Source organism: Oncorhynchus clarkii, chromosome 14 (genome assembly GCF_045791955.1).
Source record: "Oncorhynchus clarkii lewisi isolate Uvic-CL-2024 chromosome 14, UVic_Ocla_1.0, whole genome shotgun sequence".
Taxonomy (NCBI): domain Eukaryota; kingdom Metazoa; phylum Chordata; class Actinopteri; order Salmoniformes; family Salmonidae; genus Oncorhynchus; species Oncorhynchus clarkii.
In genome coordinates this window covers 12599259-12742863 of record NC_092160.1, presented here as the reverse complement: position 1 = coordinate 12742863, position 143605 = coordinate 12599259, and the positions used below count along the sequence as shown (strand labels likewise).

At 43.0% G+C, this 143605-nt stretch overlaps 7 protein-coding genes and 1 pseudogene across 12 annotated transcripts; 6 read left to right on the top strand and 2 right to left on the bottom strand.

Annotated features, from left to right (window-relative positions):
• The first annotated feature begins 7780 nt into the window (after positions 1-7780).
• LOC139365985 (reticulon-4 receptor-like 2) lies at positions 7781-11967 on the top strand. The gene is made up of 4 exons (XM_071103054.1): positions 7781-7902; positions 9593-9816; positions 10023-10256; positions 10396-11967. Exons 1-4 carry the CDS (start codon positions 7845-7847, stop codon positions 11266-11268), a joined length of 1389 nt encoding a protein of 462 aa, XP_070959155.1. The 5' UTR covers positions 7781-7844; the 3' UTR covers positions 11269-11967.
• A 10373-nt stretch (positions 11968-22340) lies between these two features.
• On the top strand, positions 22341-24115 carry LOC139365984 (selenoprotein H-like; annotated as a pseudogene).
• Positions 24116-24213: 98 nt separating this feature from the next.
• Positions 24214-29080, top strand: LOC139365983 (polyribonucleotide 5'-hydroxyl-kinase Clp1-like). The gene is made up of 6 exons (XM_071103053.1): positions 24214-24296; positions 26088-26359; positions 26485-26592; positions 26761-26880; positions 27110-27247; positions 27996-29080. Exons 2-6 carry the CDS (start codon positions 26090-26092, stop codon positions 28689-28691), a joined length of 1332 nt encoding a protein of 443 aa, XP_070959154.1. The 5' UTR covers positions 24214-24296; positions 26088-26089; the 3' UTR covers positions 28692-29080.
• A 25003-nt stretch (positions 29081-54083) lies between these two features.
• On the top strand, positions 54084-63043 carry LOC139366292 (palmitoyltransferase ZDHHC5-B-like). 4 transcript variants are annotated; one of them, XM_071103602.1, is made up of 11 exons: positions 54084-54912; positions 55017-55138; positions 55212-55369; positions 55739-55911; positions 55992-56094; positions 56197-56288; positions 56503-56635; positions 56729-56837; positions 56922-57028; positions 59290-60248; positions 60657-63043. In XM_071103602.1, the coding sequence occupies exons 1-11, from the start codon at positions 54764-54766 to the stop codon at positions 60760-60762; spliced, it is 2211 nt and encodes a 736-aa protein (XP_070959703.1). In that variant the 5' UTR covers positions 54084-54763; the 3' UTR covers positions 60763-63043. The 4 variants fall into 4 exon arrangements, 2 of the variants coding, with proteins under 2 accessions (XP_070959703.1, XP_070959704.1); XR_011626737.1 differs by having other exon boundaries at positions 54361-54912; positions 59290-60343; XR_011626736.1 differs by having other exon boundaries at positions 54361-54912; positions 59290-60370.
• A 1800-nt stretch (positions 63044-64843) lies between these two features.
• Positions 64844-70085, bottom strand: LOC139366294 (thioredoxin-related transmembrane protein 2a; the record flags this gene model as incomplete). Its single annotated transcript, XM_071103604.1, is given in 9 exon segments — positions 64844-66033; positions 66151-66280; positions 66482-66556; positions 67991-68082; positions 68609-68653; positions 69088-69233; positions 69611-69671; positions 69788-69956; positions 69958-70085. Coding segments are annotated over 9 exon segments (1017 nt in total), but the record flags the coding sequence as incomplete, so codon positions are not given.
• Positions 70086-70161: 76 nt separating this feature from the next.
• Positions 70162-71605, top strand: LOC139366291 (polyamine modulated factor 1). Its single transcript, XM_071103601.1, has 5 exons — positions 70162-70453; positions 70559-70664; positions 70741-70841; positions 71039-71234; positions 71373-71605. The coding sequence occupies exons 1-5, from the start codon at positions 70221-70223 to the stop codon at positions 71448-71450; spliced, it is 714 nt and encodes a 237-aa protein (XP_070959702.1). The 5' UTR covers positions 70162-70220; the 3' UTR covers positions 71451-71605.
• Positions 71606-71753: 148 nt separating this feature from the next.
• On the top strand, positions 71754-78813 carry LOC139366290 (mediator complex subunit 19a). 2 transcript variants are annotated; one of them, XR_011626735.1, is made up of 7 exons: positions 71754-72115; positions 72782-72904; positions 73289-73422; positions 74059-74155; positions 74233-74327; positions 74481-76235; positions 78418-78813. XR_011626735.1 is itself a non-coding variant. In XM_071103600.1 (6 exons), the coding sequence occupies exons 1-6, from the start codon at positions 71896-71898 to the stop codon at positions 74544-74546; spliced, it is 735 nt and encodes a 244-aa protein (XP_070959701.1). In that variant the 5' UTR covers positions 71754-71895; the 3' UTR covers positions 74547-78812. The 2 variants fall into 2 exon arrangements, 1 of the variants encoding a protein (XP_070959701.1); XM_071103600.1 differs by having other exon boundaries at positions 74481-78812.
• Positions 78814-79079: 266 nt separating this feature from the next.
• LOC139366289 (solute carrier family 43 member 1a) lies at positions 79080-122021 on the bottom strand. 2 transcript variants are annotated; one of them, XM_071103599.1, is made up of 15 exons: positions 121408-122021; positions 114087-114242; positions 107175-107373; positions 104897-104952; positions 103400-103476; positions 87906-87998; positions 87595-87728; positions 85760-85875; positions 85514-85660; positions 84448-84480; positions 82426-82555; positions 82205-82334; positions 82023-82096; positions 81826-81949; positions 79080-81723 (listed from the first exon to the last, which is right to left on the bottom strand). In XM_071103599.1, exons 2-15 carry the CDS (start codon positions 114238-114240, stop codon positions 81532-81534), a joined length of 1659 nt encoding a protein of 552 aa, XP_070959700.1. In that variant the 5' UTR covers positions 114241-114242; positions 121408-122021; the 3' UTR covers positions 79080-81531. The 2 variants fall into 2 exon arrangements, with proteins under 2 accessions (XP_070959700.1, XP_070959699.1); XM_071103598.1 differs by having other exon boundaries at positions 114087-114247; positions 121408-121748.
• Positions 122022-143605: the final 21584 nt, after the last annotated feature.

Genomic DNA, 143605 nt, shown 5'->3' with positions numbered 1-143605 from the left:
TATTTGGTTTTAAATATATTAAAGTATCAAAAGGAAATGTAATTGCTCAAATGTACTTAAGTATCAAAAGTAAAAGTACAAATCATTTCAACGGCATCATTTTCTCGTTTTTTTTATTGACGGATAGCAGGGGCACACTCCAACACTCAGACATAGCATTTGTGTTTAGTGAGTCCGCCAGATCAAAAGCAGTAGGGATCACCAGGGATGTTTTCTTGATAATTGAGTGAATTGGACCGTTTTCTTGTCAAAATGTAATTTTGGGTGTCAGGGAAAATGTAGAGTAAAAAGTACATTATTGTCTTTAGGAATGTAGTGAAGTAAAAGTAAAAATATAGTAAAGTACAGAAACCCCCAAAAACTACTTAAGTAATACTTTAAAGTATTTTTTACTTAAGTACTTTACACCAATGCAGCCTAGTTAGGTGGAAGTAAATAACTTGGAGATAAACTTTAATTTACTTAATTTTAGTTTTGAAACTGTTGAAATAACAAATATTTTCAAGTCTCTGTTATTTTGAGTCACACTCAGACAGCTCCTGCCCAGCTGTTTGTTCAGTCTAGTTCGGTGACTGTCATCTATCTGCGTCATCAATGATCCCCATCCCACGTCACAATGTAAAAATAAAGGAATGAACAAATAAGAAATAGCAATAGAGAAATGTAGGGAGGAGAATGAGATATAAATAATTCCGTCAGTGCTAATGAGCCTGACGTGATGTTTTTCTCTCTTTTTTCTAATCAAGTCTCGAAGGCAGAAAGAGAAGGAGGGAATGTTTTTTCATGGCACACACATACATACACACAGACTCTGGCAGAGATTTATACAGCTCCCTCTGATTTATCACAGTTATGTAATTGAAAGTGGGATTCTCCTTTATTTTCTCTCACACTATCAGTCAACACTTTTACTAGAATACCGGCTGCACGTCATTCAATACATCCACTAATGCACTCTCATGTTTTCTGTATTCTAAAAGGACAGGAAACCAAAACGAGAAACAGTCATTCCTCCCTTTCATATCCCACCCAAGTAGTCCTATTTCTCTTCAACTTCTCCATGTCTGTTTTAATCCTCATCCCCTATGTTTTCTTTCTTTCTCCCTCCTATTATCTCTCTGCCCTGCCCATCTCTCTTCATTTCATGTGTGTATAGTATGTTTGCATCTATAGTAGAAACGTGTCTGTGTTAGTTCGGCTCTGTACTGTATGTTGTCATGACGTTGGCCTGGGGGATAGGTTTATGACAGTCATAAATACCTCTTCCCCCCTTTTCCCTCTAACCTACTGAGGTTACATTTAAAAAACCATTGGTTAACATAGAGATTCTGGGAACATCAGTATGTGGGGGGAAATTAACTATATTCTTGTAATCCGAACAATTTAACATATGCAGTGGTACTTAATTAATATGATGTCAGTTCGGTTGTCATCTGAGACATTCTCATCAATGATAAGATGACATAAACTCTACAGTGGAAAGTCTACACATCAGAGTTATCGGATTCATATGGAATTGTTGTTCAATTTAAATGTTTGAATTTGAAATTATTTGTGATGGGATGAAATGTGATTTTAGCTTCTAAAATGTGAGATTTGGATTTTCATAAGATAGGGCTGCTCAATCAGTGGCCCTCCCCTGTGAAGGGACAAGGGCTATAAAACTTTTCAAACACACCCTCCTCTCCCTTCCTATATAAGCCCTTGACAACATCATAACTTCCTGTTCTGATGAGGTAGGATGACAATCCTATGTCAGAATGGTTCAGAAAATAACTACAGGATGAAGCCAACATCAGCAGGAGCTTTGGTCGCGAATGGTATGAAATTTGAACTCTTATTCACTACAGAAGTGATACCTCCTAGCTGTTGAGTTAGCGACCGCAGCTGCAAACGCAGGTTAGGAAGGAACAGACAGAGTATCCCGTCTATCACACAACAACGTCACTACAACGTATCCAATTGACAACCAGAGACATTCTTCAAAGAACAGAGGACTCGGTTTGGCAACACGGCCTTCCATCTACCACCAACCTACTGAAGCGCAGCTCAGAGTAAATATTTATTGCATTTTCCTTTTCCAAATGGGCGGTAATTTAGAATGCATAAGATACTGTATTTACGATAGCACAGCTTCGACTTTCTTCCGGTCTTCCCGCTCTTTCACTCAACCCAGCCCCTTTTCCTTTGTGTAACAAGCTGTCATATCTGTTTCGCCCGCTAGGGACGTTTTCCTTTATGACGTCATTTGTAATCAAGTTATGATTTAATCATGTGTATGTGTGATTAGTTAGGTATTTAGTAAATAAATGATTAAACCCAATATTGTATTGCTGATTCAAATTGTTAGCCAGGGTTCTTGCAGATAACCAAGAATTTACAACTTTCAGATAAGATGAAGATTAATGTTGACTGCTATGGATGTAAAATATTACTAGGTCTTTAAGAGTTTATTCGGAAGATAACAGCTCTATAAATATTATTTTGTGGTGCCCGACTCTAGTTAATTACATTTACATGATTAGCTCAATCAGGTGATATTAATTACGGATAAATTATTTTATAGAATAGCATGTCATATCACATAATCCGGCATAGCCAAAGACACGACAATGTGTCCATGCCTGATTTTGTGTAGGTGCTGGCTATGGGGGTCGGTGCAAGTGTGTAGGGCTGCGTGAGTGTTTTCGAGGAGGGATGGGTCGGCATGTGACAGGAGGACAAATCTTTTCAATATGTTGTGTTTACACCAGATCACATGTTAGTGTACCAGAGCAGAGAGAGGGATTTGAGAGAGAGGAGGGAGAGCAGAGAAAGAAAGAAAGTTGTAGTGAAGGCTTGTGATCTTTGACTACTTCAATAGATCATCGACAGAATACTAACACACACACACACATATACACACACACATACTGCCTCATGACCAATGTAGGGGTGCGTGATGAAGGGAGGGGGGCACACAGAGCCACCCTCAGTCAGCTGTGCAATCGGCTTCTCACTCCCCCCCATCCCTCCCCTCTCCACCCTTCTCCAACCCCTCTCCACTCCTTACCAACTCTCCACGGCCACCCATGGTGACCACTGGTGCCAGCTCACAGAGCTGACTACCACCCCCAAAGCTTAGAGGCTCAAGGAACATTGTGCACTAACACACACATAGCAGATTGCTAGCTGGTTAATTGATCACCAGATATTTTAAGTTGTGACCAAGGTTTAGGTAGTGTGATTGTTATGCAAAATATCCTAGGTGCACACAGACAAACACACACACAAACAAACAAACAAACAAACAAACAAACAAACACACACACACACACACACACACACACACACACACACACACACACACACACACACACACACACACACACACACACACACACACACACACACACACACACACAAAGATGTCATCTGCGAATGAATGATGTCATATGCTATTACACAGCTTGTGGAGCTGACCTTCTCCTGAGTAGCAATTGTTATTGTTCTGTGCCGTTACCTCTGTGTTGCCATCAGGAACAGACTGTGTGCATCATGCTGCTGGATATGGAACAGCGTTGACCCAAGTCATGGCGGGAGAGGACTCAGTTCTGACTCAACCCACCCCCAAAACATGTCTTAACCATGCACACACATGCTACATAAAATCCCTACCAAACCACCCCCCTCCTCCACCCACTGAAATGTACCTTAGAAAGCACACAGACTGTGCACGCATGCACAAACAGACACACACAGACACACACAAATTGAGTAGTGTTCTGTCCATTTACTAAGGAAATCCAGACTCAGGTTAGGCCCTACTTTTGGACACTTTCTTCTTTGGTTGTAATTTCACAAATCAATAACCTAATCTAAAAATAATATCAAGCAAAACCTGACTAATTCATCTGATTCTACACTCAAAAAAAAGTCTGGGTTAAAAACAACCCAATTTGAGTTCATTGGTAACACAGGCTGGGTAAATATTGGACAGAATACATGCTGGGTTATTTTGACCCAGCCTGTTGGGTTGCATGAATAACCCAAACTGGTGGGTTGATGAGATTACCCACATATGGGATAATTTAACCATCAGTTGGTTATTTTTTACTTTCATGCTGGCTTGACCTAGCAGCTGGGTCATTGTATTATTTGTAGGAGGTGTGGATTATTAGGGGTGTGGCTTTCTGATATATTTTATTGACCACCCGTGAGAGTAAATGTCATTCCTGTTGATCATGTTGAGTTTATATGCTGCAATTGATTTTTATTGATTTTTATTCCCTGCATTTTTTTGCATTTGACACATATTGCTAGAATATTATGATTTTTTTTATTACATATTATAATAAAGTGGTATCTATCCCAACAATATGATTAGCATAGGCTTTTAGGGAGGCTACAAAATTACAAACCAACTAAGTGACCCAATGCCTGCAACCCAACAGTTGGGTCAACCAAACAACCTAACATCTTTTAGAGTGTAGTCTGAGACAGAATGTCCATTCTAACGGTACAAAAATAAACCAGTCAGTCTTGCGTGTAACGACACGTGAATGGATGTTTTGACAACATTTTCTTCAGGACATCCGCACACTGAAAGGTCTAGCAACTTCAGACTTTTGAAGTATGAATCCATCTAGCCCAGGGATGGGTAACGGGCGCCCGCTGCCCCCCTTTTGTAGGCCCAAGAATTAAACTAAATAAATACAGATCCAGTCAAAAGTTTGGACACAGCTACTCCTTCAAGGGTTTTTCTTTATTTGTACTATTTTCTGCATTGTAGAATAATAGTGAAGACATCAAAACTACCCAAAAAGTGTTAAACAAATCAAAAGCAGCTTTTCACACTCTTGGCATTCTCTCAACCAGCTTCATGAGGTAGTCACCTGGAATGCATTTCAATTAACACGTGTGCCTTGTTCAAAGTTAATTTGTGGAATTTCTATCTTTCTTAATGGGTTTGAGCCAATCAGCTATGTTGTGACAAGGTAGGGTGGTATACAGAAGATAGCCCTATTTGGTAAAAGACCAAGTCCATATTATGGCAAGAACAGCTCAAATGAGCAAAGAGAAATGAAAGTCCATCATTACTTAAGACATGAAGGTCAAGAAATATGGAAAATTTCAAGACCTTTGAAAGTTTCTTCAAATGCAGTCTCAAAAACAATCAAGCACTATGATGAAACTGGCTCTCATGACGACTGCCACAGGAAAGGAAGACCCAGAGTTACCTCTGCTGCAGAAGATAAATTCATTAAAGTTAACTGCACCTCAGATTGCAGCCCAAATAAATGTTTTGCAGAGTTCAAGTAACAGACACATCTCAACATCAACTGTTCAGAGGAGACTGTGTGAATCAGGCCTTCGTGGTCGAATTGCATCAAATAAACCACTACTAAAGGACACCAATAAGAAGAAGAGACTTGCTTGGGCCAAGAAACACAAGCAATGGACAATAAACTGTGGAAATCTGTTCTTTGGTCTGATGAGTCCAAATTTGAGATTTTTGGTTCCAACCTCCGTGTCTTTGTGAGACGCAAAGTAGATGCACAGATGATCTCTGCATGTGTGGTTCCCACCATGAAGCATGGAGGAGGAGGTTTGAAGAATCTAAAATCTAAAATATATTTAGATTTGTTTAACACTTTTGTCAGCGTCGTGTGTATAGGTGGCAGGGAAGTCAGGCGCAGGAGAGTCAAAATGGAGTGTAAATGGAGTCTTTTAATAAATGTCCACGGAACATGCTCCATAACACTAAAAGTACAGACATGAACAAACATGGGTACAAGGACCCGTCGTGCACCAACACAACAATAAACAACACTGACAATAAAACAATCTCTGACAAAGACATGAGGGGAAACAGAGGGTTAAATACACAACAGGTAAATTAATGGGATTGAAAACAGGCGTGTGGGAAGACAAGACAAAACCAACGGAAAATGAAAAATGGATCAATGATGGCTAGAAGACCGGTGACGTCGAACGCCGAGCACCGCCCGCACAAGGAGAGGCAACGACTTCGGGAGAAGTCGTGACAACTTTTTTGGTTACTACATGATTCCATGTGTGTTATTTAATAGGTTTGATATCTTCACTATTGTGCTACAATATACAAAATAGTACAAATAAAGAAAAACCCTTGAATGAGTAGATGTGTCCAAACTTATGAATGGTACTCTATATATTTGTTTAGAAAGTCAGTGGGGTCGCAATTGTTGAGAGTTAGAGTAACAGAATACACAAGATGCAATTTGGAAATGTGGTTGAGCATCAGCAGTTAATTGTTATATCAGTCATTGATTGTCACTCAATTAGCCCATGTCAGCTAACATTTTTAAGATTGGTAAATTAGTCAAGCCAGCTATCAAACATTCCCTCTGTCCTATAGAAAAATGTGTACAATTGCAGCAAACTTGCTTTAAAACAGTAATATTTTATTTTTGCCCCATGGCAAAATGTGTAGGCCTACAGTCGCAGGAAATTAACTCTGAAACAGACATTTTGTCTCTCCCCTGTCAAGAAAATGTTTTACTCGCAATGTGGGAGCCAAAGGCAAGGGCGTATGAATGTGACCCGCAGACTCGCGAGCCACTGCAGCCCCTCATGATGAGTTCAGATTTGTTGTGGCCCCTACTCCCATCAAAGTTGCCCATCCCTGATCTAGTCTTTTACACAATAACACACTTATTAATAAGGTCGATGAAAATGTGTGGTTCAATCCCAAGGAAAAACGGCCTGTGGGCTGCGGTGCCTTTAGGGGCATCAGGGTAGAATACTTGAAACGGTATAGACTATTGTGTAAAAGGTTATGAATGTTTGATGTAGGCCTATAACACACGCATGATCAAGACATACTAGTATTGGCTGTAGAGCGACGATATATACTGTACATTTGAGATGATGAGGTAGGCCTAACTAACTGCCTCATTCCTGCCTAGTAATTGACGTCCACGATGCCCTCTCTCATCTCACAGGTAGGCTACTCTATCTCTTTATTAAGTAAAGACAAAATACTTTATTAAGATATTCTCAATCGCATGCCATCGAACTCGCGATCGACATTAAACAATAACAAAGCGAAAGCCCCGCCACTGTTTCTGTAAAAAAGCTGAGTTATGGGCCTGGAGAAATGTAACCACTCTCAAATGCAAATACAGAGCTATGGATGCAAGGACTAATCATCCAAGTACATGCTATCAAAATGTTCGTTTTAACCATGTTTCCAGGCTATAGCTTGTTTGTTTATATTTGCTTTATTTACAAACGTTGGAGAAAAAAACAAGCTTATATTTTGGGTTCTGATGTGGTACAACAGTTGAACTAAGCTCATGAGACATTTATTTGAAATGTATATTATTCAAGAATCAATGGGTACATATCATAAATGTATAAGTCCAAAAATGGATGTAGCGACTACAGATTGATGCTTTAAATGAGCAAAAGTTATTTGTTTATAAGCCAAATGCTCTTTTCCCACCTGCTTATCCTCCTCCAATCCCCCTCTGTGATCCAAACTCACACCGCGCCGAGCTCCCTCAACGCACGCACGCATACACATACACACGCACTCCACTGTGAGCGTCCTCTCCTTTCCAGTCGCTTCCTCTGAGCAACTCTCTCATCCACCCCATCCCCTCCCATTCGCCCGCGCGAATCTGACCCATACAGGGTGACGTATGAGAGATTCCGCCGCAGTCCACAGCCGTGGGCGCGAGCTCATCAAGTATAAATCCCGGGAATTCTGCTCGTCACTCACTCAGTCTCACCGACTCCGTTACCAGAGCTGAACTTCAGCGGAGATAGCAGGCACTTTCTCAGCGCTCAGGCTAACTCGCTGTCGGCTTTGGTTCGAGATGGAAACTCTCTCGACTGCACGGAGGTCTTGGAGCTCCAACATCCACAACTTCAAAAGTGAGTTGACTTCAGTTCATAGGCTACAGGCTTGACTAGGTTATTATTCTTTTTGTTGTTGTAGTCTTGATGTTGTTGGTGGTACTGGGGATGAGGAGGGTGATGTCCTAAGATATGATTTACAGTGAATCACTGTTTTATGTATTTTTTTGTATTTATTAGGATCCCCGTAGCTTTGCTGAAGCAGCAGCTACTCGTCCCGGGGTCCACACAAAACATGAAACATGAGATAATACAGAACAGCAATAGACAAGAACGTCTCAAGTACTGAACTACTCAGTTGATTTCGTTCACAGTTAGGTGCGTAAACAGCTGTATGCCCGTGCTTGCATGCATACACATCTAGGCTACTGTATCTAGGCTCACGTTTTCAAAGACGTTGTTGGCTTCCTGAAGTATACATCTGTCTCTTGCAAACAAGATGCCACTTAAAACCTATATAATTTTCAGTCTCCATCCACCTCAACATTATAAAGCAAAAACAAATTTGGAAATTGTTCATGTTGAGCACACCTACTAAACAAACAACAACAAACAGCACATTTGTAAATTGTTCATGTTGCGCACACGCGCGGAGATTGTTCATGCTGCGCACACCTACTAAACAAGTCCTCTCCAAGTCCCGTGCGCGCGCAGTTAACGAGCTATGTAGTTACCGGGTTCGCGTAAGGAAGGTGAGCTCGTTGGAACATTTGCGGGGGAAGCTGAATGGTCACGCGATACTTTTTTTCATGCGATGTTTTCTTTGTGGCCCGTTATCCGAGCTTGCCAAACAGCCTCTGAATAATCCATGTGCAGAGAGAAACCGAGCCGGGTCCGGTTACCTTGTTTTACGCTTGTCCATACTCTGTAACCTCTTCGTGAGCCAACCTTTTTGTGAAGTTGGCTCGTGAATTTAGGCTACTAGGGTAAATCTTGTTTAGCCCTTGTGTGGCTCGTGTGATAGAACTTGATAGCACTTCGAACCAGAGGTGAAGAAGATTGGTTTTACGCTCATTCAGCTATTTAGTCTGGGATAAATGTTGAATGAAGTTACCAGAATTATAAACCTGTACTCCCACTGGGCAAAAACAACATTGTTTCCTCGTCATTTCAACCAACAAAAATATATGTGTTGACGTTGAATCAACGTGGAAAACTGTTTGGATTTGAAAAAAGTCATCAATGTCAGGGAATTTTATCTTTTTCTCATCCAACTCTTATCCTAAATCCAATGACATGGTGGTTGGTTGATTTCATTTTGAATTCACATTATTTGACAACTCAACCAAATGTAAATCAAAACTAGAAGTTAAACTGGTCTATGCCCAGTAGGCTGACTAGCCTATGTAACATGATCAGGTAGAGATGAATAGGAGGGTGATTTGTATAATGTCATGTATTATTAATGAGTGCGACTGGCCTATTAGTCAGACTTGAGATCATGGCATCAATCTTGGCTTTTGCGTCATATCCGAGATTGAGATCATCAATCTTGGCTTTTGCGTCATATCCGTGTCCATCAACATTTCTGCACCACTCGACTGGACAGCTCCAAGTGCTGAAAACAGCTCTGCATCCCTTGCCCTCTTTCTCTTTTTCACTCCTTCTTTTTCTGGTTGTCTTTACTGTACTATTCATCTGCTAGTTGTTATAATGTTCCATTATTTTAATCTAAGTCTCTTTCTCTGTGTGTGTGTGTATGTTTCAGGTGGGCTCACCCTATGGCTGGTGTGGTTGGTGGCGGTGAAGCCGAGTGGGGCGGGGACTTGTCCAAGGCTGTGTGTGTGTTACCCGTCACCCATGACGGTAAGCTGCCAGTCTCAGAACTTCACCACCGTGCCTTCCGGAGTTCCCTACGACTCCCAGCGCGTCTTTCTGCAGAACAACCGCATCACCGAGCTCAGAGCAGATTCTTTTGGCTTCGAGACACAGGTTAGAATGTGTGTGTTTTTGTGTAGGTTATTCTTTAATGAACTATAATTGTTTTTGTGGATTGATATTGCATAGTTTTGCATTTAAATGTAGTATTTTGCTTAGTATTTGAGCTCTGTGTGTTCGTATTGGAGCTGTGTCCTTTCTCAGATGTGTAACGATCACTTTCTATATACCTCTTCCCTTTTCAACCCCTCCCCCTATAGGTTCTCTGGCTCTACTCCAATAACATCACATTGATTGAGGCTGGAGCCTTCAGCAACCTGAGGGTTCTAGAAGAGCTGGACCTTGGTGACAACCCATCGCTACGGCGACTCGAGGGTGGAGCGTTCCGGGGACTGGAGAAGCTGCAGAGCCTGCACATGCATCGCTGCAAGCTGGCCGCTCTCCCCCACGACCTCTTCCTCAAGCTCTACAGCCTGCAGTTCCTCTACCTGCAGGTATGGATACACATACTCGTATAACTCACACACACACACACACACACACACACACACACACACACACACACACACACACACACACACACACACACACACACACACACACACACACTGACATTGTCCTTCCTCCTTACAGGAGAACCAGCTGCACTTCATCCAGGACGACCTCTTCTCCGACCTGGTCAACCTGAACCACCTCTTCCTGCACGGCAACCGCATCCGCACGCTGTCCGAGAACGCGTTCCACGGCCTGGTTAACCTGGACCGCCTCCTGCTCCACGACAACCGAATCCGGCAGGTGAACCGCCGTGCTTTCCGCGACCTGGGCCGTCTGACCATCCTCTACCTGTTCAACAACTCCCTGGCAGAGCTTCCGGGCCAGGCCATGAAAGATGCTGTGGCAGTCCAGTTCCTCCGCCTCAATGGGAACCCCTGGTCCTGCGGCTGTGAGGCCCGCCCCCTGTGGGAGTGGTTCCGTACAGCTCGCATCTCCTCCTCCGAGCTGATGTGCACTTCCCCCTCCCCCCGCCGCGGACAGGACCTGCGCTTCCTTCGAGAGATGGACTTTGCCCTTTGCCCCCTCCCCGACCCTGGGTCACTGGCCGGCACCACCACGACCACCTTCAGCACCAAGACAAGATGGTGGTTCTCCAAGCACAAGCCTGTGGCTTCGTCCAAAGGAATCTTCCAGAAGAGCTCCGAAACGGTCAAGGCGCACCCCTTCTCCTCGGTCAAGCCCAACCAGCCCTCCAACCCTTCCTCCAACTCCTTCTTCTCTAAGTACGAGCTTGCGGAGGAGGAGGTGAACCTGCCCAAGGTGGACCAGGAGGAGTACTGGGCCAACTACGGGAACGAAGATGCCTCCGTGCGCTGCTTCGAGCTTGAGTGTCCGCCCGGCTACGACACCCCGGTCCTCCTGCCCTCCTCCTCCTTCTCCCCCACTCAGTCTTTCATCCCTCTCCTCTCCCTTTCTGTGCTAACTCTCTGCCTCCACCTTCTCTTTGGCTGAACAGCCCTGTCAGCTTCTCTTTTTCTCCAACTCTATTTCTCTAACTCCTTTCTCTTTCTCCTCTGCACACCTGGATCTTGATTCCTTTCAGTTTCCCCCCTGGCCCCCAGGGGGCGGTACACTGATGTAGGAGCGGGCAGGCAGGCAGGCAGTAGGGAACTGCTCTCAGGAGTACAGGTGAGATGCAGTGTAGGACACCATTTGATTGGAGGGCGCCGCTGCTGCTGATAGGGCTGAGCTCATTTTTCACTGAGATGACATCACAGCAGCAGGTTCTGTCGCCATTGACAGCACGATAGTGTGGCCAGCTTACGCAAGTTCCAATCACTACTGCTTCTACCGTACTAACACACCACACACCAATACATCCATACATTTAGTACCACACCATAGCGCTGCATTCAATTCATACCACTCAGTAAGCTGGTGGCATTTTCAGGAATTTTATCACCATAACTACTAGTTTATATTCGCAGCGAACAACGCAGGCGTTGTGACACTGGCTATTTTGTATGGCGTCAAAACGCTCACCACTGTCAACCACTGCGTGCCAGTCCTGCTAAGAAAAGATTTTCAAAAGCAACACTTTCCTTTGGCTTCATCTTTGTCACTGACCTTTCAACCTTCACCTCTCTACCTGAGAAACCAGGGACACCAGAGTGCTGCTCCTACAGGGCTACCGCAGCAGGAGACAGAGAATAGGGAATAGCAGGAAGACAAGAATACTTATGGAAAAATACTGCAGTGAGACATCTGTCACTGAAATGGTAAAGGAGAGGTGGATAGATGTGAAGTAAAGGATGTGAGCGTGTATGTAACAGGGATAGGACAGAAAGGAAAATACAAGACTTTCAAGGATGCTGGCAAGCAAGAGACGGGATAAAAGAGAGAGAGTGTGAGAGTGATAGGATTAAGAGTTGTTACGACATACAACAGACATCAGGCCAGGTCAGAGTGCCAGTAAGGGAGTGAAAACGAGGGTGCCTCTCTCCATCTCCCAACATTTGACATGTAACCTATTTTTCCTGTCAACAACATCAATAAAAACCACACTGTAAATATCTCACACGAACTCTGTAGGTAGTGATACACTTGTGACACTAGATAGCTACATACATGACACTGCTGTGTAGTTTATTGTATGAAGCCCATGCTTCAACATTCTTCAGGTTTTCTAGTTTTTCTTTCTCTTTTTCCATTGGTGATTGTTGCCATGAGCAACACCCTCATGTTTATTAGTGTACTGTATGTAAAGATTGAGGAGATTTGAAAAGATATATGGAAATCTTTCCCTTCAATAGCCCGTCTCTACCTCTTGTTTCTAAGTCTGTCGTTCCCCTCGTGACCACAGTGTGTGTCTCGCTCTGTGTTAATGTGAGATGCACCCAGAAGGACAGTATACTGGGAAGAACCTATAGCCCATTATGGTGACTGAAGCCCGGGTCTAGCAGGGTTGATCCAGTCCAAAGGAGTGACAGTGTCCTGCTGCGGGTCAGCACCAGATAAGGAGTGCCCCAGTCATTCCTTTAATGTGTGTGTGTTTGTCAGTAGCCTCTCGTGCTAAAAGTCGTTTAACAATCCCTCTCGTTAGCAAGCTGTGCTATTTAAATAAGTCTGACTCTAAGAGGATTCCACTGGGAGCAGAAGACACAGCTGTTTGATTCCAGATCTAACGCACGCACGCACACACACACACACACACACACACTCCCAACAGCAGGTGCATGGCTGAATGTACATCTCTGTCAAATCAAATGCAAACTCAACCAGGTAATGATGAGTGTCGGGGCATTTCTGTTTGTCACTCCCCATGTGCCACTCCCTCTCCTCCCCTGACCATGTGGTTGAATGGAATATGAAGGAAACTGTGATAATGTTGCACATTTTCTTTTCAATGGAAGCTGTGAATAAACATTTTCTTGGTTTTACTAAAACGGAACCGTGTGGGAGTCTCTCTTTCTCTGGCTTTCCTCCAAAAGGTCAAATCGCTAAGGAGAAAACACAGTACAACACCACTGTATAATAAAACACCAGAAACACACACTTACAGGCTTAGCTGCATTACAGGTCCCTATCAAGGTGTAGTGTCTAGAGCAGGGATTGGCAAATGACCAACTTTCTATAGAAAGTCAGCCAGGGTCTTTACTGTTGAGGGTTATAATAGTAGAATACACAAGGTGCTACTTGGAAATGTGGTTGTGCATGAGCTGTTTATTGTCAGTCACTGACTCACTCAATTAACCCATGTTAGCTAGCATGGTTAAGATTGGTCAATTAGTCTAGTCAGCCATCTAAACTTGTATTTATCATGGTGACATTACTTAGGGGGGGGCATTGATGTTGTTAGTCACTCTCAGATTTCTCTCCACTCCATAGCAAAATTAGTAGAATTGCAGGAAATTAACCATAAAGATGCACATTTTTCTCACTGCCCCATGGAAAAATGAGTAGAATTGCATGAATTTAGTTATAAAATGGCAAATCTCTCCACCCCATGGCAAAATGTGTAGAATTGCAGCAAACCTGCTTTAAAATGGTCATATTTGTTCTACACCCCATGGCAAAATGTGTAGAATTACAGGAAATTAACTCTAAAGAATGTTCCTTCGCTGTCAAGAAAATGTTTTGCTTGGAAGGTGAGGGGGGGCAACAAAATGTCACTTAGGGCCCCTAAAAGGCTATGGCCAGTGCTGACTGCTTGTTTGGGTATGAATGTGGGTATGCAGACCCACTATTCACTGCAGCCCCTCATTATGAGTTCAGATTTTTTTGTGGCCCCCACCCCTATCAAAGTTGCCCATCCCTGATCTAGAAGGATAGAATCTAAAGTGGTCGAATAGGGAACAAAGAAGAAGAAATGACGGGGATAATGTGAAATGATTATAGAAGGATGAAGAGACATTTTAAATAGACACAGACATTTCTCTTTGGTCTTTGGATATTGTAACATACATTTCCAAAACGTCTCACAGAGGTTTGACGTATTTGGTTGCTCACTCCGTGACAGATGGTTTTAGCTGAGACTGAGAAGGTCAAAAGTCTTAATTATGGCCTCATTTAAAGTCTTAATTATGGCCTCATTTAAAGTCTTAATTATGGCCTCATTTAAAGTCTTAATTATGGCCTCATTTAAAGTCTTAATTATGGCCTCATTTAAAGTCTTAATTATGGCCTCATTTAAAGTCTTAATCTGCTGCTTTTAAACCCCTCAAGCTCTTTTTATTGAGTTTGGAGTGTGTGTGTGTGTGTGTGTGTGTGTGTGTGAGAGAGATTTGAACTGCATTCTCACATCTTGATCACCTCCTTATTTGCTCTGTTACTAGCTAAATGATGATACATTGGGAAATGTGGTTGTCTTGGGGCAGGGGGGGGGGTTGTGAGTCAGGGGTGACCGTGTCAGAGGTGATGGGATAGGGTGAAAGAGTGACATTTAGCACCAGAATTAATCCTCCCCTTCAACAGATTGACACTTGAATGATGCAGATACAGATGGACAAACAAACACGCACAGAAACACGCATGTACACGCATGTATACATGCACACAGAACTTTTTGTCTAGCATTAGGGGTTCAAATCATTTAGATGTTAGTTTCCTAGCTGTCGCACTCTCTTTTTCCGTCCAAGTCTCCCTCTCTACAGGATATATACAGGTACAGCTCATCACAACTCAGCTTCTTCTCACCCTTCCCTCCCTCTTTCTCTCTCAACTTCTCTCCTTCCTCTCTCTGATGACAACTCACTCCCTCAATTTGGTCTCACTATACATCAGTCATCATCACACGTATGTTGTCTTCTCTGACCCCTCCCTCTCTCGTTACTTTCCATTTCTTTCTTATCAAATCTTTCCATACCTGCACTCGTTCCACAAAGGAGAGCACAGGTTCATAACATGTTTATTGAAGTGTTATAATATGTCATGATCGCATCATCTGTATGTTTTTATAATGTGTCCATGCACTCTGCAGGTGTCTGTTTGGAGCTCATTAGCACTAACTCTGCTCTAGGAACATAGAGAGACCATTAGCAGGCAATAGACTTTGATGCGTGTGTGCCGCAGAGCGCCTACTCATATTCAGTTGCTCTCTCTCTCTTTCATGTCTCTTTCTTCTTCTGCTCTTTTGTCTAGTTGTCAGTCTTTTTATGGTACTGCGAATCATTTTAAAACTATCAGTCAATCTGCCTTTATTTCATCCTTCATCCTTGTCACATTCTTCTCTCTCGCTCGCTCCCTCTTTCTATCCCCTCCTCCCTCCCTCTGTCTCTCGCTCGCTCACTCTCTCTCCCAGATGGCAGTGTTCGTCTTGGCTGCCCAGCTAGGCCCTCTGAGTCTGTTGTTGTGAGTTGGCGTGTCGTTGGCGTTGTTTGGTGACGTGTGTCTTCACACGGGTGTCTTATTCAATGAGCCCAAACCCAGCCACCCAATGACGTCAATGGGACCAGAGAGAAATACAGAGAGCTTAGGAGGGCAGTTATGAGGTTCAGAGAGGCTGAAATGTATTCATTCAATTCCAACTGGGTGGTTTTGTTGGTAAGCTGTATGGCTCACTGTGAGGCCCTGACCCCTCCATATATCTGCTGCCGTGTAACCACACTATCTACATTTGTATCTCCTATTCTTTGAAATATGGGAGTACGAAGTACTAAGTGCAGTATCAGGACACCCACTGCTAAAAAGAATGTGACCAACATCCATTATTGTAGCACAGGTGACCAGCCATTACATCCGCATGTGACCACTTCCACCTATTTACTATATCAGTGCAGGGTAATGTGAACTGTCAGGTCAGTGACCTCTCTCCAAACAGATCACCAAGTGGAAAGAAAGAAAGCGAGTGAGTGACAGAGAGGAATTCTGAGGTTTTTCCACCCCACAGGAGGCTGCCTGAACATGCTGTGACTGGCTGCCACGTCTTTGGATAGAGAGGATGAGGCTCTATGTAAATGACATTCAAATCCAGATACGATAAGAACACAGTCAGTCTCAGTTCAGATAGTGCAGGTCTATGATGACGAAAGGGAGGAAGAGAGAAAAGAGGTGAGATGGAAGTGTGAAGATCTTCAGTGTATTTCTGGATCATAAACACTGGCATATCTTACGCACACATGAACTGTACGTAGGCATGGAAATGAGAATACACACACATACCCACATGTATAGCATGGTGGTGTGTGTCCGTCCCTAGGTATTGAACAACTTTTGGATCCGCTTTCTTTGCGTTTCTGTGGGCAGCATGCTTTTGTGTCTTGTGTGTGTCCTAGGCCTATACTCAAAAGGAGGATGGCGGTGGGAGGGGCTCGCTCCATCGTCCTGCGTCACATTGTGAGGTAAGAGGGTATCAAAGGATGGAGAAAGAGAAGAGGGTACATCAGTTTGAGGCTCTGTACGCCCCTCTCCGGCTCATCTCAGAGCTAAAAATACAGACCCCCAGACGGCGAAGACAGACTAGGATCTGAGGAGAACACCGAGTGTGTGTGTGTTTGAGAGAAAGAAATAGTAGCCTGTGTGTGTTTGAGAGAGATAGAAAGAAAGTGTGACTGTGACAGAGTGTGGGTCTGTGACTGTAAATGAGTCACGCTCACCTCGCCTTGGCTCTTTGTGAGAGTCCCTTCTTTTTGGCACTCATGGAAGTGACGCTCTCGCTCTGAGACAGCCTTTGTTTGAGTAAGAATGGAAACGTGTTTGGCTCTGGGATTTGGGCTGCTATTCCTGTGATATCATATTTACTCTCAATTTAGCAGAAAGACGACACGAACACACCCATCTGGTTCACTCTATCATGTTTCTGTAGGCTTACCTCTATTATCTTGTTTTGGATGCTCTCCACTCCTCAATATTTTTTCCCAGACATGATCCTCTCGCCTGTGTTGCCAATCTGTGCACTTATATTCCTTTATAGATATTCAAAATATTTGCCAAATCCAAGATCATTTTTGTGCCACCATATGTGTCAGCCAACTTCTGTTGGCAGAAGCACCTCCATGAATCTTAGCCGAAGTTCACAACCCCACTTTCTGGAATGGTTTTGTCTGCCATCAAAATTAACAACCCCCCCATTCCCATGCCCACAAAACGTACCGAAATTTGATCATTACGCAAGATCCACAGTAACGTCCTTTGCAAAAGCAGGTAACCCCTACAACATCAAAAGCTTTTAAAATCTAGATAATTCATGAAATCGCACTGATGAAATGAGTTATACTGTAAGTGTCTCCGAATTACAAAATAACTTGCTAGACACTAAAGTAGAGACACAAAACTCCGAAATACATTATGACATGTAAGGACAGGTTAGCTTGCTAACTTCTACAGTAGCTAGCTAGCTAACTTAAAACACAAACGCCTGTAGCTAGCTATAAAAAAAATATGTAAATACATGTAATGATGTATTGTCCCATACACCGGCTAGGTACATTGAAATTTGTTGTTTTACAGGGTCAGCCTTAGTATTACGGCGCCCCTATTGAAAATTAGGGGTACGTTGACAGATTTTTCACCTTCTCGACTCTGGTATTCGAACCAGCGTCCTTTCGGTTACTGGTCCACCGCTCTAACTGCTAGACTACTATCTAGCTAACACCACTGCCTGCTGTTGTACAGGTTGCGGTTCAACGTGTAAGGCGAGCGCCAAGGTGGAGACAGAAGAGGAGACCATGGCAGTGGAGGGGAAGAGGGGTATAAAAAAAAAGAAGAAGAGGAAGACTACCCGGAGACTGTCACAGAGGGCCAGAGAGTGGTCATTCAACACTGGTGGGAACTGGAACTGAACCCACACGTACAAGACCCAATGTATTTGGGTGACAAGATGACAAAAGATTAATTCATTGGACCCAGTCAGTCAAATTGCATAATGTGGCATATGCATATAGCTTATTGTAATCTAACAACATTTACCCAGTTAACACAATTTAAAGTGCAAAGGGATAAGTTACATCTTTGCTGCATCAACAGTAAACAGTAAAACCTCACTTTTCTATTGTCTTTCTGCAGTAAAATCTGACGAGTTTACGGGTGTAAATGCCGCGGGTGTCAGAGTTGCCCTCCTGGCTGCCCGCCCAGATCTCATTGTGGTTCTGAACCCCCAGAATCCCCAGAGTAAAAGTTTTGAAGTGATGCTGGGGAGAAAGGGGAGTACTGTCTTCCAGGGATACACCTCTATGGGAAGTGTCTTTCTCTCCTTGGGTCTCATCTGTTGTCTAATTATTCCCTTTCCTACAGAGGTATGTCTGGTCGGGAATAAAGAAAGACCCACCTCGCAAGCTGAAGTTCCCTGAGCCTGAAGTTCTTGCACTGGAGACTGAATAAACATTTGAGGGAAGTATGCATAGGCACAATCTTAGTAGTTCCCACTGGACACAGATGTCTATTCAACAGTGGTTTAACAAAATGACATGGAAACAAGGTTGATTCAACCAGTGTAAGCTCAGGGGGTTGTCGTTCCGTGTCCAATTCAAATTACTAAATTCAAATCAGATTGACCCAAACTGTAATAGAAAGGAATCCATTGAAATAAACAGACTGGTTGAGAGGGTTTGGCTACTCAAGAGAGTAAACAGTGAGACCAAGAGAAAAACACTAAATTAAGGCAATCCACTTATTTGATTGGAATAAATATCCCATTAAAATGATTTGCTAAAATAGTGAATTCTCCCTCTTGTTCGTTGCAGCCAGTCAGCAAGGGTTTGTAGCAGCTGGATGCAGAATGATGAGGACTGACCAATGTGGTTGCACCCCAGTAATTCCTCTGATGAGACTGAGTCAAGCTCCTCTGGCCTGGGTACATGGTGACATTAATGGTGTCTCTCACAGTCACACTTTTACAATATTGTTATTATTATTCAATAACGTTAACATTTTTCATCTGCTTTTATGTTTGTCGATGAAGAATTAAAATTGTTTCTTTAACTTAAACAAGCCACCCAAGCCACACTTAAACAACACAATGTAACTCCAAGTCAAACACACTTCTGTGAAATCAAACTGTCCACTTAGGAAGCAACACTGATTGACAATACATTTCATCATGCTGTTGTGCAAATGGAATAGACAACAGGTGTAAATTATAGGCAATTAGCAAGACACCCCCAATAAAGGAGTGGTTCTGCAGGTGGTGACTACAGACCACTTCTCAGTTCCTATGCTTCCTGGCTGATGTTTTGGTCACTTTTGAATGCTGGCGGTGCTTTCACTCTAGTGGTAGTATGAGACGGAGTCTACAACCCACACAAGTGGCTCAGGTAGTGCAGCTCATCCAGGATGGCACATCAATGTGAGCTGTGGCAAGAAGGTTTGCTGTGTCTGTCAGCGTAGTGTCCAGAGCATGGAGGCGCTACCAGGAGACAGGCCAGTACATCAGGAGACGTGGAGGAGGTCGTAGGAGGGCAATAACCCAGCAGCAGCACCGCTACCTCCACCTTTGTGCAAGGAGGAACAGGAGGAGCACTGCCAGAGCCCTGCAAAATGACCTCCAGCAGGCCACAAATGTGCATGTGTCTGCTCAAACGGTCAGAAACAGACTCCATAAGGGTGGTATGAGGGCCCGACGTCCACAGGTGGGGGTTGTGCTTACAGCCCAACACCGTGTAGGATGTTTGGCATTTGCCAGAGAACACCAAGATTGGCAAATTCGCCACTGGCGCCCTGTGCTCTTCACAGATGAAAGCAGGTTCACACTGAGCACGTGACAGTCTGGAGACGCCGTGGAGAACGTTCTGCTGCCTGCAACAACCTCCAGCATGACCGGTTTGGCAGTGGGTCAGTAAAGGTGTGGGGTGGCATTTCTTTGGGGGGCCGCACAGCCCTCCATGTGCTCGCCAGAGGTAGCCTGACTGCCATTAGGTACCGAGATGAGATCCTCAGACCCCTTGTGAGACCATATTCTGGTGCGGTTGGCCCTGGGTTCCTCCTAATGCAAGACAATGCTAGACCTCATGTGGCTGGAGTGTGTCAGCAGTTCCTGCAAGAGGAAGGCATTGATGCTATGGACTGGCCCGCCCGTTCCCCAGACCTGGATCCAATTGAGCACATCTGGGACATCATGTCTCGCTCCATCCACCAATGCCACGTTGCACCACAGACTGTCCAGGAGTTGGCGGATGCTTTAGTCCAGGTCTGGGAGTAGATCCCTCAGGAGCCATCCGCCACCTCATCAGGAGCATGCCCAGGCGTTGTAGGGAGGTCATACAGGCATGTGGAGGCCACACACACTACTGAGCCTCATTTTGACTTGTTTTAAGGACATTACATCAAAGTTGGATCAGCCTGTAGTGTGGTTTTCCACTTTAATTTTGATCCAGACCTCCATGGGTTGATAAATTTGATTTCCATTGATAATTTGTGTGATTTTGTTGTCAGCACATTCAACTATGTAAAGAAAAAAGTATTTAATAAGAATATTTCATTCATTCAGATCTAGGATGTGTTATTTTAGTGTTCCCTTTATTTTTTTGAGCAGTTTATATACACATACATACACACTAAAGTTAACCCTAAATTCAGCAAAAAGAGGACAAACGTTTCCATCACTTCTGTATTTAGGATGTTATCTTATCTCCCAGATATACCCCTACATTTGTATTATTTATTTGATTCATGTCCTGTCAGTCTCTCTAGCACTGCTATTTTAAGCCCTACATGTGTGATGGCACCTACAGTGCATTCAGACCCATTTTCCCACATTACAGCTTTATTCTAAAATATTAAATCACCCCCCCCCCTAATCTACCCACAACAATGCAAAAACAGGTTAAGAAATGTTTTCAAATGTATAAAAAAGATATGGTATGATGCCACAAGCTTGGCACACCAATTCTCCAATTATTCTCTGCAGATCCTCTCAAGCTCTGTTAGGTTGGATGGGGATTGTCCTTGCACAACCATTTTCAGGTCTCCAGAAATGTTTGATCAGGTTCAAGTTCGAGCTCTGGCTGGGCCACTCAAGGACATTCAGAGAATTGTCCTGAATCCACTCCTGCGGTGTCTTTGCTGTGTGTTAAGGGTTGTTGTCCTGTTGGAAGGTGAACCTTCACCCCAGTCAGGTCCTGAGAGCTCTGGAGCAGGTTTTCATCAAGGATCTCGCTGTACTTTACTCTGTTCATCTTCCCTCGATCCTGAATAGTCTCCCAGTCCCTGCCGCTAAAAAATATCCCCACAGCATGATGCAGCCACCACCATGCTTCACTGTAGGGATGGTGCCAGGTTTCGTCCAGACGTGACGCTAGGCATTCAGGCCAAAGAGTTCAATCTTGGTTTCATAAGACCAGAGAATCTTGTTTCTCATGGTCTGAGTCCTTCAGGCAAACTCCAAGCAGGCTGTCATGTGTATTTTACTGAGGAGTGGCTTCCATCTGGCTACCACCGTAAAGGCCTGACTGGTGGAATGCTGCAGAGATGGTTGTACTTCTGGAAGGTTCTCCCATCTCCACAGAGGAACTGGAGCTCTGTCAGAGTGATCAACAGGTTCTTGGTCACCTCCCTGACCAAGGCCCTTCTCCCCTGATTGCTCAGTTTGGCCGGGCGGCCAGCTCTAGGAAGAGTTTAGGTTGTTCCAAATTTCTTACATTTAAGAATGATGGAGTCCACTGTGTTCTTGGACCTTCAATGCTGCAGACATTTTTGGTACCCTTCCCCAGATCTGTGCCTCGACACAATCCTTTGCCCTCATGGCTTGTTTTTTTTCTGACATGTACTGTCAACTGTGGGACCTTAAATAGACAGGTGTGTGCCTTTCCAAATCACGTCCAATCAATTGAATTTACCACAGGTGGACAGGATGCACCTGAGCTCAATTTCGAGTCTCATAGCAAAGGGCCTGAATACTCATGTAAATACGATATTTCTGCTTTGTCGTTATGGGGTATTGTGTATAGATTGATGAGGGGAATTTTAGAATAAGGCTGTAACGTAGAACAATTTTGAATACTTTCTGAATGCACTGTAAATAGTTATTTATTGGCTGAAAATCTTAAATTGATCGCCCCTTTCAATTAATGGGTTTTTGTCGGCCAAAATGTTGAACCCCTTCGATTGAATTTTGGAATAGTCCATTACAAAAGAAGCGCAACATGCGCGCCGAAGTTTGATGTTACGCAAGCTGAATCAATATCAACAATGGCGGCTCGTTTTAAAACAGGTCGGGGGACAGCTTTTCCATTTGAGTATTTCCCTCATAACCAGTAGTAAGGAAGTAGCCTAATGATCGATGTGCCGTGATTATTTTATGAAAGTACTAACCATATATTTGTTCTGGACAGGTCGAGGATCGAAGCGCAAGGCAAACAACAAGGCAGAGACTGAGGAGGAGACTTTTGTCATCGAGCGAAAGCGGGGTAAAAGAGAGGAGGGGGAAACGGAGACTGCTACAGAGGGCCAGAGGGTGGTCATTGAACACTGGTGAGTACTGGAATATCCACAGGCACCCCCTAAAGAATATTCTCACACACACACACACCAATTTAGGTAAATGCATTGAGTCAGAGTTCCATATTCACATAACCTTATTCCCATCACCAAACAATTGCCTATCTTCTATCGGTACAATCTGGATAATGTCAATATACAGGAAAGGAACAGACCACTTAGAAGTCTTAGACAAATTGCCTCTGAAAATAAAAACTTGTAATAGTGAGTTGCAACTGTCATTCTGCAGTAAGAGCTGATACGTGTACAGACGGTGTGCTGAGGGGGTGCGAGATGCCCTCCTGGCTGCCCGCCCAGACCTCATCGTGGTTCTGAACCCCCAGAAACCCCGCAAGAAAAGCCTGGAGGTCACACTTGTGGAGGGAGGGAAAGGTGTGTTCCTCCAGGTCATGTTATGAACAATTCTACTCTCATGGGGCCTGTTTCCTGGACACAGAATTGTAATTTAAAGTACAGATTAGGTGTCCAGGAATACAGAGCATATTGTTTAGCTTTGGCATGACAGAGGCAACCAGAAGTTGTCCTTTTATTTTGTACTAAGCATTATTTCCTTCCTGTAGAGGTGTGCCTCTGGACAGGCATAAAGCTAGGCCCACCTGCCAGGCTGAAGTTCCCTGAGCCTGCCATTGTGGTTGCAGCCCTGGAGGAGGCACTGAAAAATTAATAGAGACCCAGTGAAGGTCTGTATTTTGGACTGCCCTGATTTTTATATTATTCAACCTTTATTTAACTAGGCAAGTCAGTTAAGAACAAATTCTTATTTACAATGATGGCCTACTGATAGATGGCTTTACATAACTCAACTATTATGATAATAACCACCTTCCCAAATATTTTTTTTGTAAACAATCTTAGTTTCTACTTTATTTATTCTTGTTGTTTCCAGCTGTTCCTCTAGGTTTTGGAAACTGGACGCATAATGATGGGGACTGACCAACGGGGTTGCTCCCCAGTCTGTCCTCTGATGACCCAAGCGTCAAGCTCCTCTGGCCTGGATACATGGTGACATCTAGTGGTATCTATCTGAAGTGCAACACATTCCCTCTATTAGGTTACTGTACAGTGGTGGTTCACAAAATATTTTCAGTATACTGTCAGTGTATTCCCTGAGTATCACCTTAAAAAATAATCTGTCCATAATAATGACCACACTGTGACAAAGTGGCTTGATACTCACGCATCGAGTTGGCTTGTTTACACTGGGGGTTTACTCTTTAACCGTTTGGGAAACACTGGATAACAATATATTTGTTGCTGAGTATTCACTGGTCAATTTCCTATGTTAAGTCTCATGTGTTTTAATATTTTTTCTATGGAGAATAACACGTATGTTTCTATACTCTTCTGTCTCATTCTTTGTTTAGAAAAGTATGGAATATGTGCATAAAGTTTTGTCTGTCAAAAATAAATGTTCTACATTTTAAATCAACCCGATTCCATACTTTGTTGAATTTAACCAATATTTTCAATTTTATGATTTAACTTCGCAATTGCAAACGCTAATTGGTTCTTTAAAAACATGACGTCATATTTGTGCGACTAGTGTCACTCGTCTGTCGTGGTGGAAAGTTTGAAGACTTAGGACAAACTATAAACGTACCCATTTCTAAGTAAGTAACAAATGTAGTAAGGCGGTCACAAACAAATATCTAAATAGCTATTAGTATTCAGCAGGTTATCGCCGGTACCATTCTAACCAGGCATTGTCAGATAGCTAGCCTACACGCTAACATTAGCTAGCTAATTGAACTGCATTTATCTAGCTCTGAGCACTATAGTATTGTTTACTTTTCGCATGATATTTGAGTTTGTACCTAACGTTAGCCTTTTCAAGTTACTATAAAAAGGTAGAAAGAAACACCCCTCTTGATCAACGCATTTGTAGCTTCTCAACATGTATGGTAAGTGCTGAATAATGATTGGATTGGCACAGTGCCCTCCAGCCATGGCCTATACCAGAGCCTTCTACATTATATATTTTAAGTATGTGGACACCCCTTCAAATGAGTGGATTCGGCTATTTCAGCCACACCCTTCGCTGACAGGTGTATAAAATCGAGAACACAGCCATGCAATCTCCATGGGAAAACAGGCAGTAGAATGTCCTTAAGGGAGAGCTCTGTGACATTCAACATGGCACGATCATAGGATGCCAACTTTCCAACAAGTCAGTCAAATTTCTGCCCTGTGAGAGCTGCCCTGGTCAACTGTAAGCGCTGTTAATTTGAAGTGGAAATGTTTAAGAGCAATAACGGCTCAGCCGCGAAGTGGTAGGCCACACAAGCTCACAGAACGGGAGACGTGTGTAGCACGTACAAATCCTCAGTTGCAACACTCACTACCAAGTAACAAACTGCCTTTGGAAGCAACGTCAGCACAATAATTGTTCATCGGGAGCACCATGAAATGGGTTTTTCATGGCCGAGCAGCCGCACCCAAGCCTAAGATCACAATGCATAGCTTCGGCTGGAGTGGTGTAAAGCTCGCCGCCATTGGACTCTGGAGCAGTGGAAACGTGTTCTCTGGAGGGATGAATCACGCTTCACCATCTGGCAGTCAACGGACGATTCTGGGTTTGGTGGATGCCAGGTGAACGCTACCTGCCCGAATGCTTATGCTAACTGTAAATTTTGGTGGAGGAGGAATAATGATCTGGGGCTGTTTTTCATGATTCGGGCCCCTTAGTTCCAGTGAAGATAAATGTTAACGCTACAGCATGCTGTACAAAGCATACATTCCAGATGATTCTGTGCTTACAACTTTGTGGCTACAGTTTGTGAAAGGCCCTTTCTTCAGCATGACAATGTCCCCATGCACAAAGTGAGGTCCATACAGAAATGGAATGTAGAGGTCGTTGTGGAAGAACTTGACTGGCCTGCACAGAGCCCCGACCTCAACCCCATCAAACACCTTTGGGATGAATTGGAACGGCGACTACGAGCCAGACCTAATCGCCCAACCTCAGTGCCTGACCTCACTAATGCTTTTGTGGGTGAATGGAAGCAAGGCCCCACAGCAATGTTCCAACATCTAGTGGAGAGCCTTCTCAGAAGAGGGGAGGCTGTTATAGCAACAAAGGGGGGACCAACTCCTTATTAATGCCCATGATTTTGGAATGAGATGTTTGACAAGCAGGTGTCCACATACAACTGGTCATGTAGTGTTTTTGTAAATAAAGCACTCTGCCCTATGCTTGTCCTATCAAAGGTCATTCCAGGGATGTTCATATCCTGTGTCGTGACTTATGAGAGACCACCACTGAAATCTAACATTGCAGCATCTAATAATCAGTCACATAAATCCTGTCCAGAGTGAGCTTATTACATGGCAGAGATGAAACAGACATGTCGGTGAGGTATTAAATGTTGTTCAGGCTAAATCTGACCTTTGTCTCTGTACAGCCATGGTGACGGAGGGCCCAGAGAACACTGGTGAGGAGGGAGTGGGGGCTGGCGCTGGTGGCGGGGGGGCGAGGTTTGACCTGGAGAAGGAGACTGAGCTGCGGTTCGAGGTGGAGGCCGGGGAGAAGGTGCATCTGGAGCTGCTCACAGGATTGGCGGAGGTCTTTGGCTCTGAGCTCAACCGCAACAAGAAGTACACGTTTGGACCAGGTTCCAAGATTGCTGTGTTCACCTGGCAGGGCTGTAGTGTTTCTCTCTCGGGGAAGACAGAGGTGAGAGGCTGTAGAGGAGTAACAGATGGATGAGAGGGATATGTGTTTGGCTGAAGCATCTGTTATTGTTATCTGTAACTGCTAGGAGTGACATATGCAGAAATGTGTAAATCTTTCTCTCCCAGGTGGCGTACAAATCAAAGGACACACCCATGCTGCTCTACCTGAACGCACACACTGCACTGGAACAGATGAGACGACAGGCGGAGAGAGACAACGAGAGGGGACCACGGGTCAGTGTTCATCTGTGTGTGTGTATTTTTGTCTGAGTGAAGTGGACTTAGGTCAGTGTTTGTGTGTGTGAGAAGTGGACTTGGGTTAGTGTGTGTGAGAAGTGGACCTTGGTCAGAGACACTCTGTACGCTCTCTTGTGTAAAAGTTGCTTCAACGTTGTGCCCCAGGTAATGGTGGTGGGGCCTACAGATGTGGGGAAGTCGACGCTGTGCAGGCTGTTGCTGAGCTACGCTGTCAGGCTGGGCAGGAGGCCCACACTGGTGGAGCTGGATGTGGGCCAGAGTGGGGTGAGATCAACCAAGCAACTACATCAGCACCAATGACTATGCACAGAGAATAGTATATAGGCAGATTAATCTTTTGTGTTTGTGGATGGTGGTGTAGATACAATATATTGCTACTGTTGCCTCTACTATCACTGCCATTATGCTAATAAGGACAATTACATATAGTGATTGTATTGACTGGCAGTGTCTAAGGTTAGTAATGTTGATGACCATGATACATTCCCTTCAGGTGTCAGTCCCGGGCACAATGTCAGCACTGTGTATTGAGCGTCCGGCTGACGTGGAGGAGGGGTACTCCGTACAGGCGCCGCTGGTCTACCACTTTGGTTCCACCACTCCAGGAACCAACATCAAACTATACAACAAGGTGAAAGATGAGACAGATAACCTAATACCCTTAACCATAGAGGTTATAAACTCAGCAAAAAAATAAACGTCCCTTTTTCAGGACCCTGTCTTTCAAAGATAATCCAAATAACTTCATCATTCTGACATGACCCTCCAGCATGACAATGCCACCAGCCATACTGCTCGTTCTGTGCGTGATTTCCTGCAAGACAGTAATGTCAGTGTTCTGCCATGGCCAGCCAAGAGCCCAGATCTCAATCCCATTGAGCACATCTGAGACCTGTTAGATTGGAGGGTGAGTGCTAGGGCCATTCCCTCCAGAAATGTATGGAACTTGCAGGTGCCTAGGTGGAAGAGTGGGGTAACAGCTCACAGCAAGAACTGGCAAATCTTGTGCAGTCCATGAGGAGGAGATGCACTGCAGTACTTAATGCAGCTGGTGGCCACACCAGATACTGACTGTTTACTTTTGATTTTGACCCTCCCTCTTTGTTCAGGGACACATTATTCAGTTTCTGCTAGTCACATGTCTGTGGAACTTGTTCAGCTTGTCTCAGTTGTTGAATCTTATGTTCATACAAATATTTACACGTTAAGTTTGCTGAAAATAAACACAGTTTCCTTTTTTGCTGAGTTTATTAAACCATAACTTTGTGGTTGACATTTTACCTGGCGTATAATCTCTCTAGCCCCTCCCTCCCCATTGCTACCTTTCTCTCACTCCCCCTCCATTTCTCTCCATCTTTGTTTCCCACTGTCCCTCCTAGTTGACGTCGTGTCTGGCCGAAGTGTTCTCCCAGCGCTGTGAGGAAAACAGGAAGGCCAGTGTGGGCGGCTGCATCATCAACACCTGTGGCTGGGTGAAGGGTTCTGGCTACCAGGCCCTGGTCCACTGTGCCTCAGCCTTCCAGGTGGATGTGGTTCTGGTGCTAGACCAGGAGAGGCTTTACAACGAGTTGAAGCGGGACCTACCGCACTTCGTCCGAGTTGTGCTGCTACCCAAATCCGGAGGGGTCGTGGAGCGCTCCAAAGACTGCCGGCGTGAATCTCGGGACGAGAAGATCCGGGAGTACTTCTACGGTTTTCGCAGTGCCTTGTTCTTCCCTCACGCTTTCGACGTGCGTTTTTCTGATGTGCGCATCTACAAGATCGGAGCGCCTTCCATCCCGGACTCTTGCCTGCCGCTTGGCATGTCGCAGGACGACACCCAGCTGAAGCTAGTCCCTGTGACGCCCGGTCGTGACCTCACACACCACGTGCTGAGCGTAAGCTGTGCCGATGAGGGGGAGGAGGGGGCTGGAGGGGTGCGCAGGGGTGTGCTGGAGAGCCCAGTGTGTGGCTTCATTGTGGTGACTAACGTGGACACACAGGCACAGGTGATGACCGTGCTCTCGCCCGCCCCCAGACCCCTCCCCAGACACACACTGCTCATCATGGACATTCGCTTCATCGACCTCAAATAGAGGAGGAGAGAGGGAAAAGGCAATGGGAAGACAGAGAAATGCTGAATGGCTGAAATCCCTGATGGCTTTGTCAAGAGGAGTTTAATTTCATTGGCACTGAGTTTGGGGCAGCAGAGCAGTATATGTTCTGAAAATATTTGGTTTCACGCTCAACTGATGAGAGAGAGAAGATGACACAAGTGTTGGGCGGTGGAGTCGGTGGAGTGGAATGGCGCTGAGGGAGGAGGAAAATGTCTGTAAATATATATTTTTTAATTCAACTTGATCATTTGCAATGTCAGAAACTGGTGAGTTTTTCTACATGTTCTATCAAGAGTTGTTTTCCACACGAGACTGTTTGGTTATGAATGTTTTTTGTGATTTTAATAAAATGCCTCTGTTGCATCTTATTTTGCCTCTGTGGTGTGTAGCTACATACATTCACTCCAGCATTGTTTTAGATTGAACCTGGGTACCAGTCTTAGCAAACATTCCATTCCTTGTACTCTGTGCCATATTCCAAAGACTGGTCTTTCTTCAATCCTCAAATATTTTCTATCATTAATTAAATTATCCAGGTCCTCTTTGAGGCCCTTCAAGGATGAAGATTGACAAAGCATCAAGAGTAAATTGATACTTTTATCTCTAATCCTTTACATTTGTAGGCCCTTAATCATTAGATTTTGAAGCTAACAATTCAATGACCATAATAAATAGGTATGGTGTCAGAGGGCAACCTTGTTTTACGCCTCTTGACAATTCAAAGTTCTCAGCGACGTAACCGTTATTTATTGTTTTACATAAACGATTGTTGTACATGACTTTTACCCATTTTATGAGAGATTCTCCAAAGGTGAAAAAAATCCAGCCACTTATTAACCTCTCTGGCACCAGTGGGACGCGTCCCACCTGGCCAACAGCCAGTGAAATTGCAGAGCGCTAAAATTCTAAATACACCATTCGTAATATTAAATATTCTTGTAAATACATGTCTTGCATCATTTAAAAGCTTAAAATTGTATTAATCCAGCCGCTTTGTCAGATTTCAAAAAGGCTTTACGTCGAAAGCAAACCATGCAATTATCTGAGGAGAGCCCCCAGCTAACAAAAGTATTACTAGCATATTCCAACCAAGCATTAGCGTCACAAAAGTCAGAAAAAAACAAATAAATTGCTTACCTTTGAAAATATTCCTTTGGTGGCAATGCCAATTGTCCTAACTCCACAGTGAATGTTGGGCTATAAAAATGTATTTTATGAACAAAACTAACACGAAACATTTGTAAACCACTTGCGTCGTGATTTCCGTCTCATTCAACTTTGGACGAAACATTCATGGTAAATACACACACCAAACACACGTTTATCCAGTCATGGTTGGTTTCATTGCAATCCTGTTTGTTAGTAACACAGTCACACTTGATGGCTCTTTTCCCGGGATGTATTGATCGAAACAAACCTGATTTGAAGACACCAATCAATGACATTGCGCACCAATGGTGGGAGCTGTCTATCGTTGATTGACTATTTTGGCCCAATGACCACTGACCATCTTGAAATCTAGCTTGGAAGATAGCCAATGAGCTGAGGTAAACGGCAATATGTAATGGTTATACGTTTGAAGACCAGCCTTTGTCGTAAACTCTGGCGTAAAAGAGGTTCAATCGCCATTGCAAATCCTACTTGACGGAGCCACGAGTGTTACGCATAGCAGTACATAGTGAGGAGCATTTTCAGCAATTTTATATATTTAAATTATGGCAAATAAATCAGGAAAGGCTAAAACAAAGTCTAGATATACAGATGTAACCCAAATTATAGAAGAAATTGACAGAGAAAGCAAGACCGAGTTGCTTCAGGAAGATGAATCTTTCAGCGAGGCAAGTTTTGACTCAGGCAGAAGACATGATTCTGTACGGAGAGGATGCCATGCTGGACTGGTAAAATCTTCTCATGCCAATGTCGTTATTTGAAATTAATGTAAAATATTATTCATTTGAGATTTTTTATTTTTTTATTTTATTTTATTTGCATTATATACACTCCATTACTGATGATATTTTTTAAGGTACACATTGGCTATACATTGTGTGTGTGTGATATATATTTTCAAATTTATTTTATATAAACATGGAATGAAACAGCACTTCACCATAGTGATTATGTTCCCTGTACTCTATAATACATCTGTTTATTTTACGTGTTAATACAGGGCTCATACGTGAAAGTATTCTTACTGAAACTCTTTTTTTCCCCAACAGTGGCAGTGATTCTGATTATGCGCCACCAATGTCTAGTTGTCCATCTCCCTCTGAAGCTTGTTCAACCAGCCGGACTCCTGCTGTCTCTGGCTCCACACCTACCCTGCCATCTAGAGGTTTGAAGTCAGTGACAAAGAAGGGGAGGTGGGGAAGACAGAAACCTGCAGACAGAGGGCCAGAGGGTCATTGGCACTTTGTGTTGGAAGATGATGTGGAACCAATTCCACCAGTTTTTTGACCAAAAAGGCAGCCAGGACCTCACCTAGACGTGACTGCAAAGTACAGCCTCCTTCAACTTTTTCAACTGTTTTTCACCTCGTCAGTTGTTGATTCCCTGGTGTCGAACACCAATAAGTACGGGGCTAAGAAGCAGGCAGGAAAGATAGAGGCATGGAAGCCCATTTCCATGTCAGACCTTTTCTGCTTTCTTTCACTGGTCATTTACATGGGGCTGGTGAAGTTGAAAACTCTGAGGGACTACTGGTAAACGTCAGCTCTCTATCAACTGCCTTTCCCCACCACTGTCATGTCTTCTATCTCACGGGCGCTTCACATCAGTGACCCAGAAGTTGATGTGGAGAATAACAAGAAGAGAGGCACAGGAAGGTTTGATAGGCTCTGCAAAATCAAACCTCTCTACCCCAGCATCGTTGAGGCCTGCAAGACCTATTTTCAGCCTGCCCAGAACCTGTCCATCGATGAGAGGATGGTAGCCTCAAAGGCCAGAATCAGCATCAAACAATACATGCGTAACAAACCAACCAAATGGGGCTACAAACTGTTTGTTTTAGAAGATTGTGTGTGCCTACACTTGTATGTATTTTGTATATAGTTATAGTTGTATATAGTTCTTTCCTTAAAAATGTATCACTGTACTTGGGTACATCTGTGTGGGACACCTGGGTGACTTCATGCTCATGTAGCTCGCTCATTTTGGAAGTTATCTGTCTAAAACTTTGCTCAGCTATTGTTGCCATCTTATGTTCTTCATTCAAATCATCCCCAGCATCCTATATGTATGTTTGGCTGTTCTTATTCATTTGAAAGATGATGCAGCAACAATAAAAAAACTGAAAACGTCTGTTTATTTCCTTGTATTTTCTTTTCCAGATCTATTGTGTTATATTCTCCTACATTCAATTCACATTTCCACAAAATTCAGAGTGTTTCCTTTCAAATTATACCAAGAATATGCATATCCTTGCTTCTGGGCCTGAGCTACAGGCAGTTAGATTAGGGTATGTTTTTAGACGGAAATTGAGAAGAAGGGGGGCTACCCCGGAGAGGTTAACAGATTCTAGACGTACATCACTATATCAAATGCTTTCTCAAAATCTGCTATAAAGATTATACCTGGTTTTCCTACATTCTCATAGTTTTCCATTATTTCTAGTAGTTGTCTCGGTTATGTTTAAGGATTCAGTTTTATAGTGATGAACAATGTCGGGACAGACGTTTTTTATTTGATGAGCAATACATTTTGCCAATATTTTTGCATCACAACATCGAAGGGTGAGGGGCAATGTTCCCTCAAATTTCTTTTGGCACTGATCAAATTTCAGGTCTACTGACTGCAAACTTGAACATTGGGGAAATGTTGTGCAACTTCCAGTGCACGTTTACTGTGAACACTGAGGCTGTACCTGCCTTAAGTTACAGTTTCAGACAGTGGTCAAGTAGGCTACTGTGGCTATTTGATCATAATGTAGACCTACCAGAGTGACCAACCATCAAACACAATAGAGAAAATGTGTTCATAACATTTTGACATGGAAATAGCTGTTCTATCATTCAGCCTACAGTAGCAGCCAATGTGTGGTATTCAATGTAGGCCTACATTCCATGACACAACATGCAGGGCTTGACATTAACCTGTTTATCCACTTGTCCTTTAGAAAAGGAGGTGATTGAAAATGTTGTGTTTGATGCAACAACAAAAAACTTTATATGCATTATTCCCAGACCATTATTACAAAGAATCAGATAAAGTATGCTACTGCGACTGCCTACTGCACTTTATTCAACTCGCTTTTCAAAGATGTCTAGAAATATACACGTTTTGTGCTCTTGTAAGAAGCAATCACTCCCCCATTGTTGACTACAAATGATCTATAACTGGGCTAATAACTCACTAACTAGCAAAATATATGAACAAACATGCACAGATGGCTACATGCAGCTCTCGCTTTGGTATCAAAACAAGCGCATCTATTCAGGAAACCGCTCATGCTGAAAACACAGTCCAGTTCAAAGTGAATGGCACAGCTCCATATATGGCAATGGTCTAATTACAAATAGGCCTACTGCAGCGCTGATTGGTTATGCTTCACTTGTCTGTGTAGACTTGCATCTCAATATAATCTCACGTTTACAACAAAATCTCTTGCACAGTTTGTTTTGTTTTGGTACGTTGCATTGAAAGTGGCTAATAATGCGTTGATTCAATCACAACTCCCAGAGTAAAGGGAAACGTTGATAGTGTTAAGTAAGGGGGGAAACATCACAGAAAGTTGAGTGAGGTTCTCTGTGGGAGCTAATATTTATTCTGCTTGGCAGTCTGTGGGGAGCTGCGTACCCTTTCACACTCGCAGCTTAGAGGGAACATTGGTGAGGGGCCTCCAATTGTTTTAAAGAGACTGGGTATTTGTATCACCCACCCACCCTTTTTGTGTGTGTGACAGTTGACCATTTAAATACCAGTAATTAAAACATGGTAGTAATGGATCTTTCAGTAGTTCACAAAAAGTTTGATACAGTGTCTACAGAAAGTATTCACACCCCCTTGATTTTCCCCCACATTTTGTTGTGTACAACCTGAATTTAAAATTGATTAAATTGAGATTATTGTGTCACTGGCCTACACACAATGCCCCATAATGTGAAAGTGGAATTATGTTTTTAGAAATGTTTACAAATGAATTACAATTGAAAATATGAAATGTCTTGAGTCATTAATCAACCCCTTTGTTATGGCAAGCCTAAATAAGTTTGGGAGTAAAATGTGCTTGGCCAGTAATACATTGTATGGACTCACTCCGTGTGCAATAATAGTGTTTAACATTTATTACCACTTCATATCTGTACCCCACACATACATGTAAGGGCGTTCGTCTGTAGGAGGAAGAGAAGCGGACCAAAGCGCAGCGTGTGGTTTACGATCCATGTTTATTAATAATACAAAACACGAATCTCCAATACAATACTACAAAACACAACGTAACGAAACCCTAACAGCCTATCTGGTGAAAAAACACATAGACAGGAACAATCACCCACAAACACACAGTGAAACCCAGGCTACCTAAATATGGTTCCCAATCAGAGACAATGACGAACACCTGCCTCTGACTGAGAACCATATCAGGCTGAACATAGAAATAGACAAACAAGACATGAAACATAGAATACCCACTCAGATCACACCCTGACCAATCAAAACATAGAAAATACAAAGTAAACTATGGTCAGGGCGTGACAGTACCCCCCCCCCAAGGTGCGGACTCCGGCCGCAAAACCTGAACCTATAGGGGAGGGTCTGGGTGGGCATCTGTCCGCGGTGGCGGCTCTGGCGCTGGACGTGGACCCCACTCCATGACAGTTTTAATCCCCCTCCTAAACGTCCCTAAATAGGTTACCCACCACAATAATAACATGGGACAGAGGGACAGCTCGGGACAGAGGTAACTCGGGACAGATAGGTAGCTCAGCACTGAGAGGAAGCTCAGCACTGAGAAGAAGCTCAGCACTGAGAGGAAGCCCAGGCAGGTAGTAGAAACTACCAGAACCTGGCTGGCTGGCGGTTTCAGCAGATCCTGGTCGACTAGCAGATCTGGGAGAATCTGGTCGACTGGCGGATCTGGGAGAATCTGGTCGACTGGCGGATCTGGGAGAATCTGGTCGACTGGCGGATCTGGGAGAATCTGGTCGACTGGCGGATCTGGTCGACTGGCGGATCTGGGAGAATCTGGTCGACTGGCGGATCTGGGAGAATCTGGTCGACTGGCGGATCTGAGAGAGTCTGGACGACTGGCAGATCTGAGAGAGTCTGGTCGACTGGCAGATCTGGAAGAGTCTGGTCGACTGGCAGATCTGGAAGAGTCTGGTCGACTGGCAGATCTGGAAGAGTCTGGTCGACTGGCAGATCTGGAAGAGTCTGGTCGACTGGCAGATCTGGAAGAGTCTGGACGACTGGCAGATCTGGAAGAGTCTGGACGACTGGCAGATCTGGAAGAGTCTGGACGACTGGCAGATCTGGAAGAGTCTGGTCGACTGGCAGATCTGGAAGAGTCTGGTCGACTGGCAGATCTGGAAGAGTCTGGTCGACTGGCAGATCTGGAAGAGTCTGGTCGACTGGCAGATCTGGAAGAGTCTGGTCGACTGGCAGATCTGGAAGAGTCTGGACGACTGGCAGATCTGGAAGAGTCTGGACGACTGGCAGATCTGGAAGAGTCTGGACGACTGGCAGATCTGGAAGAGTCTGGACGACTGGCAGATCTGGAAGAGTCTGGTCGACTGGCAGCTCTGGCTGCTCCATGCTGACTGGCTGCTCCATGATGACTGGTAGCTCTGGCTGCTCCATGCTGACTGGCTGCTCCATGCTGACTGGCAGCTCTGGCTGCTCCATGCTGACTGGCTGCTCCATGCTGACTGGCAGCTCTGGCTGCTCCATGCTGACTGGCTGCTCTGGCTGCTCCATGCTGACTGGCTGCTCCATGCTGACTGGCTGCTCCATGCTGACTGGCGGCCCTGGCTGCTCCATGCTGACTGGCGGCCCTGGCTGCTCCATGCTGACTGGCGGCCCTGGCTGCTCCATGCTGACTGGCGGCCCTGGCTGCTCCATGCTGACTGGCGGCCCTGGCTGCTCCATGCTAACTGGCAGCACTGGCGGCTCCTTGCAGACTGGCAGCTCTGGCGGCTCCTTGCAGACTGGCAGCTCTGGCGGCTCCTTGCAGACTGGCAGCTCTGGCGGCATCCTGCAGACAGGCAGCTCTGGCGGCTCCTTGCAGACTGGCAGCTCCATGCAGACTGGCAGCTCTATGCAGACTGGCAGCTCTATGCAGACTGGCAGCTCCATGCAGACTGGCAGCTCCTTGCAGACTGGCAGCTCCTTGCAGACTGGCAGCTCTATGCTAACTGGCAGCTCTATGCTAACTGGCAGCTCTATGCTAACTGGCAGCTCTATGCTAACTGGCAGCTCTATGCTAACTGGCAGCTCTATGCTAACTGGCAGCTCTATGTTAACTGGCAGTTCTGAACAGGCGGGAGACTCCGGCAGCGCTGTAGAGAAGGAAGGCTCTAACAGCGCTAAACAGGCGGGAGACTCCGACAGCGCTGGAGAGGAGGAGGGCTCCGACAGCGCTGGACAGGCGAGGCGCACTGTAGGCCTGATGCGTGGTGCTGGCACTGGTGGTACTGGGCCAAGGACACGCACAGGAAGCCTGGTGCGGGGAGCTGCTACCGGAGGGCTGGGGTGTGGAGGTGGTACTGGAAAAACCGGACCGTGCAGGCGCACTGGAGCTCTTGAGCACCGAGCCTGCCCAACCTTACCTGGTTGAATGCTCACGGTCGCCCTGCCAGTGCGGCGAGGTGGAATAGCCCGCACTGGGCTATGCAGGCGAACCGGAGACACCGAGCGCAAGGCTGGTGCCATGTAAGCCGGCCCAAGGAGACGCACTGGGGACCAGCTGCGTAGAGCCGGCTTCATGGCATTAGGCTCGACGCTCAATCTAGCCCGGCAGACACGCGGAGCTGGAATATACCGCACCGGGCTATGCACCCGCACTGGAGACACCGTGCGCACCACTGCATAACACGGTGCCTGTCCGGTCTCTCTAGCCCCCCGGTAAGCACAGGGAGTTTGCGCAGGTCTCCTACCTGGCGTAGCCATACTCCCTGTTAGCCCCCCCCCAAGAAATTTTTGGGGCTGCCTCTCGGGCTTCCTTGCCAGTCGTGTTCCCTCATATCGCCGGCTCCTCTCTCCGGCTGCCTCTGCTCTCCTAAGTGCCTCCACCTGTTCCCATGGGAGGCGATCTCTTCCAGCCAGTATCTCCTCCCAAGTGTAACAGCCCTTGCCATCCAAAACGTCCTCCCATGTCCATTCCTCTTTACGCTGCTGTTGCTGCCTGTTGACACGCTGCTTGGTCCGTTGGTGGTGGGTGATTCTGTAAGGGCGTTCGTCTGTAGGAGGAAGAGAAGCGGACCAAAGCGCAGCGTGTGGTTTACGATCCATGTTTATTAATAATACGAAACACGAATCTCCAATACAATACTACAAAACACAACGTAACGAAACCCTAACAGCCTATCTGGTGAAAAAACACATAGACAGGAACAATCACCCACAAACACACAGTGAAACCCAGGCTACCTAAATATGGTTCCCAATCAGAGACAATGACGAACACCTGCCTCTGACTGAGAACCATATCAGGCTGAACATAGAAATAGACAAACAAGACATGAAACATAGAATACCCACTCAGATCACACCCTGACCAATCAAAACATAGAAAATACAAAGTAAACTATGGTCAGGGCGTGACAATACAATTATTTGTAAGGTCCCTCAAGTCGAGAAGTGCATTTCAAACACAGATTCAACCACAAAGACCACTGAGGTTTTCCAATGCCTCGCAAAGAAGTACCCCTGCACATTGACTCGGTACCGGTACCCTCTGTATATAGCTTTGTTATTGTTATGTCCATTTATTTTGTTTTTTGATTGATTCCATTTTTTTCTCACTTAATTAAATATATTATTGAACTGCATTGTTGGTTAAGGGCTTGTAAGTAAGCATTTCTCGGTAAGGTCTACCTGTTGTATTCGGCGCATGTGACAAATACAATTTGATTTGATATGCACATATTGGTAGATGGGTAAACAAATTTAAAAAGCACACATTGAATATCCGTTTGAGCAGGGTGAAGTTATTCATTTCACTTTGGACAGTCCCTACAAAGATACGTGTCCTTTCTAACTCAGGGATTTCACTATGAGGCCAATTGTGACTTTTAAACAGTTACTGAGTTTTAATGGCTGTGATAAGAGAAGACTGAGGATGGATCAAGAACATTGTAGTTACTCCACAATACTAACCTAATTGACAGGGTGAAAAGAAGGAAGCCTGTACATAATAAAAATATTCCAAAACATGCATCCTGTTAACAAAAAGGCACTAAAGTAATACTGCAAAAAATGTGGCAAAGCAATTCACTTTTTGTCCTGAATACAGTGTTATGTTTAGGGCAAATCCATTACTGAGTACTACTCTCCGTATTTTCAAGCGTAGTGGTGGCTGCATAATGTTATGGGTATGCTTTTAATCATTAAGGACTGGGGAGTTTTTCACAATAAAAATGTAACTGAATGGAGCTAAACACAGTCAACATCCTTGAGAAAAATCTGGTTCAGTTTGCTTTTCACCTGACACTGGGAGATTAATTCACCTTTCAGCAGGACAAATAACCTAAAACACAAGGCCAAATATACACTGGAGATTCTTACCAAGACGACATTGAATGTTCCTGAGTGGTCTAATTACAGTTACAGTGGGGCAAAAAAGTATTCAGTCAGCCACCAATTGTGCAAGTTCTCCCACTTAAAAAGATGAGAGAGGCCTGTAATTTATCATAGGTACACTTCAACTATGACAGACAAAATGAGAAAAAAAATCCAGAAAATCACATTGTAGGATTTTTAATGAATTTATTTGCAAATTATGATGGAAAATAAGTATTTGGTCACCTACAAACAAGCAAGATTTCTGGCTCTCACAGACCTGTAACTTCTTCTTTAAGAGGCTCCTCTATCCTCCACTCGTTACCTGTATTAATGGCACCTGTTTGAACTTGTTATCAGTATAAAAGACACCTGTCCACAACCTCAAACAGTCACACTCCAAACTCCACCATGGCCAAGACCAAAGAGCTGTCAAAGGAAACAAAATTGTAGACCTGCACAAGGCTGGGAAGACTGAATCTGCAATTGGTAAGCAGCTTGGTTTGAAGAAATCAACTGTGGGAGCATTTATTAGGAAATGGAAGACATACAAGACCACTGATAATCTCCCTCGATCTGGGGCTCCACGCAAGATCTCACCCCGTGGGGTCAAAATTATTACAAGAACGGTGAGCAAAAATCCCAGAACCACACGGGGGGACCTAGTGAATGACCTGCAGAGAGCTGGGACCAAAGTAACAAAGCCTACCATCAGTAACACACTACGCCGCCAGGGACTCAAATCCTGCAGTGCCAGACGTGTCCCCCTGCTTAAGCCAGTACATGTCCAGGCCCGTCTGAAGTTTGCTAGAGAGCATTTGGATGATCCAGAAGAAGATTGGGAGAATGTCATATGGACAGATGAAACCAAAAAATTACTTTTTGGTAAAAACTCAACTCGTCGTGTTTGGAGGACAAAGAATGCTGAGTTGCATCCAAAGAACACCATACCTACTGTGAAGCATGGGGGTGGAAACATCATGCTTTGGGGCTGTTTTTCTGCAAAGGGACCAGGACGACTGATCCATGTAAAGGAAAGAATGAATGGGGCCATGTATCGTGAGATTTTGAGTGAAAACCTCCTTCCATCAGCAATTGCATTGAAGATTAAACGTGGCTGGGTCTTTCAGCATGACAATGATCCCGGCAACGAAGGAGTGGCTTCGTAAGAAGCATTTCAAGGTCCTGGAGTGGCCTAGACAGTCTCCAGATATCAACCCCATAGAAAATCTTTGGAGGGAGTTGAAAGTCTGTGTTGCCCAGCAACAGCCCCGAAACATCACTGCTCCAGAGGAGATCTGCATGGAGGAATGGGCCAAAATACCAGGAACAGTGTGTGAAAACGTTGTGAAGACTTACAGAAAACGTTTGACCTCTGTTATTGCCAACAAAGGGTATATAACAAAGTATTGAGATAAACTTTTGTTATTGACCAAATACTTATTTTCCACCATAATTTGCAAATAAATTCATAAAAAAATCCTACAATGTGATTTTCTGGATTTTTTTTCTCATTTTGTCTGTCATAGTTGAAGTGTACCTATGATGAAAATTACAGGCCTCTCTCATCTTTTTAAGTGGGAGAACTTGCACAATTGGTGGCTGACTAAATACTTTTTTGCCCCACTGTATGAGTTAAGTTGGCTTGAAAATTATGGCAATAGTTGGAAATGGCTGTCTAGCAATGATCAACAACCAACCTGACAGCTTGAATAATTAAAAAAATAATACATGTGCAAATATTGTACAATCCAGGGGTGCAAAGCTTTTAGAGACTCACAGCTGTAATCATTGTCAACGGTGATTCTAACATGTATTTTTTATTTATTTAATCAGGTATGCTAGTTGAGAACAAGTTCTCATTGACAACTGCGACCTGGCCAAGATAAAGCAAAGCATTGCGACACAACCAACAACACAGAGTTACACATGGAATAAACAAACATACAGTCAATAATACAATAGAGAATGTCTACTATATACAGTGTGTGCAAATGAGGTAGGATAAGGGGGGTGAGGCAATAAATAGGCCATTTTGGCAAAATTATTACAGTATGGCAAATTAAACACTGGGGTGATTGATGTGCAGAAGATGAGTGTGCAAGTAGCGGTACTGGGGTGCAAAGGAGCAAAATAAATAAAATAAATAACAATATGGTGATAAGGTAGTTGGATGGGCTATTTAGAGATTGGCTATGCACAGGTGCAGTGATCTGTGAGCTGCTCTGACAGCTGGTGCTTAAAGCTAGTGAGGGAGATATGAGTCTCCAGCTTCAGTGATTTTTTTGCAGTTCATTCCAGTAATTGGCAGCAGAGAACTGGAAGGAAAGGCGACTGAAGGAGGAATTGGCTTTGGGGGTGACCAGTGAAATATACCTGCTGGAGCGCTTGCTTCGGGTGGGTGCTGCTATGGTGACCAGTGAGCTGAGATAAGGCGGGGCTTTACCTAGCAACAATTTATAGATTACTTGTATTGACTCAGGGGTGTGAATACTTATGTAAATAAGATATTTATGTATTTCATTTTCAATACATTTGTAAAAATTTCTAAAAACATGTTTTTACTTTGTCATTATGGGGTAGTGTGTGTAGATAGGCGAGGGAAAAAAATATTTGATTCATTTTGAATTCAGGCTGTAACACAATAAAATGTGGAATAATTCATGGGGTCTGAATACTTTCTGAAGGCTTTATAATTCTAATTCTATTTTCTAGGCTCCACATGTTGCCATGTAAACTATTAATGTTATTTCCAACAACCAATGAGCAAATCCGTTGGAAATCAGGATGCATAGCTAGATATTAAACGTTGAAAGGCCAGTCTCTCGCAAATGACAGGAGTGGAATGATAGCTATACAGCCTGGTACTCAGACAGACTATTGTAGATGTGCCTCTGTTGCAAAGCTGTAACCTGCTTTAGATAACGGGACCACTGTCCGGAGCGACCTATGGCATGTTGAAAGCTTTCAAAAATATGTCTGTAATCCCCGCCCAAGGCCACACCGACTCCACAGATAGAACAAGGAGCGCAGACTCACCGGGAATGACGCTAATCTCAATCACTGATTGGACAAATGTCCCAAATTAATGGAGCGAGGGCAGTTCCGGGATTCCAACATTGGCCTAGCATACTAGCAATTAGCCTCGGGACCGAAACGCACTCTTAAGTACTTGAAAACATCAGCCCTGGACGTCAGGTATGGCTTGTTTGGTGAACTGCTTCTTCCAATAATATCTAAGTAGCTAATTTAACTGACAGTTTATAGTTGTACTGTCTCAAGCGGTGATCAAACAAACTTACCCTGCCTTGGTTTACGTTAACTAGCTAGCTAACGTTAGTGCATTGGATTTCTTGCAGTTTCACAACGGCTCTCAATACGTTATATTAGCCTCTTGTAATTTTGTTACATTTGCAGGTTTGGACAAGTACAATATCTTGATAGCCTAGGTAGCTAGTTACCTAGCATACACGGCTGAGTCCAACGTTGTCTAGCTGTGTTTAACATTGATGGAACATGTAATCGAACAGATTTGATAGAAGAGAGGTGCTGTCTGTCAGACTCGACGTCACTCACAGTCAGTGTGTTTGGGAATTTGATTATGGTCAGGTGTACGACAATGCTGAACAAATATGGCTTGCTAGCTAACGTGACAATGGCCTGACACTGACTGGAGTAGAGTCAGGGTACTCTGAACGGGGAGATTTCAGGATTAACAGCCATTGAAGGGGTGATTTGCTGTGTGTGTGTTACATAAAGATTATTAGTTCTGCTAATTGAGTGGGGCACATACCCTCGTTCATCAACCTCCAGCAGCATTTCTTTCACAGATACAAACAGTCTGTGTAGAGAAGGTAGGGCTGTTCTGGTGCTAATATGGGCGGTGTTCACTTTGAATAGATTATATACAGATTTTGTATGTCAGGTGTTGATTGTATCGGTATGTACCTTTGCACCTCTGTCATAGGGGGTGTAGAGTTTTTCGCCAACTAGCTGGGTTGTTGAAGATTGTGGTGCTCAGGTTCCATTATATAGTCCAGCGCATAAGAACAAAATATACTCAATCGTGCATTTTGATACAATTAGCGAACTTGGTACACAAATACTAGATACCTTAAGGAACATTTTAAAGGTTGGAGGCAGTCTGGGAAGCCTATCATTCAACCAGGGTGACCATTTTAATAAAATGGCTGCAGTCATTTGGATTTTCTGTTAGAAGAATATAGGGTGTTATCATTAAACAATATCAAAATGACTAATGTTATCTACCTACTAAATAAACCACACAAATCATATAGACAATATTTCTGACCATAAGGGCTCCCGAGTGTGCAAGAGGGGTCACTGCAGTACCTGGTTCGAATCTAGGCTGCATCACATCCGGCCGTGATTGGGGGTTGAATCACGGACAGCAACTACGTGAAACAAATGGTTGACTTTGATTTCACACATTACTAGGGCATGTCAAAATAAGTACTTTTGGCTATAGTGCATCACTGATTTTGTCCATTACCTCCCTGACAGCCATTTATATTATGGCTGCCAACCAGCTGCATGTGGCCATATTGGACTAGATTCACTTGGCCATATCTCCATAATTAATTGGTGCATACAGCCTAGCCTTGTTGCAAACCAGCTTTCATGGCAGAATTGAGCTAAAGAGTGGTCGGAACCCTGTGTAAATCAGTGATGCCTCGCAACACGTCAAGCCAATCAAATGTGTTTTATTTGTCACGTGCTTAATCTACACATTTTGTTTACGAACAGTGAAATGCTTACTTACGGGTCCTTTTCCAACAATGCAGAGTTAAAGATAATAGAAATAGTGACTCGAGGAATAAATCACCTTTGGCAGCAATTACAGCCTCGGGTATGATGCTACAAGCTTGGCACACCTGTATTTGGAGAGTTTCTCCCATTCTTCTCTGTAGGCCCTCAAGCTCTCAGGTTGGAGACATGGAGACTTGTCCCGAAGCCACTCCTGCACCATCTTGGCTGTGTGCTTAGGGTCGTAGTCCTGTTGGAAGGTGAACATTTGCCTCCAGTCTGAGGTCCTGAGCACTCTGGAGCAAGTTTTCAGCAAGGATCTCTGTACTTTGCTCCTTTCATCTTTTCCTCGATCCTGACTAGTCTCCCAGTCCCTGCCGCTGAAAAACATCCACACTGCATGATGCTGCCACCACCATGCTTCACCGTAGGGATGGTGCCAGGCTTCCTCCAGACGTGACGCTTGACATTCTTGGCGAACTCCAAGCAGGCTTTCGTGTCTTTTACTGAGGAGTGGCTTCCATCTGGCCACTACCATAAAGACCTGACTAGTGGAGTGCTGCAGAGATGGTTGTCCTTCTGGAAGGTTCTCACATCTCCACAGAGGAACTCTGGAGCTCTGTCAGTGACCATCGGGTTCTTGGTCACCTCCCTGACCAAGGCCCTTCTCACCCGATTGCTCAGTTTGGCCAGGCTGCCAGCTCTAGGAAGAGTCTTGGTGGTTCCAAACTTCTTCCATTTAAGAATGACGGTGGCCTCTTTGTTCTTGGGGACCTTTAATGCTGCAGACATTTTATTGTACCCTTCCCCAGATCTGTGCAGCTTCACAATCTTGTCTCTGAGCTCTATGGACAATTCCTTCCACCTCATGGCTTGGTTTTTGTTCTGACATGCACTGTCAACTGTGGGACTTTATATAGACAGGTGTGTGCCTTTCCAAATAAGGTCCAATCAATTGAATTTACCACAGGTGGACTCCAACCAAGTTGTAGAAAAATCTCAAGGATGATCAATGGAAACGGGATGCACATGAGCTCAATTTCGAGTCTCCTAGTAAAGGGTCTGAATACTTATTTCTGTTTTGTACAGTTAATACATTTGCAAAAGAAATCTAAACCTGTTTTCGTTTCGTTATTATGGGGTATTGTGTGTGTGTGTGTGTGTGTGTGTGTGTAGATTAAGGATTTATTTTATTTGATCCATTTTAGAATGAGGCTGTTATGTAACAAAGTGGAAAAAGTGAAGGTGCACTGTATGTACTTATAGGTAGGGTAGGGGTGAACTCACTAGGCAACAGGATAGATGGACAGTAACAGCAGTGTAATGTGGTCAGTGAGTTTGTGTGGCATCAGTATGCATGTGTGTGTGTTCAGCAGAGAGACGTTTAACCTATTTTTAACAAAATACTTTTTAGACCTTTCACACAAAGTAAAAGTCTAAATAACTTATCACGGCAACTGGTTTGATACATTCACCTCTGGAGGTAAATAATGGACTTACGTTCAGTAATCTTGCTCTGATTTGTCATCCTGAGGGTCCCAGAGATAAAATGTAGCATAGTTTTGTTTGATAAAAATCTATTTTTATATTCACATGTAGGAACTGGGTTCTACAGTTTGAAGCCCTGCTGTCTCTTGCCTCTCCTGTCTCTTGCTCCACACCCACCCCACCTGGCCATCTAGACGTGTGAAAGTTACTGTATAATCCATCATGTACATTCCTGGGGTTGTTTAAACTAATATTTTGTATTACCATATATTTTTTTGTGAACTGTATAGTTATTTACTTAAATGTATCAATTGACCAATTCAGCACATTCGGGCAGACTTGATACAAAATACTGTGCAGTATTGCAATGCTTCACTGGATCAAAATCAAACATTGCACATACACAGCTGCCGTCTAGTGGCCAAAATCTAAATTGCACCTAAACTTCAATATTATATTTTGACCTTTCTCTTGCATTTCAAAGATGAAATATCTACCAGATCTAATGTGTTATATTATCCTACATTAATTTCACATTTCCTCAAACTTCAAAGTGTTTCCTTTCAAATGGTATCAAGAATACCTTGCTTCAGGTCCTGAGCTACAGGCAGTTCGATTTGGATATTTCATTTTAGGCGAGAATTGGGGGGGGGGGGGGGGGGGGTGATCCTTAACTGACACATGTATGCATTGCATGCACGTGACCAATAGTGCCTGACCTATAGCATATCATAATCGCATCAATAAATTGGTTATAACAAACTCTGAACACATGACAGCAAAATGGATGCAGATGCATACATGTGACCAATAAACCCGAAACGGGGGAATGTTTACTGATTTACGAGCTCGTGCTAAAGGGGAAGTCGGATGTTTGGAATAAATTTGACTAGTTATGTTAAATATTGGAGATAAAGAAAAAGGAGGAAGTGCTGTGTGCCATGATTACAAAGTCATTTTTCTGATTGGAATAATGTAAACGACACCAAATAAATTATGAGTCTTATGTACTTTTGTAAAGCCTTTATTACAGCAAAGACTAAACAGTCACATTCATTTGTGAATGCAATTTCCGAAATGGAACAGTTTACTTATTGTTTACACTAATTATTCAAGGGTCACATTATTTTATAACATGCTTGATTGCATTTCAAAACATGAATGACTCATATGCTGTGTGATGACACGTATGGATGAATGATTGATTGATACAGTAGCCTATATAAGTATTGAAGTAAAGAGTGTAAACAACACTAAATAAATTATAAGTAATAATAACACATGGTGGTTCATTTCTGTATTATCAAATGAGTAGAGACAAACCTATCACACAGGTCAGAGTTATACTTAAACTGAATCTTTATTAGTGAGAGCTTTGCAATAGCAATGGCTGGTCGACGAATCACGCTTAGATGATTTGTTGAGAGCCCCGAGACAAAAGTACAAAGGTATTTTATAGCCAAGATACACCCCTTTCAACCTACATGATGAACAACAGATATATAGAATGGGTCACAAGGTTAAGATTTGTATGAAAGATACCGGTAATATTGTATGGGTTCCTGCACGTGACCAGCTGCTATAGCATTGCCTCAGCCTCCCAAGAAACTTAGCACTGTCTCCCATTTCAACCTCCAACATATTTTCTAAGCACACTCGCAATTTGTCTGCATAGGTTATGATACAGTCACCTGCACAAAAATGCATACAGTTTGAGATTCAAAGCTATATCTTCAAAGACATTGAAAAGCACATATTTAATGCATAGTGCAGTGCATGCAACAATGGAGTTTAATAAAATAAGCTTTAGTTATCCATCACACTCCAATGGATCAGCATGGTATGGTGGAAATTACTATTTCCATCCCAGAAACTAAAATTAGCATAGCTTGTTAGACAAATCCAGGTAGTGTGACTCCTGGTTAAAGTGAAATGTATTCTTCCGGCGTCCTTTTCGTTGACTTCAGATAGCTTTACAGTGGATGGCCATGATAATGTCCCAATTTCAATGTCTCACCTGAGCCGCCATCACCTTTACCACCCATTTATGTCTTGTCCTTTCGTCTACCAGAAACATAAGAAGTTTAGAACAGATTTCTCCCCATGCCCACTCCGCGTGGACTCCTCTCACACTCATGAGAAGTCATGAGAGAAAAGCAGTTGATAGCTTAGATCGGATGCTGTACACCGGTTTCTGGCTTGGACTCATTTCTCTCGGTAGAAGTGGCGTGGACAGGGCCATATTGAACGCCTTTGTCGTTCTTCTTCAGCCAGTTAGAGGGGGGGTTTGAGGTACACACACTGTTCTGTCCAATTATCTCTTCCATGCATTAAGATACCATCTGATGTCACTTTTCATGATAACCTCGAGAGGACGGATCAGAACAACAGTTTAGTTCAGTTCATTAATCTATATGATAAATAATTAATTTGACCAATTATTCTTAATACAAATTTCTAAACATATGTCAAAGAGAATAACAACACATTATTCTTTCAATTTGGCTTATACTCCCCATCACACTGTCAACTCTATCGCAGAGCCACGGGATCAGGAAGTTAGACCTCGAACCCATCGGGAATAGAACAGAACAAACAACGCAACAATACACTCCTTCACACATCACTTCATACACTCCTACACATCACTCAAGGTGTGTAAACTTCAATCCAAAACCTCAGAGGACTGTTCCCTCCCCCATTTGTGACACAACTCCCCATATGAGTAATGTGTAAATAAACACTACTGGTCAATTTTTTTTAAACAAAATTACAAAAAACAAATCAAATTTAAAATCACTACTCTTAAGAACTCCATAAAGAAAAAATAATTGTGCCCATATGGTCATAGGAAAATAAACTTAAGGCAGCCTACCCTTAGTCAAAGGCAACACCCTCTCCTTCTTCACATTGGTCCAACTTACAAATATGGCTAAGAACTATAAACCTCATCATAATTATCAATATTACAAAATACCTTTAAATCAGTATTACAAATGACCTTAAATTCATTGTCCAAATGGATTTCCAATGAGGGTGATCAAACCACAATGGAAAGTCATGACCGAGGTCATACAAACCCTTCAAAAAAGTGTTTCTTACTATATTACACAAATGAATGAAAAACAGTCAAACATTTCATACATGTTTTTTCGCAGGTTTCCAGTACATTCCTTTTTATCAAAATAATTCACGTGTTTAATTCAAACTCAGAAAATTAAGAACTTCTGAAAAATCCATGTGTGTGCGCCTTTAAGATACCTTGGCACTAAATCAAATGGAAAACTCACTAAAACCGAAGGAAATAGAACACACATCAAACATAGTATTTTAAAAACACCAACAAATAGTCAAGTGTTTTGTGTGTGGCTATTTGCAAACCTTAAGGCAAAAACAAACAAAAAATGGCCAGGCCTTATATCATTTGGCATTTTACAGCCTTAATCTCACTTACTCTTCCCAAGATTATAGCCCCAGGAAACATTTCAGAGAGACAATAAAACCCACATTTTCCTGGAAGAAAACACAAAACATTTTGTCAGCATTCACTCTACAAACAACACCGATTCAGCAAACCAAAAGTTAACTACAAACAAAACCTGATAATAATGATAAGTCCACTGTACTCCCTCAAATCACTAATCATTAGTTTTAAACTTCCTCAATGTTTTATATGTGCTTAATCTAACATGCGCTACCCTTAGACATAATTATCCTGGTATCGTTACTAGACCAATTTCCAACAAATATGTGATAGCTGTTTCGCCTTAGATTGTTCCTGTTACCCCTCTAAATGTAATTCCCCCCCCCCCCTCTGTAGTAAATAACTCGGCGTAAGGAATCCATGATATTTAATAAAAAGTTGTTAGAGACGTGTTCTCCTACGTCTCCCTTAACATACATACTGTAGGTGACTTCCATCAGTCCCGGAAGTAAGAATACTACTCAAAGCACATCAGATAATACAGCGTTTCAGTAAGTGAAATTAACACCTAAAAAAAACAATAACCAATAAAGAAACCCACAACCCCTTTCTAGTAATCTAATCATTTCAACCTGTTGCATAAAGTTAGTAAAAATATAAACCTGTTGTTTAACAAATCTAAAACCTTTAAAAAGTTGGTGCTGTCTCATCAGCATAATAGTCAAAACTAACTTTTTCCCACTCTTGGCTACGATGTTGGCATGCCCCAAAGGTCAATACTGTTCAGCTTTAATGATCTACCTTCTGTCTGTACAGGGTCTGAAGTTCCAATGTATGCAGATGATACAGTGATATATGTGCATGCAAACAACAAGCTGCACAAGAACTCACTACTGTAATGGTGCAGGTGACAAAGTGGCTCAGGGACTCATGTTTGCATCTCAATGTAAAAAAAAAAAATAAAATAACATTCTGCATGTTCCTCACAAAGAGGACAACTGATGCCACTGAGCCAGATGTCTGTGTCAGGGGAAAAGCTCCAGGTGGTAGCCAATTTTAAGTACCATGTTATCATACTTGATTCCAACCTCTAGTTTAAAAGCAAATGAAAAAGGTAACTCAAATAACCAAATTCAACCTAGTTAATTTCCAATACATACGAAATTGTTTGACGCCAGAAGTAGTAAAACTGTACTTCAAATCTGATACTCCCCCACTTATTATACTACTTGACTAGTTGGGCCCAAGTTTGCTTTACAACATTAAAACCCATTCAGTCTGTCTGCAAACAGGCTCTCAAAGTGCTTGATAGGAAGCCCAATAGCTATCATCACTGTTACATTCTCAGAAAGCATGAGCTCCTAAATTGGAAAAATCTTTTGCAATACACTGACGCATGTCTTGTATTCAAGATTCTAAATGGCCTGGCTCCCCCTCCACTCAGTACTTTTGCTAAACAGAAAACCCAAACCACAAGGTCTACCATGAGAGATGACTGTATAGTTCCCTTAAGGAAAATCACCTTTAGTCAATCTGTTTTCTCTGTAAGAGCTTCCCATGTCTGCCATTAGACACACACAACTGTGATTAATGTGCACTGTCCATGTAAAAATCAAATCAAACTCAAACTGCAATCCACTTTAATGACTGGACAGTGTACAACGTAATGGAAACAGATTATAATGTTAGAATACATTAACGTCCTGCTCAAATTCACTGGTGTTCCCTAAACAATAAAACCAAGCAACAATAAAACCAAGCAACAATATTCAGAAACTATCACAAAAAGTTTCCGATTCAACTATTCAGACCTGAATCCCTTACAGCCCGATATAGCCGCTATAACTAACACTCCAATTCTTACCAGTAGGGAAAAAATATAATCCATACTCCAACAACGTTCGGCGCTTACCTCTATCGTAAGATTTAAAACAAACTTTACAACTTTCTCCTCTCTTTCGGCTTAAAAATAACATGTAATGCGCCAAATTTATAAAATACATCAGTCAATCCGTAAGAATAAAAAAAAACATTTTGGTGGGCACAACTCTATTGCTATTATTAGAATTCATTAGATTTAGTTAACTGTCTCTTCTTTGATTCAGTTATTTAAATATGACTCCATTCTCAATATGTTATTCCAGCAGACCATTTAGGCAACAGACAATGTGTTACATCGAAATTGCCTCGCTATTTATGTTGAACAAATTAGTCTTTCAATTTGAACTAGGCAAGCTGTTAAAACGTTCAGTTTATATCTTAAACACTAGCGGCCATATCTTTCCAGGCAAAACATACCAATAGTTGAATTCCAATCAGAAACCCAGATTTTAGTCAATACCATAGACCCAATGCTATTGAAATGACGAAGAAACCCTGCAAATAACCCAATTTACAATTGTCTGCAGTCGTAAAATCCGACACATACTAACGACACAATTCCCAGAAAATAGCCTTAATTAAAGTTCCAAGCGTTTCTCTGGAAAGATTCTCCCATGCCAAAGGAATAGATTAGCAGTCAGAGTTAAATCCACATTCATTGACTACTAAACACATCTTGCGCTTTTTAATAAAACTAGATTATGTTTTCTCGTGCCAAGTATTTCAATTACTTTACTACATCACATTAATCACGCAATGATAATTAGTTTGATGGATACCATAGGCTTTGTACGACGTTATAAATTACGTCGAGATTCCATCTTAATTCACTCTAACTTTATGGAAAAAGGTTTGTTCAATAAATCCAGTAACTCCTCTCATACTGGGATGAAAAAAAGAAAAGACATTTTCAGGCCTTTAGTGCAGTTTTATTTCAAATGTAGTACCCAGACAGAGAAAATCCCAAAAGCTTTTTATAGTAACATCGTCAGGGTAAGTTAACTAAAAGTGGACACACTCCAATCAGTTTCTAGAGCACAATTGCCCAGACTTTGTAGACAGTTTAATAATGCTTAAATCTCATCTTTATCAAATTATCCATTAAAGATACCAACTCAACTTACGTATGTAGGGCCTCCCAGGTGCCACCAGAGGTTCTGGGTTTGAGCCCAGGCTCTGTCGCAGCCGGCCGCGACCGGGAGGCCCATGGGGCGGCGCACAATTGGCCCAGCGTCATCCGGGTTATGGAGGGTTTGGCCGGCAGGGATATCCTTGTCTCATCGCGCACTAATACATAGCAGACAGTATCTGCTGTGTCAACAGTTTTGATTGTATAGAGACCAGTGTCTGTCCCTCCGACTCCAAACTGGAACCATCTCTCCCTGGTACCATATAGAACAGAAACATTAACTCATGCTCTGGAATGCTCTTCAGTTTTTATCACCCAAAAGACATCGTAATACTGCCAGAGGATATTTATCTCCCAGAGGCCCATCCTCAGTGGAACACACACAATAGTTAACAAAATACTATCTTCTGTTGCATAAAACAACCATTTGATGCAATAAAAGTATTAGAACAATCTTTCAATTTTTCTCTCACAAACAACAACAAAAGTGTAAAGCCTTTACAGCATAGAAAAGATGGAAAAACAGCCACATTTGTATAATTGTTTATCTGACATGTGGTTGCTGATGCTTAAAGTTTTATAAAGCCAGGATATATAAACAGTTAGGCTATTGATTATAGACCTAATTAAGTTGGGGTTTCCTCTCTCCTCACTATGCTAAGACAATAAAGGCAAGTGCTGTTTTCTCTTCTCCTAACTCAGCTGCTGCCTCCGCCGCATTGTTCTCAACACCAATATGCTGGATAACGTTGCTATTATGCACATAGCAACATGGACTAGGCGCCAATTCAACAGCGCACTGATTCGTTCAGAATGACCGCAATCCAATGCGGGAGAAGGTGCATTTGTTATAAAATATAATTTGTCTTAGTGTTGCACCATTGTTTTTACGTAATATAACCATATACAATTTCAGTAGCACATGTCTTAGTGATGGACTGTGCCATCCCCACGGCCTCCACAATGGATCAGTCCACTCAGACAGGCGCCAATCAGACTGGTGTCTTGTACACCATGAAATTCTAAAATAAATTGTTGCTACTGCTTGACCAACACCATTGACCGAACAATCAACTAGTTGACTAAATGGGGTCTGGTTGACTGACAGGCTCCCCAGACTGCCTCCAATCTTCAATGTTCCTTAAGCTATCTACTATAGTATTAGTTTACCGAGTTTGATCATTATACCATAAAATGCACCTATAAGCTAGCCAGTTTGTAGTCCTAGAAAAACGGAAATGAAACCTCATGGTTGTGTTCATTTTGTTCTATGAGATAATATCAGACAGTTAACATGACATGTATGAATTATGAAGCCTTTATGTGCTTATGCATCAAAGTTTGCAAAAAGTGATGTTAGCTGATGAAGATTCTCAGAACAAAATGTATAAGATCTCCTAAGCCTGTGTTTACCAGGCTTTGTGGGCTTTGGCCAACAAGCCATGGCAGAGTTAGCCTCCGTTAGGGCGTACAAAACACGCCATTACTATTGCTCTCTATTACCTAAGATCTGTTTTCAGTGTTCTAATGGAACAGGACTTTTCCCTCAGGTGTTACATGAGATCTGTGTGGATAGGAGGTTCTGTTATGAATACCTGTGTGTGTGTGTGTGTGTGTGAGAGAGAGGTTGTGTTTGTGTGTAAGGAAGAAAGATGCTTTTAGACACACCCTTTTCCTGGTTAGTCAGTGTTGTAAAATGAAAATGGAGTAGAGTTGACAAAATGGTCAGGTTTCAACACACAACCTGCCACTCCCGAGACATGCACAATTCTGCTCTGGCTTGCAACAACTAGCTACAGTATGTAAAGAATTATTGTCATACCTTGCACCACTACTATGTTTTTCATGGCTGCATTTGTGTTAGTGATGGTGTGAGGTTTGTGTGTGTGTGTGTGTGTGTGTGTGTGTGTAATTACTAATGGTTGAAGTTTGTGGTGTTGGTTAATGTTATTGATGTAACATGCTCTCCATTTCTTTCTGTTTCAGGAGGTGCCCTCCGATTGGCCTCTTACCCAACGGCGGTGTGTGACAGAACACTTGAGTGTGTGCGAAGAAATAAAGCGGGCGAGAAAGAAGAGGACCTGCAGTTGTCTGAGTGGCTTATTCTTCTTTCTGCGTGGCTCAGGGATCATGGGAAAAGAGGCATGTTTACGGAGAAACCATGGCGACACAGATTTAGGCTCTGTTTGGGCTGAATTGATTTGACCTGCACTGCACTGTCACAGACTGAACAAAACCGCTAGATAAACAGCTAATTGGTCCAGTTGACCCAACAAGACTGATCTCACCATTCTTTCATATTGACGGAGTACTGAAATAGTGGATACAACATTTTAAATAGCTTTTGTGTACAAGTTTTAATGTTTGAGAAAGCTGCAAGTGGATTTTTGCTGGGCAGCTTTAAGACTGGCTTAAAGTTGAGATTTTTGTTTGTCTCAACCGCTGCTGCCTCCGCAGGATATAGAGCCTTGAACTCTCCCCTTTGCAAGCATTCTGTCGCACTTTTCGCTATCTCACAAACACACATTTCAGTGCCTAGATACACCTTTTCTAAGACCAGAGTTCAGTCGATGGTCACTGCTCTGCTAGAGAACCCTGTTCTGCTGTTTCATAGGATGTCCTGTTACTACCTCCTCATTTCTGCCCCACATTTCCCTTACCAGAATTTGTAAATGGACAACTGTTAACACTCAAGCACTGAGTAATAGCTGAGGAGTAATAGCTGAGGAGTAATAGCTGAGGAGTAATAGCTGAGGAGTAATAGCTGAGGAGTAATAGCTGAGGAGTAATAGCTGAGGAGTAATAGCTGAGGAGTAATAGCTGAGGAGTAATAGCTGAGGCGTTATAGCTGAGGAGTAATAGCTGAGGAGTAATAGCTGAGGAGTAATAGCTGAGGAGTAATAGCTGAGGAGTAATAGCTGAGGAGTAATAGCTGAGGAGTAATAGCTGAGGAGTAATAGCTGAGGCGTTATAGCTGAGGAGTAATAGCTGAGGAGTAATAGCTGAGGAGTAATAGCTGAGGAGTAATAGCTGAGGAGTAATAGCTGAGGAGTAATAGCTGAGGCGTTATAGCTGAGGAGTAATAGCTGAGGAGTAATAGCAAGTTAGTGTTCAATGCCTGTGGAGGGTTGGTTTGTTGTCTCACCAGGTCAGAAAGTGGTTGTTCAAGCAGTTCGTTGTGTGTGTCCTTGTGGGTCTTTGTTGCGCTACACAGGAGAGATTTTGTTGATTTATTTATATTGTTGAACCAAATAAGGTTACATGAAGCCATATAGAAATATTTCTAAGAGTCGCAATTATTTTTGTATCATAGTGTAACGTTTTTAAGATGTGTAAAAGTTATATAGTCTAATATATATACCTGCAAAGTTCTACACATGTAAACAAAGGTGTAAACTTTACTATAAAATCATTATTTTAGTTTTTAAGTGGTTTTATTGGCTGAAGTGCAAATATCTGGCTAGCTTTCTCTAAGATGTTTCTCCCAAATGGCTGCTTTGTGTAATATTACAAGTCCCTAAGATCCTTCCCTTCTATCATCATGCTTCCTTATCCCATACGGACACCGAGGTGTTCCCTCTGACCCGTCCACCACCCTTCTCTTTAGATATACCCCTTCTACCTCTCTCTTTCTCTCTCCCTCTGATGCCGGGGTTTAGTAGTGGGGGGCTAGGGGGAGAAGTGGGTGGCCCCGCCTCTTCTTCTCCCCGTCGGTTCCACCCCAGCCGCTATGTACCTGTCTCCGCGGCAACCACCTTTCTGGTCGCCTCCACCACACTCTTCTTCTGCTTCACGTGAGTAATACACACGCACACACACGCGCACACACACACACACACACATTAGATTCCATGTTATATCTCGATCTCTCTTCCCCCCCATCCCTCTCTCCCTCCAGGTGTCCGTGGTTGTCAGAGCATGTCTCCTCCGTCGTTCCCATTTATAACGCTGTGGTCTTCCTCTTCACCCTCGCCAACTTCTGCATGGCCACCTTTATGGACCCAGGGGTCTTTCCCAGAGGTAAGGAGAGTGTTAAAGATAAATGACTTAGATGTGAAGAAAGTGTGTAAGGTTTGTGCGTGTGTGTTCACAGCGGAAGAGGATGAGGATAAAGAGGATGATTTCCGCGCTCCGCTCTATAAGACCGTGGATATCAAGGGCATTCAGGTCCGGATGAAGTGGTGCTCCAGCTGCCGCTTCTACAGACCGCCCCGCTGTTCACACTGCTCTGTGTGTGACAACTGTGTGGAGGTAAACACACACACACAGACCTGTACTTCTACAGACCGCCCCGCTGTTCACACTGCTCTGTGTGTGACAACTGTGTGGAGGTAAACACACACACACAGACCTGTACTTCTACAGACCGCTCCGCTGTTCACACTGCTCTGTGTGTGACAACTGTGTGGAGGTAAACACACACACACACAGACCTGTACTTCTACAGACTGCCACCTAGCTCACACTATAGGTGGTATAACAGGTGACAACTGTGTTATAACATGTTGTCTGTGGCAACAGTAGAAATATCAGAGAAATATCAGTTATTTGATTATAATTATTATTTTTTTCCTCTATTGACCCTTTTGTGACTGTTTTGACCTGTGTGTGACCTGGCAGGACTTTGACCACCACTGCCCATGGGTCAACAACTGTATTGGGCGCAGGAACTACCGTCACTTTTTCCTGTTCCTGTTGTCCCTGACGATCCACATCATGGGTGTGTTCGGCTTCGGCCTGCTCTACGTCCTCCACCACCAGCACCAGCTGGACAGGGTTCACTCCGCTGTCACGTATCCTTATTGACACACACACACACACACACACACACACGCTAGTTGTTGTGTTGGTGTCCTTAACTGTGTGTTCCCAGTATGGCTACAATGTGTGTTGCTGGCCTTTTCTTCATCCCAGTAGCAGGTCTTACTGGTTTCCACATGGTACTGGTAGCTCGGGGTAGGACCACTAACGAGCAGGTATGTCTGTCTGTGTGGGTCTTGGTGTGTTTTCCTCTGAGAGGTCTGACATGATCTAAAAATAGACCATCTCTCTCTCGCGCTCTCTCTCTCTCTCTCTAGGTCACAGGGAAGTTTAGGGGCGGCGTTAACCCTTTCACCAATGGCTGTCTGAGGAACATCTCACACGTGCTCTGTAGCGCTCAGGCTCCCAGGTTAGCGACCGTCTCTCCTTCATGCCTCCTCATTTCCTCTGCTGTTGCAGCTTATGGTTGAACAAGACCCTCAGGGGTAAGGAACTCAGTATAGCCTCACTGTTATGGTGGTTAACTAAATATCTATATAATAATATTTCTACTGTGTAATATAGTATGAAGTTGGTGTATGTTTCAGGGAAGTCATTCATGTGTGTTTTGCTGTCTCTGTCAGGTATGTGGGGCGGTGGCGGGGCAAACAGACAGCGGAGGTGCAGCCTCCCTTCCTCCGCCCTCCTCTCTCCGAGGCCCAGCTAGAAGCCAAAGTCCTGGACAACGGCATCCAGAACGACTGCCACAGCACCAGGGTACACACACACACACACACACACACACACAAAATAAACTCTTAGCCGTCTCTCGTGTGTATGAACAGTCTTGTTCCTTCCTGTCCCTGTCAGTCTAAGAGCAGTTTAGAGCAGATGGAAAGCCAGTCAGCTAATGCAGAGCCTCCACCTCCTCCCAAACCGGAGCTCCGCTATCCTGGTCTGCCCCGCGCTGACACCGAGGGTGAGCAGTGAACACACACAAGCACTCTCGTATCCCACGGCGTTGTGTAGTTTTTAAACGCTGTTGTTTTTTTCCTCCAATCAGAGAGCAGCTTGCTGTCTGACGGTCCGCCCACTCCATCTATGTACAAGTACCGGCCGGCCTATAGCAGCCCACAGATGAACCACACAGCTCTGACACACCCAAACAAGGTACGCACGCATGCACACACAGACATACACATGCATACATTCCCCTCCATATTCGGGCTGTGACGATACCACTATCACAATATATTTTCCATGGCAAAAATTAAAACACGAAGCAGACCACTCTTTGGTCCTTTAAAAACCTGCTGGATGTAAAATATTGTGTGCTATAGTTTGGAAAATAAATACATGCGACTCTGGTTTACAACATAATGATGTTTGTTTCCAATATTAGGGCTGTTTTCCTAAAGAAGTTAAATCCGCTTTGTGTTTTGTTTCCTCGGCACGATACTAACGAGTATCGCGATCCTGGCCCTACTCTGTATGTATTTGGATGCTGAAGCTAAAACGTTTAGTTTGGCTCTATACTCCAGCATTTTGGGATTTGCAATTAAATATGTTTTAATATGAAGTGGCAGTACAAAATGTCACCTTTTTTTTATTTGAGGGTATTTTCATACATAACTGTTTTACCGTTTGGAAATGAAAGCACTTTATTGCCAATTCACTTGCTATTGGACAAAACATAATCTGAAACACAACCAAAACAAGCTGTAAATGCATCCAACAAGTTTGTAGCGTCACACGCTTGATGAAGTCATTGTCCAAGGAATATGGGCCAAATATACTTTAGAATACTTTAATACACTAGAAGTGAGTTTTGTCCAACTACTTATGATATCTTAAAATTATATGAAGAACATTCATTTCTAAATGGTAAAAAAAAAAGATATGTATGAAAATACCCTCTGTAGCTCCCTCCGGTAACCACGAGCACAACTGTTCCTTGATTTTAACTGGCGGATTTATTCTGTAGTTTTAGTCAGAATTATCACCTTCCGTGAGAACTATAAAGTAAATGAAAATACAGTTGCAGCACACTCTTACAACCTTCTTATCTTACGAGTGATTTATTAGCTTTATATAACTCTGAAGTGCTTACATACATAAAAACAGTTTAGCCGGATATATAACAGTATCAGATTAAACGCATGAATAAAGGAAAAATACCTCATTGGCTACTTATTACAGAAGGGAGGAAATCCAAAACTTCACGCTTCTTATTCCTGGCATGAATTCACACTTCATCCTTAATTATTATAACGTTACCATCCTAACATACACGCTTCATCCTTAATTATTATAACGTTACCATCCTAACATACACGCTTCATCCTTAATTATTATAGCGTTACCATCCTAACATACACGCTTCAACTGTTACGAACTACAACCGAAGACACGAAAAACCTAGCTAACACAGTGTGGGATTGCCTTCCCTCCAAAGGTGTGTTGCTAAAATAATGATCCCCGTTACACCAGTTCTTAGTCACGTAGTTCCGCTTGTCATTTCCCCTGCATAGTGAACACGTAAACAATTCAAACAAAAAACAACGACATTGACTTACAGGTTAACTGTCAGTTACACCCTCAAATAAAAGCTCTGTACTGTCGCCTCATATGAACCATTCATTCTCAAATCCATAATGCTGGAGTATAGAGCCAAATGTAACAATTTAGCTACCCTGTCCACATGCATATGGAGAGGAGTGTATACATACTCACACAGTCCAGACCTTTAACATTAGAGATGACCGACATCGTGAGATCCATTCCCTGAGATGACGTAGCTCTACTCCTTTAGTTTAGAATCTTCTCCTAAACACAGGGTCAAATCAGTTGATAGCTCAGCTATAGAAGGCTGGGTGGGATTAAGCCTAGGGCATCCAGGTGGGACTAGCAGAGACCCCTCTCTGAGGTCCGAGCCTTTCTTCTTTCCTTTGTGTTTAACTCCATCCCCCTATTTTTTTGTGTTGTTACGCTGAATTGATCACTCAGTGGCCATCAGTTGATCAGTAAGTCTCAGTTAGTGTCGTGTGTGTTTGTGTGTCCCCATTTATGTCTGTAAAAAGGTGTATGCTTGTGACTCCCCCCCCCGACTTTGCATTTACATGAATGCCGGTATTTTTATAGATTTCTATGTTTCTGTTCTTGTGGCGCTAATGTTATTTTGCAGGGTGAGTGTTCTTGGTAATGTGATGCACCAGTAGACCTTCATCCTCCCCTGCTGGCTCTCTGTAGAAACTGTGATCTGTACAAATTTCTATGTTGTCTTCTGTTGAGGAAAGTCTCCTCAAAGTAATCCCTTTGTAACATACGTTCCCATCCTCCTTCACGCTCTTCATTTTACCTTCACTGTTGCTTACTACTCTTCTCTCCTATCATTACCTTCACCACCTCTCCCTCTCTCTCTCTCTCTCCAGATGATTCGTGGGGACAGTCTGGACTCTCCCTCCATCCTCCAGTCGAGTTGCCAGCCCAGCTATCGGTCTGAGCCCAGAACCCTTGATGGGGGGTCGATAATAGGTGTGGGGGTGCATAAGGGGGGAAGGGAAAGGGGCGAGGGCCCCGGGGGAACCAGTGGGACGGGTGGTGGCGTCTCGGGGGGCATCTCCGGGTACTCCCTAGGGGGGCGGTCGTACACTTCCTACCCCTCATCTCTTGTCTTGTCCACCGGTGGCTCCCTCTCCTCCAGCATGCGCTCTGCCCACACGCACCACAATACTCTGGGCACGCTCCAATCAGAGGGCACCACCGACACCAGCTACAAGAGCCTGGCCAATCAGACACCTCGGAATGGCAGCCTGTCCTACGACAGCCTGCTGACACCGTCCGAGAGCCCAGAGTTTGAATCGGCTGCTCATGAGCTGTCCCCCCAGAAGCCCCACCCCCCCGCAGCATTTCCCCCGGCGACGACCTTCTCCTTGCCGGCCCCCGGGGTCGGGGATGCGCCCCTGCAGGGGTACACCTCGCCCTTCCTCTCTGCACAGATGGCCCAGCAGAGAGAAGGCCAGCTGCTCCAGGGCTCTGCCTCTTTCTCCTCCCCCCACAGGGCGTACCTTCGCGCCATCAGCCCGCCCCTGCCGACTCCTCCCCCACACACTGCCCACCCCGAGACACCGCACCTCCTCCACCAGGACACCAGACACCCACACCTCCGTGCCTCCTCCTCTCGCCCCCTTCCTCCCGTCTCTGAACAGCCCTCCCCGTCCTCCCCCCGTGCCTGTTCCCCTGACCCCCCTGTGTCCCCCCCGCCCCGAGGCCCCTCCCTGGGGCAGTCTCTCTCCTACACCCGAGAGGCAGGGCTCCAGCACAAGGCTCGGCCAATGGGAGGAGGTGGTTTGTCGGGAGGGGGCGGAATCGGAGGGACCCAGGTTCCACAGTGAGTAGAGATCTGAGCCACAAGCCTGGTACTCTTCGTACTCCTCCTCTTCCTCCCTGATTGATCTATGTGAACCCTCTTCCTCCCTGATCTGTGTGAGTCTTTTCCTCCTCTTGGTATCAGTAAGTTTTTCTGCTTGAGTGTGTTTTTAATGTGTATAAGAACTATGCTTAGATGTAACTGTAGTGGGATGTATATCTGTTTGAATTGTGTCTTCTCACTCCTGTCTGTTCTGTGCCCTTTTCCTCCACCCCAATGAGCCTTCTACTCTAGTAACCTCATCATAAGTCTTGTTATTACAGTCTATTTTTGAATCAGATCTACTCACCTCTTCTCTCTCACTCCGTCACCCCATCTGCATCCTTACCCCCCCCCCCCCCCCTCTTTTCCCGCCGACTTTCCAATCAGATCCACATCTCGCCCAGGCTTGGCCAATCACAGTACATCTAAACCAGGGGGCGGGGTGAAAAAGGTGACCGGCGTCGGAGGGACAACCTATGAGATATCGGTTTGAGTGACAGACGTCCGCCCCGGCCAATGATAGAAAGAAGATTGTTCCACTGGACAGATTCCAATTTTCTTTGAGGGACTTCAAGATGGATGTTCACTAAAATGCACCCACACAATGGTCAATATGGAGTCGGATAGTGGAATAGAAGTGTGTTGGCTCACTGGTATTTCAATTACCTTCCTATCCTTATAGGGCAACTGGCCATCTTTATCTGCCAATCTTTCATATTGGATGTTGATCAGTGTTGGAATGGGACAACCTTACCTCGGCCTCTCTGTGAGCCATAGTAGACTGTATAACATAAATGCTATTATGACTGCTGGGTACTAAACTCTCTCTATAACACTTATATAAAAATATGATTTGTTTTGGTACATTAACACATGGAGAATTTATGCGATAAAATATAATCCTGGAAGGAAGTAAGGCTTTTTAAACAATCAGTATGGTGCCTGAGAGGGAGCATATGGACTGGTGACCAATCATGGCACTCTGTGGTTCAAGACTTCCTGCTCCATCATATGGATGGATCAATCACAATGGATCCCCACTCCACAGTAGTCATTAATTAGTTAGTCTGCAGTGATTATTCAAAGACTGTGCAGAGATGATGCCTCAACCACTAGAATTTCATTTTAGTTTTCTAAAAAACCAAAGCTTTATTTAATTGTTTTATATAAATGTCTAAAAATCTTTAAGAATTATTGGGTCAGATGATGAAGATATAGTTTATTTTGCTTTGTGACAAACTGTTAATGTGAGTGAGTTAGACTGGTCGCTTGTTTTGATTGAAGGCTGCTTCAGCCTGTCATAGATCTCGATGGAATATTCATCCAATGTGATGATCCTCTCTGATGGACAGCTGAAGTGACATCACTGAGGATGTTGAAAGCCACAAAGAAAATAGAAATTCTGAATCATAAATACAGCACAAGCCTCTTTGTGGAATGTACACTCAATGTTTTTTATTGATACATTATTCAAATTCTGTTTGTAGTTTTAAATGATTGTCCTTTTGATGTTCACAATGTTTTCTGTCAATCGAATGCTAGAAAAACCTTATAAAGATGTCTAGCCAAATGGGTTTAGGGTGGGAGGGGCTTATTTATTTGAGCACACAGGGAAACCTTTGCGCTCTTAACACTTTTCCAAACCGATCTCTACGTCCTGGAGTTGGAAGAAGTTGCCCCTAGACAATGGGGCTTTTGACCCTAATGGTTAAGGTTAGGACTAGGGGATGTTAAGATTATCCTAGATATGTTCTCAGAAGGGTCATTTATAACCCAGAGCCCACATCGCTGTCATAGTGCCTTGTCCTTAAATTCTAATGTACTTGGACAATTCCAAGAAATCAAATTCTGGGGGGTGGTTTATTTATAGATGGTATAATGGTATAATTATAGATATTCTGTAGTAATGTCTGATTGTTAATAGAAATATGTATGATGTGTCTTGGGGGGAGGGGGTTTAAATTGAGGACTGTTTTGATTGTTGTTGTTTTTTGCCTTGATACCATTTGTAGTCAAACTAAGCATTTAGTTTTTACACTATTTCATATGACTACAGCCAGATAAGAATGTTCTATTTTACTTTGTTTTGTAGATATTCTGGCCTCTTGATTTCTTTATTTTGAATCTCTTTATGGTACAATTTAACATTTTGGCCACAAATACGTTTAGGAAGGCATGGTCAGAAACACAGTGTTTGTGGGTGAGAGGTGGTGTTATGTTTAATCCAAAACTATGAGAGTTGGAATGTCAAAGCTAGCTGAATATAACACATGTTATGTTCTGAAGCACACAAAGTAGACTATCCCACCAACCAATCAAACAGCAGCATGGCCAGTCAGTGTGTGTGTGTGCGTCCCCCTCGTTTAGATGTGTGTGTGAGAGAGAGAATATCCTTGCCAAATGCACACCTGGTTGATATGTATGATGACAATAGTTAAGCATCATAATGGCACAAATAGTCAGACATACAGGACTGGAGAAAGTCTGACTTACTTTGGTGGTGAAGTGAATATACATGAGTAAATGAGAATACTGTTGTTGTAAGCTGTGCTGAATGGAAAGAGTGTCACAAATTACTTCAATGATGAATATGAAAAAACATTTCCAAAATGGCCTTATGAAGTGGTTTTTAAAGATGTCTTCTCAGATTAAAAGGTTGCCCTGATGGAAAAACGTGTCTGTCTTCAATCAAAATTCAGCCGAGAGTATGGCAGGGGTCTGGGAGGATAAAAGTTTTATTTCACTTTTGGCAGAACAGATTATACCAACGGTCAGTTTGACTCCATACTTTGGTGTTGAAATGTGACCCAAAAGGCATCAGAACATGAAAGAAAAAGTAAAACAAACTCACTGCAGTCACAGTAAAACTGTTATGGATGAAGGAGTGAGATGGCGGTGTAAGGCATTTTCACTTCAATAATTTAAAGCATCGGTAATTGGGAAGGTTAGATGTTTCCATTTAGATACTTTTGTATATATGGTGTATGTGGACACCCCTTCAAATTTGTGTATTTGGCTAGTTCAGCCACATCCGTTGCTGAGCGGTGTTTAAAATCGAGCACACAACCATGCAATCTCCGTAGACAAACATTGGTACTAGAATGGCCTTACTGAAGAGCTCAGTGACTTTTAATGTGGCACTCATAGGATGCCTCCTTTCCAACAAGTCAGTTTGTTGAATTTCTGCCCTGCTAGAGCTGCCCCGGTCAATTGTAAGTGCTGATATTGTGAAGTGGAAACTTCTAGGAGCAACAACGTCTCAGCTGCCAAGTGGTAGGCCACACAAGTCCACAGAACGGTACTGGCGAGTGCTGAAGCGTGTAAAAAATTGTCTGTCCTTGGTTGCAACACTCCACTCACTACCGAGTTCCAAACTTCCTCTGTAAGCAATGTCAGCACAATAACTGTTCGTTGGGAGCTTCATAAATGGGTTTCTATGGCCAAGCAGCTGCACACAAGCCTAAGCTCACCATGCACAATTGGACTCTGGAGCAGTGGAAATGCGTTCTCTGGAGTGATAAATCACGCTTCACCATCTGGCAGTCGGAAGGACGAACCTGGGTTTGGGGATGCCAGGAGAACGCTACCTGCCTGAATGCATACTGACAACGGTAAAGTTTGGAGGAGGAATAATGGTCTGGGCTGTTTTTCATGGTTCGGGCTAGGCCCCTTAGTTCCAGTGAAGGGAAATCTTAACACTACAGCATACAATGACATTCTAGATGATTCTGTCCTTTATGGCAACAGTTTGGGGAAGCTTCTTTCCTGTTTCAGCATGACAATGCCCCTGTGCACAAAGTGACTTCCATACAGGAATGGTTTGTCGAGATCAGTGTGGAAGAACTTGACTGGCCTGCATAGAGCCCTGACTTCAACCTAGGGCTGGGCAATATAGTTTTTTCTATATATTTGAGTTTATGTTTTAGCTCGATATGGAAAATGCCTGTATTACAAGAATCGAGGTTCTGTTATAATGTTTTAACGTTTCACAAATGCAGCATCTCACTGTCTCTTCTCTGTCAGCCCAATGTCGAATCATGTCCCAATTGCGTGACAACACGTGCACAGAGGTTATCCACTAATCACAACCTTTCACAAATTGTAACCACGCCAGAGAAGTGTAGCGGGGTAAGAGTTCCATACTTCCCCGATCATCATACGGGTGAAGTAATAGCCCAGGGTCTCAAAGACACCTGTCGGTGTGCATGACAACTGACATCGGGAGCAACATGAAAAAAGCATTGCGCTTGAACAACTGGACCCGCCTGCAGTGCTTTGGGCACAGGCTTCACCTCGCCATCGGTAAGTGTGACATTGGATAATTAAAGTGCATTCAAAAAAGTTATGTTCAGGCCAGCTGTAGGCTAATGTGTTAGTTGTTGTGTCATTCTGCCAATCCAATAGCAAATAACCACAGGCTGTTTTAATTATAACAACAAATTAACTAAATTAATAAATGTTCATTCAAAATGTATATATATATATATATATATATATATATATATATATAAATAATCGAACAGCTAGTGGTCAAACATTCCTAAACAATAGATGTGTTGGTGTGTTCATTTGTTTTGCACAAATAGGCCTTGATGCCTTGTATATTCATTTTAATTAAGAAAATTTAATTAAGAATTATGTCTGGACCTTTTTTAATTTGTTTAGAGAAAAACAAGAACTTAAGATATATAATATATATATCGTGAATCGTCCAAACCTCTGAAAAAAATTGAGATATTACTTTTAGGCCATATCACCCAGCCCTACTTCAACCCCATCGAACACCTTTGGGATGAATTTGAACACCGACTGCGAGCCAGGCCTAATCGCCCAACGTCAGTACCCGACCTCACTAATGGACTTGTGGCTGAATGGAAGGAACTCCCCGCAGCAACATTCCAACATCAAGTGGAAAGCCTATGCAGAGTAGTTAGTGGAGGCTGTTAAAACCCTAGTCAACCCTCGTCTGCTGCCGCAGAGACTGTGTTTGTCTATTGTTGTGACTTAGATGAAAATCGGATCAAATGTTATGACCAATTTATGCAGAAATCCAGATAATTCCAAAGGGTTCACATACTTTTTCTTGCCACTCGACTAACCAGTGCCCCCACACATTGACTCTGTACTGGTACCCCCTGTATATAGCCTCGCTATTGCTATTTTTCTGCTGCTGTTTTAATTGTGTTATTTATACTTTTTTTTTTACTTAAGGTTTTTCCTTAACTTCTTGTTGGTTAAGGGCTTGTAAGTAAGCATTTCACTGTAAGGTCTACCTACACCTGTTGTATTCGGTACATGTGACAAATAACATTTGATTTGATAGCAGCAAAGGGGGACCAACTCCAATTTTAATGCCCATGACATGACTCGTTGATTTTTCAACGAGCGGGTGTCCACATACTTTTGGCCATGTAGTGTAGCTCATTCTGTCCCTTTTGGTTTGCGTGCAGCAGCTTTTCCACAAGCCCAAGCTCGTGAATTAACTTGAATCCTGGTCGTCTGGTAATACAACCAGTGATAACTGACAGCGATTGTGTGACGAGCAGTGAACTGTGTGCAGTAGAACAATCCAGTCCCTGTTGTCCCTTCGTCACTACTGGTCTTTCTTGTTCTCTGCTGGGGTGTCTGGTTCAGGTTGGCGCTCTTCGCTGCCCTCGTCTGGTAGTGAGGGGTTCTGGTCCTCTCCTTTCACACCACGACCCTTCTTTATCTTCTTAGATGCCTCGAAGAGCTCGTTCAGGTTGAAGTCACGTATGATGTTTTCGTAGATGTGAATGAGGCACACGGTTATGTGAGTGGGGACCTAAAGCCATTTCCACACTTCATCAAGTCACGCACACACAAGCCCGCACACAGACCGATGATTCCCCACAACACACACCTCCCTGAAAGTCCAGGACACAGCTCGAAACTTATTGTCCACCATTGGACGCCTCATGACCTCCCGCCCTGACTGGAAAAGCACCAATGAAGGGAGCTGCTTGGCCAGAGAGGAGGTGCTAACCTTGTACCTGTAGAAAAATACATAGTCAGCACACGGCAGAAATACAATTCAGGCTGTGGAAATAAGCAGTTCCTTATTGTCTTAAATTTAGACAGACTGACATGCAGTCTAGGGTCTTAGAATCTAAATAAAAAAAATGTAATGGAGCATTCTCGTGAAAATATAGTTTGTCAGAGACACTTCCAATGTCCATAAGGGAAAGTCTTACCTCTGAGCCACCTCTCCGTACCGGCCAGCATCTATCTTCCCAAACCGCAGTCCAGTACAGTGTCATGACGTTGGCCTGGGGGTAGGTTTATGACAGTCATAAATACATCTTCCCCCCTTTTTCCTCTCTCTTCCCTACTGATGTTACATTTGCAAACCCCTTGGTTAACATAGAGATTCTGGGAACATCAGAAGGTGGGGGGAAATGAACTATATTCTGGTAATGTTGTTCAATTTAAATGTTTGAATATGAAATTATTCGTGATGGGATGAAATGTGATTTTAGCTTCTAAAATGTGAGATTTGGGTTTTCATAAGGTTAGGGCTCTGATCAATCAGTGGCCCGCCCCTGTGAAGGGACATGGGCTATAAAACTTTTCAAACACGCCCTCCTCTCCCTTCCTATATAAAGCCTTAACGACAATATAACCTCCTGTTCCGAGGATGTGAGGACGACGGTCCGATGTCAGAATGGTTCAGATAATAACTACAGAACGAAGCCAACATCAGCGTGAGCTTTGGTTGCGAATGGTATGAACTTTGAACTCTTATTCACTACAGAAGTGATCCCTCCTAGCCGTTGAGTTAGCAACAGCAGCTACAAACGAGGGTTGGGAAGGAACAGACAGAGTATCCCGTCTATCACACAATGATGTTACTACAACGTATACAATTGACAACCAGAGACATTCTTCAAAGGACTCGGTTTGGCAACACGACCTTCCATCTACCACCAACCTACTGAAGCGCAGCTCAGAGTAAATATTTATTGCATTTTCCTTTTCCAAATGGGTGGTAATTTAGAATGCATAAGATACTGTATTTACGATAGCACAGCTTCACCCTTTGTTCCTCAGTCTTCCCGCTCTTTCACTCAAGCCCAGCCCTTTTCTTTTGTGTAACAAGCTGTCATGTCTGTTCCTACCGCTAGGGACGTTTTCCTTTATGACGTCATTTGTAATCAAGTTATGATTAATTATGTGTATGTGTAATTCTGTGTTGATTAGTTAGGTATTTGGTAAATAAATAATTAAACCCAATTTTGCATTGCTGATTCAACTTGTTAGCCAGGGTTCGTGCAGATAACCAAGAATTTACAACTTTCAGATGAGACTGAATTAAGGTGACGATTAATATTGACTGCTATTGATGTAAAATATTACTAGGTCTTTCAGAGTTTATTCGGAAGATAACAGCTTTATAAATATTATTTTGTGGTGCCCCGACTCTCTAGTTAATTACATTTACATGATTAGCTCAATCAGGTAATATTAATTACGGAGAAATTATTTTATAGAATAGCATGTCATATCACTTAATCTGGCATTGCCAAAGACAACAGTTATACCTGAAAAACCGAGGAGAACAGGAGACAGCCATGTTTAGTTAACACAACAACATTAGAGAAGTGTGTTTCACTGGGATAAGAGTAGAGGAGGGGGTAAATGTACACAGACAAGAGGAGATGGAGAGGGAAGAAGCAAATAAGTGAGACAGGAAGAATACTAACTTGAGAGAGAGGTCAGCGAAGGACTGACACTCAGGAGCCCAGTTAGCATAGAACTCAACGATCCACGTCACGCGAGTATCATGATTAAACTCCTCATGTCCAATGGGATTAGACCAGATTACATTAGATTACATTAGATTACCTATAATAGATCACTGGAATAGTAGTCTGGTTCCCAGGTGGGTGTCTTCTGCTACTAAAAGTACCATCATTAGCCTGGCAGAACATGGATTAGTAACATTTAAACTGTTGTAAATAACATATAATGCTCACTTATAGTCAGTAATACTGTAATGACAGTATTAGCTTATTATTAGCTTATTTCTCTCAAATGTTTTGCACAAATTTGTTTACATTGCTGTTAGTAAGCATTTCTTATTTGCCAATATAATCTTCCATCTGACAGGTGTGGCATATCAAGAAGCTGATTGAACAGCATGATCATTACATAGGTGCATCTTGTGCTGGGGACAATAAAAGGTCACTTTAAAATGTGCAATACCACAGATACCACAGATGTCTCAAGTTCTGAGGGAGCGTGCAATTGGCATGCTGACTGCAGGATTTTCCACCAGAGCTGTTGCCAGATCATTTAATATACATTTCTCTACCATAAACTGCCTCCAATGTCTCTTTAGAGAATTGGCAGTACGTCCAACCGGCCTCACAACTGCAGACCACGTGTAACCATGGGTGGGCCTTGTGGGAAAAACTAATTCTGATTGGCTGGACTTTGATCCCTAGTGGGTGGGCCTGGCTGCCAAGTGGGTGAGCCTATGCCCTCGAAGGCCCACCCATAGCTGCACCCCTGTCCAGTCATGTGAAATCCATAGATTACCGCCTCATTAATTTATTTAAATTGACTGAAATTGTTTCATGTTACATTTATATTTTTGTTCAGTATAGTTGGTATTAGCTCTAACTCCTAACCTATGCTGCCAATATCACTCACAGAGCATAGACAGACTAGTTGGTTTCGACTAACAAAGTCAAAGTCCAACTGAAACACTGAAGCATGCATTGTCTTGTCTTAACAAGGAGTACAACAACTTCCTCTGGGCACCAGTTATAATGCATAATAAACTGATAGCAGTGACATTAAGGGTAGTATGACAGTATGTCAGCTCACCAATGCACAGTAAGAAGTAGAGGAAGCCCAGTCTGATGTCCAGCCTGAAGAAGAGGATAACGTTGGCCACCTTACTGAACATAAACAGGTTCCCTGCATGCTGCTCTATGGTGACTGGAGAATAGGATAAAGGTTAGGGTTCATGACAGAGAGATAAGGGGGTGGAGTAGAGAGAGGAATAATACAACTCAATGGATAGAAAAGAGGGTAGGGGGGTTAGGAGGAGTGAACGAAATAAGCAGTGCCATTACCATCAACTGTATTCTCATGTTTACAAAACAAACAGATTGTCAAGAGCAAACCCATCCTCAGCAGATCAACATCTCCTTAAGTGGTTTATGGTATGTGAGGGTTTGTCGGGCAAGTTGCCTGTGCATGTGTGTGTTCTGATGTTTACTGTTTATACTGTAAACATATGAGAGATTTTCAGTGACAACAATCGGCTCACACCTGCCACCTGGCCAAACCGGTGTCATTCATTCAGAATTTACTGTCTCTCCTGTTCTTCATCATGACAATCGCACTGAGAAACATAAGAATATCCACTTCTCTCTGTAAGACAGGCCCCACAATATTACATACAAAGTATTGTAAAATAAATATTTACAGTAACACCACAACCCAGAAGATTTAGCGCAACAGCGCTGCCACGCTACCCTGATACTGACCAAGTCAAAGTCGCATGGGTTCCGGTCCTCCCGTTCAGTGTTCAGGTTTTCGCAAAGTCCCGGACACTTCCTAAGTATGAGGAATGCAGTGGACATCAATGTAGACAATATGTAATAAGGCTTGAAGAGCCATTTGTATATTTGAGGTAAGTGGTAAAAGAAAGCAATAACCGGTGATCAACCCCATGTTCGCGCAGCATGCAACATAGAGAAGAGAAAGAAAGGAGTTTGAGGAAAATGACAGTTGATGCAGCAAAAGCTCAACCAAAGATTGCTCAAAGTGAATGTACGTAACATATAATACATATCTGCGCGTGCGTACAATGACACAGTAACTTTTTGTACATGTTGGCGTTCCGTAGATGGGCGTTTCTTGTAGGTTTCTAAGCGCTTTGGCGGGTATCGTAAAACAAATAAAAATAAAAAAATTAACATGGAAGAAACTGGTGAAACAACTCAGGAGGAAATTCGTCACAAAGGTGCTAAAAGTTCAGGAGATAATGTGGAGGATCAGTCTAGTAATGCAACAGGAGATGTTTCTTCTCCGTCGTCGGGTCATGGAAATGATTCTCGCCGGTCAGACGGAGCCCAGCCCCGGAGGAACAGGCTATTGCTGTTCAACAAAGTAATGGAGAAGAGCCTACAAAAGTTTATATCCGATGCAAGGTAAGTAGTTCGTGAATGATACATTTGGCTATATATTACGTTGAGCTGAACAATGTTGCACCCTTGGGATACTAGACAGCTAAATCTGTCTGAACCTTTCGTCAGTTTTCACAGATTTGCCCAATCGTTCCATCCGTTCTACAAGAAGAACCCACAGGTGACAGAGAACATCCACAAGCAGTTCATAGAAGATCTACAGAGGACTATACAGGTTGGTCACCATCCCTTAAGTACACTTCATATGAGGGAATGTTAGAATTTTGACTGTGTGTGTGGCACTTATACAGGATGACATCAATAAACTGATTGAAGAGGGGGAGCTACAGTGCAAACTGGATGAGCTGAACAAACTGGAAGAAGCTGCTAAGAACAGCCAAGACCCTGCATGGTTAGTCACTGTCACCATCAAATAGATGTTGGTCTCTTTGTTTGTGTCTGTATGCTGCTGTGCCTAGTGTCTTCCTCCATCTTGGATTGTCCTGTATGCCATTACATCCATTTATGTGTGTTCACCTTGTAAGATCTGACCTTAGATCAGTGTCCAGGGCCACTTCTGTTTACCCTACTCCTCTTCATGTCCCCCAGGCGTCCCAGTGGAGTGCCTGAGCAGGACCTGTGTAGTTTTGTGACACCATACTACCTGAAGCAGGAGGCTTACCTGCGGAGGGAGCTGAAGAAGATTCTGCAGGAGAATGCTGTGCTGGCTCAGAGGGTGCAGGCAGGCAGGGAGGGCATCGCTCAGACCGATAAGCGCATCGCAACAGCTGTGGACGAGTGGAAGGTGAGCAAGATGGAGAATCACTGTATTGGGGGGCACAGAGCTGCACAAGTCCTCTAACCTGTATATGGAATGAGTCAGTGTCAGTTTTGGCTTTAGCAGTATTATGTTTTCATTGTTTCTTTCTACCTGCATCTCTAGGCACCTGCACAGACAGCTTTTGCCGAGTTCCAAGCGCTCTCTTCCTCCCTCTGCCCTCCTGCGACCTTTGATGTTTAACCCTGAGTAATGACCTGTTCTAAAGCAGAATGCATTTGACCAGTTTGAATCATAACTCTAACCCTGACATGTGTAAACTGTGCATTTTTGTAAGGAGTATACCAGTTATTTTATTCCAATGCGCTTTTTGTTATTAAATAAACTCAAAATAAAAAAACGCAACACAAACGCATTGCTTTCATTTAGTAGCTACAGTACATCATTCAAATATACAAGATTAACTTTTGAAACGAACACTTCCATATCGGGGCCATTGTCAATACAATTTAATACAATTTAACCGGCAAATATATTGCTGGTATTACGGTACTACGCCGACTATGCCACAAAGAAGTCGAGACAAGTTGTTGTCAGACAATCGTGGCTCAATGTGTACAAAACTAAAAGTATAGGGGAGGAAATCGATGTCTTTAAAAAATATATATATTAGATACTCGCAATAGACATGACGGAAATGTTTTCAAATCTGTATGGGCAAAATGAAGCTCAGGGACCACCCGGATCATCGTCTTTGGGATTCGGACCGGGAAAACCACCACCGCCTCTGCCGCCAAATCAAGTCACAATGGCGGCTCAGATGCCACCTCAGCACGGGGATGAGGGGCCTGCTCTACGGAAGCCGGGAGCAATGAACGAACCTTTTTATTTACTGCGAGAGCTACCAGGTAAAGTTAACATTTCAGTGTAGGCAGTACGTAATATGTTTATTCATACTTGAGTGGAATATTATTATTTGCTACCTCATGTTATTTTCTAATATTAACTAACATGTGTGGTAGCTAGTTACTAGTCCATTCAATAGACTGTAATGACCTGTAAAGGGGGGCCGGCTGTAAACAGTTTACTCCGTTGGGTTCTCTTGAGCAGGGTTTCCCATTCTCGGTCCTGGGTACACGTTTTGGTTTTTGCCTTAGCACTACACAGCTGATTCAAATAACAAACTCATCATCAAACTTTGATTCTTTGAATCAGCTGTGTAGTGCTCAGGCAAAAACTAAAACGTGCACCCAAGGGGTGACCCAGGACCGAGTTTGGGGAAACCCTGCTCTAGAGCAAGCTGGTTACTGACTAGTTAGCCCAGTGGGTAGTATATTAATTGATGGTGCATTCTGTAGGCCTAGCCCAAGTGTGTGCCGTGGTCAGTATGGAATGTAATCTAATTTCTCTAGCAGATAGTGTTATCTTTGCTTTATCAATTTTTAGGTGCACTTCCTAGTTTCTACATTAGCCATAACAAGTTACTCACTCTGGACCGTTGAATGGGACATTGACGTCTGTATGGATCTTGTTACTGTATTGACAGTGTCTTATCCTTTGTGTTTGCCCCACAGTGGGCAATGAGCTGACGGGCAACACCAACCTAATCACCCATTACAACCTGGAACACGCCTACAACAAGTTCTGTGGCAAGAAGGTTAAGGAGAAGCTCAGCAACTTCCTGCCAGAGTTACCAGGTGAACTACACACACAGCACAGTTGCGCTTTTTACTTTGTGGGTGTTTTTGTCTGTGCATGTCAGTTATTTTCTGTGGACCCATCACACTGAGTATTCCCATACCTCACACACTTGCCTCTTCTCCATCTCTCCTCTGTCTCTATGTAATCAGTGTCTCCGTTTTCACTTCTCTTCTGTGCAGCAGGTAGCCTAGTGGTTAGAGCATTGCGCCAGTAACTGAAAGGTCACTGGTTCAAATACCCGAGGAGACATGGTGTTTAATGTGCCCTTGAAGAAGTCACTTAATCCTAATTTGCTCAAGGGAGGCCGTACTACTACAGCTGACTCCCATTTCACTGCACCTATCCAGTCTGTGAAAATATAATTTGGGTTTTTTCTCTAGGTATGATAGACTGTCCTGGCACCCAGGATGGCAGTTCATTGCGCTCTCTGATAGAGAAGCCTCCAGTGTGTGGCAACTCCTTCAGCCCTCTGACCGGAGCCAGCCTCACCGGCTTCAGACTACACACCGGACCTGTAAACACACACACAAGCATGCACACGCGCACACACACACACGGAGAGTAACTGATTACAGGTAATCTGATTACAGGTAATCTGTTACTTTACCAGACTATTTAAAAAAAAAATATATATATTATATATATATATTATATATATATATATATTATAGATACTTTTGAAAAACTAGATTACTTCTTGGACTACCTTTAAATTCAGAAAGAATGTTTGCGAAAAAATAAATTCACACCTTCCTGTTTTCTCAGAGATATTCAATTCAGCATTGAAAAAAGACACAGGTTTAAGTTTGTTCCACCTGAGTCTGGCCACAAGTCAGATACCACAATGGTGAAACACGAAATGCGTTTGATGGATCCTTTTTGTCTTCTTCTAATACTTCTTAATTTAAGGGGAAAGTAATCCAAAAGTAACTTAAAGTAATCTGATTACATTATTGAGTTTAGGGAATGAACAGTTCCATTACTGATTACAAATTTGTGCATTTAACTGGAATGGATTATGTTTAGAAAGTAACCTACCCAACACAGCTCACACATTCTAGGGAACTTTATTAATCAACATTTGACTGTATAATTTCTGTACTGCTAACGAAGATGTGAAGATGGTATAAACTCTGTGTTTGTGTTCCAGCTACCAGAGCAGTACAGACTGATGCACATACAGCCCCCAAAGAAGAAGAGCAAAAACAAGCACAAACACCACCGACCACAAGATCCCATACCGCAAGGTAACACACACACACACACACACACAGGTACTGACACCATCCCACATCCTTTGAAACCCTTCCTTGTGTTTTTACAGAAACCCCGTCAGACTCTGACCCCAAGAAGAAGAAGAAAAAGAGGGATGACGACCCCGATCGCAAGAAGAAAAAGAAGGACAAGAAAAAGAAGAAGGTAAGACTTACTGTCCTGACCCACTATCCACCTCTTTCACTGACGTTTGGATATAGGAGGCCTAGGGGTTAGGAGGGAGGGGATTGATTTAGAGCTGAAGCCAATGGCTATGGGTTGGGACTTTTTCTATAGTGTTTGTGCCTCTTCTTGCAGAACCGCCACAGTCCGGACCACCCTGGCTTGGCTGGCTCTCAGCCCAACAGCAACAGCCTCCGATAGACCAGACAGACACGGTGTGTGTGTGTGAGGAGCAGCGTGTGAGTGTGTTTGAAGAGAATCAGGAACTGTTTGTGAGAATGTATGCAGATACGAGAGATTATGCATTTGTGAGAGAGGGATACGCAAATGTCTGTTTGTACAGTATGTGAGTTTGTGAGAAAGTGTGTGGGTGGCAGATTGGATGTGAGCATGGTAGAGTAATGTTGTTACAGTATGACAGACAGAAGGTCACTGATGTTCTGACTGAGTACAGTGCCTTTGGAAAGTATTCAAACCCCTTGACCTTTTCCACATTTTGTTACGTTAGTCTTATTCTAAAAGTGATTCAATTGTTTTTTCCCTCATCAATCTACACACAATACCCCATAATGACAAAGCAAAAACAAGGTTTTTAGACATTTTTGATCATTTACAGTACCAGTCAAAAGTTTGGACTAGAGGTCGACCGATTTATGATTTTTCAACGCTGATACCGATTATTGGAGGACCAAAAAAAAAACCTAAAGCGATTAATCGGCCAATTTTTAATTTATTTATTTGTAATAATGACAATTACAACAATACTGAAGGAACACTTATTTTAACTTAATATAGTACATCAATAAAATCAATTTAGCCTCAAATAATATTTAGCCTCTCTATACGATTTGTATTTCATATACCTTTGACTATTGGATGTTCTTATAGGCACTTTAGTATTGCCAGTGTAACAGTATAGCTTCCGTCCCTCTCCTCACTCCTACCTGGGCTCGAACTAGGAACACATCAACAACAGCCACCCTCGAAGCAGCGTTACCCATGCAGAGCAAGGGGAACAACTACTCCAAGTCTCAGAGCGAGTGATGTTTGAAACGCTATTAGCGCGCACCCCGCTAACTAGCTAGCCATTTCACATCGGTTACACCAGCCAAATCTCGGGAGTTGATAGGCTTGAAGTCATAAACAGCGCAATGCTTGAAGCATTGCAAAGAGCTGCTGGCAAAACGCATGAAATTGCTGTTTGAATGAATGCTTACGAGCCTGCTGGTGCCTACCATCGCTCAGTCAGACTGCTCTATCACATCAGACTTATTTATAACATAATAACACACAGAAATACGAGCCTTAGGTCATTAATATGGTTGAATCCAGAAACTATCATCTCAAACATTTTTTCGCAAATGCGCTTTTGTTAAATCATCCCCCGTTTGGCGAAGTTGGCTGTCTTTGTTAGGAAGAAATAGTCTTCACACAGTTCGCAACGAGCCAGGCGGCCCAAACTCCTGCATATACCCTGACTCTGTTGCAAGAGAAGTGACGAAGAAATTCATGTTAGCAGGCAATATTGACTAAATATGCAGGTTTAAAAATATATACTTGTGTATTGATTTTAAGAAAGGCATTGATGTTTATGGTTAGGTACACATTGGAGCAAGACAGTCCTTTTTCGCGAATACGCACCGCATCGATTATATGCAACGCAGGACACGCTAGATAAACTAGTAATATCATTAACCATGTGTAGTTAACTAGTGATTATGATTGATTGATTTTTATAAGATGAGTTTAATGCTAGCTAGCAACTTACCTTGGCTTCTTACTGCATTCGCGTAACAGGCAGGCTCCTCGTGGAGTGCAATGTAATCAGGTGGTTAGAGCGTTGGACTAGTTAACCGTAAGGTTGCAAGATTGAATCCTTGAGCTGACAAGGCAAAAAACAGTCGTTCTGCCCCTGAACAAGGCAGTTAACCCACCGTTCCTAGGCCGTCATTGAAAATAAAAATGTGTTTTTAACTAGACAAGTCGGTTAATTAAAGGTGTAAAAAAAAAAATGTAATCCGCCAAATTGGTGTACAAAAATACCGATTTCCATTTGTTATGAAAACTTGTAATCGGCCATTCCGATTAATCGGTCGACCACTAGTTTGGACACCTACTCATTCAAGAGTTTTTCTTTATTTTTACTGTTTTCTACATTGTAGAATAATGGTGATGACATCAAAACTATGAAATAACACACATGAATAATTAGTATCCAAAAAAGTGTTACTACATTTTGTATTTGATATTTTTCAAAGTAGCCACCCTTTGCCTTGACAGCTTTGTACACTCTTGACATTCTCTCAACCAGCTTCACCTGGAATGCTTTTCCAACCGTCTTGAAGGAGTTAATTTATATGCTGAGCTCTAGTTGGCTGCTTTTCCTTCACTCTGTGGTCCAGCTCATCCCAAACCATCTCAATTGAGTTAAGATTGAGTGATTGTTGAGGCCAGGTCATCTGATGCAACACTCCATCACTCATTTTTGGTCAAATAGCCCTAATACAGTCTTATGCAGCGTGTGTTTTGGGTAATTGTCCTGTTGAAAAATAAATGATAGTCCCACAAAGCGTAAACCAGATGGGATGGCGTATCGCTGCAGAATGCTGTGGTAGCCTTGCTGGTTAAGTGTGCCTTGAATTGTAAATATATCACAGACAGTGTCACCAGAAAAGCACCATCACACCACCTCCTCCATGCTTCATGTGGGAACCACGCATGCAGAGATCATTCGTTCACCTACTGCGTCTCACGAAGACACAGCGGTTAGAACCAAAAATCTCAAATTTACACTCATCAGACTAAAGGACAGCTTTTCACAGGTCTAATGTCCATTGTTTGTGTTTCTTGGCCCAAGCAAGTCTCTTCTTATTGGTGTCCTTTTTTAATATTGGTTTCTTTGCAGCAATTCGAACATAAAGGCCTGATTCACACAGTCTCCTCTGAATAGTTGATTTTGTGATGTGTCTGTTACTTGAACTCTTATTTGGGCTGCATTTTCTGAGACTGGAAACTCTAATGAACTTATCTTCTGCAGCAGATATATTATATAAATATATTTGATTACTGTATACAAAATGAACGGGAATATAACATTTACATAAGTATTCAGACAATTTACTCAATACTTTGTTGATGCACCTTTGGCAGCGATTACAGCATTGATTCTTCTTGGGTATGACGCTACAAGCTTGGCATCCCTGTATTTGGGGAGTTTCTCCCATTGTTCTCTGCAGATCCTCTTAAGCTCTGTCAGGTTGGATGGGGGGCTTTGCTGCATTGCAATTTTCAGGTCTCTCCAAAGATGGTCGATCAGGTTCAAGTCCGGGTTCTGGCTGGGCCACTCAGAGATTTGGACCGATGCCACTCCTGCGTTGTCTTGGCTGTGTGCTTAGGATCGTTGTCCTGTTGGAAGGTGAACATTTGCCTCCAGTCTGAGTACCTGAGTGATGTGGAGCAGGTTTTCATCAAGGATCTCTCTGTACTTTGCTCCGTTCATCTTTGCCTCGATTCTGAATAGTCTCCCAGTCCCTGCCGCTGAAAAACAACCCCACAGCATGATGCTGCCAAGTTTCCTCCAGACGAGACACTTGGCATTCAGGCCAAAGAGTTCATTTGTGGTTTCATCAGACCAGAGAATGTTGTTTTTCATGGTCTGAGTCACCTTTAGTTGCCTTTTGACAAACTCCAAGCTGGCTGTCATTGTGCCTTTTACTGAGGAGTGGCTTCCATCTGGTCACTACCATAAAGGCCTGGTTGGTGGAGTGCAGAGGAACTCTAGAGCTGTCAGAGTGACCATCGGGTTCTTGGTCACCTCCCTGACCAAGGCCCTTCTCCCCTAATTTCTCAGTTTGGCTGGGCGGCCAGCTCTAGGTTGTGTTGGTTCCAAACCTCTTCCTTTTATTAAGAATGGAGGGCACTGTGTAGTTGGGGACCTTCAATGATGCAGACATTTTTTTTGTACCCTTCACCAGATCTATTTAATTTTTTATTTTTATTTTACTAGGCAAGTTAAGAACAAATTCTTATTTTCAATGACGGCCTAGGAACAGTGGGTTAACTGCCTGTTCAGGGGCAGAACGACAGATTTGTACCTTCCAGTCAAGTCGTAGAAACAGCTCAAGGATGATCAATGGAAACAGGATGCACCTGAGCTCAATTTCGAGTCTCATAGCAAAGGTTCTGAATACTTACTTGCATAAGGTATTTGTTTTTTATTTTAAATACATTTGCAAACATATCTAAAAACCTGTTTTCACGTCATTATAGGGTATTGTGTGTAGATTGCTGAGGATTTTTTATTTGATTTAATCCATTTTAGATTAAGGCTGTAACGCAACTTAATGTGGAAAAACTCAAGGGGTCTGAATACTTTCCGAAGGCACTGTATATGATGAGTGTCCCTTTTTCATTTGTTTGGGATATTCTCTGACTACAAATTATATTCCAATAAACTTTTATTATTGTCCGTGCTGCGTTGCTCCTCTTTCTGTTGTATGTTCTTCTCCCCTATGCCTGAAAGGTTGTCTTGAGTGACATGCTGATTCAGTCTTGGGCATATGGTCTCTCATCCAGCTAAAGTGTGACTAACGAAGTTGTGGTCAGGAAAATGCAGCGTCATGTGTTTGCAATCTGAAAACATCAATTCAACATTTTAATTTATATACGAATATTCTGCCAAGTACTCATTTGTTAGACTGTCAGGAATATCAACGGGCAAACACAGTCACAGGATAGTTTCCTACATATTTGTTTATTTATTTGATGAGACTTAGTCCCCAGATGAGAGATGGCAGAAAAAAATTGCATATCACTTCTGACACAACAAAGCTATAGAAAGAGCGTGATGGGGAGGGGATACAATACATTTCATCATGATATCAGCTACATGCCCCTGAGGAAAAGTGCTGTACACTTAAAAAATAAAAAAAAACATGGCTTTGCAGCCCATAGAAGTAGAAAGCCTCACACATTATTTTTCTATGTTGTAGCCACCCTCGACATGGCGTTGGTTTCCCAGGTGAAGTTTGGTACTGTCTGTCGCTGTGGTTTTACATTCAATTCTATGGCAGGTACAAAAACAACATATTTCAATCCCCCCTTTGTCACTATATGGTAATGATTGACATTAACAGATGCATAATACAAAAGCCTCAAGACTATTTATATTGAGAACCTGTCTTTTAACATTAGACAGTGTTGTTACACATCTCTATGTGGAGCATTACACATTTGCATGATAAAAAAAACCTTCGCTCTACTTACATGGAGTGTACAAAACATTAGGAACACCTTCCTTAGAGTGAGTTGCACGGCCCCCTTTTGTCCTCAGAACAGGCTCAATTCGCAAGCATTCCACAGGGATAATGGCCCGTTGTTGACTTCAATGCTTCCCACAATTGTGTTAAGTTGGTTGGATGTCCTTTGGGTGGTGGACCATTCTTGATTCACACGGAAAACTGTTGAGCGTGAAACCCTGCAGTGTTGCACTTCTTTACACAAACCGGTGCGCCTGGCACCTATTACCATACCCCGTTCAAAGGCACTTAAATATCTTTGCTTGCGCATTCACCCTCAATGGCACACACAATCTTTGTCTCAAGGCACAAAAATACTTATTTTACTTCTCCTCCCCTTCATCTACACTGACTGAAGTGGATTTAACAGGTGACATAGCTTTCACCTGGACACCGTCATGGAAAGTGTTCTTAATGTTTTGTATACTCTACACTAACCGGGTAGAGAACACAGAAAGCATACATAATCAGAATAGCAGTTATAATCATGGCATTACAATGAAAACATTGGGTAATAACAACAATCCCCTTTTTACCATGTCTGCATATAAAAGGTACAAACAGACAGTAAATGCATATTGTTTTACACACAAGTTCATTCCTGGTCACAAAGCTGTAAAAGTATGAAACTACTTTTCAAAATCAGTCTCAGCTTTGGGTGTCAAGTGTCACACTGTTTTCATGTTTTAAAACAAAATCTTGAAATGCGAGTACAGTGGAGAATGACCAATTTGACTCCACTTCGTCAATCTTTAAACAATCTAGGCATAGAATCTACGTTGTCTTTTGTCTGTATATGTTTATATTGTTTGAAAAATAAAACTTATCATACCAAAAATAAAACATCTAGATATTACATGGCTAATGAGTGATACATTGACCAATGAAAAGACACATCTACACACACGGTACACTCACACAGGCACGCAAATGGGTCTTGGTTGTAGAGAGACGGTTAGGGAATAGAAGAGGTAGTTAGTGTCTCTACAGTCAGTCTGTCTGTGAACGAGTGAGCGCAAGAGCCAGCACATGTGTGTGTCTGTATGCATGTTAGTTTATGCGCTAAGAAAAATATGATTGCAATACAAAAAGCAATGGCATAATATTTGGTATAACAAACTGTAGCATTCTTCCTGACTGGGTGTCTGATTTCACCCAAGCCTCATAGTACAACCTTAACTATGCTATTCACATTTTCTTACATGTCATTTTGATACATCCTTCGTCTGTGACACTCAGCATATTTGATTAACCGAAACAGAAACACTGTCGTTGTTTTGTTTCAGTAGAAGCTGCACAATTCATATCTGAATATCATTCTTTGGTGTCGTGTGTTCTTTGTCACCATGGATTGAGAAATATATTAAAGGAGTAACATGCCCCTGAAGGGTCTTTCAAGTACCATAGAAGTCTTGGACTAGCCACACAGCAAATAAATCAACAACAACAAAATTCTGATAACTTATCAAGACATTCCAATTCAAGCAACTCCATTGACTAGTAATTGACTTCAAGTCCTGACATGTTAGTGGATCATGGTTGGAAGTTCTATGGTTTAGGGCTCTAGTCAATCTGCACCGCTGAAGCTCTAGAAAAGTCATGGTCATTTCCGATTGAGCCGACATACGCAGCGTTTACCGTCAATGCAGTCTCCGCCAACATGGGAACATTGCCTTTAAATTTCATTTGGGCTTTAGCGTTGAACTTCCACGATACAGATTGAATAAAGCCATGAGGCAACAAAAACAGCAATAATGCTAACAATTCAAAAAAATTACATTTACTTGACGATATTTTGGTTAGTGATTGGGTGGATAATATGAACATTGATACAAATAATCCTACAGTTCCCAAAGTCCTTAGCATTGCTCCAGAACCACTTCCTACGCTTACTGGATGCTGTGACCATTGCTATGGTGTTTGAGGCCATTGATCTCTGAGTGGTTGAGAGCCTCTCTCTCCTGGCCAGTGGCATTCTTGTCCTGAGCCGCCTTCTCCTGGATCAGGTGTCTGCGATGGTAGAAAAGGTATCCAGGCAACAAGAAGCCAGCCAATGAGAAGAGGATCATTCCCAGGTTGATCTGATAAAGGGACAGAGATATGGGAAGTTAGACAAGTGAGGGGTTACAAAGTCTTGTACAGTATGGGTACCTGCACTGGAAAACTGAGCGTGTGTCTCTCACCCAGTAGGGATCTCCGTGCAGGGATCCCACCATGACGATGAAGAGGGGTTGCTGCAGCAGGGCGATCACAGCACTGATCATCGACTGCAGCCCAATCAGAGTTCCAAAGTGGTTAGAGGGGTATCTGAGAGAGAATGGGCAATTATTTCTCAAGTCAATTTCTGTATGTAAAGATGATGACGAAGTTGAGTACTTACACAGCAGCATACAGGCCTCCACAACAGGAGTGGATGAACCCTCTGACAATGGTGTGGAGGATGAAGGTCAGGATCTACAGAGAGAGGAAGAGGGAAGGAGTGTGTTGACATTTGGAGGTGGGGTAGTGTGTGCATTTGTGTGTGTTTGGTAACGAATGAACGAGAAAAACGTGTGTGTGTACCTGGAGCCGCAGGTTGTCTATCAGACAGCACACTCCGAACACCAGCAGTAGCAGATTGGTGAAGATGAAGGCTCTCATGGCATTAGTGATTTTCTGTATCTTTTTGTCTCTCGTCAGCCCGTCTGCTGGTCTGAGTGGGATTGGACAGGGGACAATGAGATAAGACATCTATCTATCTACCTCTTACTTCCATTCAGCTTCCCCCTCTCTCTTTCTCACACCTCTTCTCTGTGTCTTTTCTGGTCTCGTCCACACAGTCCTTCATCCTCCAGTCCATAATGTAGCCAATCAGAGGACAGGTGACCAGACACAGCAGCTGCAGGGAGCCAAAGATGGACGAGTAGAAACTCACTGGAGAGAGAAGGGAACACACATTTAGACACCCTGTGAGAAAGACCCAGCGGTATGATTTTACACTGAGGAGGGAACAAGTCAGAACTGATTGTTCTTGCCCAGAGTAGGCTTTTTATTTACAAGTGAAGATAATAATAGCCGGCGTACAAGTATTAACAGAAAGAAGAAAAACTGGAACAAAACTTTAAAACCCAGCAGCATGCAAACCTGTTCCCTGTCCTGTTCGACAAACAAGGAAGTGGCAGGTGCTTAAATACAAATGAAACAGCCAATGAGAACCAGTTTCACATCAGGATACTTGTATTTCAATATGCACACCCTCAGATGATAAACATGAATAACCTTAAGCAGACACATCAATAAAGGTTCTAATCATTGCCTGAGCATAAATAATATAATTTTAACGGATAAGCTCCTACCACATTACTGCCAATGAAAAACGTTGCGCTGGAACAGAACCCTCTTTCATCAGAGGACAACAAGGTAATCACTTACATTTTTGAAGATTCACCTTAATGTTTCACATGCTAAACGTGATCACGTTACAGAGGTAACTTCTGATTGTTACATACATGATAAGAAAGAGAACAATTTTACCGGGAGACGCACAACAATAGGTTTCGGTGCCAAACCAATTGCAGACGCTCCAAACTCAAACTCCTTAGGATATAAACTCAGCAAAAAAATAAGTCCTCTCACTGTCAACTGTGTTCATTTTCAGCAAACTTAACATGTGTAAATATTGTGTGAACATGATAAGACTCAACAACTGAGACATAAACTGAACAAGTTCCACAGACGTGACAAACAGAAATTGAATAATGTGTCCCTGAACAAAGGGGAGGGGGTCAAAATCAAAAGTAACAGTTCTGGTGTGGCCACCAGCTGCATTAAGTACTGCAGTGCATCTCCTCATGGACTGCACCAGATTTGCCAGTTCTTGCTGTGAGATGTTACCCCACTCTTCCACCAAGGCACCTGCAAGTTCCCGGACATTTCTGGGTGGAATGGCCCTAGCCCTCACCCTCCGATCCAACAGGTCCCAGACGTGCTCAATGGGATTGAGATCCGGGCTCTTTGCTGGCCATGGCAGAACACTGACATTCCTGTCTTGCAGGAAATCACGCACAGAACGAGCAGAATGGCTGGTGGCATTGTCATGCTGGAGGGTCATGTCAGGATAAGCCTGCAGTACCACATGAGGGAGGAGGATGTCTTCCCTGTAACGCACAGCGTTGAGATTGCCAGTAATGACAACAAGCTCAGTCCGATGATGCTGTGACACACCGCCCCAGACCATGATGGACCCTCCACCTTCAAATCGATCCCGCTCCAGAGTACAGGCCTCTGTGTAACGTTCATTCCTTCGAAGATAAACGCGAATCCGACCATCACCATTGGTGAGACAAAACCACGACTCATCATTGAAGAGCACTTTTTGCCAGTTCTGTCTGGTCCAGGACGGTGGGTTTGTGCCCATAGGCGACATTGCTGCCGGTGATGTCTGGTGAGGACCTGCCTTACAACAAGCCTACAAGCCCTCAGTCCAGCCTCTCTCAGCCTATTGCGGACAGTCTGAGCACTGATGGAGGGATTGTGCGTTCCTGGTGTAACTCGGGCAGTTGTTTTTGCCATTCTGCACCTGCCCCGCAGGTGTGATGTTCGGATGTACCAATCCTGTGCAGGTGCGATGTACCAATCCTGTGCAGGTGCTGTTACGCATGGTCTGCCACTGCGAGGACGATCAGCTGTCCATCCTGTCTCCCTGTAGCGCTGTCTTAGGCAGTACGGACATTAGATCAAGTGATGGAGGACATGGGCTGATCATCACACACCCATACACACACACACGACAAGGATGCGCACTTTCACCAGGAGACATTTCTCACCTTTCTCCTCTGCCTCGACGTTCAAAACAGAGGCTAAGGAAAGAAAGGACAGGACAACTTCATTAGAACACATTTACATGGAGGGAATCATGATAGTATGTTGGTTTGTCAGTGGACTGTCACGGCCTGGTTTGTCAGTGGACTGTCACGGCCTGGTTTGTCAGTGGACTGTCACGGCCTGGTTTGTCAGTTGACTGTCACTTAGTTTGGTTTGTCAGTTGACTGTCAGTTTGGTTTGTCAGTTGACTGTCACGGTCTGATTTGTCAGTCGACTGACACGGTATGGTGTGTCAGTTGACTGTCACGGTATGGTGTGTCAGTTGACTGTCACGGCCTGGTTTGTCAGTTGACTGTCAGTTAGTTTGGTTTGTCAGTTGACTGTCACGGTCTGATTTGTCAGTTGACTGACACGGTATGGTGTGTCAGTTGACCGTCATGGTATGGTGTGTCAGTTGACTGTCAGTTAGTTTGGTTTGTCAGTTGACTGTCACGGTCTGATTTGTCAGTTGACTGACACGGTATGGTGTGTCAGTTGACTGTCACGGTATGGTGTGTCAGTTGACTGTCACGGTCTGGTGTGTCAGTTGACTGTCACGGTATGGTGTGTCAGTGGACTATCACGGCCTGGTTTGTCAGTGGACTATCACGGCCTGGTTTGTCAGTGGAATGTCACGACCTGGTTTGTCAGTGGAATGTCACGGCCTGGTTTGTCAGTGGACTATCACGGCCTGGTTTGTCAGTGGACTATCACGGCCTGGTTTGTCAGTGGAATGTCACGACCTGGTTTGTCAGTGGAATGTCACGACCTGGTTTGTCAGTGGAATGTCACGACCTGGTTTGTCAGTGGACTATCACGACCTGGTTTGTCAGTGGACTATCACGGCCTGGTTTGTCAGTGGAATGTCACGACCTGGTTTGTCAGTGGACTATCACGGCCTGGTTTGTCAGTGGAATGTCACGACCTGGTTTGTCAGTGGACTGTCACGGCCTGGTGTGTCAGTTGACTGTCACGGTCTGGTTTGTCAGTACGTTGGTTGTCAGTTGGTGTGGTTTGTTTGTCACTCACAGTAAGGGTTGCCGTGGGTGACGAGGAACTCCAGCATCTTGTTCATGGCACCCATAAAGAAAATGATCCTGAGCTGGGTCATCCCCATGGTAACCAAACTCCACAGGAAGATGGGCGAGAACACGGACCTACGGAATGGGATGGTGTCTGAGAGAGAGAGAGATGGGCAGCAGTTAATATGGGTATATGAGATGTGTTTGTAAATAAGGGCAGCGTTCTGTTTTCCGGTGTGTGTTCTTGACTCACTCGGTGTTACGGCTGGGAGTTTCTCAGTGGAGTGTTTCAGGTCTCCATTCTTCTGACTCAAACTCTCCCCCACCTCCTTATGGTCTCCAGACACATCAGTCGACGCTAACTGCTTACTGAGGAGGAAAATAAAGAAAGTTGTTTATTTGCTTTCAGTATGGTAACATGATCATGTTTTCACTTACAATTGAAGTGGGAAGTTTACATACACTTAGGTTGTAGTCATTAAAAGTCGCTTTTCAACCACTCCACAAATGTCTTATTAACAAACTATAGTTTTGGTAAGTCGGTTAGGACATCTACTTTGTGCATGACACAAGTGATTTTTCCAACAATTGTTTACAGAAAGATTATTTCACTTGAAATTCACTGTATCACAATTCCTGTGGGTCAGAAGTTTACATACACTAAGTTGACTGTGCCTTTAAACAGCTCGGAAAATTCCAGAAAATGATGCCATGGCTTTAGAAGCTTTTGATAGGCTAATTGACATCATTTGAGTCAATTGGAGATGTACCTGTGGATCAATTTCAAGGCCTACCTTCAAACTCAGTGCCTCTTTGCTTGACATCATGGGAAAATCAAAAGAAATCAGCCAGGACCTCAGAAAAAAAATTGTAGACCTCCACAAGTCTGGTTCACCCTTGCGAGCAATTTCCAAACGTCTGAAGGTACCACGTTCATCTGTACAAACAATAGTACGCAAGTATAAACACCATGGGACCACGCAGCCGTCATACCGCCTAGAGATGAACGTACTTTGGTGTGAAAAGTGCAAATCAATCCCTAGAGTCCTATATCAACATAACCTGAAAGGCCGCTCAGCAAGGAAGAAGCCACTGCTCCAAAACCGCCATAGAAATGGCAGACTACGGGTTGCAACAGCACATGGGGACAAAGATCATGCTTTTTGGAGAAATGTCCTCTGGTCTGACGAAACAAAAATAGAACTGTTTGGTCATAATGACCATCGTTATGTTTGGAGGAAAAAGGGGGAGGCCTGCAAGCCGAAGAACACTATCCCAACCGTGAAGCACGGGGGTGGCAGCATCATGTTGTGGGGGTGCTTTGCTGCAGGAGGGACTGGTGCACTTCACAAAATAGATGGCATCATGAGGTAGGAAAATTATGTGGATATATTGAAGCAACATCTCAAGACATCAGTCAGGAAGTTAAAGCTTGGTCGCAAATGGGTCTTCCAAATGGACAATGACCCCAAGCATATTTCCAAAGTTGTGGCAAAATGGCTTAAGGACAACAAAGTCACAGTATTGGAGTGGCCATCAAAGCCCTGACCTCAATCCCATAGAACATTTGTGGGCAGAACTGAAAAAGCGTGTGCGAGCAAGGAGGCCTACAAACCTGACTCAGTTACACCAGCTCTGTCAGGAGGAATGGGCCAAAATTCACCCAATTTATTGTGGGAAGCTTGTGGAAAGCTACCCAATATGTTTGACCCAAGTTAAACAATTTAAAGGCAATGCTACCAAATACTAATTGAGTGCATGTAAACTTCTGACCCACTGGGAATGCGATGAAAGAAATAAAAGCTGAAATAAATAATTCTCTCTACTATTATTTCACATTCTTAAAATAAAGTGGTGATCCTAACTGACCTAAGACAGGGATTTTTTTACTAGGATTAAATGTCAGGAATTGTACAAATAAAAAGTTTAAATGTATATGGCTAAGGTGTATGTAAACTTCTGACTTCAACTGTATCTATATTGTTCTAGCATTGTGGAAGTGTTATGGTAAAAATATTATAATAGCCATTCTTTTTTTTAAATCGGTGCTCTAACATTGTAGTAATGTTGTTTCAGTGTTGTACTGACATGTAGTCGACCTCGTTCGGCGTGGGCAAGGCCTCCACTGGCCAGTTGAAGAAACAGTTGAGGAAGACGAAGCCTGCTAGACCCGACCACACCCACATAATCACCCGGAACGACACGCCTGCATCATAGATCAGCTTAGAGAGGGAGAGAACATGGGGTGTTATTAGTAGAGAAAAGCAGAACTTACTTTGGACACTTCATTGACCTCTTCACGTAACATATGAAGGCTGAACATGTATTCTATTTGTATGAGTGATACGAGGCAACAGTCACAAATGTGTGTCCATCTCTGACGACATCATCGTGTTTACCTTGACTCCAGGGAAGGTGACGGCAGAAGAGGCGTAGGAGCCAATCATCAGAGACATGATGGTGGAGGTCCGACTGCCAAACATGTTGGGTATCTGGAGGGAGAAAGGGGTGGGGAACAGGGGATGAGGAAGAAAGAGAGAGGGATACATTCATGAACAGTCTCAAACATTGATCATTTGACCACAATCAATACATATTGATACAATAGGAGAACAGACACAATGCATTAGGAAAGTCTTGACTGAGTGCATTAAGAGTGCAGTAATGCAAGCTCACCAGCAGAGAGCACAAAGGTGTTGAGTAAAATATAAGCCCAACACAGGTTTACTACAGTACAGTATCTACAGAACCACTTTGGCAGAGGAAGTTTTATCATACTGAAAATACTTCTGATCATTTAATCAAGTTAATAATAGACATTTCATAGAGGCAGAAGGATTCAAGCATTATTAACTACTTTTTTGAGACCCAATGATATTCATTCAGAGTACTGTTCATGAGCTGGGCCATTCTCAGCAGACTTTCTCTACTAGTCCACCATCCATCAGCCATGTGATTATCGACAATGCTCTGTACATGCTCTGGAATCATATGTGTTATCTCATAGTTTTGATGTCTTCACTATTATTCTACAATGTAGAAAATAGTAAAAATGAAGAAAAACCCTTGAATGAGTAGGTGTTCTAAAACTTTTGACCTGTAGTGCACATCAAACAAATGGTTTCCATGTGTTTGAGGCCATTCCATTCGCTCCACTCTGGCCATTATTAGGAGCCGTCTTGCCCTCAGCAGCCTCCACTGCCGGCAAGCACATGGTAAAAATGTTCCTGGCCGTGTTCCGACATGACACTGGACTAGTAAAACGACACCTGAAACCTGGTTCCTGGAAGGCAAATATTTCACATCCTGGCGCAGACAACATATATACCAGGATGATCCCTGGCGGATTTTTGGGAACGCTAGTGAGAGGGGCCATATGCTAAAAAAACACAGAAGATTGTATCTCTTACAAATGTCAAAGTAAAGTTAGTATAGCCGTGTTAAATGCCCACCTTGACGTTTGCCTGTAACTGTACAGCACAGTGAGACAGAGCGTCTTGGCATCCGTGTGTGTGTGTGTGTGTCTGCAGGAGGCGATATTCCCACCGGTTCTCTGACAGGAGCCTAGAACGCACACATTTAACGCATGTCCTTCAAGCACATGTGACTTCCCTTTTTGGCCAGCCAGGGTCCGTGGAAACACGTGAATTTAGGAGAGAGGAATGACCCGGCTGGTTTTACTGTCAGGTACATGGCAATTACTGGAAATGTTACACGGATATGAAAATACATTCTAGGACGGGTAGAAGAACTGTGAAAAGTGTGAAGACTGACGAGTGACAAAGCAAATGTGTCTGAGAGAAACAAAGAGAAAGAGAGGGGGGAGAAAGATGGAGTGAGAGACAAAACGTGTACTTGAGGCGATGTTAGGCTCCCTAAAGGAGAATATACAGCTGTAGGCCTCCTCTCTCTCTCTCCAGAGTTTACAGGAAGCACTGAACCATGACTGATTAGTAGTCTCATCCTCTCTCTCTAAGGGCTCAGACACACCAATAGTGTTTGCCTGCTGAGAGTACTTTGCGAACTGAGTGCAAACCGGTCTTACATGTAGAATCGCTCAAAAAATGGCAGATTTGAGCACGGATAAACACCTGAATTGGAACACAGCGACATGCTTTACATGACATCAGAGCTCTGACAGCCATTCTGAACTTGGGTACCTCGTGCAACAAAAGTTGTCCCCATCCCTCCCGCTAATTAGTGGTGTCACGATACCAGATTTTCCGTCACAAAAATGGAAACACGAAGCAGACTTCACTCTATGGTCCTTTAAAACCTACTTTTATAAAATAGTGTGTGCAATAGCTTGCAAAATAAACAAATGTTACTCTTTGTGACAATATAAGGCTGTTTTTTCCCAACATTAGGACTGTTTTCCTAAAAACAAATTGTCCCCTTCATGTTTTGTTTCCTTTGCTTCCTAGTATCATGATACTGGCTTAGTGACAACACTACTGCTAGTGATAATTAGGCAACTTTTGCCAAATTTTTGTTGTCTGTGTGAGGGAAATGCTGTAGATTAAGGTGACTATGTATTTTGATAAGATGAGTCCATATCAGAAAACTCATGTCATATACAGTGTCAATATTTATGATCACTGTGTTTGATGTACAGTTACAAGATGACATGGCGCCATACCCTGGGTTGTCCTGGACAGAGTGAACACATGTTTGTCTGTTGTGAAGAAGACTTGCAGCGGCACAAGCACCTGAATGCACACGAGTCCTTTCTATGCTCACCGGAATTACAATCTGTTTCTCTGAACGGCATTGTGAAAGCCTAACACCGTAATATCATATGTTATAACATAGCTAGTCATGTTGGCTTTAGAACAAGCTATCAAATGATTCCCACCTGACCCAGATTGCGTAAAACAACAGTAATTGTGTGATGGCGGGGATGCAGGTTTTTGTTCAAACCAAAACTACTACAAGTGTGCTTGCTCTAGTTCCTCAACTGCACAACAAGGAGAGCTAAAAAAAAAAAAGCTAAAAAAACAAACTTATCGTTCAAGACCCCTTGACTCATAAAAGTACATTGAAATTACTATGTAATTTTTGTCTTACGTTGCACCTACCCCACATTTTCCAAGAATATGCTTATCATGTTACTGAATGTATCAGAGTACTTTCAGATTTCCTGTAAATATAAAATGCACATCAAATCAACAATGTTTCGATTCAGCCTTGTGTCAGGTGAACTGTTGTGTCCTCACCTTTTGGTCTAATAATTTCACATAATCGCCAAACTGTTCCCTTTCAATTGCTACCATGGTTATCATGGTGTACAGTGCATTCGGAAAGTATTTAGACCCCTTCACTTTTTTCACAGTCTTGTTGGTTCCAAACTTCTTCCATTTAAGAATGATGGAGACCACTATGTTCTTGGGGACCTTCTGCAGAAATCTTTGGGTACCTTTCACCAGCTCTGTGCCTCGATACAAACCTGTCTCGGCACTCTACGGACAATTCCTTTGACCTTGCGACTTGTTTTTTTTCTCTGACATGCACTGTCAACTGTGGGACCTTACATAGACAGGTGTGTGCCTTTCCAAATCATGTCCAATCAATTGAATTTACCACAGGTGGACTCCAGTCAAGTTGTAGAAACAGCTCAAGGATGATCAATGGAAACAGGATGCACCTGAGTGCAATTTCGTGTCTCTGGGCAAAGGGATTGAATACTTAAGTAAATAAGGTATTTCTGTTTTTTATTTTAATACAATTTCTTAACCTGTTTTTGCTTGTGTGTAGATGGATAAATTATTATATACAATTGAAGTTGGAAGTTTACATAAACCTTAGCCAAATACATTTAAACTCAGTTTTTCACAATTACTGACATTTTATCCTAGTAAAAATTCCCTGTCGCAGCATTGTTTTAAATTGTTTAACTTGGGTCAAACGTTTCAGGTAGCATTCCACAAGCTTCCCACAATAAGTTGGGTGAATTTTGGCCCATTCCTCCTGACAGAGCTGGTGTAACTGAATCAGGTTTGTAGGCCTCCTTGCTCGCACATGCTTTTTCAGTTCTGCCCACACATTTGATAGGATTGAGGTCAAGGCTTTGTGATGGCCACTCCAATACCTTGACTTTGCTGTCCTTAAGCCATTTTGCCACAACTTTGGAAGTATGCTTGGGGTCATTGTCCATTTGGAAGACCCATTTGCAACCAAGCTTTAACTTCCTGACTGATGTCTTGAGATGTTGCTTCAATATATCCACATAATTTTCCTACCTCATGATGCCATCTATTTTGTGAAGTGCACCAGTCCCTCCTGCAGCAAAGCACCCCCACAACATGATGCTGCCACCCCCGTGCTTCACGGTTGGGAATGTGTTCTCGGTTTGCAAGCCTCCCCCTTTTTCCTCCAAACATAACGATGGTCATTATGGCCAAACAGTTCTATTTTTGTTTCACCAGACCAGAGGACATTTCTCCAAAAAGTACGATCTTTGTCCCCATGTGCAGTTGCAAACCGTAGTCTGGCTTTTTTTATAGCGGTTTTGGAGCAGTGTCTTCCTCCTTGCTGAGCGGCCTTTCAGGTTATGACGATATAGCGGTATAACGGCTGCGTGGTCTCATGATGTTTATACTTGCGTACTATTGTTTGTACAGATGAACGTGGTACCTTCAGGCGTTTGGAAATTGCTCCCAAGGATGAGCCAGACTTGTGGAGGTCTACAAGGTCTTGGCTGATTTACTTAGATTTTCCCATGATGTCAAACAAAGAGGCACTGAGTTTGAAGGTAGGCCTTGAAATACATCCACAGGTGGGGCCTCCCGGGTGGCGCAGTGGTTAAGGGCGCTGTACTGCAGCGCCAGCTGTGCCATCAGAGTCCTGGGTTCGTGCCCAGGCTCTGTCGTAACCGGCCGCGACCGGGAGGTCCGTGGGGCGACGCACAATTGGCCTAGCGTCGCCCGGGTTAGGGAGGGCTTGGTCGGTAGGGGTGTCCTTGTCTCATCGCGCACCAGCGACTCCTGTGGCGGGCTGGGCGCAGTGTACGCTAGCCAAGGTGGCCAGGTGCACAGTGTTTCCTCCGGCGCATTGGTGCGGCTGGCTTCCGGGTTGGATGTGCGCTGTGTTAAAGAAGCAGCGGCTTGGTTGGTTGTGTATCGGAGGACGCATGACTTTCAACCTTCGTCTCTCCCGAGCCCGTACGGGAGTTGTAGCGATGAGACAAGATAGTACTACAACAATTGGATACTATGAAATTGGGGAGTAAAAGGGGTAAAATTCAACAAACAAAAAAAAAGAAATACATCCACAGGTACACCTCCAATTGACTCAAAAGTTGTCAATTAGCCTATCAGAAGCTTCTAAAGGCATGACTTCATTTTCTGGAATTTTCCAAGCAGTCAACTTAGTGTATGTAAACTTCTGACCCACTGGAATTGTGACACAGTGAATTTTAAGTGAAATAATCTGTCTGTAAACAATTGTTGGAAAAATTACTTGTGTCATGCACAAAGTAGATGTCCTAACCGACTTGCCAAAACTATAGTTTGTTAACAAGACATTTGTGCAGTGGTTGAAAAATGAGTTTTAATGACTCCAACCTAAGTATATGTAAACTTCCGACTTCAACTGTATTTTTTAAAATCCATTTTAGAATAAAATATACAGGGGGTACTGTGTGGGGGTACAGGTTTTTCGAGGTAATATGTACATGTAAGTATGGATAAAATTACTATGAATAGATGATAAACAGAGAGTAGCAGCAACGTAAAAAACGGGGGGGATTGGGGTCAATGCAAATAGTCTGGGTAGCCATTTGATTAACTGTTACATTTTTAGGTCCTTCCTCTGACACCGCCTGGTATATAGGTCCTGGGTGGCAGGAAGCTTGGCCCCAGTGATGTACTGGGCCGTGCACATTACCCTCTGTAGCGCCTTGCAGTCGGATGCCGAGCAGTTGCCATACCAGGCAGTGATGCAACCGCCTGGAATGGCAACTGCTCGGCATCCGACCGGCATGCGCTTTTCATATTTATTCTGTAATAAACATTTCAATTTCACCCTATCAATAAAAAACAATTCCCACAAGGTTATAGGGTTAACCATAACTCAATATCACCCCTTCAACATCTACAGTATCTGTCAACCAAAACTCTGGCGGAAGTTGGTAGAACAAGGTGTCTGCATTTGAAATAGAAAAGTGAAACTTTACAAGCAAGCAAGCAGTGTACCTTTACTATCTAATGTCCCTAAATAAATCTAATGTCCCTAAATAAAATGAATGTCCCTAAATCAATTGAATGTCTTTAAATAAATGGAATGTCCTAAATCAAGCCGCATGACATGACATCTATCTACCCAAGATGCTGAGAATATGTGGTCTGAATTCAATGTAGGTTTCGTCTGTAATGTTCACAATAAAACAGAGCTAAGCGTTAAATGTTGAATGGCAATCCCCTGGGCTCGACTAGAAAAACAATGGCATGAGGATAGAATGGAGAGTTTGTTCAACAAACCAAACTGAAGTGACCTCCCTCATCAGGACTAAAACATTACAACCACAACAACATGGGCAGTGTTGCCACTACAACCACTCAAAGAGAAGGGCTGTCTATGTCTGCGTGTGTCCTTGTGCCCCAGACCTTGTGCCCCAGTTCTGACATAAGTTCTAACAACACCCTTATGAAACCCGGTCCACGCTGGTGCAGCCCAGCCCAGTTGGGGAACAGACTCATCATAGACCGGGGTCAGAGAGACAAATGGAGAGGAGTGAATGTCAATTAAGTGTGTGTGTGTGTGTGTATGTACTAGGGTTGTGTGTACAACAGAGAGCGAAAGGACAAACTGTCGTTTGATGTGTGAGACAGCATGCAGCAGGTATTCATTTGTGAGCGTGATTGAAGGGGTGTGTGAATGTTTTGGATTGAGTGTTACAGTAAATATACCTACACGAAGAGAGGTTGCTTAACTGGTCTGTCGTCTAAAGCCAGGAGAAAGGTCAGAGGTTACAGGATTGCCTGAGGTCAACAGTACCTGACTAGACCTCTCTCAGTCTGTATTGTGATTTTGTCTATGTGTTCCCCTAGTGTTTCTGGGGTTTCTGTGTGAGGACACACACATGGGGATCGAGGCAGTTCCGTGTTTGTTTTTGGATTTTTCCAGCTGACTAATATCAGCTAGAACAGAGAGAGTAAGATAAGAACTGCGGAAAGAGGGAGAGGGAGGAAGGGGGGTAGAGAGAGGGTGAGTGTGCCCTTGTGTGTTTTGGGTAAAGGTGGGTGTGTGACGAGTCAGGACTTGTGATTGGTGGAGGCACAAGTGGGACAATTTCCATCTGGGAAAAGGCATGTGCAACTCAGGCGCCAAAATACCCACACACACACACTCACACCACGTAAACAATTTCACATCCATAAATACTAAAAGCTACCCTCCCTCAAAACCTGTTGGTGACTAACATACATCCATGAAAACATACATGAAATGAGTTGCAAAATGAATAGGAAATATAGTCAAGACGTTGACAAGGTTATAAATAATGATTTTTAATTTAAATAATAATTATGTCCTTCAAACTTTGCTTTCGTCAAAGAATCCGACATTTGCAGCAATTAGAGCATTGCAGACCTTTGGATATCTAGTTGTCAATTTGTTGAGGTAATCTGAAGAGATTTCACCCCATGCTTCCTGAAGCACATCCCACAAATTGGATTGGCTTGATGGTCACTTCTTTAGCTGCTCTTACAACAGCTCAATAGGGTTGAGATCCGGTGACTGTGCTGGCCACTCCATTATAGACAGAATACCAGCTGACTGCTTCTTCCCTAAATAGTTCTTGCATTGTTTGGAGCTGTGCTTTGGGTCATTGTCCTGTTGTAGGAGGAAATTGGCTCCAATTAAGCACCATCCACAGGGTATGACATGGCGTTGCAAAATGAAGATCCCTTTTACCCTGTACAAATCTCCCCCTTTACCACCACCAAAGCACCCGCAGACCATCACATTGCCTCCACCATGCTTGACAGATGGCGTCCAGCACTTCTCCAGCATCTTTTCCTTTTCTCTGAGTCTCACAAATGTTCTTCTTTGTGATCCGAACACCTCAAACGTAGATTTGTCTGTCTGTCCATAACACTTTTTTCCAATCTTCATCTGTCCAGTGTCTGTGTTCTTTTGCCCATCTTAATCTTGTATTTTTATTGGCCAGTCTAAGATATGGCTTTTTCTTTGCAACTTTGCCTAGAAGGCCAGCATCCCAGAGTCGCCTCTTCACTGTTGACGTTGAGACTGGTGTTTTGCTAGTACTATTTAATGAAGCTGCCAGTTGAGGACTTGTGAGGCATCTGTTTCTCAAACTAGACACTAATGTACTTATCCTTTTGCTCAGTTGTACACCAGGGCCCCTCAGTCCTCTTTCTATTCTGGTTAGAGCCAGTTTGCGCTGTTCTGTGAAGGTAGTAGTACACAGCGTTGTATGAGATCTTCAGTTTCTTGGCAATTTCTGGCCATTTTGAGCCTGTAATCGAGCCCACAAATGCTGATGGTCCAAATACTCAACAAGTATAAAGAAGGCCAGTTTTATTGCTTCTTTAATCAGCACAACAGTTTTTAGCTGTGCTAACAATTGCAAAATGGTTTTCTAATGATCAATTAGCCTTTTAAAATGATAAACTTGGGGGATGGTAGGGGACGCCATGTGCGACTGACGTGTTTTCCGTTTGCTCCCGTGGTATTCTTAAAGTTTGTGAATTTTGCAGCAGAACCGTGTTTATTTTCAAATATTAATTTGGTGATCCCTTTCCATAAAAACCAAGACTACTTTGCTTCCGAATGTCAGCATGTCGACCAAACATAAGGCCAAAAGCATGACTTTGAGAAAACCCGGCCTACAAGACCCGCTCTCATCACCGCCCTCTCCTGAGTCTGAGGGCCCGAGGACGCACACTTTACCCGGGGGTGCGGCTTGGCCTGGCGGCACTGAAATGAACATTCTCGAGGCCATCAAACTACTACGCTCTGAGATAGTTGAAATGAAAACACAGGTGGTTGCTACGATTGAGGCCAGAATACAGGAGGTTTCTGATACTTTAAAAGCAGATTTAACCATCCTGCGGAACGAGACTGTGCCAGCAATCACATTACTCAAAACAACAACTGCGTCACACACTACAACGATTGCAGCACTGGAGACCTCCGCTACTAATGTCTCCGATTTAACTACATCCCTGGAGGCTGAAGTTAAACGCCTAGCTGCGGATTTGAAAAAGGTGAAGGAGAGCTGTGTGAGTTTAGAGGGATTCTCTCGCCGCAATAATCTGAGACTTGTATCGGTCCCAGAGTTAGCGGAAATGCATCGCGCCACGGATTTCGTTTCAGGGCTGCTGAAGGATGTTCTTGCCTTAGTTGAAAAGCCCCTGATTGATCGAGCCCACCAGTCGCTGCGCCCAAAGCCCCGGGATGGGGAGAGGCCCTGTGACATAATTCTTCGAGTGCACTTTTTTCATGAGAAGATGGAGATCCTCGGACAAGCCTGCAATACCACTCTGACCTTTCAAGGACAGAGCTTCTCCATCTACCAGGACTACTCCCCCACTGTTTCCAGGCAGCGCGCAGCTTTCGGACAGGCCAAACGAGTACTTCGGGACCATCCAAGTGTGAAGTATGGACTGCGATTCCCGGCCCGTTTATGGATATCTCATGAGGGTAAAGACTACACATTTGAATCTCCGGATGAGGCTATGGCTCACATTCAACGTCACATCAAGAAGTCTTGAATATGCTCACAGTTCAGCAACTGTTGCTTGCAAACTGTGGATAGTAAGTAACCCACCTGTGGTACAATTATGTTTAGATATAACAGGCTAGTCTTGTATAGTTGGTGAAACTATTCAGGCTTATTTGATGTGATCTAATGTTTTGATCATCTAGTGTGCGTGCCTTACAAGGATTCAGTCATTTTAATTTAATTGTATTAAGGTTTTACTTAACTCCTGTGTTTCTAGGCTGTCTCGCTCACCTATTTAGTTTGTTTACACATTGTCTCAGTGACTCAAAATATTTTGGGTTATTTGTGTACTGCATCCGTTTGCACTGACCCAGTAAACAGTAAATGTCTCCCGAGGCTACACGGTTTTTGGGGTCTCACTTTAATTTTTAAATTTTTGAGCGTCATTTATGCCCAGCAAACGTTCAACACACATAGTTTTTTGGTATTGGTTGTAAGCTGTCTCAGCGTCAACTAGACTACTATTATAATTACTATTATTTTTGATTGTCTTACTACGATTTCCTTACTTCAAATTAGATTTTTGGCTGAGAGCCTTTATACATTTTATTTATTTTCTCTCTCAATGCCTGTTATAAGACTGGGAATACAATTATATACATCTACAAGTGGTGCTTTTGTCATTCCGTTTGCACAAGGGATTCGCCTTTTTTTTATTTGAAGAAAATACATACAAATCTTTCTTTTTGCTGCTTGATCCACTAACAAAACGCGACTTTAAAGAGCGGGACTGTGGGTTTAGGTTTAAGACCGCACTCTCACAGACATACTGTGCGAAGAGAACATGTTCTATTTAGGCTTGTACCTCGTTTGGGCAGGTATTGTCTGGGATGGGGGGAGGGGGTGGGGGGGCAGGTTGAATTGTTCAGTTCTAATGTTGTCATTCTGTCTTTTTAGTTTTTTTTTCCAGTTTTTTTTCTGTACTTTTTCCAAACATTTACCACCGTACATTATTACTCTGAGACAAGTTATTCTGGGGGTTTTGGGCGCTCATTGCTTTTTCATTCTATGCTCTAATGACAGGGTTGAATAACGGGAATGCCCAGAGGGGCCGATATAATGCGATCAAGTACATTTCATGGAACACCAAAGGCGTTAACAACCCGGTGAAGCGTAAGAGGGTGTTGACAAACTTAAAGGGTTTGAATGCAAATATTGCATTTCTACAAGAGACTCACTTGAGGACTGGTGAGCATTTTAGGATGCGTAAGGACTGGGTTGGTCAAGTGTTCCACTCGAACTTTCATAGTAAATCAAGAGGTGCTGCTATTCTGGTTGATAAAGCTACTCCCTTTGTAGCTTCTGAGGTTATTGCTGATCCTAAGGGACGATACGTCATAGTAACCAGTGAACTGTTTTCTACCCCTCTTGTTTTGGCTAGTGTTTATGCTCCCAACTGGGATGACACAAGTTTAATTTCTTCCTTTCTGTCTGCTATTCCCAATTTAGATTCTCATTTGTTGATTTTAGGGGGGATTTCAACTGTAAAATGTCCCCAGTTCTTGACAAGTCCTCACAAACAAATACAGGCCCATCTAAATGTGCCCTACTTTTTCAATCCTTTCTTCAGAAATATGCTATGTTTGAGGCCTGGCGTTTCCTACATCCTACAGATAGACAGTATTCCTTTTATTCTCATGTTCATCAAACATATTCCCGGATTGATTACTTCTTTTTGGACAAAAAACCTCTGCCTAACCTTCGGCAGTGTACTTACGAGAGTATTGTTATCTCTGACCATTCACCATTGGTGCTTGAACTAGAGTTTCCCCAGCGACCTCCTATGTGTTATCAATGGCGTCTCAACCCCATTTTACTCTCAGATAATGAGTTTGTCAATTTCATTTCTTCTGAAATCACCTTATTCCTAGAAACTAATTCAACACCAGGTATGTCCTGCTCTACCATATGGGAGTCTCTCAAAGCATACCTACGTGGCCAAATTATTTCTTATACAGCCAACCAAAACAGAGTTCGCTCCCAGCGACTTCGGGACCTGAGCGAGTCCATAGCCACATTGGATGAGAAATATGCTACGGATCCTTCCTCTGATCTGCATAAAGAGCGCCAACTACTCCAATCTGAATTTGATGAGCTTTCTACCAGGCAAGCTGAACAGTTACTCTTGCGAGCTTGATACAAAGTCTATGAACAAGGCGACAAGGCCAGTAAACTCCTTTCGCATCAGATCCGTAAATCTGAGGCCTCATGTTTAATCCCACAAATAAGGAACCCGTCTGGTGCCACCACAGTTAAACATAAAGAGATCAATGATCAATTTAAACAATTTTACTCTGCGCTATACACCTCTGAATCCCCTCAAGACCCTTTGCTGATTGACTCCTTCTTTAACGGCTTGAATATGCCTTCAATTGATACAGACTCCCATGACCGTCTAGAAGAAGAATTTACGCTTGAGGAGATTGCAACAGCAGTGTCCGCAATGAAAAGTGGTAAATCACCGGGTCCGGACGGTTTTCCAACCGAATTTTACAGGACGTTTTCTGGTCTGCTTTGCCCATTCTTGTCTCGACTATTTGCAGAGTGCCTTAATACTTCAAAGCTACCGCCTAGTCTTTATCAGGCTTCAATTTCATTACTATTAAAGAAAAACAAAGACCCCCTGGAATGTGGATCCTATCGCCCAATCTCGCTTTTAAACTGTGATTACAAAATCCTAGCTAAGCTTCTAGCCATCCGTATGGAAGGCTTGCTGCACCAAGTAATACACTCTGACCAGACTGGCTTTGTGAGAAATAGGCATTTATTTTTCAATATTAGGCACCTTATGAATATACTGTACTCCCCAGCGTCGGAGGACCCGGAGGTGGTGGTCTCACTAGATGCCGAAAAAGCGTTTGACCGCGTTGAGTGGGATTACCTAACAGCTGCCCTTTATAGATTTGGCTTTGGCCCCAAATTCATTGCGTGGATAAAGATTATTTATTTTTCCCCCATGGCTTCGGTACGGACTAATAACTTGTCCTCTGACTATTTTCCCTTGCACCGCGGATCCAGACAGGGTTGTCCACTCTCCCCCTTGTTGTTTGCTTTGGCAATCGAGCCTCTCGCCATTGCACTACGCTCTAATGATGCCATTCAAGGTATAATCAGGGCGGGCTGGGAGCAGAAAGTCTCGCTATAGGCTGACGACCTCCTTTTGTTTATCTCCAACCCTGATACCTCATTGCCACGTGCCCTATCTGTTCTTAAAAAGTTTGGATCAATCTCAGGGTACAAGCTGAATCTAGGCAAGAGTGAGCTTTTTCCGGTAAACAAGGCTGCTTTAAAGTGCTCTTTTACAAGTTCTCAGTTTAGGATTGTCCGGGATCAATTCACCTACTTGGGAGTAAAAGTGACAAGGAAATATTCAAATTTGTTTCAGGAAAACTTTGTTGCTCTAGCAGACAGCTTGAAACAATCTTTTACTTTTTGGAATTCGCTACCCCTTTCTCTTATCGGAAGGATTAATGTCATTAAAATGAATGTGTTGCCCAAATTTTTATATTTATTTCAATGTTTACCCATTTTTATTCCAAAATCTTTTTTTATTTCAGTGGATCAAACATTCATGCATTTTATTTGGGATGGCAAGGTACCACGGATTGGTAGAAAACATTTACAGAAGCCTAGGTCATTGGGGGGGGGTTTAGCTCTACCAAATTTTCAGACATACTACTGGGCTGCAAAATTCAGAGCCGTTCTGTACTGGCTGCAGACTGATCCTACTGGCCCTAGACCACTCTGGGTCCAGATGGAGTCTGAATCGTGTAAACCTGCAGCACTTTCCTCTGTGTTGTGCTCGTCCCAGTGTCCCTAGGCAAAAGGTGTGTCAACCCAATTGTAAAACAGTCTCTTAAAATGTGGAATCAGTTCCGTTTAGCCTTTAGCCTCCGAGGCTTTTCTCTATCAGGCCCAATCAATCAGAACATTTTATTTCCTCCATCTTTGAATGATGGGGCTTTTGGCATTTGGCACTCACTAGGCCTCTCCTCGCTAGCCCAATTATTCTTTGATGATACATTTGCCTCTTTTTCTCAGCTGCAGGAAAAGTTCAATCTCCATCAATCCCACTTTTTCCGCTATCTCCAGACTAGAAACTTTGTCAGAGCTAACACACCTGGATTTCCCAATAGGCCTGCAAATACAGCTATAGAGAGCATCTTGGAGTTGAACAAGCTTCCTAGGGGCGCAATTTCAGATGTATATGCAATCATTCATGACTTACAGAACCCTTCTTTGGTGCCTTTAAAGACTCGATGGGAAAAGGATTTGGGGGAGGAACTTGAGGAAGACGCCTGGGAATCTGTGCTGCACAGGGTGCACTCGTCCTCTTTTAGCACTAGACACAGCCTCATTCAATTCAAGGTGGTTCACCGTATCCACTGGTCGGGGGCCAAACTTGGAAGAATATTCTCTGATTTTGATCCTACCTGTGTCAGATGTAAAGTGGAACCAGCCACACTGTTGCATGTGTTTTGGGGCTGTCATAAACTGTCAGGTTTCTGGGAATTAATATTTAAATGTTTCTCTGATATACATGACACTGTTATAGATCCGTCTCCCCTTACAGCCCTTTTTGGAGTACTGCCCATGGGTACCCCCCTATCAAGAATCCAGTCGGACACTGTTGCTTATACAACTCTTTTAGCTAGACGGCTAATACTACAGAACTGGAAGATGGCAGCTCCCCCATCTTATAAATATTGGGTGAGAGATGTGTTGTGCTCTCTGAAACTAGAAAAAATTCAATTCAATTCACGTGGGAACCCCAAACTGTTTAATGAGGCTTGGGCTCCATTCCGGTCTTACTTTAAGCAGTCCATCCTCTGATGGCATTCCAATTAAAACTAAAATAAGTCTGTGACTTAAGGGTTGGAGGAGCTTCTCTCTGTGTTTTTGCTGGGGGGGGGGCAATAAGGTCCATGTGCTTATTGATTGTGATCCGCAGACGCCTTGTTCATCTTGCCCGGGCAGAGACGGAAGTGTGAGCTTGTTTTTCCCAGTTATTTTTACATTTTGTTCACGCCTACATGAATAATCATTCTATTTTTTTATTTTTTTATTTTAAAACATTGTAAACTTTATTTTTGGTCCAGTGGATGGTCGGTCTGTGGCCATGACTCTCTGTGAGTGGTTGCATTTCTCCACCCTTATCCCTTGACTGTTTACAGGAACAATGGTGAGATGTTTGCCCTGTCCCTGTACTATAGATTGCCCTTTAACCTCTGTAGCCTTTTGCCCGGTGTGTTTAACTTGTCTAAAGTATGGTATCTTTAAAGCTATTTTTTTATTTGTATTTTTATTTGTATTTTTTTTTCTTGTCTGTGTGTGTGTGTGTGTGTGTAAAACTTAATAAACAGAGTAAAAAAAAATAAAAAATGATAAACTTGGATTAGCTAACACAACATGCCATTGGAACACAGGAGTGATGGTTGCTGATAACGCGCCTATGTAGATATTCCATTAAAAAGCAGCCGTTTCCAGCTGCAATAGTCATTTACAACATTAACAATGTCTACACTGTATTTCTGATTAATTTGATGTTATTTCACTGGTAAAAAAAATATGCTTTTCTTTCAAAAACAAGGACATTTCTAAGTTATAACACACACACAGGTGGCCCCAGACTAACACAGGCAAGGTAACTCATGTCATATGACGTGCACACACATCACACACACGCAAACAACTACCTTCCAGAAACAACACGCTGTCCTCTCAGGTCTATGACGCTAACCACCCCATATTACTCAATCAATACTGGGAAATTCCTCTGTGCCGCAAAAACACCTTGTTGGCTCATCATACAAACAGAACAAAACTGAATGATATTGGTTTTTCAGAGACATGGGAAGAAAACATCCAGTAATCGAGGTCTTCAAGGACAACCGTGTTTGCTGATTTTTGGATCCGAGGTAAACAGATGTGAGGATTTGCTGTTTTATCAACCACTTGAATAGAGCAAATATTGACTGGTGTGTTTGACAAACTTAGACCAGATGGACTAGAGGTGTCACTAGTCTCTGTGTGTGTGTGTGTGTGTGTGTGTGTGTGTGTGTGTGTGTGTGTGTGTGTGTGTGTGTGTGTGTGTGTGTGTGTGTGTGTGTGTGTGTGTGTGTGTGTGTGTGTGTGTGTGTGTCTCACCGTGAGGGAGGTGAAGGTCAAGCAGATTCCTCCGAAGCCGTTGAAGGAGAGTGCCAGAAAGATGAGAGCAGAGAGCCCTGGAGAGAGAGAAAATGAGATAGGAGGTAAAGAAATAATCCACAAAAAAACTATATTTTGGTATTTTTTCGTTCGTCCACTGTTGATACAGTCACAAAATGTTTTGCATGTCAGTGTGTTTTAAATATATACCATTTTCAAGTAATGTGACATCATGATGATGACGTGTTTTGCAAGTTACACTTTGCTTCTTGAAAGTCACATTTCTTGAAAACTTGACTGCTGACATGCAAAACATTTTGGGGCAAATGTGGACTAATGAAACAAATACCAACATATAGTTTGAGTCGATTATTTCTTTAAACACTGTTGACTAGGTGTATAAATATAGTCCACAGCAGGGGTCTCCAAACTATTCTAGCATGAGAGCTACTTTAACAAAATCTAACATGTCGCAAGCTACACATTTTTTTTATAGCATTCAAATAGGCAAGTTCTTCTCCTCTTCTCCCCTGCAACTCTTCCCTGGGTCCTTGGTGTTTTCTGTTAATATACTTGGTAAAATAATGGCTAACAAACAAACTAAGGGGCCCACATAAAATAATGTTTTATATTATCCTGAATTCAGTTTTCTCTGTTTTATTTTCCTTGTTCTGAGTCCATGCCCATGCTTAAATCACATCAGAAGACTATTTGTGAGGTCTGGGGAAAAAACGAGCAAATTGAATTTATTTTGTGTAATTCCTCAGTGCGCATCTAGCAACAGAGGAATGTGTCAGTCGAGTGATGTTTCTCCTGTTAGGCCTACTGCTGCAGCACGTCATGGCAGAGTTTGCAAACAAATCGCCACTCAATTAATACAAATAATGTAGTTCTGTCAGGTAAGCCTATTTTTCTGTTAACATTTAAAGGGAAAGTTCACCCCGGTGACACTTTGCTTCTTAAAAGTCCAGTATGTTGAAAACTTGACTGCTGACATGGGAAACATTTTGGGACAGTATCAACAGTGGACTAAAATACCAAAATATCATTTGAGTAGATTTTCCCTTTAATTGAAAATGTTTTGGGGGGAATGTTTTTCTGTCTACCCACAAGACGGTTATCATTAGCATCACTAACTGGCTACACACAAAATAGACTAACACGCACACCAAACAGACAGACAGGGGCAATATTGGCGGAAATTAATTGGCAGATATTGTGGCTAACCGGGGGTGGGATAATGTCAATATTGCTTTGATTGGATAGTAGCTGGGAGCTTTATGTTTCTGACAGTTTGCGATGGAATTTGTGAAAAAAAATGCATGTACTTTCAGAATTGATTGGCGAGCTACTCATAGGTGGGCTGTGAGCTACTGGTAGCTTGTGCTCGATCTGTTGGAGACTCCTGGTCTACAGGTATCGACAAGTGGCAACGTGTGTGTGTGTGTGGGTCTGTGTTTGTGCGTGCCTGTGTTGGGGATAATGTCTGTGACTTACGATGAGGATCGTACGCTGATATTGACATCATGGCACAAGAGAGACCAAAACAAAAACTGCAAAAAAGGAAGTTTCATTTTTAGATGGACATCCAGACCTAAAAAAAAGACATTATTATACATTCATTAGCAGATAACAACGGTACATTTCAAGACAAGGAGGGAGATGAGAGAGGTGTACCAGTCAAATCTCTCTCTCTCTCTATTAGCTTTTTTCTCTCCCTTTTTTGCCGGAAGAGATTCCAACGAGGCAGAGGTTCTCCTCGAGCCATGTGTCTGTCATTACAGCATTCACACACCTCTTTAGTCTGTCACACATTCCTCATTACTCATACCTCCACTATGGTAAACCTAAAACACACACATACGGGAACACATTGACACGTGTACTTTAAACCAGCGATTCTCACCTGGTGGGCGGTTTTGAATGGGTGGCGAATACTCCAGTCTGAATTTACTCAAACCAGGTATAAAGTGTTTAGAAATGATAATGAACCTTTTTTTCAATCACAGTATTTTCAATATAGAGTTATTAGCAGTGCCATTTAGCAGATTTTGTTGATTTTAGTGAGCTTAACATTCTTCATCAAGAATATGGGCCAAATGGAATTATTGACAATGAAAAAGGTGTGACTGTTGTTCCCTTGTCATATAATTGGTACAATAAATATCAATAAAGCATTCAAACTAGTTTTCCAAGATTCCAAAAAATTGCACTGCGAATATTGGATCGCTACTGAGACAACCTGGTTCAATTTGGATCCCAAGGCAAAATCAGTTGAGAACCACTCCCTTAAACACACACACACACACACACACACACACACACACACACAAAGACAAACACACACACACACAAAGACAAACACACACACACAGCCCCACCCATGTTCACTGAGGAGACACAAAAGACTAAATGCCCCTCCACCCGCCCTGGGTATGTGATCTGGCATAATCTGACTTCCTCTGCCTTTAAGCAGTCTGACATAAACTTTTTGGGCTTTACCACTATTTCCCATTTCAATTTTTTGGGGGACTGCCTATCGGTTAAGAGTGTTGAGCCAGTAACCAAAAGGTTGCTGGTTCGAATCCCTGAGCTCACTAGGTGAAAAATCCGTCGATGTGCCCTTGAGCAAGGCAATTAACCATAATTGCTCCTGTCCTCTGGATAAGAGCGTCTGCTAAATTACTCAAATGTAAATGTGAAAATGTCGATACAGCGAAAGTACTTTGGTGGGAAAAACTATTCAATTAGAGCTATATGACTATATTAGACAATCGTTAATATTCATGATGGCCACTGATATGGAAAATCTCGGTTTGAATGAATAACTTTCATGGCTTTGCAAAGATCTGACAACTGCTTGCTGATTTCCCATTAGGCCAGGTGTGAATGTTCCGGGGGCCTAACCTACCCAAACAGTTTGAATATACAATGGGAAGTCTGTTGATGGCTCATCAGCAGGCAGTAAAAGTATGCTAAATTGAGAACCTGTGAAAGGCTATTGTGCTTGCAGGACCAATACCATACAGTACTTGCTTTATTGTCAAGCAGTGGCCCTGGAGCACTTAGGGGTAAAGTGCCTTGCTCAAGAGCACAACAGCGTTAGATAGTATACAAGATATTGAACCCGGTAATCCTCCGGCTGCCGGCTCACTCCCTGCAGATTACACAGCAGGCAACTCGGGGTTCGAGTCGGCAACCCTCTGGTTACTGACCAGCTTCTCTAACCTTGAGACATTTTACATTTAAGCATACTTAACTGCCTGCTGATGGGCATCAACGGGCTCCCCATTGTATTCAAACTGGTTGGGTAGTTTAGACCTCCGGAGACCTCCGCCGCTCCAACAGTAACGTGTACTCTTTTACAGAATAGTGTACGTTAACACCAAAGATAAACGGATATCCCGATATGCCTTGCTCATATGCATTTCAAATGATATCGATATCATATTGAATTATCGCTATTAACCACTAGTTAATTAACCAATAAGGCACGAAGGGGTGTGGTAAATGGCCAATATACCATGGCTAAGGGCTGTTCATAGGAAACAACGGAACGTAGAGTACCTGGATACAGCGTTAGCTGTGGTATATTGGCGATACACCACAAACCCCCGAGGTGCCTTATTGCTATTATAAACTGGTTACCAACGTAATTAGAGCAGGAAAACAAAGTGTTTTGTCATACCCGTGATATTCGGTCTGATATACCACGGTTGTCAGCCAATCAGCATTCAGGGCTTGAACCACTCAGTTTATAATGTTATATAATTACCTGCCGAGAAGACGTAGTGGGCGCGGGCCGTACTTGTCCATGAGGATACCCAGGGGCAGGGTGGCAGCGCTGAGGAGGAAGGAGCCGATGGTGAAGCCCAGATTGAGCATCTCCTCCTGGTCCACACAGCTCACCCAGATACCACTCTCCCAGGAAGTCAGGTTTCCCATCACCAGCAAGTGGGCCATCGTGTCGTTCTCTATGGGAGAGATGGAAAGGTTACCGCTCATCCCTGATAGCAGTTTATGCTGAGGAAGAGTGTATGCGTGCATGAGGAACAGCATGCATTAGTGGAGGCTGCTGAGGGGAGGACGGCTCATAATAATGTCTGGAATAGAGCAGCATCAAACCATGTGTTTGATATATTTGATACCATTCCGCTCCAGCTATTACCACGAGCCCGTCCTCCCCAATTGAGGTGCCACCAACATCCTGTGGCGTGCATTCGGAAAGTATTCAGATCCCTTGACTTTTTCCACATTTTGTTACTTTACAAACTTATTCTAAAATGGATACATTTTTTATTATTCTCATTAATACATGTACAAAAATGTCTAAAAACCTGTTTTCACTTTGTCATTATGGGGTATTGTGTGTAGATTAAAAATAAAAAACCTTACTTACATAAGTATTCAGACCTTTGCTATGAGACTTGAAATTGAGCTCAGGTGCATCCCATTTCCATTTATCATCCTTGAGATGTTTCTGCAAATTGATTGGAGTTCATCTGTGGTAAATTCAATTGATTGGACATTCCAGAAGGACAACCATCTCTGCAGCACTCCACCAATCAGGCCTTTATGGTAGAGTGGCCAGACGGAAGCCACACCTCAGTAAAAGGTACATGACAGCCCGCTTTGAGTTTGCCAAAAGACAACTAAAGTCTCTCAGACCATGAGAAACAAGATTCTCTGGTTTGATAAAACCAAGATTGAATTCTTTGGCCTGAATGCCAAGCGTCAAGTCTGGAGGAAACCTGGCACCATCCCTACGGTGAAGCATGGTGGTGGCAGCATCATGTTGCTTCAGCAGCAAGGACCTGGAGACTAGGAGACAGGATCGAGGGAAAGATGAACAGAGCAAAGTACAGAGCGATCCTTGATGAAAACCTTCTCCAGAGCGCTCAGGACCTCAGACTTGGCCGAAGATTCACCTTCCAACCGGACAACAACCCTAAGCACACAGCCAAGTCAACGCAGGTGTGGCTTTGGGACAAGCCTCGGGAATGTCCTTGAGTGGCCCAGGCACTTGAACCCAAATAGCTGTCCAACCTGACAGAGCTTGAGAGGATATACAGAGAAGAATGGGAGAAACGCCCAAAGTACAGGTGTGCCAAGCTTGTAATATCTACCCAAGACTTGAGGCTGTAATCCCTGCCAAAGGTGCTTCAACAAAGCACTGAGTAAAGGGCCTGAATACTTATGTAGATGTGATATTTCAGTTTTATATTTGTAATACATTTGCAAACATTTCTAAAAACCTGTTTTTGCTTTGCCATTATGGAGTATTGCGTGTAGATTGATAAGGGGAAAAAAACAATTTAATCCATTTTAGAATAAGGCTGTAACGTAACAAAATGTGGAAAAAGTCAAGGGGTCTGAATACTTTTCGAATGCACTGGATGTCTTCCTCCTCTGTGTATGTAAGTCTTCCTCCTCTGATAGTGTATGTTTGTGTATCTGGGTTTCCATTAGGAAAATGTTGCGCTGGACATTTGACTGGCAACATTTTAATTTACCTGTCATTTAAGAAATGTACAGTGCCTTGCGAAAGTATTCGGCCCCCTTGAACTTTGCGACCTTTTGCCACATTTCAGGCTTCAAACATAAAGATATAAAACTGTATTTTTTGTGAAGAATCAACAACAAGTGGGACACAATCATGAAGTGGAACGACATTTATTGGATATTTCAAACTTTTTTAACAAATCAAAAACTGAAAAATTGGGTGTGCAAAATTATTCAGCCCCTTTACTTTCAGTGCAGCAAACTCTCTCCAGAATTTCAGTGAGGATCTCTGAATGATCCAATGTTGACCTAAATGACTAATGATGATAAATACAATCCATCTGTGTGTAATCAAGTCTCCGTATAAATGCACCTGCACTGTGATAGTCTCAGAGGTCCGTTAAAAGCGCAGAGAGCATCATGAAGAACAAGGAACACACCAGGCAGGTCCGAGATACTGTTGTGAAGAAGTTTAAAGCCAGATTTGGATACAAAAAGATTTCCCAAGCTTTAAACATCCCAAGGAGCACTGTGCAAGCGATAATATTGAAATGGAAGGAGTATCAGACCACTGCAAATCTACCAAGACCTGGCCGTCCCTCTAAACTTTCAGCTCATACAAGGAGAAGACTGATCAGAGATGCAGCCAAGAGGCCCATGATCACTCTGGATGAACTGCAGAGATCTACAGCTGAGGTGGGAGACTCTGTCCATAGGACAACAATCAGTCGTATATTGCACAAATCTGGCCTTTATGGAAGAGTGGCAAGAAGAAAGCCATTTCTTAAAGATATCCATAAAAAGTGCAGTTCAGTTTAAAGTTTGCCACAAGCCACCTGGGAGACACACCAAACATGTGGAAGAAGGTGCTCTGGTCAGATGAAACCAAAATTGAACTTTTTGGCAACAATGCAAAACGTTATGTTTGGCGTAAAAGCAACACAGCTCATCACCCTGAACACACCATCCCCACTGTCAAACATGGTGGTGGCAGCATCATGGTTTGGGCCTGCTTTTCAGGGACAGGGAAGATGGGCAGGGACAGGGAAGATGGTTAAAATTGATGGGAAGATGGATGGAGCCAAATACAGGACCATTCTGGAAGAAAACCTGATGGAGTCTGCAAAAGACCTGAGACTGGGACGGAGATTTGTCTTCCAACAAGACAATGATCCAAAACATAAAGCAAAATCTACAATGGAATGGTTCAAAAATAAACATATCCAGGTGTTAGAATGGCCAAGTCAAAGTCCAGACCTGAATCCAATCGAGAATCTGTGGAAAGAACTGAAAACTGCTGTTCACAAATGCTCTCCATCCAACCTCACTGAGCTCGAACTGTTTTGCAAGGAGGAATGGGAAAACATTTCAGTCTCTCGATGTGCAAAACTGATAGAGACATACCCCAAGCGACTTACAGCTGTAATCGCAGCAAAAGGTGGCGCTACAAAGTATTAACTTAAGGGGGCTGAATAATTTTGCACGCCCAATTTTTCAGTTTTTGATTTGTTAAAAAAGTTTGAAATATCCAATAAATGTCGTTCCACTTCATGATTGTGTCCCACTTGTTGTTGATTCTTCACAAAAAAATACAGTTTTATATCTTTATGTTTGAAGCCTGAAATGTGGCAAAAGGTCGCAAAGTTCAAGGGGCCGAATTCTTTCGCAAGGCACTGTATCTATTGGTTGCGTAACCTGATTAGGGCGTCCACCCACGGTTCTCAGAATGACAGAAATCACATTTAGTTTATGGTAAATTATCTTAACAGAACATGCAACTCGGATGCAACAGCATCTGTCATTCTTACCGAATTCCGATGTTAGAATACATAGGCGGCACTGCCATAAGGCTATGGGAAGTAAATTGAACGAAATAGCCAAAATTATACAGCCTAATTTGCTTACTCCTGTCGATACATAAATAAATAAATAATTTAAAATAGGCTACTAGATCAGAAAGAATGATTTGGCCAAAGAGGATTATTAGCTTCTTAAAAAACAACTGTAGATTGTTTTAAATCGCATAGCCTAGAGTTGGAAGGGTCCGCAATTTGGGCAGAGCGCGTGGCAAATACCAAATAGATTAATAGGTAAGTAAAAAATAAGAAATAAAAGTACAAAAATTATTAAAGAGCAGCAGTAAAATAACAATAGCGAGGCTATATACAGGGGGTACCGGTACACAGTCAATGTGCGGGGTCACATGTTGGTCGAGGAGGTAATTGAGGTAATGTGTACATGTAGGTAGATTTAAAGTGACTATGCATAGATAATAAACAGAGAATAGCAGCAGCGTAAAAGATGGGGGGGAGCAGTGCAAACAGTCTGGGTGCCATTTAATTACCTGTTTAGGAGTCTTATGGCTTGGGGGTCAAAGCTGTTGAGAAGCCTTTTGGATCTAAACTTGGCGCTCCGGTAACACTTGCCATGTAGTGGCAGAGAGAACAGTCTATGACTAGGGTGGCTGGAGTCTTTGACAATTTAAGGGCCTTCCTCTGACACCGCCTGGTATTGAGGTCCTGGATGGCAGGAAGCTTGGCCCCAGTGATTTACTCGGCCGTACTCACTAGCCTGTGTAGTGCCTTGCGGTCGGAGGCCGAGCAGTTGACATAACAGGCAGTGATGCGAACAGGATCCTCTCGATGGTGCAGCTGTAGAACTTTTTGAGCATCTGAGGACCCATGCCAAATCATTTCAGTCTCCTTAGGGGGAGTATGTTTTGTCGTGCCCTCTTCATTACTGTCTTGGTGTGCTTGGACCATGATAGTTTGTTGGTGATGTGGACACCAAGGCACTTGAATCTCTCAACCTGCTCCACTACAGCCCCGTTGATGAGAATGGGGGCGTGCTCGGTCCTCCTTTTCCTGTAGTCCACAATCATCTCCTTTGTCTTGATCACATTGAGGGAGAGATTGTTGTCCTGGCACCACCCGGCCAGGTCTCTGACCTCCTCTCTTTAGGCCGTCTCATTGTTGTCCGTGATCAGGCCTACTACTGTTGTGTCATCAGCAAACTTAATGATGATGTTGGAGTCGTCCCTGGCCATGCAGTCATGAGTGAACAGGGAGTACAGGAGGGGACTTAGCACGCACCCCTGAGGGGCCACCGTGTTGAGGATCAGCGTGGTGGATGTGTTGTTATCTACCCTTACCACCTGGGGGTGGCCCGTCAGGAAGTCCAGGATCAAGTTGCAGAGGGAGGTGTTTAGTCCCAGGGTCCTGAGCTTTGTGATGAGCTTTGAGGGCACTATGGTGTTGAACTGAGCTGTAGTCAATGAATAGCATTCTCACATAGGTGTTCCTTTTTGTGCAGGTGGGAAAGGGCAGTGTGGAGTGCAGTAGAGATTGCATCATCTGTGGCTCTGTTGGGGCGGTATGCTAATTGGAGTGTGTCTAGGCCTAGGGTTTCTGGGATAATGGTGTGGACCAGCCTTTCAAAGCACTTCATGGCTACAGACCTGAGTGCTACGGGTCGGCAGTCATTTAGGCAGGTTACTTTAGTGTTCTTGGGCACATGGACTATAGTGTTCTGCTTGAAACATGTTGGTATTACAGACTCAGACAGGTAGAGGATGAAAATGTCAGCTAAGACACTTGCCAGTTGGTCAGCGCATGCTCGGAATACACATCCTGGTAATCCGTCTGGCCCTGCCTTGTGAATGTTGACCTGTTTAAAGGTCTTACTCACATTGGCTACGGAGAGTGTAATCACACAGTCGTTCGGAACAGCTGATGCTCTCATGCATGTTTCAGTGTTACTTGCCTCGACGCAAGCATAGAAGTAATTTAGCTTGTCTGGCAAGCTTGTGTCACTGGACAGCTCGCGGCTGTGCTTCCCTTTTTAGTCTGTAATAGTTTGCAAGCCCTGCCACATCCGATGAGTGTCGTAGCTGGTGTAGTACGATTCGATCTTAGTCCTGTATTGATGCTTTGCCGGTTTGATGGCTTGTCTGAGGGCATAGCAGGATTTCTTATAAGCTTCCGGGTTAGAGTCCGGCACCTTGAAAGCAGCACCTCTACCCTTTAGCTCAGTGCGGATGTTGCCTGTAATCCATGGATTCTGGTCGGGGTATGTACGTGCAGTCACTGTGGGGACGACGTCATTGATGCACTTATTGATAAAGCCAGTGACTGATGTGGTGTACTCCTCAATGCCATCGGAAGAATCCCGCAACAAATTCCAGTCTGTGCTAGAAAAATAATCATGCATCTTAGCATCTGCTTCATCTGACCACTTTTTTATTGACCGAGTCACTGGTGCTTCCTGCTTTTGTTTTTGTTTGTAAGCAGGAATCAGGAGGATAGAATTATGGTCAGATTTGTCAAATGGAGGGTGAGGGAGAGCTTAATATGCATCTGCATGTGGAGTAAAGGTGGGCTCTAGTTTTTTTCCCTCTTGTTGCACATTTAACATGCTGGTAGAAATTAGGTTAAACAGATTTAAGTTTCCCTGCATTAAAGTCCCCGGCCACTAAGTCTATAAAATAATTGCTCTTGCACAGTTTGGTTGGAGTTTGGCTAGGCTACTTTGAAGTAAAATGTTCAGGTTTCAAACAATTAAGTTTGTTTTCTAACTACATACCACCTGTAGCTCATTGCAAAGTGGTGTGTAACACAGTGAAGCCTGCCTAGTTGCCTATTGTCACACTTGTTGAAATGATTGGACCAAAGCCCAGCGTGCGTAGAGTACCACATATTTTAATTACCGAAACTCGGTAAACAGCTGCCTAGATGACCCACCCTAGCCACTATCACGCCCCAACCAACATAGAGAATAAACAGCTTTCTATGGTCAGGGCGTGACACCTATGCACTTGAATGGTGAATGGGAAGCACTCTTCAATTACCAGTTAAGAAAAGGTAGCTCTTTTTAATCATGGCCATCGTTTAAAAAAAAAAAAATTATACATGTGATTGCCTTTTATTATCGTTGCGCAATGATTGGGCTTATTAAAGCACGTTTCCCTCCAGCAGCAACAAACATCTGTTTAAGCTGTATCAGAAGCTCTTGCGCTACACCCACTGGAATACCAATCAAAAAAATAGGCTAAAATGCATTATTTCTCAATGGGATTTTTTCCCCAGACAATTGGTTGGCTGCAATTATATTTATTGGCTTTTCATTTTTTTTTATCGGCCAAAAGCCGGTTATTACCGGCTAACGGAAACCCTGGTGTATATCCTACCTGAGCAGAGGTGTGAGTAGAAGCCCTCGCCCTTCAGCATGAGGAGGAGGGAGCCCCATCCCAGCAGCACGGCAGAACACAGCAGGTTCTCCAACACCGCCGTCACAGCCATCCACCAGCGCCTACTATAGGCCTGGAGGAGAGAGGGCGCCATTGCTGCTCTGAGAGAGAAAAAATGCAGAGAAAGAGAGTGTGTGAGAAAGTAGAAAAGTGGAGAGAGGGAGAGAGAGAGTTTAATCAATACATGTAGATGTTACAGCCAACAGTACAGTATTAGACTACACATTTCCAGCTATATGCCAGCATGTCACTTTGACAAGTGGACACTGGCTAGGATCCAGTGAGTCACCTCTCTGGAAGAGTTAAAAAAACAGAACAGCTCTGACCAAACTAGGTCATGGAACATCACCCACCAAACCCCCTGGTCCTTTTTCAGAATAAATAGCAGTTTTAGTTCAAACCAGGAGGAGACACCAGTCTGCCTCTACCACACACATACACACACAACAGAAGACAGGTGACCTCAGTCTCTGACATGACCAAAAGCCAGTATCAAATAGCCAACTGTCCGGTCATGATCGCCTTAACAAACTTGTAAAAAAGGACTAAGCGAGCAGCTGAGAGAAAACGACAGTGCAGTGAAAGAGGGGGAAGTGGGAAATATAAGAGTGAGGGGCGGTGTCTGTGTCAGTGGACTTGAGTTAGCCTAAGTGGGGGAGGGGGGGGGGTGGACAGATGTGAACAGGATATCCATTCAACAGACTTTATGAGGGGGTCCTGTCTGTGACTGTGTAGTCTGGGCATGTGTGTCTGAAGGACATACAGAGAGTGTTTTATTGAGAGATGGCTGAGAGAGAGAAAAGTGTGTGTGGGGGGGAGAAAGAGAGGGAGTGTGTGTGACTGTGTGTAATGGGATTAGGCATAGTCCAGCGCACTCCTTTGTGCCAAGAAAGTATCTGAAGAGGGGCATTTCTCTTGTAACTGACACACCATGCTGGACGCACAGTCACACACACGGCTCCCTTAACCCTCTCAACATTGAGAAACATCTTTAAAGGCACTTAGCAACTTATGTATATAAATGTGTTCTATCTGTGATTACGAGGGAATAGAAGACATTGACTGGCAGCGACAATAACACTCCACAAACAACAATGGTCCTGCCGTACATACAGCTGAAGTCGGAAGTTTACATACACCTTAGCCAAATACATTTGAACTTAGTTTTTCACAACATTTAATCCTAGTAAAAATTCCCTGTCTTAGGTTAGTTAGGATCACCATTTTATTGTAAGAATGTGAAATGTCAGAATAATAGTAGAGAGAATGATTTATTTCAGCTTTTATGTCTTTCATCACATTCCCAGTGGTTCAGAAGTTTACATAAACTCAATTAGTATTTGGTAGCATTGCCCTTAAATTGGGTAGTAGGTTGCTGGTCTGTTGATATCCCTCTAGTGGTGTGGGGGATGTGCTTTTGCAAAGTGGGTGGGGTTATATCCTGCCTGTTTGGCCCTGTCTGGGGGTATCATCGGACAGGGCCACAGTGCCTCCCGACCCCTCTTGTCTCAACCTCCAGTATTGGTTTATGTGTCGGGGGGCTAGGGCCAGTCTGTTATATCTGGAGTATTTCTCCTGTCTCATCCGGTGTCCTGTGTGAATTTAAGTATCCTCCCTCTAATTCTCTTTTTCTCTCTTTCTTTCTTTCTCTCTCTCTCTTCTCTCGGAGGACCTGAGTCCGACAGGACCATGCCTCAGGACTACCTGGCCTGATGACTTCTTGCTGTCCTCAGTCCACCTGGTCATGCTGCTGCTCCAGTTTAAACTGTTCTGCCTGTGGCTATGGAACCCTGACCTGTTCACTGGATGTGCTACCTTGTCCCGGACCTGCTGTTTTGGACCCTCTCTCTACCCTACCTGCTGTCTCTAACACTGAATGATCGGCTATGAAAAGCCAACTGACATTCACTCCTGAGGTGCTGACGTGTTGCACCCTCTACAACCACTGTGATTATTATTATCTGACCCTGCTGGTAATCCATGAACGTTTAAACATCTTGGCCATGTTCTGTTACAATCTCCACCTGGCACAGCCAGAAGAGGACTGGCCACCCCTCAGAGCCTGGTTCCTCTCTAGGTTTCTTCCTAGGTTCTGACCTTTTTAGGGAGTTTTTCCTAGCCACCGTGCTTCTACATCTGCATTGCTTGCTGTTTGGGGTTTTAGGCTGGGTTTCTGTATAGCACTTTGACATCAGCTGATGTAAAAAGGGCTTTATAAATACATTTGATTGATTGATGGTATAGGACCTAGTATCTACAGCACTGTCACATGAATTGGACTTCCAGAGAATCCCCTCCACACACATACCGGTAGGACTACAGACAAAAGGCCTGGAAAAGCTCAATGTGCTATATTAGATAAGAACGAGATGTATCTCCGTGTGTGCAAACTGAGTTATACACGTTGGTCTCTTACTTTCCCTCCTCTGCCTATCTCTCACCTCACAAGATTTCCCACCTCTTTTTCCCCCCACGTGCTGTTCTCACTCCTTCCTTCCCCTTGGTCTTGAGTGGGTCGTTCGTCGTTAGAAAGAGGAGAAGGGTGACTGTCGTGGTGTAGGAAGTGCAGACCTTTTCTTGATGGTGCACTACTCAAAAATAAAACGTCTAAATTCTATCCCCTTGCCTTTGATTTAATTTCACCATTCAACAAATTAATTTAACACTTGGCTGAAAGACCGGTTGACACTCAACTGAAAGACTACTGTACAACCCTATCCTAGCTATGATACAGCTGAATGATGCAATGCTGTAACTAACTTCTACCTGATATTTACTCAGCTCTGGACAAGGCTGTGTAGGTCAGAGGTTTGAAAATGTGTGGTAGCCTATTACAAAGCGTTATGAAATGGATATTATTACAGAGCATTTTTAAAACTAATTCTCTTTAGTTATAACAAGTGAGGCCATGTATTTGATTATTGTGACTCATCACGTGAATCAATTTGGCTCTCTCCCGCTCTCTCTAGTTGGGTTTACCAACCTCCACGGGCTGGACAACATGTCAGGGAAAACACTTTACTTTCAGTTCTCATTCAAAAAACAAAGCAGTAATGTAAAAATACTTTAAAGTACTACTTAAGTCGTTTTGGGGGTATCTATACTTTACTATTTATATTTTTGACAACTTTTACTTCACTACATTCCTACAGAAAATAATATACTTTTTACTCCATACATTTTCCCTGACACCCAAAAGTGCTTGTTACATTTTGAGTGCTTAGGAGGACAGGAAAATGTTCCAATTCACGCACTTATCAAGAGAACATCCCTGGTCATCCCTACTGCCTCTTATCTGGCAGACTCACTCAGCAAGTACAAATGCTTAGTTTGTAAATTATGTCTGAGTTTTGGAGTGTGCCCCTGGCTATCCGTACATTTAAAAAACAAGAGTGGTTTGCTTAATATAAGGAATGTGAAATGATGTGTACTTCTGCTTTTGATACTTAAGTATAATAAATAACCAAATATGTTTAGACTTTTCCTCAAGTAGTATTTCACTGGGTGACTTTCACTTTTACTTGAGTAATTTTCTATGAAGGTGTGTCACGCCCTGACCTTAGAGAACCTTTTATTTCTCTATTTTGATTAGGTCAGGGTGTGACTAGGGTGGGTAGTCTATAGTTTTTTATTTTCTATGTTGGCCTGGTATGGTTCCCAATCACAGGCAGCTGTCTATCGTTGTCTCTGATTGGGGATCATATTTAGGCAGCCTTTTCCCACCTGTTGTTTGTGGGATCTTGATTTTGTATTGTTGCTTTTTAGCCCTACAAAGCTGTACGTTTCGTTTGTTCCTCTTTCTTGTTTTGTGCCGGTTATCATAAATAAAAATGATGAACCTACTCCACACTGCATCTTGGTCCGACTATCCTTCCAACAAAGATCATTACAGAAGATCCCACCACCCACGGACCAAGCAGCGTGCCCAGGAGGAGCAGGGATCCTGGGCCTGGGAGGAAAGCCAGGAGTGGAGGACATCCTGGACGAGATTATGGCAGGAGACAGAAGCCTGCCATGGAAGCAGGCGGTGGCAGCGAATGAGCAACAACAACGACACCGGGGTTCGCGGCCACGACGGAAGCCCGAGAGTGGTGGTTGGCGGAGCCAAGGTGGGAACCAGAAAGAACTCCCTGTACTCACTGTGTGGAGTTGGTCACCGTTCAGGTGCCATGTTTTCCAGTTCTACGCACCGTGTCTCCAGTGCGCCTCCACGGTCCAGTACGATCCACGGTCCGGTTCCTCCAGCGACGATCTATGGGCCGGAGCTTCTGGCGACGATCCACGGTCCGGTACCTCCGGCGATGATCCACGGTCCGGAGTCCCCGACGACGATCTATGGGCCGGAGTTTCCGGCGATGATCCACGGTCCGGTTCCTCCATCGACAATCCACGGTCCGGAGTCCCCGGCGACGGTCCATGGTCCGGAGCGTCCGACGACAATCTATGGGCCGGAGCTTCCAGCGACGATCCACGGTCCGGTTCCTCCGGTGACGAGCCACATTCCGGAGTCCCCGGCGACGATCCACGGTCCGGAGTCCCCGACGACGATCTATGGGCCGGAGCTTCCAGCGACGATCCACATCCAGTTCCTCCGGCGACAACCCACGGTCCGGAGTCCCCGGTGACGATCCACGGTCCGGAGCCTCCGACGATGATCCACGGTCCGGCGCTTCCGGCTATGATCCTCGCACCAGAGGCACCACCGAAGCTGGCGGATCCGCGAGTGGAGTGTGGTCTACGTCCTGCACCAGAGCCGCCACAGAGGCTAGATGCCCACCCGGACCCTCGCCAATAGAGTTAGGTTTTGCGGCCGGAGTCCGCACATTTGGGGGTTAGGTCAGGGTGTGACTAGGGTGGGTAGTCTAGTTTTTTCTTTTCTATGTTGGCCTGGTATGGTTCCCAATCAGAGGCAGCTGTCTATCGTTGTCTCTGATTGGGGATCATATTTAGCCAGCCTTTTCCCACCTGTTGTTTGTGGGATCTTGATTTTGTATTGTTGCTTTTTAGCCCTACAAAGCTGTACGTTTCATTTGTTCCTCTTTCTTGTTTTGTGCCAGTTATCATAAATAAAAATGATTATCCTACCCCACGCTGCATCTTGGTCCGACCATCCTTCCAACAACGATCGTTACAAGGTGTCTCTACTTTTACTCAAGTATGAAAATTACTTTTTCCACCACTGTTAGGAAGGAAGTTCACTCTTGCTGACCTTTATTATTTATTTAACCTTTATTTAACTAGGCACGTCAGTTAAGAACAAAATCTTATTTGCAATGACGGCCTACCCCGTGCAAACCTGAACGACGCTGGGCCAATTGCACACCGCCCTATGGGACTCTATATGTATATATATGTATTCATATATTATTGTTCTTTCAAATGCAGAAAAGTATTGTTTTTTTTCGTGCCACCTATGTCCAAACAGTAAAAATAAATCAACATTTTTGGTTTTAAATATGCAGAAATCGCTCCACCGTTTCCTGGTTGCTGAAATTCTAATAGTTCACCTAATCTCAGTTTATGTGGTTAAAACTAGCAGGTAAAGTGTAGAAAATCATTCTACCTTTTAAACCGCTGTGAAATTATTTTTAATTTCCAGAAATATGGCATTTTCAGCTGTTTGAAACTGGTGTACAAAACCGAAAGTTAAGGATCGGAAGCATAGAAATAGCGCACATAGAACTTGCTTTCAATGAGAATGACAGATCTATAACTCACTTTCTATGTAAATTTGGTCATAGCGCCAAAGTTACATACTGCAGCTTTAAAACCAGACCTAAATAATATAGAAAAGATAATGGATCTATATATATTTTTAAAAGATCATCTTTGAGAACTATTACCAAAATAAAAGCCAAACTGTCAGGGAGAATCTAAAAAAATATATATATTTAAAAAAATATCGCTAAATGTGTAGAATTGCAGGAAATCAGCTTTAAAACTGAAACATTTTCTCTCAACCCCATGGAAACATTTTCAGAATTGCTTTAAAACAGCATATTTCATTGCTAAAATGTTTCGAATTGGAGGAAATCGTCTTTAAAACAGCTATATTTTGTCACTGCAAACAACAGGAGGGTCTCTAAAATGTTCGACATTGGCCACGCCCCCCACCTGAACCCTGAAATGAACATAAAACGTGAGGCTCCAGAACCAAGTTAAATGTTATACATCTCTATCACATTAGCTAGATATGTAAATTAGTTAGCTAGTTTGAGTGCCCCCCTGGCTGTATTGCCCAATCCAATGTGGACGAAAGTAGCGACCAGCGACGGTCATTTCCGAAATAGCTAGCTAGCTTTAAAGTAGTGATGCCATTCCGAGTCTCTTCGATGAGCTGGCTCATTTGTTAAAGTTCATGTAAAAGAACCGGCTCACGTTCAAATACATGTTTAACAGGCCAAATGATGTATTTTTGTATACACTGAAAAAAACTGTGGACCTGATTGATGCGCTCTCCCCAGTATGTATTGTTTCTGCAGTGAGGATTCGTCCTCTTTAGATAATAATTGTTTAACCTATGTCCAGAAAAACGTTTTTGAGCAAAAACAAAAAAGACCAGTAGTACCAGTATGCAAATCAGGGAGACAAAATGAACAGCTCTTTCACCGATGCGATTCGCGACGTGCGTCAAAAAGATCCTTTCAAAAATAACCATTCGTTCGCAAAAACAATGGTTTTCAGCCACAGGACAGGCACAGGACAAGCTACCTGCCTGTCGTTGGCGCGTCAGAATGCTCCGTGGTCGTTACGCTCGTTACTGTGAACTCAGACTTCGAATTTTCATTATACTATGTGTGACTTGCACCCCGTTGTCCTTATATAATGTGTATTCTATAGTTGAATTTTGAATTGTTTTAAATTCCAAAGGGCCAGCAGGTCAAAAGAACGACGAAAATGAACGAGTCACTAGGAAAAATGAATAATGACCCTCGTGTCAGTAAAAAGTCATTCAAAAAGAACGAATCAATCGCAAACTGAACATCACTACTAAAATATAGTCCTGCCCTAATTAACCGCCATATTTATTGTCATCAAAACAAACAACAACAAGAAAATATAACATAACAAATCGATTATTATCATTGAAATAACGCATTAACAAGCACATATATCTCTGAAAGTAACTAAAACACCACCCATTCGTCATCTGGTGCTTGCCTTTGTGGGTATATTTGGCACTTACTAGCTTTTAGTGTCATTTTTAGATATAAAGTCAACAAAAATGTGTTGAAGTTTCTAATAAAAAAATATGACTTACTTCAGCTTTTTCTTTTGAAAAATAAATGACACAACGTTGACAGAATGTTTCTTGTAGCTGTAGAAACACTTCTCTACGATTTCGATTTCTTCTCTTCCCCTCCTTAAGCAAATTACGACTCTGATTTATATCAAGCCTACCCCGTGTTCTTCGCGTGTAGTAACTTGCACGGTATAATGTACACTTTTTTCGTATACTCCCTCTCTCCTTTTTCTCCCTCCCTCTCCAAATTGACTTCGTTACTCGCTCCCTCAGTATTTTCTCTTCCTAGAATCCTAACCATCCGCCCCCTTTGTCACTTGGTCACATTTGTGCTTTGGGGCATGGCTTTCTCTACCAGCGAGGACTAATGTTGGGTACCCGCGCTACCTGTAGGTTAGCATACTGGAAAGTGGCAATGATGAAAAAGTGAGAGTGAGGAGAGAGGAAGACGATGTTCAGTTCTTGACATGAACCCCCCGAAATTAAAATAATAAAACTATACATATACTAGAATGGGTGACATGGGTTCAATACGTTTCATTAAGACATTAAGTTTCACATATGTTCACCTCTATCTGTGAGTCATGTTACAATGTTGAACAACTGCCACTGCCGGTGCCACGACAATCTTCGTTCTACTTCGATTAGGTTTAACGGCGGTTGGCATCCAATAAATATTGCATTACTGCCTCCTAGTAGACTGGAGTATAAATCCCTTATACGTTGCTTGAAAAAAATCAACAAATATCGATTATCTAACACTACACTCACAAAAAAAATAAACTGCCCGGGTATGGGCGAGGGGACGGTCTAAAGTTATACTGTTACACACACACACAAATACCTCTCTGCTGCTGCCACCACAACCTCAATTTTCTGCAACTTACATTCCATCCCTGCAGTACAGTTGATAACCATTGCTATAAATGCTAAAAATCCAATCTTACTGAAACAAATATATCACTTGTTGGCCTATCCCTATATACTGGTACATATCTACAAGTCACATCACTCCTCTCAGGATCCCTCCCCCTTGACCCATCTTCCTTACTTTCTTCAGTGCCTCAGCATATGACAACTTCTGCACTACTCTAACCCTGGAAACCTCAACCTGCCTCTCTCACACGGGACATTTCTGATCCCCAGCACCATGGGCACCCCGACAATTACTTTCCCCAATGCTCCACATTCTTTTATCTCATGCCCTTCTGCACACTTATCACACCTAGGAACCTCCCTCCTACACACTGTTGCCACATGCCCATAAGCTAGACACCTGTAACAGCGTAATGTATACAGCACAAAAGCTCATACAAGATTATATATCCTAACATCACTAACAACATTCTTTGTGTACCCTTCCAATTAAATGGTGTAGATTTGTGCGGCCCGGTCCGTGAGACCTGGGTGACACCTGCTAGCCAGAAATGGTATTGCAACAACTGCATGTCTGAACTTAAAGAGAGCAATAGTAATGAGCTACCTAGAACAATAAGCCAGAAGTGAAACCGGACGTATAAATTGAAGCATCCGGTTGGTGCTTCCACTCACCAGCAAATATGCTGATGAGAGGAAGCCCAGTGACCCTGTAACGGCTGTCGTGGGTTGAAGAAGATGAGGACCAAGGTGCAGCGTTGTACATGTTCATCTTTTATTATGAATTGAACACTGAATGGAAAAACAACAAAAGAGAATGAACGAAACCGAAACAGTCCTGTCTGGTACAGAATACAAAAACAGAAAACAACTACCCACAAACACAGGTGGGAACAGGCTACCTAAGTATGGTTCTCAATCAGAGACAACAATTGACAGCTGCCTTTGATTGGGAACCATACCAGGCCAAACACATAGAAATACAACACACAGAACAAAACATAGAATGAAAAAACATAGAATGCCCACCCCAACTCACGCCCTGACCAAACCAAAATAGAAACATAAAAAAAGGAACTAAGGTCAGGACGTGACAGACCCGAAGTGGGAGATGGAGAGAGATGTATTTTATACTGCTAATTTCCTCATCGATGAAACATTTTATCTCAATGCAATTTTCTGTTCCCAAAACTAGAATCTGTAGTGTTTCCCTAATGGAAATATGCAAATACATGCTAGAACACACCAATAGGACCTCGCTAACTCGTGCTTGATCAGCCCACTATGATTAATTTGCTCCCATTGGAAACGACAGGTTGTGGTCTATCTTGGGTTAGCTATAAAAATCTTCGGTAATGGTGTCTTTTTGTAGGCACTCCGCCCGCCATGGCTCGTTGCTGGCCAAAGCGTATGGGAAAATGAACGGGTTCCATGAGAGTCTACACCAGCTAATGTCACTTTTTGTGAATTTGAAGCATTTATGTAATCAAAATAGGAACATAAAGTGCATAAAGGAATCATAATTCATAAAGGTCATGTTAACGGACTGATATCTCATAACAAAACGTATAAGATATCCTTAGCCTGTTTTAACCTCAGACTTTATTTTCGGTGTTTATCCCAAAACCCAATTATTTCCCCATAGGAATGGCCGAATGAACCAGGAGTAACTCTATGTCTGGTTTTTAGGACTACAAGCTGGCGAGCTCTATAAGTCTCTTCAACAGCATGGAGGTCCTCACCTACATGCACTATACTAACTGATTGTTCTTCAGCTGTGATCTACAGCTGAGGAAAAGACTATCTGTTTTTGAGGAACATGGTATCGCTACTGTGCTTCAACCACAACAGCAGTGGAAACATCGACAGGGCTGTAGTGGAGCGGGTCGAGAGTTTCAAGTTCTTTGGTGTCCACATCTCCAACAAACTATCATGGTCCAAACACACCAAGACAGTCGTAAAGAGGGCACGACAACAGCTTTTCCCCCTCAGGAGACTGAAAAGATTTGGCATGGGTCCCCAGATCCTTAAAAAGATCTATAGCTGCACCATCGAGAGCATCCTGACCAGTTGCATCACTGCCTGTGTTGGGGGTTACCCTGGGTGTCGAGTGTGGCGCTACATTAATGCCATGATTACTGTATATATGTGATGACCTTTGTATGCTTGCAAAGCGCAATGATGGGAAGGTACTGGGTAAATGGAGATGTAGTGCTTTAGTTCTCAGGCTGAGAATTGTCTGCACCTGCTGATAGTCACACAGGCTCAAGGCCAAGATAGCAGAGTGAGAAACCACAGTGTAGACATGTTTTCCTCATCTTTGATACTTTGTATCTAATCCAATGCAACAATGTTAAGGTATGATTGACGGTAGGTTGTCTACACCCACTAGTATAAGGAGCATTGTCTCCTGTTTCGCCACACAGATCTTTATTATAGACTACTGAGGTACTCTGTATGTGAAACTCTGTCTGCAATTGCATTTTATTACTAAAGAGTTTTATACCAAGGTTCCTGTGTCTATGTCATCTATCTGGAAGACTGATTGTCAAAGGAAACTTACATCACCCCATGCAAAGGACAAACCAGCATTTGGCGAGCTAGCCAGGAGTGAGTGACCCCTGCGTCTGGATGATCTTCGTCCCACTGTGCAGCGCATCAAATTAGAAGGTAAGCAGACGCCTGTTAAACCAACAGTCTGAAATTTAAAAAAGTACTCTGTGGTTGATGACTGATTCCAGTATGCAAGTGGCACCTCACTCATGGGGTTGATATTTACAGGAACAGTCGATACCTACATTTATTTATAAGCCCGTATACGATGTGTATGAGATAAATGACACAGAACCCCAGGTGTAATAGTTAGAAATTCCTGAGGGTCTAATGGAACCTTGTGTGAGGAACTTGGTTATAGATTAGGATGAACCAAGTCAGTACTGAGGTACTGGGTGACAAGTGATTGAAAGTGTTTTATGCGCATGGTGTTCTTACCTGAGGGAAGACACTGGATTTGTGTATGGTGCTCTTGCCTGAGGGAAGACACTGGATTTCTGAATGATAGATTTAAAAAAAGGAGCTGATGAGACCAGGTGAGTAACTAACGCAGGTGAAATCAATGAACAAAAATGAAAGACAGGGCTATGTTCAAGAACACAAAGAAACAGGGCTATGTTCAAGAACACAACGAAACAGAACACAAGATTGTGTGGTGATAATATATGTATTATTATGGTATTATTATGGATCAGCTATATCAGCTATAATGGGGCAGTCATTTTTTAAATGAACACAACAGGAGAGTTAAACCAGTTACAGAGTTAAATTACTGTGATAGAAGAAAACTGAGGAAGGATCAACAACATTGCAGTTACTCCACAATATTAACCTAATACTAACCTAATTGAATGAATAGAAGGAAGCTTGTACAGAACAAAAATATTCCAAAACATGCATTCTGTTTGCAATAAGGCACTAAAATAAAACTGCTAAAAACACACACAGATTTTTTTGCTGACATATTCGGGTTAAATCTCCAGTTACAAGAAAGAGGGAAAACAGTGGTGGACATGGTGGAAAAACTTAAGGCCTTTACTGGGAAGCTTGAGTTGTTCGATTTGGACTTGACATCTACTGCACTTCGGCACACTGAAGAAACGACAGGCAGAGGGACCAGGCCGCAACATGGAATATTTCATCAAGCAGCTGAGGGACAACTTTTCAACCAGATTTGAAGACTACAGCATGCCCAGTGATATCATTGCATTTGTACGTGATCCTCTCACAGATGCCCAGGCGGAGAGTTCTCCCTCCTTGCTGAGAAAACTATATCCTCGCTGGATGAGGCCGCAATTCAAACTGAGCTGATTGAATTCCAGACATCGAGACAAACCAGGGATGCGCTCAGGAGTGCTGAGTCCCTGAGTGCGTTGTGGGTGGCATGCTCAGAGAAATACAGCACTATAAAGAAACGGGTATTTTATGTGCTAACAATGTTTGGATCGACTTACACCTGCGATTCATCATTTTCCTATATGAACGCAATATAGACTCGGGACATATTGTTTTATTGTGAAAGATGCTGTTCAGCCTTATAGCCTAGCTCAGCCAGTTGTTATTTTATATACAGTAGACCTAGGAAGAAATAGACTCCAATTAAGTCCTCCTGTTGTTTGTAAAATCAAATTAAAAAATGAAAAGTTTTGTTGAAATGATTTACTCGACTGCTGTAGGTGTTCTCCATCTGTTGCTGTGCAACACTTGCATAACAAGTTAGCTATATTTTCAGCACCAGGCGCTGTTCACCTCCTATTGATTGCGATGTGGTTGCAGCTTCATGTTTCAGCACCACAAAATGGTCCGCTGCCTGCATTATTAGTTGACTGTCTCCTGCATTCTCTTTCCTCATGAATGAAATTAAAATGTAACTTTTGCATTATTTAGGTAGGATAACTTCCTTCTTGGGACATTGGATTTGGGAGTTTTTTTTATCTCGGGTCCGATATTTTTATTATGAATATATTGTTTTTTATGAAAATATATTCACAATTAATTTGTGGGTCAAACAATATTGTAGGCGAGCCAGATTTGAAGACTACAGCATGCCAAGCTTGTCCCAATCTCCCATCTTTTGGCACCCTAACTTCTTCTCAGACACATTTACACCCAGCCATACATCGGCTTACTCATCCATTCTCCTTCGTTCACGTACATCATATGTGGGTCCAGGATGCAAAAACGGGTTCGAGATTGTTATTATTTAAAAAATATTCATAATTAATTTGGTGATATTTGGCCCCCCGAAGACCTCCAATTTAATTATGAATATTTTTTTAATAAAAAAAAAAGATGAATAAAAATCTCGAATGGGAGGTTGGGACAAGCTTGGCTTGGGAAAGAGTGAAGGAAGGATTTATCTATACTACAATGTAATTTAATTTATTTTTGTGACTTGCAAACCTGTTGCAAAATGAATGAAAGTTCTGACGAAATTAGGAGAATGTCACGCCCTGACCATAGAGCCCTCTGGCTTGTCTATGGTTAGGGAGGTGCACAAGGGGCGGTCGGCAGAGGCGAGAGCCAGAAACCATCTGGGAGTCGATGGAGCAGTTTGAGGAGGGATATCGGAGAGAGATGTTGGCTAGGAGTATGCTGCAGCGCCAGCGTTTTGAAGAGCGTGTCATCAAAAAAGGCTGTTGCGCAGCAACTCACTGCCTTCCTGAAGACAAACAATGTATACGAAATTCTTCAGTCTGATTTTAGACCCCATCATAGAACTGAGACTGCACTTGTGAAGGTGGTAAATTACCTTTTAATGGCATCAGACCGAGGCACTGCATCTGTCCTAGTGCTCCTACACCTTAGTGTTGCTTTTGATACCATCGATCCCCACATTCTTTTGGAGAGATTGGAAACCCAAATTGGTCTACACGGACAAGTTCTGGCCTGGTTTAGATCTTATCTGTCGGAAAGATATCAGTTTGTCTCTGTGAATGGTTTGTCCTCTGACAAAAAATATTTAGTATGGATCTCCATTAGCTGCTGCCAAGACTGTAGTAGGATGTCCCTTGGGGGTATCCGTACCTATGTATGACATGCAGGGGTTAGGTTAATAAACAGGCTGGAGATAGAACCTAGTTGTCGCGCATCCTTATTTTAGATCATACTACAAAGACCGCAGCTACTCTTCCTGGGGTCCAGCAAAATTAAGGCCGTTATACAATTTACAATTTCCTGATACAACCTGGATTACAGTGGGGCAAAAAAAGTATTTAGTCAGCCACCAATTGTGCAAGTTCTCCCACTTAAAAAGATGAGAGGGGCCTGTAATTTTCATCATAGGTACACTTCAACTATGACAGACAAAATGAGAAAAAAAATCCAGAAAATCACATTGTAGGATTTTTAATGAATATATTTGCAAATTATAGTGGAAAATAAGTATTTGGTCACCTACAAACAAGCAAGATTTCTGGCTCTCACAGACCTGTAACTTCTTCTTTAAGAGGCTCCTCTGTCCTCCACTCGTTGCCTGTATTAATGGCACCTGTTTGAACTTGTTATCAGTATAAAAGACAACCTCAAACAGTCACACTCCAAACTCCACTATGGCTAAGACCAAAGAGCTGTCAAAGGACACCAGAAACAAAATTGTAGACCTGCACAAGGCTGGGAAGACTGAATCTGCAATAGGTAAGCAGCTTGGTTTGAAGAAATCAACTGTGGGAGCAATTATTAGGAAATGGAAGACATACAAGACCACTGATAATCTCCCTCGATCTGGGGCTCCACGCAAGATCTCACCCCGTGGGGTCAAAATGATCACTAGAACGGTGAGCAAAAATCCCAGAACCACACGGGGGGACCTAGTGAATGACCTGCAGAGAGCTGGGACCAAAGTAACAAAGCCTACCATCAGTAACACACTACGCCGCCAGGGACTCAAATCCTGCAGTGCCAGACGTGTCCCCCTGCTTAAGCCAGTACATGTCCAGGCCCATCTGAAGTTTGCTAAAGAGCATTTGGATGATCCAGAAGAAGATTGGGAGAATGGCATATGGTCAGATGAAACCAAAATATAACTTTTTGGTAAAAACTCAACTTGTCGTGTTTGGAGGACAAAGAATGCTGAGTTGCATCCAAAGAACATCATACCTACTGTGAAGCATGGGGGAGGAAACATCATGCTTTGGGGCTGTTTTTCTGCAAAGGGACCAGGACGACTGATCCGTGTAAAGGAAAGAATGAATGGGGTCATATATCGTGAGATTTTGAGTGAAAACCTCCTTCCATCAGCAAGGGCATTGAAGATGAAACGTGGCTGGGTCTTTCAGCATGACAATGATCCCAAACACACCACCCTGGGAACGAAGGAGTGGCTTCGTAAGAAGCATTTCAAGGTCCTGGAGTGGCCTAGCCAGTCTCCAGATCTCAACCCCATAGAAAATCTTTGGAGGGAGTTGAAAGTCCGTGTTGCCCAGCAACAGCCCCAAAACATCACTGTTCCAGAGGAGATCTGCATGGAGGAATGGGCCAAAATACCAGCAAAATTGTGTGAAAACCTTGTGAAGACTTACAGAAAACGTTTGACCTCTGTCATTGCCAACAAAGGGTATATAACAAAGTATTGAGATAAACTTTTGTTATTGACCAAATACTTATAAATTCATTAAAAATCCTACAATGTGATTTTTAAAAAATGTTTCCCTCATTTTGTCTGTCATAGTTGAAGTGTGCCTATGATGAAAATTACAGGCCTATCTCATATTTTTAAGTGGGAGAACTTGCACAATTGGTGGCTGACTAAATACTTTTTTGCCCCACTGTATGTTGGATAGGCTTTAATTTAAGAGCACCCTCTGTGTTCTGTTAGACAGGTAACTCTTTATCCAGAATGTGGCAGGGGGTGTAAAGCCAAAACACATATGCTTTTCCAGCAGCAGACTATGATCTAATGTCAAAAGATGCACTGAAGTCTATTAAAACAGACCCACAATCTTTTTTGCATCAATTTCTCTCAATCATCAGTCATTTGTGTAAGTCCTATGCTTGTTGAAGTTCCTTCCACATAAGCATGCTGTAAGTCTGTTGTCAATTTGTTTATTGCAAAATAGCATTGTATCTGGTCAAACACAATTTTCCCCCAAAGTTTTACTAAGGGTTGGTAACAAGTAGATTGGTCAGCTATTTGAGCCAGTAAAGTTTTTTTTACTATTCTTAGGTAGGGGAATGACTTTTGCTTCCCTTCAGGCCTGAGAGCACACAGTTTATAGTGGATTAAATTGAAGATATGGCAAATAGGAGTGGCAATATGGTCCGCTATTATCCTCAGTAATTTCTCATCCAAGTTGTCAGACCCCAGTGGCTTGTCATTGTTGATATACAACAATCATTTTTTCACCTCTTCCACACTCACTTCACAGAATTCAAAATTACAATGCTTGTCTTTCATAATTTGGTCAGATATAGTTGGATATGTTGTGTCAGCGTTTGTTTCTGGCATGTCATGCCTAAGTTTGCTCATCTTGCCAATTAACAAATAAAGAAGTTGGCAATATCAGTGGGTTTTGTGATGAATGAGCCATCTGAGCCAATGAATGATGGATTTGGATTTTGGATGTAGCCTTTTTGTTCAAAATTTCATTTAAGGTGCTCTAAACCTTTTTTAATATCATCTTTGTTTCATAGTGTGGGTTCTTCTTCTTTTTATTCAGTTTAGTCACAGGATTTCTCAATTTGCAGCATGTTTGCCAATCGGTTGTGTCGTGGAAAATTGCAAGATTATGTTTTAGTGCTTGTAAGATTGTTATAATGCTTGTATTACATTATAGTAGTTGTTACATTCAACAGAATAGAGTATTGTGTGTGTGTTCCATTGAGGATGGGCCTCTATGAGATAGCACTGACTGAGGAGATTTAGGATGTCTTTGGGTAATAAAGCCTAAAGAGCATACCAGATATTAAAGGTAATGTTTTTGTGCTATACCGTACCAGGGTGAGACAGGTTCCAGTTTGGAGTAGGAGGGGGCCAGACACTGGTCTTTACAATGAGAACTGTTGACACAGCAGGAACTGTCTGCTATGTTTTATAGATATCTTTCATACGCATCTTAACCTTTGTGAACTGTTCCTAAGATCTGTGGTTCGTCATGTAAGTTGAGAGGGGTGTATCTTGGCTATAAAAGATCTTTGTACATTTCTGTTGGCACTTTTCAATGGTTCATTAGAGATAGAGCATCATTGAAAGTTAAAAAAAAAGGCTATTGCAAAGCTCTTATTAAAAAATATGTAGTTAGTTTAAGTGTAACTCTGACTGGTGTGTGAAGTTTGTAACTCTATCCTCATTTGGTCAAGCAGAAAAATGCCACCACAGTTGTGCAGCCAGACTTATTTGCCATTTATTTTGCATCATTACTCTCAACCATACAATTATTAAATTCCTCATCAATCCGTGTGGATTTAACAGTTTTTACAGTCATTTCTTAATGTGTGCATGCGTTTTAGTAACTGGGATAAGCTATTTCATAAATGTGTCAAGTGCAGCGTCTGGTTGATTACACACCATGGACCAACAAATATTCCTTACATCAACAACATAGGAATCACTACAAAATGTCTTGTATGACCTCATACACTTTATTAGGTCCAGCCTTTGGAGATGGCTACTATATTGTGATCACTTCATCCGATGGATTTGGATACTGCTTTTAAGCTAATTTCTACAGAATTTGTAAAGATGTGATCAGTACATGTTGATGATTTCATTCCTGTACTGTTTGTAACTACCCTGGTAGGTTGACTGATAACCTGAACCAGGTTGTAGGCACTAGTTACAGTTTAAAGCGTTATCTTGAGTGGGCAACCTGATGAAAGCCAGTCAATACTTAAATCACCCAGAAAATATACCTCTCTGTATCACATACAGTGGGGAGAACAAGTATTTGATACACTGCCGATTTTGCAGGTTTTCCTACTTACAAAGCATGTAGAGGTCTGTAATTTTTATCATAAGTACACTTCAACTGTGAGAGACGGAATCTAAAATTGTATACCTGCACAAGGCTGGGATGGGCTACAGGACAATAGGCAAGCAGCTTGGTGAGAAGGCAACAACTGTTGGCGCAATTATTAGAAAATGGAAGAAGTTCAAGATGACGGTCAATCACCCTTGGTCTGGGGCTCCATGCAAGATCTCACCTCGTGGGGCATCAATGGTCATGAGGAAGGTAAGGGATCAGCCAATAACTACACGGCAGGACATGGTCAATGACCTGAAGAGAGCTGGGACCACAGTCCCAAAGAAAACCATTAGTAACACACTACACCGTCATGGATTAAAATCCTGCAGCGCACGCAAGGTCCCCCTGCTCAAGCCAGTGCATGTCCAGGCCCGTATGAAGTTTGCCAATGACCATCTGGATGATCCAGAGGAGGAATGGGAAAAGGTCATGTGGTCTGATGAGACAAAAATATAGCTTTTTGGTCTAAACTCCACTCGCCGTGTTTGGAGGAAGAAGAAGGATGAGTACAACCCCAAGAACACCATCCCAACCGTGAAGCATGGAGGTGGAAACATCATTCTTTGGGGATGCTTTTCTGCAAAGGGGACAGGACGACTGCACCGTATTGAGGGGAGGATGGATGGGGCCATGTATCGCGAGATCTTGGCCAACAACCTCCTTCCCTCAGTAAGAGCATTGAAGATGGGTCGTGGCTGGGTCTTCCAGCATGACAACGACCCGAAACACACAGCCAGGGCAACTAAGGAGTGGCTCCGTAAGAAGCATCTCAAGGTCCTGGAGTGGCCTAGCCAGTCTCCAGACCTGAACCCAATAGAAAATCTTTGGAGGGAGCTGAAAGTCCGTATTGCCCAGCGACAGCCCCAAAACCTGAATGATCTGGAGAAGGAGTGGGCCAAAATTCCTGCTGCAGTGTATGCAAACCTGGTCAAGAACTACAGGAAACGTATGATCTCTGCTTTTCTGATGTATCAAATACTCATGTCATGCAAATGAATTACTTAAAAATCATACAATGTGATTTTCTGGATTTTTGTTTTAGATTCTGACCTCCATTAGTTGAAGTGTATCTATGATAACAATTACAGACCTCTACATGCTTTGTAAGTAGGAAAACCTGCAAAATCGGCAGTGTCTCAAAGACTTGTTCTCCCCACTGTACATTATAAAGCATTTCACATGTTACCCAGATACTGACTGTTAGCACTTGGTGGTCTATAGCGGCTTCCCACTAGAATGGACTTTAGGTTAGGCAGATAAACCCTTAAGCCACATTACTTCAACAGTATTTAACATAAGATCCTTTCTAAACTTTACAGGAATGTGGTTCTGAATATAGATGGCCACACCTCCACCTTTGACATTTCTGTATTTTCTGTAGATCTTTTAAACATGTATTGAAACCACTGTATCATCAAAGGTATTATGTAAGTGATTTTCAGAGATAGTAAGAATATGAATGTCATCTGTTACTAGCAAATGATTTATTTAATGAACTTTGTTTCTTAAGCTACATATCTTAACGTAGGCTATTTATAGCATTTTTCTTTAATGCTTGATTGTTTTTATTGCTTTACTGGGAAGCTTAGCAGAGGTAGACATGCTCAGGTTATTTATGTTAGTGCAGGGTGAGCTGCACACAGTGGACGTTCTGCTAGGGCACACTGCCTCATTGTTAAGTTAACATTATCATTCTGGTTCATATGTACATGATTACTGAATACAATAGCTGTAGGATCAGCAGAGAAATTCAGGGCTGTAAGAGGGACATAAATTAGGTTACTTACATTGTGTCTTCCGGCACCCCTGGGATAATGTACTTTTGCAGAAGCATCATAACAACTCAGCGACACAATGGTAGGGATTAAATGAGCTGGGCTTGGGTCATTGATAAGTCATTGCCTTAACACAGTCTTATAATGCTGTGAAAGGATCCAGAAACCCAAATGATTTGGGTGCATCCCATCCTCCTTATAATATGAGCTTTGTTTCCAGAAGGTATCAAAATTGTCAATAAATGTTACACCCGTAGAGCTGCCATAGTCTCGTCGCCAGTTATGGAGGGCTAAAACTCTGCTGAACCATTCAATGCCATGATTTAGGGAGGGCACAGGGCCAGACATTATGGGGCATTTGTTGGTGTCAATAGTAGTGACCCAATCAGTTCTTTAAAATTAGGCTTTTCTGAGCTGCCCTTCATAATGTCATTACATCCAACATGAACTATAATAGACAACATTTTCTGATGCTGGTTTAAAATGTTTGGGAGCAGCATATTGATGTCCTGTACTCATGCTCCTGAAGAGCACAATGTTTTTGCCCCAGAGACTGAGACATTTCTCATCATTGAACTGCCCAATACAATGGCCGGAGAAGGGTCCAGACCTCCCACAGCAGGCAGAGCCCCATCAGATCCAGAGGGAGGGAAAGGAGCTGAACTCTACGACAAAGCTGCTGCTGGAGTCAGCGTAGTTGGCGTTAGCACCGCCGTCGCAGACACAGGCAGTCCCAGCAATGAAGGTGCAGGTAGATCAAGCATCAGTGCAGCAAAGCTATTCCTTATGTCAATCTACTCCTAACCTTTCCCAGTCACTTCCATCCGCTTAGCAGCATGCCGCTGCCTTCTGTTTCCACGACTTGTGACATGGGACCAGCTACCTATTCTGTGGGTCTTCATGTGTTTAAATGGCCTTGGCCGAGGGTAGCTACCGGCCAGTGGTGAAGGACTAGTGGAGGGTAAATGCAAGTAAACGCTGTTTACCCAACTTTTTCAGAAAAATGCATTGAAAGTATTAGAAGCATACTTTTTTTCACTGGGACCATCAATCAGAGTTTACCTACACTTTTTTTTACTAGTACATCACTGGCTACTGGTAGGCCTATTTGAAGTTAATGGTAATACGTTTGTGTTAGGGTGACCATCCTGTTTTTCGTCGGACAGTTTTAGCCCATTTCAGGCGTTCCGACTTTTCAGGCTCCAAAATTGGTCAATTTGTCAGTAAGAAGCAATTCATGTAGGCCTCATCAGTCACATGTGCAACGAGAGGAAAAAACCTTGAGACCACCTTTACTCCACACACAGAGGGGCATACAAAGCTCTCCCTCGCCCTTCATTTGGCAAATCTGACCATAATTCTATTCTTCTGATTCCTGCTTACAAGCAAAAACTAAAGCAGGAAGTACCAGTGACTCGCTACAGGACTGTTTTGCTAGCACAGACTGGAATATGTTCCAGGATTCATCCAATTCATCCAGTATGCCACCTCAGTCACCGGCTTTCTCAATAAGTCCATCGATGAGGTTGTCCCCACGGTGACCGTACGTACATATACCAACCAGAAGCCATGGATCACAGGCAACATCCACACTGAGCTAATGGCTAGAGCTGCAGATTTCATAAAGTGGGACACTAATCTGGATGCTTTTAAGAAATCTCACAATGCCCTCAGATGAACCATCAAACAAGCAAAGCATCAATACAGGACTAAGATTGAATCGTACTACACTGGCTCTGACGCTCGTCAGATGTGGTAGGGCTTGAAAACTATTATGGACTGCAAAGGGAAACCCAGCCGCAAGCTGCCCAGTGACGCAAGCATACCAGACAAACTAAATTCCTTTTATACTCACTTTGAGGCAAACAACACTGAAGCATGCATGAGAGCACCAGCTGTTCCGGAAGACTGTGTGATTACGCTCTCCCGAGCCAATGTGAGCAAGACCTTTAAACAGGTCAGCATTCACAAATCCGCGGGGCCAGATGGATTTTCCAGGATGTATACTCAAAGCATGTGTGGACCAACTGGCAAGTGTCCACTGATATTTTCAACCTCTCCCTGACTGTAGAAAAGGCCCATGGAGTTTGTGGAATAATCATCATTGCCATTTACTCAGCTGGGCCAGGGGCGCTTTAATTAGGTCAGGTGGAAATGTCCGACAGATCTCAACTCCATAAAAGGAGTAAATTGCCATCGCCTGATCTCGCTGCTTTCTCTTCCTTAACTCCATCTGATCCAGAAGTTCTGTGCGTCCATGAATCCACGTAAGTCCACCGACTCTGTTACCTTTCATCTGAACTATCTGTGGCGATCGGGGGAGTGGGCCATCAGTTATTGCTTATCGTTATTACCGCGGAGCGCGGCTTGGAGCGCACGCTTCAAACGTATTGTGTAATGTGAATTGTCAATGATCATGGCCCTACGGATCCTCATAGGCCAAATGTCAGGAATTGTGAAACTGAGTTTAAATGTATTTGGGTAAGGTGTATGTAAACTTCTGACTTCAACTGTATAATTTAATCATATTATTTATTATATGTAGTAGAAAGTGATGGGTTAGAAGAAGCCTACATAACCAACCCATCAAGTAAAATGTAACATCCATATGTGGCCAGCTATGTAAACGTTAACATTGATTTGTTCTGCAATAGATGTTGTTCAATTGGTAACATACATATTTGTCTTCTTCTAATGCCTCATAAGGGGAAAGTAATCTAAAAGTAGCAGAATGTAATCAGATTACTGAGTTTGGATAATCCAAAAATTACGTTATTGATGAAAAAATTTGCACAGGTAACTAACTAGTAACTGTAACGGATTACATTTTGAACGTAACCTGCCCAAATCATAGACTGTTCTCTCTGCTACCGCACGGCAGGCGGTAACGGAGCACCAAGTCTAGGTTCAAAAGGCTGCTGAACTCTATTTCTTGAACTGCATTGTGGGTTAAGGGCTTGTAAGTAAGCATTTCATGGTAAGGTCTACAACTGTTGTATTCAGCGCATGTGAACAATTTAGATTTTCTGCTCAGACAGTTTATTTAAAAAATAAATTAAAATATCATGGTGACAAGCAAATCCAACAGGTTAGCAGAGCTCAATTCCATCATTAGTTAGACTTTTAAAACGGACACTAGATGGGGTATATGCCCACATTCAAATGTTTTTATCAATGCGTTTCTCCTTTTAATCATTTTAATTTTCTTATTATCTTGCAGTATATAAGCTGCTCTGCAATTCAGTTGTGGAATTTAGTTTAGTCCTGATGACCTAAATAAATATATCTATTGTCAAATCCCCTATGTTACACATACACTATATGACCAGAAGTATGTGTACACCTGATAGTCGAACATCTCATTCCAAAATCATGGGCATTAATATGGAGTTGGTCCCCCCTTGCTGTTGAACTTGCTTCCATTTAGCTACAAGAGCATTAGTGACGGCGGATGCTGATGTTCGGTGATTAGGCCTGGCTCGCAGACGGCATTCCAATTCATTCTAAAGGTGTTCGATGGGGTTGAGGTCAGGGCTCTGTGCAGGTCAGTCAAGTTATTCCACACCTGTCAGCAACGGGTGTGGCTGAAATAGCCGAATCCACTAATTTGAAGGGGTATCCACGTCCTTTTGTGTATATATAGTGCATGTCACACCCTGGTGGAGAGGGGCTGTGACTAAACTCAGTTCAGTACCATAGATCCGACTACACCACCCTAGGTCAACACCAAAACCAAAGAGAGGTCTGAAAAGCTAATCAAATAGGCCACACCGGTTATTTAAGTGGTAATACATGAAAGCCAGAGGCAGGTAAGGGTTCAGAAGTTCATTTATTTCTCTCCAAATGTCATCTTCCAAAAAGAAGGCTGGCTTTAGCTTTGCGAACAAAAATGGAGGAAAAAACAATATAGGAAGCAGTTAAATAAAACCGAAGCAGGTTTCAGTGGAGAGAAAGCGTTACACTTTTCGACATCATTCCATCAACATAATACTTTTCATAACGCTTCCAAAAGAGCTCCTGCGTGGCTTCAAAACAAATTCAACTAAGGTTATAAAGGGGCAGGGAAAAACAGGGAGCCAATTATTTTACTCAATCAATTAAAAATCACTAAATTAGGACAATGTGGGCTGAAGAGTGTACAGTAATCAAGGGGCATTAGTCACACCTGTAGAGTAAATACGAATACCTGTGACACATGTTTATAACAAGGTATAAAGCATTTTAACTGGAGGCTTGAAGTGTTAAGGTACTAGGGGGGTAACTAGGCCCCCCTAAGAACAATGTCTAATTGCTGACACAAAAAAAGGGTTTGGGAAAAAATTAGTATGTGGATGAGGGCAATGCTTAGTCAAATACACTATAAAGGGAAATAAATGGCTACAGTTCACACTTTTGGAGTTATTTCATGAAATGTTGTTTTTAGAAAAGAGGTGGGGTTTTAATTACCGGGGTAACATTTTTTAAACTCAGATTATCTGGCTTAAACTAGCGCTAACTGAGCTAGTCATTGTCTAAATGACAGGTAGAAACACATTCATAACCATAAAGGGGTAACTAGCCCCCTTGGGCCTAATAAGGGGTTTCCCCAAACACACTCATCCAACATATTACTTTACTCAAAAATTGTTTAAATATTTTTATTTAAACAAGTGGATTATTTATCATAAGGCTTTCCTACTTGTATATTTAAAAAGCAATTATAGATCTAACTTCATTAGAATACATCTACAACTTTTACTACAAATCATTTTGTTTAAATATCTCTGACTGTTGTGATGACACAGAGACCATTTTTTTGTTGAGCAATAGCATTGGCAGCAAGGGAAAGTGTTGGGAAAATCATTTGGTGAAATCTTATGGTCTTAATGTGAATTACAGAGTGGGGGTTAAAATAATCATTAGGGTAATCTGATCCTAGATCTGTGGTTAAAGGCCATAACTCAAGCTGTCTTAGCTCCACAGGTGAGAAGTCAGAGGTCTTGTTCTGTATTCGGTCAGGCAGGTCATGTAGGCTGTGTTTTGCGCCAAGTGGCCAGGGTTCAGGTCTAGAAGTACGGTTTTGACTAGTCTTACAGTTTTGCTTCGGTATTGCATTTTAACTGACGCCTGGCCCAGAAAGACAATTTCTATACACGGCTACATGGAGAAATCAGATTAGAAAACTCCTAATAACACACTTTAGTCATCACCTCTGTGCACAAAACATCCATTAGATTATTCAAATAATTGTCGCTGAGGCAGATTTTTGTTTCATCACTTACAGCCGAAGATATAAAAATTTGATGTGCTAGTGAATCGGCGTATGGGAACGTGAGTACATTACCTTGCAAACAACAGGCGGACATCTGGCTCCAGTTCTTCTTATACCTCAGTGGTTTACACAGGCAGCCAATGCTGATATTATTTTAACTAAATTGTCTTTTGACCAATCACATCAGATATTGTTCAGAGCTGATCTGATTGGGCAAAAGACCAATTAGTGAAAAAATATCAGAATTGGGCTGCCTGTCTAAACCAACCTTAGCTGCTTAAGAGACGGAAGAGGTAGTGAGACGCCACACTTGCAATTATTTTTCTGGTTCAATAAAAGTCAATGAACTAAGTAGATCAGACTCAGCTGCTATTGAATTGGCGTCTATGGGACACACCCACTTAAGTAGACCGGAACTTACTTTTTTTTTCAATGGTAAACAGCCTGAGTGAACTATCTTCATTTATCCACCATCTTTGGCTGCTCCATCAGAAAGTCTTGTGTGTTTCTAATTGACCCCAACTCTGCTTAAACCAGTTCTGGGATGCAGTTTCAGTTTGACAAAGTTAGGGAAATTCCTTCCTATTAGACATCATTATTAAATATGTTTTCTACTTAATAAGGTCCAGACAGCAATCCACACACACACACACACACACACACACACACACACACACACACACACACACACACACACACACACACACAAAATGTGGTCTTAATTTCCATCATGTGGAGAGGCTCAGTTGTCAGAGAGGAGCAGGAGCCGCACGATACCTCGCTAAACTCACCTCATTCTTGATTCCATCATGAAAAGAAAAACATGTCAAATTTCCTATTAACTGTAAACTGCATGCAGGTGGAGAAATGAGTCGACCCTACAGCATCTAGTATACTGCACAGTACACAGAGGAGAGATATGTGCCTGCTGTGACCACTGGGACCACTGGGAGGAACCAGAGGATCATACAGAACAGTGGTTCTTAGAACTGTGTCAGACAAGGTTTTTTTGTCACAACCTGTATGTTCCAACTCACCATTTGGGGAAACAGCTGAATATAGAGGTCTAACCATGACCTCTGTGTTAAGTTAGCAACTGCTCAGTAGCCAAAGATCCTCAATTAGTACGTTCAACACACTCCCTTCATGACTCTTCCTGAATCATTACTACTCTCAAAGATGAGAACATGAAGTACTGCCGCTGTGCCTGTGGGCCATCCATAACTCTTACTCTGGGTTGAATTATGACATCAACCCCTGAGAACAGGCTTTAGATGGGTTTAGGGAAGCAATATGGGACACGAATATTTGCATAAATATGAGATAATTACCTGACAGCCGGTTAACCCCAGCAACAGCAGATGATGGATGAGCCTGGGATAAAAAGAAAGACAGCAGAAAAAAGAGAAAGACAGAGTGAGGGAGAGAGCATATAGTAAGAGAATATAGCAAGGGTTAACGTAACATTAACTGTGGACGGAGGGATGAGAGTGAAAGACAAAACAAAAGGGGGAGTTGGTGGAGGGTGGAGGGATGGAAAAGGGAAAGACAAAACAAAAGGGGGAGTTGGTGGAGGGTGGAGGGATGGAAAAGGGAAAGAAGGGCGGAGAGGGTGTTGTCTCTGGCCTTAAGTGTTGTCCTCTAAACTGCTCTTGTTCGGTTTCTGCCTTTTATGGCTAAGATGAACCAATGTGAGGTGGGTAATGAGTGCCTCCAAGCAGACTGAGTAAATCATACAAGGGAAGAAGGGAGGAGGGGGAGAGAGAGGGGGAGGGAGACGGGGTGAGAGCAAAATGGGTTGGAGAGAGGGAGCATGAAGAGGGTAAGGAATGAGAGAAGTAGGAGGGGAGAGAGAGAGGAGGGACAGCAAACAAGTAAATGAAAGTGGGATGGAGAAGAGAGCAGGGGGAGCGGGGAATGGAGACGGAAAGCCAGGGAGGGAAGTGAACAAGGGTGAAGGAAGAGAGAGGGGCGGTGGGGAACATCGAGAGGAAGAGGGAGATTAGAGTTGATAACAAATGGAGGTGGGTGAGGGTGAAGAGGCTTAGGCAGTGCTTAGCACAAGCTGGTCTCAGAGCATTTCGTATTATTCTGTACGTAAATCTGTAACACTCCATTCAGTATGACATGTTACGTTTGGTGTGGTATGTGTTAATTTGTGGATGTCCATCACCCATTTTGTATTATATGCTACGAATTTGGTTAAATGGTTATGGGAAGGGTTAGCTAAAAGGGTTAAGGTTAGAGTTAAGAGAAGGGTTATCTAAAATGGTCAAAGTTAGGGTTAGGGGAAAGGTTAGTTAACATGCTAAGTAGTTGCAAAGTAGCTAAAAAGTAGTACATAGTTGAAAAGTTGTTAATTAGCTAAAATGCTAAAGTTGGTCGTGATTAAATTTAAACTCGCAAATGTTGTGTTGGTAGACTCCCCTTATACGCCCACCCACCCTACTTTAGTTTTTGCCTTAAGTAACCATCTGTCTTATGTAACCATACCACACGTAACATGTCGTACTAATTTCAGCATCCCGGATTTACATTTACTATGTTACGTCTAGTTTATGAAACCAGGCTGCTTAGCAGGGTAGAGCTGCGTGATAAGATCATGCAGTGAGTTTAAAAGCATACTTTCATAAAACTTCAATGCCAGGTTTAGGTTAGGAAAAAGTAGTTAGAGAAAATAGTGCCCCTAGCTAAACATGGATAGAACTTTCCCAGCTAGCACATAACATTCTTAGAACCATTTGTTTTTTAGAACTTGGCGAGAGCGTGGTTTCAACTTTCTGGGAATGGCACAGGACAATTATTCGGCTTTGGAACATTCTCAGCATATTTAAGGAACTTGACAAAAAAAATGTTATTTTTGTGGTATTTCCTAAAGGTTTTAACATTTACATTTCATTTTAATTTTGGTGATATTCTAGGAACGTTCTCCAACCGGTTTGATAATGGAAATGTTCTTAAATAGTTTAGAGAGTTTTGAGAAACAACATTCTTTTGTGAGAATTTCAGTGCTTCAGCATAATGTTTCCTACAGGTTTCCTCATGGTTGTATTTAAAGTCATGCTCTCAAATTGTTCCAACAACGTTAAACGCCCACACCAGTAGAAATCAATTTTTTTTAAATCTCCACCCACCTGGGGCATCGGGCCATGCAAAACGAGCTTGCCCATTGCTTCAATAGTTAGGCTTTCCATATTAGCCAAGATTATATTATTTAGATTTATATGGCGGATTTGCAGCTGCAATTCACATAGCTAGCTAGTTTGCTGAAATGATAACAGAGAGAACAAAGAATTTAGCTGTTTGATATGGTCTGTGAGCATGTCCAAATATTAGTGCTGCCTGGAATCCGACATGGTTTCACTGGAATTATCTAACGGCAAGACTCAGACAAACGTCAACCCTCAACATGTCAACAGGTCGTATATGCACGGTTTAGTTGGGACTCATATCTTGACAGGTAGGCTGGTAGTCTTTTTCTGAGATAATTATTTTCACCTGACTTACATATAATTATCTCAGAAAAAGACTACCAGCCTACCTGTCAAGATATGAGTCCCAACTAAACCGTGTTAAGTTAAGCCTGTCTTAACTGAAGTGGTGCTCACAACTTTCATTAGCTAGCTAAGGTTAGCATGCTAGCTAGTTACACTGACAGCTGTCAGTTAGTGTCCTATTTGCTGTTATTATTTCTCTGCAACACTTGGTAATCATCACAACGTTCCCATCCCCAATTCCTGAAGATTTTTTAGCAGCCTGTGTCAGTCAGTCTTCAAGGTGGAAGCTAAATGAGAATTTCTGCTCTAGGACAGAAATTACTCGAAATAGGTGCTCCCACTTCCTCTTAGGTGGATCTTTAAGAAAAATTTCCATAAAAAACACAAGACAACTTTAACGTTCAGAATATGATTATTTATTTAAAAACTTCTTAGGATTAGGTGTCCCGTCAGCGGGACACCTGTCGACAACTTCCGGTGAAATTGGAGGCCCTCCTTGGGTAGTGCCGTGGCGGAGATCTTTGTGGGCTATACTCGGCCTTGTCCCAGGATGGTAAGTTGGTGGTTGAAGATACCCTCTAGTAGTGTGGGGGTTGTGCTTTGGCAAAATGGGTGGGGTTATATCCTGCCTGTTTGGCCCTGTCCGGGGGTATCATCGGATGGGGCCACAGTGTCTCCTGACCCCTCCTGTCTCAGCCTCCAGTATTTATGCTGCAGTAGTTTATGTGTCGGGGGGCTAGGGTCAGTCTGTCTGGAGTATTTCTCCTGTCTTATCCGGTGTCCTGTGTGAATTTAAGTATTCTCCCTCTAATCCCTCTCTCCCTTTCTTTCTTGCTTCCTCTCTCTCTCGGGGACCTGAGCCCAAAGACCATGCCTCAGGACTACCTGGCATAATGACTCCTTGCTGTCCCCAGTCCGCCTGGCCGTGCTGCTGCTCCAGTTTCAACTGTTCTGCCTGCGGCTATGGAACCCTGACCTATTCACAGGACGTGCTACCTGTCCCAGACCTGCTGTTTTCAACTCTCTAGAGACAGCAGGAGTGGTAGAGATACTCTCAATAATCGGCTATGAAAAGCCAACTGACATTTACTCCTGAGGTGCTGACTTGTTGCACCCTCGACAACTACTATGATTATTATTATTTGACCATGCTGGTCATTTATGAACATTTGAACATCTTGGCCATGTTCTGTTATAATCTCCACCCGGCACAGCCAGAAGAGGACTGGCCACCCCTCATAGCCTGGTTCCTCTCTAGGTTTCTTCCTAGGTTTTGGCCTTTCTAGGGAGTTTTTCCTAGCC

What these genes read in the sequence shown, in the direction of transcription:
- LOC139366292 (XM_071103602.1), top strand. Translation starts at nt 54,764, where the DNA reads ATGCCGGGGTTTAGTAGTGGGGGGCTAGGGGGAGAAGTGGGTGGCCCC. An exon ending in ACACTCTTCTTCTGCTTCAC is followed by an intron (nt 54,913 to 55,016) that starts GTGAGTAATACA and finishes CTCTCCCTCCAG; the next exon opens with GTGTCCGTGGTTGTCAGAGC. An exon ending in TGTAGCGCTCAGGCTCCCAG is followed by an intron (nt 56,289 to 56,502) that starts GTTAGCGACCGT and finishes TGTCTCTGTCAG; the next exon opens with GTATGTGGGGCGGTGGCGGG.
- LOC139365983 (XM_071103053.1), top strand. Translation starts at nt 26,090, where the DNA reads ATGGTGACGGAGGGCCCAGAGAACACTGGTGAGGAGGGAGTGGGGGCT. An exon ending in CTCTCTCGGGGAAGACAGAG is followed by an intron (nt 26,360 to 26,484) that starts GTGAGAGGCTGT and finishes TTTCTCTCCCAG; the next exon opens with GTGGCGTACAAATCAAAGGA. An exon ending in TGGATGTGGGCCAGAGTGGG is followed by an intron (nt 26,881 to 27,109) that starts GTGAGATCAACC and finishes CATTCCCTTCAG; the next exon opens with GTGTCAGTCCCGGGCACAAT.
- LOC139366289 (XM_071103599.1), bottom strand. Translation starts at nt 114,240, where the DNA reads ATGGCGCCCTCTCTCCTCCAGGCCTATAGTAGGCGCTGGTGGATGGCT. An exon ending in CTACTCACACCTCTGCTCAG is followed by an intron (nt 107,374 to 114,086) that starts GTAGGATATACA and finishes TCTCTCCCATAG; the next exon opens with AGAACGACACGATGGCCCAC. An exon ending in TAGACAACCTGCGGCTCCAG is followed by an intron (nt 82,097 to 82,204) that starts GTACACACACAC and finishes CTCTCTCTGTAG; the next exon opens with ATCCTGACCTTCATCCTCCA.
- LOC139366291 (XM_071103601.1), top strand. Translation starts at nt 70,221, where the DNA reads ATGGAAGAAACTGGTGAAACAACTCAGGAGGAAATTCGTCACAAAGGT. An exon ending in ATCTACAGAGGACTATACAG is followed by an intron (nt 70,665 to 70,740) that starts GTTGGTCACCAT and finishes GCACTTATACAG; the next exon opens with GATGACATCAATAAACTGAT. An exon ending in CAGCTGTGGACGAGTGGAAG is followed by an intron (nt 71,235 to 71,372) that starts GTGAGCAAGATG and finishes CTGCATCTCTAG; the next exon opens with GCACCTGCACAGACAGCTTT.
- LOC139365985 (XM_071103054.1), top strand. Translation starts at nt 7,845, where the DNA reads ATGGAAACTCTCTCGACTGCACGGAGGTCTTGGAGCTCCAACATCCAC. An exon ending in CAACATCCACAACTTCAAAA is followed by an intron (nt 7,903 to 9,592) that starts GTGAGTTGACTT and finishes TGTATGTTTCAG; the next exon opens with GTGGGCTCACCCTATGGCTG. An exon ending in TGCAGTTCCTCTACCTGCAG is followed by an intron (nt 10,257 to 10,395) that starts GTATGGATACAC and finishes TCCTCCTTACAG; the next exon opens with GAGAACCAGCTGCACTTCAT.
- LOC139366290 (XM_071103600.1), top strand. Translation starts at nt 71,896, where the DNA reads ATGACGGAAATGTTTTCAAATCTGTATGGGCAAAATGAAGCTCAGGGA. An exon ending in CTTCCTGCCAGAGTTACCAG is followed by an intron (nt 72,905 to 73,288) that starts GTGAACTACACA and finishes TTTTTTCTCTAG; the next exon opens with GTATGATAGACTGTCCTGGC. An exon ending in TCAGACTACACACCGGACCT is followed by an intron (nt 73,423 to 74,058) that starts GTAAACACACAC and finishes TTTGTGTTCCAG; the next exon opens with CTACCAGAGCAGTACAGACT.